At 42.2% G+C, this 144,179-nt stretch overlaps 1 protein-coding gene across 1 annotated transcript; it reads right to left on the bottom strand.

Annotated features, from left to right (window-relative positions):
• Positions 1–52,245: 52,245 nt before the first annotated feature.
• Positions 52,246–118,306, bottom strand: LOC126278706 (odorant receptor Or2-like). The gene is made up of 6 exons (XM_049978979.1): positions 117,980–118,306; positions 112,705–113,300; positions 99,545–99,644; positions 93,350–93,454; positions 80,096–80,257; positions 52,246–52,302 (listed from the first exon to the last, which is right to left on the bottom strand). Exons 1-6 carry the CDS (start codon positions 118,304–118,306, stop codon positions 52,246–52,248), a joined length of 1,347 nt encoding a protein of 448 aa, XP_049834936.1.
• Positions 118,307–144,179: the final 25,873 nt, after the last annotated feature.

Below are 144,179 nucleotides of genomic sequence, written 5' to 3'. Positions count from 1 at the left end.
GCTCTGAATGAAAATATCGCAAAGACCGCTGAAGACAGAATGAAACCCACAAAAGCCCCTGCAGAATATAACAGGAAAACGTGAAGACTAGGATAAGGAAAAACGAAGCTATTCCAAACAAATAACTGTGCTATCACACCAAGAGGCACGCGACCATTTTATAACTCACATAGAACAGAATGTACATGAAAGGGAAACTTTGACCAATAAACTAATGAAACACTTAAAAAGACCAGTGAGATATACAGCAGAACTAAATGCAGTTAGTGAAGGTCAGTGGAAAAACGTTGTATAAATAACTATGGCAAACAGGATACTGACAATTGAAGGAAACGGAGATTACATAAAACAACAGTGCTGTGAAATCTATCACAAGTGAAAAACTGCAGGTAGTGTTAAATAGTATAAAAATAGGAAAGCATGTGCACCAGACTGTATTAATATGGAACTTGTTTACTATGCCAGTCTCTTCTGTACTATTAGATTATTATTATTATTATTATTATTATTATTATTAGTCGTAAAGCTCCCATGTGGAAGACGCTAAGTAAAGCTGGTTCACTTTCCGTTCTTCTTGGTCTTCTGATTCTTTTTATTTGCCCACCAGTTTTTCATTGTTTGCGAAAATTTAGTTCTTCTTTCTTCGCTCCATTTTGTTCCGGTTCTCGGTGCTTTTGTCTCTGGTTTAACCTCCCACTTTTCAACTTTTATTCTAAAATTGTTCCTTGGAGCTATTTCTTCTTTAGTAATTTTTGCTAATTCCAAATCTTTTTTAACTTTTTGGATCCATTCTCCTCCATTAACAAGAGAATCTACGTATTTTACAATTCTTTTTGTTAATCTGTGTTCAGGAAGTCTCATTATGTGGCCATAGAATTTAAGGCGTCTTTTCCTCATGTCTATCTCTATGTTCGAATATTCTTCAATTTTTGATGTTTTCTGTAATCTATATCCATTCTCGGTCCATCTTGGTCCCAAAATTTTTCTAATTATTTTTCTTTCTTCTTTCTTTAGATTTTCTAGATCAGTTTTCCTGTTTAGTGCCAAGGTTTCGCTGGTATATAACATTGATGGTTTAATGACTGTATTGTAATACCTAATTTTTGCATTTAAAGATAAACATTTTTTATTATAGAGGTTTTGCACTAATCCTAAACCTTTACAGCTTTTTGTATTCTTTCTTGTTGTGCAAATTTTTCCGAGATAATTTCTCCAAGATATTTGAAGTATGGTACTCTGTTGATTTCTCCGTATTTTGTTTGTAATTTGGAAATTTCTAAATTTGTTGTTGTAAACACTGTCTTTTCAAATGATATCTGTAGGCCGACTTTTTCTGCACATTCTTTTAGAATTTCTACCTGTTTTATAGCCATCTCACTAGAATCTGCCATTATTGCGAGATCGTCTGCAAAGGCTAAGTAGGGGATTCTTAGGTTATGTTTCTTGGTTCCTAATGAAATTGGTTTCCAGCACTTTTCTTCTTCAAGTTTCTTCTCCCATTCTTCCATGACTCTATCCAGAACTACATTGAACAACAAAGGCGACAACCCATCACTCTGTCTAACCCCAGTTTTTATTTCAAATGGTCTTGAAAGTTTTCCCATAAATTTCACTTTGTATTTTGTATTTGTTAACGTCTGTTGAATGATTTTCTGTATTTTCCGATCCAATCCTTTTTCCTCAAGAATCCTAAATAGTGGGGGTCTGTGGATTGAGTCATATGCCTTCTTGAAGTCGACAAAGACATACACTGTAGGCTTGCCTCGCATCTTCCTTATCCTTGTGATTAATTTTAGGTTTAAAATTTGCTCTGGGCATGATCTGTTTGGCCTGAACCCAGCTTGTAAATCTGAGATTTAGGGTTCTAGCATTTCTTGTGCTCTTTCAAGAATACAAGCCGATAAAATATTATATGTGACAGGAAGTAGAGAAATTCCTCTGTAATTATTTACATCATGTTTATCCCCTTTTTTGTGTAATGGATGTATTAAGGCACACTTCCAATCTTCTGGGATTTCTTCGGTGACCCATATATTTTGAATAAGTCCTACTAGCTCCTTTCTTGAATTAGGCCCTAGATTTTTGAGAAATTCAGCTACAATTCCATCCTCCCCGGAGGCTTTGTTATTTTTTAGTTTCTTTACGTGTTTGATAATTTCTTCTTCTGTTGGCGGTGAGGAATCTTTTTGCTGCGGGCTTTGGTGTTGGATATTGGGAGGGTCTCTGTTGGTTCTGGACAGTTTAGCAGTTTTTCAAAATATTCGGCTAATACTTCACAGTTTTCTTCATCGCTTAGTGCTAAATTCCCATCTGGTTTTCGGTATCAAACATTTTGAGGGTTATAACCTTTAATTTGGTTTGCGAAAGTTTTGTAGAATCCATGTGTATTATAGTTTTTAAAATCTGTGTCTATTGATTCTAATTGTTGGATTACATATTTTCTCTTCTCTTGTCTGATAATTTTATTCGAAAGCTTTCGTGTTTCTAGAAAGTTCTGGTGATTCCCCTCATTCTTATTTGAGCTATATTTCTCGAAGGCTTTTTTGCGTAATTCAACGGCATTTTCACATTTTATATTCCACCACGGATGTTTGGGTTTCTTCTGTAACGGTATTTTTTCTTAGGCTATTTCTGTAATTTTTGTCTTGAATTTTTCCCAGTTGTTTGCAGGAGAATTTTCCCATGTTTCTATTGTTTCTGATTCTGTTAGTTTCTGTAGATTAAATTTTGGTACTACCGGTGGTGTTTGCGGTGTTTTTCGTCTTGGGAGTGAATTGTACTGGAACCCTGGTGAGGTAGTGATCAGAGTCGATATTTGTGCCTTTCTTAACTTGGATATCTCTGATCTCTTTTTGGAAGTCGTAAGAGAATGCTACATGGTCGATCTGAAATTCTCCAAGTTGGTTTATAGGGGATCTCCAGGTTTTTTGTTTGCTAGGTTTCTTGTTGAAGGAGGTTGAGCTGATTTTCATGTTGAACTGTTGGCAGAGTTGGATTAGTCTCATACCGTTTTTGTTGGTCAATCTGTGTGCTGGATATAAGCCAACTGTCTTCCTAAATTTTTTTTTCTTTGCCAATCTGTGCATTGAAATCTCCAAGAAGTACTTTGACGTCGTTTCTTGGTATTTTAGAGATTTCAAGTTCTAATCGTTCCCAGAATTTGTCTACAGCTTCTCGGTTCTTTTTATTTTCAATGTTGCACAGTGCATGGACATTAATTAGGGTGTACTTTTTATTCTTATTTTTAAAGCTAAGAAGCATTAGTCTGTTGTTAATGGTTCTTACAGACTTTATAGATTTAACGGCGGATTTTTCAACAATAAAGGCCATACCAAGCATGTTCGCCCATCTACCAATTTTCCTATTAGTTCCACTTTTGAAGATTCTGAAGCCATTGTAATCAGTGGTTTGATCATCGGGGAACCTTGTCTCTTGTACTGCTAGGATTTGTATTTTCAGTTTCTTTAATTCTTCTGTTACAATATGTAATTTTCCTGGTTGTATCAGTGTCTGTATGTTTATTGTTCCAATGTAATTTTTTTTCTTGTTTTGTTTTTGGGAAGTTTTCCAGAGTGCTCCGACTCACTCATAAATCGTGTAGGCCCTGTCTCCCCAGAATCCGAATGACCGGTTGCCACCTTTTTAATAGGTGGGTGGATTTTACCACCTGGGGTAATTTTGTTATTACATACACGAACCATGATTTTCTTGTAACTCATAGTTGGTCTGGCATGTGCCAGTTGATAGGATCAAGGTTGTGGAGCCTTGAAACATGAGTCAGCCGCCACTAACATGTGGAACAGACGCTGTTGGTCACCGCCACTAACATGTGGAACAGTCGTGCCCTTTGGTACTAGTTTTGGTCCACGCCGGGTATTTTATTTCCCCGGTACCCACCATATCTAGTGAGCATCCCCCTATCCGCCACCTGGGGAGGATTATGTAATGGATACGGGCAGTAGTGTAAACTACTAAACTCTAGGAAAGGTTAAAGAGCGAAACCTACTTTTCTTAGTGTCAAAGGCACACCTGTGAAAATTATAGAGCATCTTACATTCAGCCTACAAAATTTTTACAAAAATAATTAATAATCATTTATACGAGGGTTTGAACTGAAATGGGGCCCACTATTTATTCACAACCGATACGAAAGATTTACATGTTTGCGCATTGTCGTGCAAAATGATGGGTGGGTTGTGCAGAAAGTGTCGCCGCTTCTTTGCCAAAGCTGGTAGCAGGTGCATTCGCTTCAGAACTATTCCAGAGATTCGACAGGCGGCAGACCGCTCCATTCGCACCATGAATAGAACAGACTCTGATGACGGTATACTAAACCTTCCACATCGCTGGCAACCGGTTCTACACAACGCTGGTGACTACTTTGAAGAACAGTAACAGGAGCAAACATGTAACTCTTTTGTATTGGTTGTGAACAGATAGTTGCCACTATTTAAGTTCCAACCGCGGTAAATGCAGGCTCTCTTATTAAAATCCAACGGATTCCAGAACTGTCAATTATCATCGATAGTGTAAATACCTCACAAACAATTTTAAAGACGCAACGCGAAGTCAATTTGGAGACATATAGCTTTTATGTGCTCCGATATTTCTTTTGACACTGAACAGAAAAATTTGACGGAACATAATGACGAAAGCCGAGTATCAAATACTTGTTACTGAAACCATAAAAAGCTGACACAGGGACATAAAAATAATAATAAAATTTAGCAACAGAAAATGTGAAAAAATTACTGACATAAGGGATTTAAACACGGCTGTACTTCTCACGGATTTTATTATGTAAATTGAGGGTGGAGTGGAGAGAAAGGAAGGAAAAGGGAAGGATCTAACGAAATTAGTTGCACCGTGACTTTAAGCGGAATTAGCAACGACGAGTGAAATTTCGTGCTGGACTAGAACTGGAATCTGAGACCTTCTGCTTATCAGGTGGTTGGGTTTACCACTGCGCCACCATACGCAGCGTTTATTGCAGACGCGCAGACTATCTCTGCACACACCAAGTCTGGCTCATACTCTCACCTAGTCTACCGTCTCCGTCCATATCCTCCACACTTGCTAAATTTATATCCCTCTGAACCTCGAACGTAACTGTGCAGCCACACTGACGGTTGTGGATTCATTGCCCATTGAGGCGATTATATGAATGCGTGATGTCTGTTCTTCAAGACGGGTCTGAAAGAGGCGGCATCATTCATTCATGTAACCTCACTAATCTTGTTTAATGCGAATATGATTAATTTTATTAATAATCGGAGACAGAGAGTAAATCTAGATAGATAGATTAATAGAAATAAATATATTTGTACTCTGTTATACGAAGAAAACGTAAATTATTTTGTAGAAACTGAATATGATCCACAAAAGGGAATGTATAGATTATTTCAATTGAGAAAAAGGAAATATAATCTTCATATATCAGTAAAGAAAACTAAACGCATGTCTCATCATGCTACTAAGACTTCCTTAGTTCCGAGTATGGACACATCAGGCATCCCGAAGATAAGGCAAGCCAAAGATTTAGAGAAAGAAATGGCTTAATGTGTCGCCACAGTCAACTGCAATTAGGCAGAGGCCATTCCACTGTGTGAAGCGATATTTTTCTGCTACAAGGCAATTGCAGGTAATCACTGTAAGCTTTCTGATAGTGAAAGGCTGCGAAATAAACAACGACTTTTCAACTTCTGTTTCAATGAATGAAGTGTGCGAATGACAATCACACGTCCCTGATATGTTAATAGCAAGGGTGTTCATGATGCTCAGAGCCTCTCCTTTAATGACTGCCAAGGAATCTGTTTTAGCATCACACTGAAGCACTTGCGCTAACGAAGCAAACCCTTTATAACAAACCTTTACACACATCCATCATGTGTTATACAATTTTGGTAGATAAAATATTTGTAGTTAAATTTGACCAACTGGTTAGATGTCTCAGTTCTTTATATATTGGCGACAGTCGGTATAATTAGGTATGGCGGACGAAGAATAGTGAACGGAGTGTTTTCAGAATTGACCACCGACCGCGATAGCGCCAGTAGCTGTAGTCAATGGTCACAACTGCTCGATATGCACTGAGGGTCATGGTCGCACATTCTGAGTTATGTAATTCAAGAGTCATCTGCACCAGGATCACTGTGTATTATCCTCATTCGGATATAAAAGAAAACAGTACAGTTATTTGCAGTTAATGCGTAATTTTTGACGATTGGTTTTCGTGTAGCCAACTCGATAATAATGGTAGAAATTCGTTTCCTCATTCAAGGAAATATAAGGTCTGACCTTCACCGCCAGTTTATCTTCGTTCCTGAAATAACTGTGAGTCATACGTATTAATGAAGTAGAGTTCCTGTGTGGACGACGTAGTTATAAAGTCAATACATAGTTATGAAGTCAATCTAGCGCGTCTTAACGGCGTCATCTGAGTTTGAGATTTGTTTGTAATGTTCCACCGTCAACTTTAGTACTTAAACCTTTTTTCGAACCATCTGATGACGTTTTACCCTGATGAAACACACAGGGCTTCTTTCAATCTGCTCTATACCCATCCTTCTCTAATAGGTACTGAGTAATCACACCTAAGTGGAGCTATTCACGGAGATCCAGCGTGGGCTGTAGTTACCGTGTGGCAGCGGAGCTTCGTAGATGAAATACTACGTTAATGCGAAACCGAAATGTGCTCAAAAATTGATTAGTCTCAACTGTGGCTGCCAAGTGCAAATCTGCTGCGGTACTCTGTTTTTCTGACAGTGTGATATCCACCCTGTCATTTGGGAAGCCGTAACGTGGGTGTACAATACGGCTATCGAGAAGGGAGATCGTGTGCTGTTAGTGAAATTGTTTTATGTGAACGGCAGCATTGAGAGGGTATCGTCGACTGAAGGATCTGAAGAGAGTCCTGATGTGATTACGTGTTTTAAAGAAGATGGTAAAGAAATTCGAAGACACAGGTTAGCTAGGTTCGACATTTGGAAGAGGAAGGCGTCCTATCTAGTTGGAAGTTATTGACAGGATTGCTATTGCTGTAACTGACGAGGTTACTGTTCCTGCAGTAGGCCATGCAGCATGTGAGCCAGATAGCGCTCGTGCTCTAGCAGCGTCCATCCCATGGTCAACAGTACAGAGAGTTTTGCGGTCTATTTTACACTGGTACCCGTACAAGATCCAGACGGCGGAGTAAATGAAACCTCATGATCCTCAGCGACATTATCAATTTCCTCTTTTGTTTCTCATGCGGATCAAAGTTGACAACATGCGGTTGGGCAATATTCTGTGGAGCGTCGACACTTGTTTTACAGTATAGGGTGGGGTGAATATACAAAACTGGCGAATTTCGAGAACGGTTAAACAACGTGATGCACACGAACAGCCATTGCTCTGGCCGTATATGAGTGTCTGATATGAATTCGCAAGCACCTTTGTTCTCGATACGTTCTTCTTTGAGCAAAATACACCCATTGGGCCTGTCACGTGCACTATGACGTTTGCATGTTATCGAGGCCACATTCTACAGCACGTGCGTGCAACTTTGGAAGGGCGTAACAGCGTGGTAACCACTATTTTCATGCAAGATGAGACAACGCCTCGTGTCGCTCACGCAGCGGAAGATCTGCTCAACGCAACCCTCCAGAAACCTGTTATCTCAAGACGTTTTCCAATTGCATTGCGTGCAAGATCACCTGGTCTGACTCCATATAAATTTGGCTTCGGGGATATTTAAAAGAACGCGTTTACCAGGGACACGTTTGGTCTCTACCCGGTTTGAAGGCTAGTATATGGAAAGGCGTTGCTCTCTTCCCAACCGGAAGTTGGGTTTTCTCCATCACCCTGATGTCATTGTGGAAGTACAGCGGTTGTCCTAAGTGCAAATTCGCCGAACACTGACAAAAAAATTCAGTTTGGGGCAATGTCCTTGAAATCCCAAAATACAGTATGAGGCAGGACAAGGCAAGCATGGAAAGGCGAACCCACAATAGCAGTGTCATTTGCCATTTGATTGTTTAAATTTATTTAAGCACTACATAACAACATGAATAAATAAATACAATCACCAAAAATAATCATTGATTGACAAAGTAAGGCTAATTTGTTGCTTACATCAATAATCATCTTTACACGAATGGTTTTACCTCAACAAGCCACAAAACTCAGTGGCTGAATAAATATAAACAGTAAGAAAAATTCTTTTTTTAAAAAAAAAATCTTCTTCACTTGCAAATCATAAACTGCTAAAAGGGCAACAGCAAAGATACCCTTAAGACAACTTAATAAAAGGTCACTTAAGGTCTTCAAACGATTTTCAGGAAACTAACTAACTTTTCTAATGAAACAGCCCCTTAATACGAAGGAGATCAAACGCACTACTAAAATCATCATAAAATCTACTGCAAATTTTATCAGTACCAAAACAGTTAAATAAATTAATATTGTCCACACATGAGTCAACTACTGTCCTGATTTGGACTCACACAACCAGTTATAGTTAAATAATTTGGAAATTTCACGTAAAGTGATAATCAAGACAGTACTTGTGCTTAAGCATGTTTAGAAACAACGTAGCTACTCGAAATTCGTAGCACGGGCAATACGTGCATATTCCAAAGGAGATGTACAACTTTACATAAAACTTTAAATAAGGTTCCATACATCAGAACATTGAATAATTTAGACGCCATTTAACTTAAAATTTATTAACAGGCAGCGCAAGCCAGCATTCTAACGCAATTGCGAATATGCCTCAAAGACCCCCATGAACACCAACGTGATGCGTAACAGCTACAAGTCCCGCGACACTCAGGCACTGCAAACCGGACGTGGAGCTTAGAAAACTAAGTAGGGCTGTTAACAAACACCATTTAGGAGAAACGTATGTCAAGCAAACTAGTTAAATAAACATTAATTGCCATCATCGTGGAAAAATGGTCAGCATAAGGGCTGTTAATATTTCACCAGATTCCTAAATTTCTCTTTAACCAAGTCAACAAAATATCAAAAAAGTGAGAAATGGCAAAGATAATGTCTCATAAATGATTCAGGTGAATAAAATTTGACACAGGTAAACTTAATAAATTCTTATAGAATAAGATTTGACAGTAGTTTAGCCAAAGAACCTTGCGTGAACCAAATAGTCATGTAAGGAAAATGACAAGCTTACCTCTACAAGGCGGTACTTAATAACGAAATCTCACAAGCAAAGCTTCGTTCCATTGCATTTAGACATGGAAATCTACAACACAATTTTAACACATATATTAAATACAGAAACTTTCAGTTAGCGCAAACAAAATATAAAATAAAAGATTAAATGCAAAATCCTTAAAAACACTTAAGATCACAATTCAACACTTTCCCAGTATCCCAGGGTACAAGAAAGCCAACAGCCACATCGGTGAAAATCTAACGTTAAGGTTAACCATTGAATTTAGTCTATCATACTGATTACAAACAACACGAATACACTGCAATGAAGCTCTCAGTGGTACACAGGAATCTCCACCACAACCAAAACTACATATACAGCCAAATATGTGACTGATCATAAATATAAATAAACTGAAGGAACATAGCCTTAGCACAAATAATTTCACACAAACAAATATTTCACTAAGCCACTATGTGCAAGTTGGGCGTATGATAATGTGAGAAATACTCACCATAAACGACCGATGTCACAGATATTTGATAATCCTGGAAATATCAATTGTGGCTCCCAGCACACAGTCGCACACAGCATGGAATATCAAACCGAAACAAATCAGCGGGCACAGACAGAAGGACGCTGTACTCAGTTCAGTGTCGTAACTCCAACTTCACCAGTTGCACCAAGCCTTGACATAATCAGAGCTAACAGCCGACTGATGCACTGTGTCCAGAACTGGGCCCGTGATGCCCACTAGTCCGATGTCTCTTGATAACTCCCCATCAACGCTGCTCAAGTCTTACCTTAGGACTCGCTTTGCCAGAGATAATTAGTGACAAGCTACAATCGATTCGCGCTGCCAATAGCAGCGTCAGTGAATAACGCCTGAAATCAAGGCACATAAAATCGATTACAAGCTCCCCATCGATCAGTCCTATTGGTGTACAACTCAACAAAATCTAAATGGTCATCCACGATGGGGGACTATGGGATACTGGGACAGCTGCACCACACCAGAAACCAAGAATGCATGCCTGATGCTACTGTTACATCCCTGGGATGTCAGAACTTAAGGTGGAGAACCTCCACCTACTGCAACCTCCATGATTGGTGGATCAATTTCATAATTATAGAATCCTAACTTATGTTTAAAATTATGGAGAAATATAAAAACCATAATTGTTACCTGACGTTACAGTTCACTTGCTTTAAATTTGAAAATAGTGCTGTGTTCAAATTTAAACAATTGGCCTCCTGCATCTCAGTTCAGACAACTATCATCCTACGTTTAAGTCCACTTGCGCTATATTTAAACAACTGCCACCACTGCTGGAACGTAATAGAAATATTTATATCTTTATTTAAAAAAATATCTCATTGGGCGAGTCCACTATTCCACGATCTCCAGATGCACAGGTCGCGAAGTTTGCAACAGCAGTCTATCGCAATCATGCACTACCAGGCCCTCGGCTGTGCTACAGTCCCAGCGCCATGTCGACTTGGACCTCTGAAACAATGCTGCATCTTACTACTTGGCATTAAGGGTGGTCAGCGCTTAGTGGTCATATTTCACCCCAACAACGCTTGTAAAGAAATTCAAATGCCCCTATCCTGTAGAAATAACATGTGCGATGCAAGTGTACCTACCTATTGTAAAACTGAATATTTTTAAATAAATGTAAATACATCTCTTCTATGGGTGCACTGTAGATGCGTGCCGACCTAACATAATACTGAACATTTTTTATGGAATGTAGATGTGCCTCTTTTTGCAGGAAACGGACGTGTGGAATGCATAAGTACGAGGGGCAATCAGTAAACAATGCAAGACATTATTTTTCGCCCATTTTCAGCTGAAAACAGTGCGAAATTTGTGCGGAACCTCATAAATATTCATAGTTCAGCCTCTCTAGTTTCTTGAAGTTACGATAGGTGGCGACGCTATACATATGCTTCAAAGTGGTGTCCGTAATGGAGATGGGTTCCAAGCCGTATGCTATCATTCAGTTTCTGCTGGCGGAGCATGCCAGATATTCACAGGCACTTGCAGAATGTCTACGGAGGCATGGCAGTGAACAAAAGCACGGTCAGTCACTGGCTGAGATATCTGCCACCATCACAACGAGTCGTTCAAATCTGTCTGGCCTGACACGTACCGGCGGATTCACTTACCTACGAATACTGCAATAGTTTAACCTGCAAATACCCTCATTCCAGGTGATCGAAGGTTCACAGCGCAACAGGAGTTCTTTGCTGGTAGCGCTGACGTATTCATACACCAGTTGGTGTACGCAGAGGTGTGTGCATGCTAGGTTACTCGCCGCCTAACAGAAGACCAAACAAGCAATGAACGACTATCTGCGAGGGACTGCTTGCGTGTTATGAAGCTGATCGTGACAATTTTTTATCTAACATCGTAACAGACGATGAATTATGGGTTGTGTTCAGAAAAAAGTGTTGCACCAATTATTGTACGCCCCTTGCAAATTGACATTGTAAACAATTGTACAAAAAACAGGACAGAATGAAAGTACATTTATTTGTTCAATCGTTTTTATTTTCTTCAAAGGAAATTTAACATTTCAGATAACATGTTTGTAGAAAAATCTGTGTCCTTGTATTGGACAAAATCAAGATAACATTTGTTTCAACATAACGAGGACTAGTTCATCCATGGAACAAATGAGGTATAGAAACTATATGTGCAGTATTGTCAAAATAATGTAACATAAAATACGTAAATACATGATTTGTCTCATAGCTTTTTATGTTTTCTACGGTTCAAACACTTACTAACAGTTTAAAGTGTTGTAGCGCATTTTATAGACTGTGAAACAGCTGACTGACTTGTACGATTCTTTTGGTATACAGTTTACAGTGAATGCACATTAATCAAAGTTAAAATGGAATGCTTAGAGTTTCCCTGTGAGACATCTCTAACACCATTCACAATACCCACTCCTGCTCACGATATGCAAAACCAATATAACTCACACACATTGAGCACAAAATTTGTATGCAAATCCAGTCAGTGCAATTGCATGCAGATGCACTCTCAGATACACACACCGATATATGTATACATACACACTCCGATAAGTGGATCATGCATTTGCGCTATTTATACGACAGTAAGATACATGCATACACTGCATAACTTAACAGGGCGCTTACAGTAAGGTTCTGATCCTGACAACACAAATGACACGCTTGTTATCACAATGCAGCAGTCTAATTCTCAGTTGTGATGTGGTAAATATCTTGTATCTTCATGATTGAATATTGTCTTTGTACACCATATGTGGAGAAGGAGATGGAGTACTGCAAACACTGCCGTGGAAGTACTTCAAGTAATCTTCAGCCCAGAGAGCCACTGAGGCTGCATGCCCAACACCCTTAACCTGAAACTTACCGGTAAATTAAAACTTTGTGCCGGACCGAGACTCGAACTCGGGACGTTTATCTTCGAGTCTCGTCCGGCACACAGTTTTAATCTACCAGCAAGTTTCATATCAGCGCACACTCCACTGCAGAGTGAAAATATCATTCTGGAAACACCCTTAGCCAGTCTAAGGCTAGCACGTGTGTCTGTATGGAGTGCATTTATTTTTGACAGGAGACCTACAAACTTCGCCATCAGTAATCCCTTTGCATCACCCATCATCAAGTGGCTAACACTATTGTTAGCTGACATTTTGCCATAAGGACTGTCAGCAGTATGTTCAGATGTGTTGAATGCATCATTGTGTCACATTATTACTTCTGATGGAGCCCAACCCGTCATTCAGCAGGTGATGCTTCCCATATCCATATTAAGGTACTTTGGAACTGCGGAATAAGCTTTCAGGAACACGTGAATCTGGTACAAGCGGTGTTTAGATAGGTGTAATGTATACATACCCACATAAATAGGTTTCATGAACTCTACCAAACGTATGCACATCCAGAACTACGAATTCTTCATTAAAGATTGTGGGCCATTAAAAAATATGCTCTCACAACTCGTTTCATGATGCCCCTTCTGCGGGTAACAAAGTGAATTTTCTGGAGTCTTTTAAGTTCTTAATAGTTCTCACAACTGCATTACTTATAAGCTTGTAAGAATCTTCGCTCTATGGCCAAGGGACGGTGAAGGGGAGAGTCGGGCGGTGCCTGGTGGGAAATCTTGGAGACAACGACAGAGGCCAGGTGTACTAGTTTTTAGATTAGCGTGATCAGTTTGCCAGTTGTGCCCATGTTACAGCTGCGGACCCTGTGTGTGGGCACTGCTGGCTTAGAGCTCTTCGACAGTGATTACGGCGTGCCAGGCGTTTGATGAGTAGTTTCAGTGAGCATTTGCCCGAATTGCTTGCCACGTGTGGTCGAAGGTGGAGCTTGAGATCTGCACTACCTGTTTTCATGGCGAGATTTCTTTATTTCTTTGACAGTTCTGTAACACTCTTTCTGGTCAGTGTCTCATATGTGTGAGCCGCGTCGGGTAGCTGAGCGGTCTGGGGCGCCATTCACGGTTCGCACGGCTACCCCCCTCGGAGGTTCGAGTCACCCTTAGGGCATGGGTGTCCGTGCTGTCCTTAGCGTAAGTTAGATTAAATAGTGTGTGAGCTTAGGGACCGATGACCTCAGCAGTTTGGTCTCATAGGATCTTACCACAAATTTCCAAAATTGTTGTGTGTGAGACACCAGTTTCGTGATTAGTGCCTGCTTGGTGCTCACCTCTCCGCTGTTCGGTTAGCAGCTCTGCTTTAGTAATGCCCGTTTCTGAACTTTCATCACATCTGCTCAACCCTCATCTTTGTAGGTAATCTACTGAATCATTATGGCTAATTCCTCCTAAACTAAAAAGGCAAATACCGCAGGGAGACCATTTTAGGTTAAGTCTTATAATGTTATTCGTGTTTAATTCGTTTAAAGGATCTTGCAACCTGCATGTGTTAGTCATTTTAACTGTTCAACTTTTGATTAGCAAGAAGAGAGCTTCCCTTGGTAATATCTACAACCATTGTCCAGAAGTGTTAGTGATGTTTAATTCCTGTCAATTTTTAGTTAATAGTTGTGTGAGTAATCCTTCAGACATACTGAAGTGCTTGTTACTGGCCGCAGTGTTTACCTCAAATTCTGTAGCTGAGCATTTGTTCACAGTCGAGGTAACCTGTAGTACGTGCGTTGCATTCTGATAAGAGATCTTGCATTGTTTGGTTGTTTGACATGCTTGATTAATTTCAATACGAAATTTGTTGGAGATTAATGTTTGTGTCTTCATACTGTTTAATTTCTCTTCGCTTAAGCCTTGAGTACAGTGCTACTTAACATGGGCCAATAAATTATTGTTTTATACCTAATTTCTTCAAGAGAAGTTTTACGTATGTTGTAGTTGAGCCAGTGTTAACTTCACGCCTTGTCGTTGCAGATTAGGTGCCCGAGGTCTACCTCCTGTGGGTTTGCATCCTGATCTCACACTTTTCCGTTCCCCATAATTTATTGTGGTCTAAGGAAACTCAGAGTAAACTGTTTTCCTTCCAATTTTGTAAACATTATACATAATTTTGCGCTATGCTTCCAAAATGTTTCACTATTTAATAAGGAGGATATAATCCCGTTAATTGAGTAAATTTTCTTTGAAATGCTTCGAGACATAATGCAAATTTGGTATCTTAATATAAGTTAACCTTGTTGTAGAGTTGCCTGTTCTTGTAAGAAAATTTTTAATGCTGGAAATCAGTAAACTGCATTTTGCAAAGCTTTTAGAACACATGTAAATTTGGCTTCTTGATCTAAATTATACTTATTGAATTCCTATAAATAAGTAAACTGCCCCTTGTACTGGTTTCCGAACAAATTTCAAAATTTGGATTCTCGCTTAGGTTAACCTACTCTAACGTTGCAATGTTTTCACAAGGAAAGAAAAAAATTAATTTTGCAGCTAGTAAATGTTTGTTGTCAGAAGAAGTAACTTATAAAAATGTTCTGCAGTAATAAATTTGTGAAGATATCATTTTAAAGAAACAAACGATCTTCAAACTGTTAGCTAGTCCTTCCACCAGTACCTGCTGATTGTGTTCTCCCAGTGTTAATTACCTTATTAATGGTCTCCCTCGAAGTCACTGGTGCGGCAGGTTACAATGAACCTATTTCCAACAATACGCTTTGATACCATTTGAAAATATCAGCAAGTAAACATGCAGCTGTGTCCAAATATAGCTTTACACACTCCCCTAAATTAGAGATGCTGAACTACTGCAAAAAGCTAAACATGTGTCCAGACTCAGTATCCGATACGTCTGCACCTCTAGATTGGCCGGAGAATGCCGTTATATCGGATAGTGTGATATCATTGAGTTTTCTCCTTCGAATCCTGATAAGTTTTTGGGAAAACAGGTTTCCTCGCTATGGGCTGAAGCCTGATATAATCGGGAAATGCACTCAAAGTGAGATGTAAGATCTCCTGACTCATGATTTCAGCAATTTCCTGTAGTAGTACCTGTATCAGTCTCAGTGAGTCAAGGAAGATTAGTATAATTTTTGTAATTATTATCTTTTGAAACGAATTGTATTTATCTACGTTGCCAGGTGGTAAAAAAGGGGTGATATCGTTGTGATTCAGTAGTAGCGTTGCTACTCATCCTCGGTAATTGACAGCAAATTTCTATGCATTGAACACTGGCCAGCGAGTTTAGTTATGTAAAGAGATCCAACCGTTCTGTGTCACAACACTTTGACCTGACTTGCATTCATTGGGTCTTTATACATGAATTGATACACAGAGATTTTCAAATGCCGTGAGAACTTATGGGGAATTCAATACCATCCTGTTTGTAATACCCATTAATATCTACCACTTGGTACTTACTTGTACAGAAGTATCTTTCTTGTTATTTCTTTCGCAAACCAGAAGCGACGTTAATAAATCAATTTTAACAAAAAAAAAAAATGGCTCTGTGCACTTTGGGACTTAACATCTCAGGTCATCAGTGACCTAGAACTTAGAACTACTTAAACCTAACTAACCTAAGGACATCACACACATCCATGCCCGAGGCAGGATTGGAACCTGCGACCGTATTGGTCGTGCGGTTGAGTGAAGTGCCTAGAACTGCTCGGCCACCAGCGGCCAGCCCATGTTAACAGCTTTATTCTTTGGAAAGGGGTATTCCTGGTCTCCCCATGTAGTGAATCATATACGTACGTGTGAATGTACAAATACAGGTCTCTGTTCAGAGATTTCCGGAATCTCTTGCTGGGAATTCAGAGATACAGAGTTGAAAACACTTCAGTGTAAATTTCTCAAACCGCTCCGTAACTGAGCCTCCGCACGATGTCTCGCCATTATCACCCCACTTACTTACAATCACATTTTCGGAGACACGATCCTTAGGTGGGAGCGTGATACCACAACATATCGTAGTGTCGCACTTAATGGCGGAATACCACTGATGGTTTAAGAAATTTTAAAACTCCATTTCCAAAACGGGTAGACATCCATTTAGGAATATCACTGGATATCGATACCTTTTCTATTATGGGTGCAGGCAAGCAATATGATGTACCGATGGGCACCACCAATCAGTAAGTAGGGTAATACTGTGTGACATCCATGAACATATTCATTTTAACTGTGAGTAGAGGCAGAGGCTACTGATGCTGATAGATGATCATCGCCAAAACTATGAAAGCCCAACCAAAATGGTTTCTGTGTTGAGAACACCACTGCTGCTCGCAACGATCTGGATGTTGCTAATGCAGAGATCAGTAGCCCAGGTGTTGCCTTTTGTGCTGCTGACCATGACAGTCCACGTGCAGGCTCTGTCACACACACACACACACAAATAAAAGAGAGACAAATACTGCAGTAAAAGCTCCGTGTTAACCAAATCAGGCAAGGACATGTAACTGCGCTGAAGCTTCTCCTATAGCTCCTGCATGAGCTCCTCATGTGGGGCCAAATCGTCATCATAATGGTGCATGATTGGCTCACTGGTATAAAGGGACCCATTACATAACGCGTGGCCTGTGTCTGGCTCACTAGAACAAACAGAATACTGAAATTTGTTAAACGCACATGAAAACAAGAGCACTCTGTAAGTATGTGTGCGCAAAGATAAAGTTTCTGAGTATCGCACCACGACGTGATGCAAAACACTATACTGGAGAAACCAACGTTTCGGCCACATTTACAGTGGCCTATGACATGGCACAGTAGTCAGTATACTTTTATGTAACTTGACTTTGACTATACAGTGACATCAGATGTACGTTTTTAACGTGGTTCTTACATTCGAAGATCAGTCCAAACTACTTAAACTAACTGAAACTAAATTCTGATAAGAACACACACACACACACACACACACACCCATGCTCGAAGGAGGACTCGAACCTCCGGCGGCGGGGCCGCGCAGTCCTTGACATGGCGCTTCAAGCTAAGCGGCCAAAAGTCCATTTGAACGTCATTCTGTTGATATCTAATTTCCTGGAAACAGGAAAGTGAATGCTTTAACTGTAAGATGCGATGCTTCTGAATGACTCCCTCCGTGTTCAAGGATTTCCCCCACTCATATAAGAAACTGTTGATTGGAATAGTCAAAACAGCCTGATGCTGGGTAACTATGCACACATTATCATTGTCCTCGAAAACTGCCAGAGCAAAATGTTTTGTGCGAAAATCATTCGTGGCAAATGATTTGTTTATCATATGTAATATTTTACTGTATCGGATACACTGATAACATTGCTTTTGCATGTTTAATAGCCCAAAGATTTAAAGAACTCACGGTTCTTTGGTCTTAACATTTCATGTGTCTATTGTAATGTGACATGCTGTGGGCTCCATCTGTTAGTTTTATAACATATGTCGATTCCGCTTCGAATGTAATCATTTCTTCGACACAAAATTCGATGGGACAATTTTTCTGGTGCACAGTCCTCAACTCAAGGTCACTGGGAGCAAAAGGACATTGTTTGGCATACCTACAGTTTCATATCCCAGCCCAACTGTAGGAAAGAATACACAGATTGTATGAATTACCTTGACGTTCTGAAATGCATTTGTTGCACCTGGCACGAATTGTCTTAGCTGGTTGTATACCCACTAAAGAGCTGACTCGTAAAATCCATTCCGCAGAAGTTGATCCTTTAAGAAACCTAGTAATAATCCTACTGACTATTGCTTTGTGGAGACTATTACTTGTTTGGTCGTCATCTTTTTCATTTTAAGAATATCCACATCCATGCAAAACTCGAAATGTGGTAAAACCTACACACATACACATGTAAATCACCGCTGTCATATATATGTGAGGTATTTGTTCTACTTTGAGGCTTTTCGTATGTGGGATGCAGTCGGATGTACACTTTAAACCTATCGAAGCAATACTCCCATCTCCATTCCTTAATTAGGTTGCTGGAAAATGAAACACATTTAGTACTGATGATCGATCTCTTAAGGGCCAAGTGTATGACATTGCTCTTCAAGTCCAGCTCATGAATCGATGTGGGTGACTATTGTTGTTACATATTCTTCGTAATTGTATCCATCAGGATGAACATGAGGCATATGTATCAGCATAGACATATCGAACTTTTAGTAATATTGAAATTTGTTGGAATATGTGATTACCTGAAAATCACTAAAGGAGTGACGTAAATCTTCTGGGAGCTGAAAGTCACCAAATGAGTCAGAGTTAACATATGCCACCCTGTGAGTTACAGGTCATCTCTCAATGTCTAAATTTACAATTTAGCATTCATTAAATTTCCTCCTGGTCTTGGGTACCGTATTCCACATAAATACTCCATGATCTCGGAATAAATTACTTTTTAACGAATTTAAAATGACCGATTTTTGTAAACAGTCTGTCAGGCAATATGGCTAGTAATTTTTCTTCTTATTTAAATACAAGACTTTTCCTGTGGGGTTTTACAGTACTTTCCTAACGGCCACAAACTCCATTCACCTATTACGTCCTTTCGCATGAAACTGTAGGTATGCCAAACAATGTCCTTTTGCTCCCAGTGACCTTGAGTTGAGGACTGTGCACCAGAAAAATTGTCCCATCGAATTTTGTGTCGAAGAAATGATTACATTCGAAGCGGAATCGACATATGTTATAAAACAGCTGCTGTGAGTTTTCTGCATTTATCACTGTTCCGGCGATATCTGCCATGGGTCCTTCTAAAGAGTCAATGACTGGAAGAGTCTTCAGAGGAGGAATTATGAATCGAAGGATTCCAACTGACATGCTAGGCATTTTACGACTCGACCCATGTTACTTAGTTTTCTGTTTGAGGCTATTTTAGCTGCCACTGATAACTGAATGAGTCTTTTTAAACACCGTGACGTATGCTTCTTCTTCTAGTTTTTCATCCGGGTTCATGACTTGGTTGAAATTAAGCCGCATAGCCAACTTAAATTTGCTTTCGTTGCTTTATCTACTCAACGTGCAGCGATACTTGGCCACTACCGATGTCCCTTCTCGCAAGTATTTCGTTGGCTCTGGGAGTTTCTTATTTACTGCACATGAGATATCGTCCTGCTTGCAGACCTTGCCTGAAAGACTGATTCCATTTTCATTGTGAGTGAGTCGTTTCTCAAGCTTGGAACCTGGTCGAGCTACATTAAATTTCGGTTTTGTGGATCTACCATTTCAGTATGACTTTACACGGTGTTTAGAAGTTCATTATTATGAACGTCAATTGGTTTTTTTTAATTGCCCAGCACACAGTCCAGTTATATATGTAAATGATTTTTGGGAGGATATCTGTCGATTGAAAAGAATAATAATGTTAAAACATGTTTGTACTTTAAAAAATTCCGGATAACCGTGACTGAATGAATGACCACTTAATTATAGTGGGTGAGCTGGGCACCTGAAACAGGAAGAACTCTCATTCCAAATACTTTTAAATGGAGGCTAGACAGAATCGAAACCTTAAAGTCCTGATACGCTGCGCTTATTTTATAAATCGAACCTAGGACGTAAAGGGAGGTATGTTAGTATAGTTCTTTCAAAAGAATTATGTGTAAATTTCCCGTAAACGACTTAGGGAAATCATGGAAAACATAAATGTAGAGGTTTTAACGAGGGATTGGACAAATGTCTACCTGAATACGATTCTAGTGTCTTATGCGTCCACTATCTCGCTCGATACCTTACTTGATCCCTGTGCCCAAATGTGAATCCGATATCATGAAGCTCCACCTGACTTTACATAGGCTTGCTTATGAACACTTACGCCAGTCATTCCCTGAGATATAATAAGGAAGGATTCATGTTTCGTGACCTGCCCATTTACACAACTGACTACACTTGACTTTTTTGTGTTAATGCGAAGTCAGTATTGGGACTGAATATGAGATCCTGCCAAGGAACCTTGACACTTGTGAAATTTTTAAAATAACACCAGGATTTTTCAAACAAAATAAATTTGTACCACGATAGCACGTCTGCGTGAAAATAGGGGAATGTCTCATTAAACAACTGTTGTGAGTAGAGCACTGTGTGGAGAAATAAACCAGTTAGTACTTAAATTACACTACTTGGATTTCTGTCATCAGCTGATGTACAACAAATTGGATTTTTCTTGAGTTTTCGTTATAAATTTCTAAGCAGTCATTTCCGAACCACACTATTTCTAACTGGTAGCTATGTACTTCACAACGATCCAATTTACAAGAAATTCCACAGGTTTCCAACACCCAGTACCACAAGGAAGATAACTACACACCTAGGTACCTCAGGATTACCACGTCACATCGTGAAACGGTTCAGACCACAAGCACTGGCACAATGTCATCCATGTAGTCCACTAAAGTGCCCAAGGAGGGTGTACTATTAAGAATCATAGTTAAGGACACTGAATGACGGATGTACGTTCTGGCAAAACGTCTGGCTAGAGTACTAAGTGTTCATCCCTTAAGAAATTTAGAACACTTCCTGGAAATCTTATCAATATTCAAACTGGATCCAGGAGATGTACTGGCGAGTTTTGATGCTATTTTGATGTTCATACGGGCTCTTCTCAAAGTGATGCTGGGAGAGGCAGCAATATGTATCTCATGGGAAAGTCGTGGACGACAGTCACAAGTTGCCTCCTATGTATATAATCGACTTTACCACTTTTAACCTCTTGTAGAGCTGCTGTTGCGAATACACTCCTCTGGTACCTACATCAAGAAACAAACGGTGATACACCGCAAATTCGTCAGAAGATGGTATAAAGAATAATCTCCCTAATAGGCCGCAAGCACAATGCGGTCTTTTGCGGCAAGGAACTCGTCAAGTTTTATTGTTTCGTGCCTGGAATTTATATGATCATCGTAGGTACATCAGTCCTCGCAAGTTGGAGCACCGCAAAATAAGGGTTCAGGGTCCTATGTCCGATGTGGAATGACAGACATCACGATTGAAGTGACTAATTTAATTGACATGTTATTTCTAGTTTTTATAAGACCACGCCTAGTTTACAAGAGAGTTTTTAAAGCAGACCGTGAGTTATTTTGGAAACTTCCAGTTGCTGCCCCCTTCCAGAATTGACCGCCACGTTATAACTGCGCTACTTATAAGTGCAGCTTGGGTATCAACTCAGAAACTGTAGCGTGAAGTATGTGGCTAACATGACTGATCAACAAGCTCACCTCAAGCTCCCTCTCCTGTGACGGGTGTGGCCACCTGAAATGTTGGCCAAAGTACACAAAAAAGGTCCCAATGCAACGCAGATACCTGAGAAAACAATGAATTTATCCATCATATTGGCTGAGCAAGGTGTAAATTAAGTGCAATTCTTCGACTCGATAAGTTGTTCCTGTACTGGGAAATCAAGGATTTAAGTATGAAATTAGTTATGCACTAGGTTTCAGGCCGATTGTAACTTGACCTTGAACTTCTTCATTGACGTCTCCACAGCAGGAAAAGCTTCATCTGAAGTTCCTCCCCATCAGTGAAGTCAAAGGCGAAAGAGAGCCTTGGCCGGCAGGGGTGGCCGGTCGGTACTAGGCGCTTCAGTATTGAACCGCGCGACCGCTACGGTCGCAGATTCGAATCCTGCCTCGGGCATGGATGTGTGAGCTGTCCTTAGGTTAGTTAGGTTTAAGTAGTTCTAAGTTATAGGGGACTGATGACCTCAGATGTTGAGTCCCATAGTTCTCAGACCCATTTGAAAGAGAGCCTTAAACGCTGGCAGGAAAGAGTTAAAATTTAATGTACATCAACATAAGAGGAACTAGCCCGAGGAAACAGCCAGTCATGACCAACATGGGGACCACTTAATCGTCTTCGCATGGGAACTGGCCAAAGCCATACTGTCATGTTAAAATGGGAACTCTGCAATAAGCAAGATGAGTCCTGTGCTTGTGGTGTTGAGCAAACGATGATCCATTTCCTTCACTGCCCTCTTTACACCATCTCTTCGGGAATCGTGACGCAAGAAGATCTGGCATCAGGAAACCCGAAAGCAGTGCTCGCCGCTGAGACACTACACTTTATTGGCTCTGAGCACTATGGGACTCTACTTCTGAGGTCATCAGTCCCCTAGAACGTAGAACTACTTAAACCTTACTAACCAAAGGACATCACACACATCCATGCCCGAGGCAGGATTGGAACCTTCGACCGTAGCGATCGCGTGGTTCCGCTCGGCCACTCCGGCCGGCCTCCACTTTATTTCAATGATTGTCATCGACATTCTAAGAAGAAAATCTTATGAGACACTCAACGACATCTGCTCTGATACTGTAGGGATGAGACTCCTACAGGTGTTCCCCCTGACACAAAAGAACGCAGTACGTTTTCAGTGATTAAATACATACGTAATGATAACTGTTATAAATTTTGTAGATCCTTAATACTTTTTTTGTGCTCAAGTAAGTTTGAAATTTTATGTACACTCCTGGAAATTGAAATAAGAACACCGTGAATTCATTGTCCCAGGAAGGGGAAACTTTATTGACACATTCCTGGGGTCAGATAAATCACATGATCACACTGACAGAACCACAGGCACATAGACACAGGCAACAGAGCATGCACAATGTCGGAACTAGTACAGTGTATATCCACCTTTCGCAGCAATGCAGGCTGCTATTCTCCCATGGAGACGATCGTAGAGATGCTGGATGTAGTCCTGTGGAACGGCTTGCCATGCCATTTCCACCTGGCGCCTCAGTTGGACCAGCGTTCGTGCTGGACGTGCAGACCGCGTGAGACGACGCTTCATTCAGTCCCAAACATGCTCAATGGGGGACAGATCCGGAGATCTTGCTGGCCAGGGTAGTTGACTTACACGTTCTAGAGCACGTTGGGTGGCACGGGATACATGCGGACGTGCATTGTCCTGTTGGAACAGCAAGTTCCCTTGCCGGTCTAGGAATGGTAGAACGATGGGTTCGATGACGGTTTGGATGTACTGTGCACTATTCAGTGTCCCCTCGACGATCACCAGAGGTGTACGGCCAGTGTAGGAGATCGCTCCCCACACCATGATGCCGGGTGTTGGCCCTGTGTGCCTCCATCGTATGCAGTCCTGCTTGTGGCGCTCACCTACACGGCGCCAAACACGCATACGACCATCATTGACACCAATGCAGAAGCGACTCTCATCGCTGAAGACGACACGTCTCCATTCGTCCCTCCATTCACGCCTGTCGCGACACCACTAGAGGCGGGGTGCACGATGTTGGGGCGTGAGCGGAAGACGGCCTAACGGTGTGCGGGACCGTAGCCCAGCTTCATGGAGACGGTTGCGAATGGTCCTCGCCGATACCCCAGGAGCAACAGTGTCCCTAATTTGCTGGGAAGTGGCGGTGCGGTCCCCTACGGCACTGCGTAGGGTCCTACGGTCTTGGCGTGCATCCGTGCGTCGCTGCCGTCCGGTCCCAGGTCGACGGGCACGTGCACCTTCCGCCGACCACTGGCAACAACATCGATGTACTGTGGAGACCTCACGCCCCACGTGTTGAGCAATTGGGCGGTACGTCCACCTGGCCTCCCGCATGCTCACTATACGCCCTCGCTCAAAGTCCGTCAACTGCACATACGGTTCACGTCCACGCTGTCGCGGCAAACTGGCTGACACTGACGGCGGCGGTGCACAAATGCTGCGCAGCTAGCGCCATGTGACGGCCAACACCGCGGTTCCTGGTGTGTCCGCTGTGCCGTGCGTGTGATCATTGCTTGTACAGCCCTCTCGCAGTGTCTGGAGCAAGTATGGTGGGTCTGACACATCATGTTTTATGTAAATTTTAATTCTATGCAACTCGTATCTATAAAAAACGCTTTGGTCCAACAGGAGATATACTATCTTTGAAAAATTTTGTTAAGAAGGAAGTAACGCATGAAAATGGATAGTGGTATATGAAGATGAATGGGACATGTCAAATTATTAGTGGGAAAATCAGTTATATTTTGTGAGGACATGTTTTGTTGTCAGTAACGAGTGAACGGTGTAGAAGAAAACTGGAAGTAGTGAAATACAGGTAATAGGTTGCGTCGTTTAATTAATGAACAGAATGAAAATTTCGGACAAAGGGAGGCAGTTTCTTTGTGATAAAAGTCAAAAGATTTTATATAAGAATAGAAATCTACTAGTAGCCGGCAGGAACAGGTTTTTATGAAGAGACGAAGGGCAGGCTGCATTCACCAAAAAGCTATCTTCAAAAGACTGTCGCAATAAAATACTAAGTTTTGAGGCTAGATGCGTATTTCCGATTTATAATGGAGAAGATGAGAGGATTTCAAGTGAGCCTATAGCAAGGAATAAAACAGTAAAGTTCGCAGAGGATTGACGCAGAAGTTCAGGCGATTCAGGACATTGAAAGAGCAAGGAAAAGCCATAATTCGCAAAACGCATCCCGTGAGTTCACTGAGGCAGTGTGCTGGACAGTTGCCAGCTCTATTTTAGGTTGAGATTGACTGTGAACAATACTGTTAGCACAGACCGTGTTGCAAAAAGGCACTCTCAGCTGGTATCTCGTAATAGAAACTTTCGTGTTATCGTTTCCCTCCTATTTTTGATTTTACATGAAAGTGGCTCAGTAATTTCAATAATTTATAATAACATAAACATCAGAAGCTTTATGTAGCAAAATCCTCTTACATTCATGCATAATCATTTAGCTGACAGAATTTTCATATTACAAGCTTCATTCCAATTAGCATTTTGGATACAGATTACTCCACAGATGGTGCACATAATTTATACATTCATAGTTTCCATAAAGTAAATGAAGCTCTATTTAATTTGACTGACAGGAATTCAATCGAAACAAAATAGGTTATCTGTCTACATACTCTTAGAAAGAACAAGGCAACTTCATATTTGTAAATGTCTTTATGTACGTGTGAATGTGTGCATATGAGTGTTATGTCATCTTTAATAGTCAAGGGGAATTGTGAGGCTAGCAGTTCACAGGTTCAACAGAAGCTTTAGTCTAGTACTGAATTAGTTTTGTGAAATTTTAGCACGCAAATATGGTAGATTGTTATTGATATTGACTGTAATCTACCATTCCATCTTCCTTCAGTCACATTTCGGTGTACGAAAGCAGTATCGCAGGTTATCTGAATAGTCACTGGGTACTAACATTACTGAGATATGGTCTTCATTCTCTTATCACGAAAGGGCGTGTACAGTTACCAAGAGCGTCAAGAGGACGTTTGATACCTGTGAGAACCTTACCGAATTGCCGGAGCGAAAGCGTTGCCTCTTTGAACGACTTCGCCTGTTGTATTTCAGACTGGGTTACTCAGCCATCGAGAAAGTCTTAAAACCTCTTTAGCGTGGGAATATTTTCATTCATTTTCGTCATTCCACTGCACTTTAATGAATATCGATTCCCATAGACAGCCTGACCAGTTATTATTCCGTCATTACAAAACTCTTTATCTTGTCTATCGTCTAATGTCGATAATCACGTCACAGCACCTCTCCATAAATAATGAAGAGCCATGGGAACTCGACTTGCAACGATGTTTCCTGTAAATGTTACAGATCAGTTAGTTTAACTTTTTCTGAATGTTAATGAGCGACGGTGATGGGAAGCGTATTATGGTCCCCAGTGGCTTAGGTTCTTAATCATTAGGCACTTTCTTTGAGGAGAATGTTTATAATGAACCACTGGCTAGAGGGCCTCACACCTAGCCACAACGTATTGTATCAAGTGCTATGTCATTTTCAATTTACAGTACTGAATTAATTACGAAAGTTCATAAGATAACAATTAAACTTTATAAAATAAAAATTAAAAATTGTTGGCAATATTGCATGCAGTTGGTCGTTCGTTTTGATCCCGCCACACGCCGAGTAATTTCATCCAGTATTACAAACACCTTTGTATCGAAAAACTCTGCTACGAAAATTGAAGTGGCAGTTGATATCCGTATTTACATGGATACTTGCGATAATGTATTGAAAAAGAGAACTCAGATTTATTATATCTGTTTCGATACGGTTTATAAGTTACTTTACGGAATAAGTTATTTTACGGAATACATTACATAACACATTTCAATGGCGCCTACATCTTTCCATGCGCTAATACAACAGGGTTTCCATACATTAGCGTCATTTCCATTTTTCTGCATTATTCCTGTAATTTAACTGCAACTGTTAACACATTGGTTTTTCAATCTCAATGCGTACAAAGACAAGTGAGTAGCAGCACTGCTGCTTTCAAAGATATGTTCAAATGTGTGTGAAATGTTGTGGGACTTAACTGCTAAGGTCATCAGTTCCTAAGCTTACACACTACTTAACCTAAGTTATCCTAAATACAAACACAGACACCCGTTATCAAGGGAGGACTCAAACCTCTGCCGGGACCAGCCGCACAGTCCATGACTGCAGCACCCAAGACCGCTCGGCTAATCCCGCGCGGCATTGCTGCTTTCATTAACCGTTGTCATTACTTGTACGAGAGAAGACAGATTATGAGAAATAACAAGGGATTTGAGTATAGTTGAACAATAGGATCGCCCTTGATTTGTAAATATATATTTTGTTGTACGCGAAGATATTTCTAAACTAAAAACTTTAATAATGTGGTTCGATGTTTCATAAGTAATTCTAGATGACGAGATGGAGACAAGTATGAAATTACTATTATCACGAATGAGGAACGTCCAATAAGTAATGCCACACTTTTCTTTCTCGGCTAATTTCTGTTGAAGATATGCGGAATTGGTTGTGGGATATGATGAATCATGCCCGCTTCAGACTCTACAGTTTCACAGAAATTCCGATAGGTGGCGGCACTAGACATAACCTTCAAAATGGCGTCTGTAATGCAGGTGTGATACAAGGAGAGAGAAGGTCAACCACTTTGTTTGTCCGGAAATCAGAGGATCGCAGAGATTTATAAGCACTTGCAGAATGTTAATAGAGATCTGACAGTGAAATAAAGCACGGTGAGTCGTTCGGCGAGGCTTCTATGGCTATCGTGAAAAGGTCGAACAAACACGTCCGAGCTCCCCGTGCCGGTCGGCCACACAGCTGTGACTCCTGCAATGTTGGAAAGGGCGGACACTCTCATTCGAGGGGATCGGCGGATCACAATTAAAAGCCTCGCTGGTTAACAGGACGTCTCTGCTGATAATGCGGACACAGTCGTGGTACTCAGAGGTGTGTGTGCCCTCTAGGCTTGCTCGGCGCCTACGGAGAGAATCATAATGAGCAGCAGAGGACCATGGGTGCGGGATTGTTTACGCGTTACGAGGCTGATGGTGACCAACATTTTGTCGAATTTCGTCACAGGCGATGAAAAATGGGCTCATAACTTCAACCCGAAAACAAAACAGCAATCCATGGACTCGCGACACACCAACTGTCCTCGGAAGAAAAGGTTCAAAGCTCCACCCTCAACCTGTAGTCATGGCAACGGTCTGCTGAGACTTTGAAGAGGTTATTCTGTCTGATGTCTTCCCTCATCGTACAATGATCAACTGTGAAGTGTATTGTGCTGCGTGCAGGAAACTGAAGAAGCGACTTCAGAGTATTCGTCGCCACAAAATTGCAAAAAAACTTCTACTTCTCCGTGAAAACGCAACGTCTCACAAAAGTCTGAGCATCGGAGAGCAAATCACAAAACTTCACTCTATTGTATTTACTGACAGACCTCACAGCCTGGATCTCACACACTCCGACTTCCATCTGTTGGACCCAACGAAGGGTGCACTCCCCACAAAGTAGTAGGTGGTTGATGTGGAGGTCATCGATGGTGAAAGACGTGGGCTCCGATGTCGACCTGTGGGTGGTATCAGGCGAACATACAGGCCCTTCCAGTAAGGTATAGTGAGGCAGTCGTATTGGACGGAGATTACGTTGAAAAATTGGTTTTTGTAGCCAAAAGGGTGGGGAATAGTATGGTGTATTGGAATCATGGTCGATAACCAACCTGCTTTTAGAAGAAATAATGCGTTACTTACTGAATGCCCTTCGTACTTCTGCAGCAGAAGCCTGAAAATGGTGGTCACTGGATAATCTGATGGTCTGAGTGATTTTAAATTTTCATTTCTTCCTGATATAAATGAAATCTCCAGCCTCAACTTCACATCCCATAGTGGTTCATGTTCCCTGACTAATTGTGAGTTGTAACGTAAATTTCCTACATATTGTGCGAAACTACACAACCACGCTTAATAAACAAACAAACGTGTCGCAGCTAGAGAGCCGTACCACCACACGTCGCATTCGATTCGTCATATTGGATCTGAATTCCTAGCCATCAGCGACCGGCCGCTAGGACCTCAGATTTGCTCAGAAACGTTCTACCTGTGAAGAAATCGCACGACCCGCTATCGGATCGCTGTGATCCATCTCGTGTGTAACTCCCCTTAAACACACTTCCTACTATCTTCAGATCGAACACAGAGTGCAATATATATTTCTAGACCATATATTTCTAGCATGGCATTCTTGATTCAAGTAATGCCTGAGTCAGCCGTAAACTAAAGGGGAGACACCTGGCAAGTTGAAGCTCTCGTTTTAATTTTATAATGGTGTCCAGTACTTTCTCTTGTATATCTCTCTAGATGGTACTTGACAGGATCTGTGAACTGGCAGGAACCTTTTCACAGCACCCAAGATGCCTTTCAAAGAGCAGCATTGTCAGTAAGGAAAACCGATCTTTGTGCAGTCGATCTCCTTAGCGACGTTAACACACACTGTCTGCTAGGCGGTAATGACAACCAGAGAGATTCAGTATATTTTCCCCCTGATTCATCACTTATTCTTGTTAGATATTCCATTTAGGAGATTCTTCAGTTCTTGTACGTACTCCTGTTGTTTCCTGATGCCTTTTAGCGAAGCTGTTCTCTTGCTATTTTGTCACCTGGTCAGACCCAATCTTTTTCGTGACGTAAGCCCATAAGCACATACCATGGATTTTTTTATACTTCTTACTTTGCCCTCTATTTCTGTCGCCCTTTATTAATACCGTGATCCAAGTGCCTATCTTCAAATGTGGTAGTGTGTGACTAGTTTCATTGGGTGGCTGAGGGATTAGGCTACACCTTTCCTGCGAAACTCAGTTTTTCATATGTGGAAAACAACATTATTTTCTGTATTCGTATTTGCTTTACATTATTTTTAATTACCTTTTCATTTTTATTACATGAACTAAGAGCACTTTATGTTAAATTGCTAAAGCTACTATCTCACAGCAATGTATTAACTCTGCGTATAATGATGGCAAGATGTTATTTGATTAAATGAACTGTGAGGCAGGTCCACAGGGGCAAAATCGATGAGCAATAGTTGTCAATAGATTTCTGCCCTTTATAGTACTCACTCCATATTTATTCAGGAATAGTCCACTGCGGCTCCTTGTCTTTTACTGGAAAAGATGTTACTCTTGGTTAGCTTGAGAGACGTAATATAGGCGTCTGAGATAATCACCCAAGGCATATAGGTATATTATGCTAGTTTACATTGAAAATATTCCAACAAAGCGCTTATCCGTGTTATCAATTGAAGTACTATTCATGATATTCTCCCAATGTCGTGAAGGAATGCAAGCGGTTCGGTAATTCTACAAGTCTAAATTTTCTTGCACCCTGGTTACAGGAAAGAAGTGGCCGACGAGAGCCTATGCTACTTGGCACTATAAACAGATTGTAAAGGTACAATGCATGTAATCTATCTCTTGGCGTAGAGTAGTGAGTCTGCTACTGCATGCTTACATCAAAAAGGCACGACAGGGGATGGAGGAGTCACTGCAGTCAAACGACTGCTAGTAATGACTAAAAAGTCAGCTCACAGTAATGTGTAGTTAGCGCTGATGCTTAGGCATCAGTAATCCATCTGCTACATTGTATCTCTCTCCATCCATACAGGCCTCGGAAGGCCCAGTGGTAACAATCTACCGCCGTGTTATCCTCATCCAGTATTAGTCACTGGATGCGGCTATGGAGGGGCACACCGCTACTCCGGCCGTTGACAGTTTTCGTGACCCAAGCCGCTACTTATCAATCAAATAGCTCCTCAATTGGCCTCAGAAAAGCTGAGTGCACTTCACTTGCCAACAGCTTTCGGCAGACCTGGACGGTAAGCCATGCAACTGTTGGCGAAGCCCAACAGCCCAAACTTAGTTGATTTGACAGGAACCGTTGTTACTAACGTGGCAAGGACGTTGGGTTGTACATTGTACACAATCTAATTTTCTGTGTATGTCACGAAGCTCTGGAGTATACAAGGTTGTTACTGTTAAATGAACGAAATGCAGGAAACGATTCCCAAAATAAAAAGTATCATTAACTGTCACATTGGTATGTGGACGAAAATGCATGTTGTCTGTGTTAAGAGTATTTATTATTGCATAATGTCTGTCTATTACAATGCAGTGCGCGAAATGCAATGATAAGATCACCATTTGGAGAAGGTGTTCAAAGAGCCCTCCGTGGTCCTCTAAGTATGTGTGATTACGCAACAGTAGCTACTAATGTACACGCGCAGGTATGCGTCCTGCAACCGAATAGTGTCACAGACAGAATGAGTTCGTTGCTCCAGTACCTGCACATCTGGGATAGGCGCTGAATACAGATGCCTCCACTGGCTACAGTCTGAAGGGTTAAGGTCCAGCGACCAGGGAGGCGTTGCATCCTGACCACTTTGACCGATCCGATGGACAGGGTAGATGATGTTGTCAACATGCCACTACACGAAGATGTAGAGGTAAAGTGGAGCACCTTAATGCAGAGATGACATTACCCTTTGTACGACCAAATGGTCAATGCAGCAGGCAGTGCCGAGAAGCCTAGCTTGAGAGGCGTTGTGGAAGGCTGTTCTCAGGAAGAGGAAACCAATAATCCCAGCCCGCTCATTGATAAAAGGAAGGAGGGAAGATTAGGGTTCAATGACCCTTTGACATCGAGGTGATTAGAGATGGACCACAAGTTCAGGCCGGCCGCGGTGGCCTCGCGGTTCTAGGCGCTGCAGTCCGGAACCGCGGGACCGCTACGGTCGCAGGTTCGAATCCTGCCTCGGGCATGGATGTGTGTGATGTCCTTAGGTTAGTTAGGTTTAAGTACTTCTAAGTGCTAGGGGACTGATGACCACAGCAGTTGAGTCCCATAGTGCTCAGAGCCATTTTAACCACAAGTTCAGAATGATCCGGTCACGTTCACTTTAGAGGATTCCAACTACATTTTCCTGTTGTCATTTAGAGAAATCACGGAAAACCTAAATGATGTTGGGCGGATGCGGATTTGAACCGTCATCCTCTCGACTACGTTTCTAGTGTGTAAACCCTGCTCGTCACCTTGAATGGTGCTGAAGGTTATTCTCAGTACCTAGAATGTGGGTGCTGCGAAGACAGTTGATACTGCCCGTTGAAAAGGTGGCTTAATCTCTGATTATGGGTGACAGAAACCACAGTAGCTTGGTATTCTGTGCGACGAAATAAACTATCACTGCAGAGGCGAGACAGAGGGTAATAAGGCCTGCACGTGTTGTAAGTGAAAAGTACAAAGGCAGCTATCTTGGAAAATGCTACAAACACTCCTTATCCCACGCTGGTGGAACGCCTTCCTAGCGGTCCATACAGACGAAATTTCTACAGCTGGTCATTCCTTTGAAGGCCTGTGTACGTAGAGCGCACACCCGATTTTCATGGTTACCTAATCCCACAAGAGAACCTCTCTCACACGATCTACAAAACACTGTTGCAGACAGTTCATGATGCTACTGTTGCCGGTAGGAATACTTTTCCCGATACATTCGTGCTACTGCCCGCTCGTTGGTACATGCCTGTCAACATGTAAAGGGTACGTCATCCTATTTATCGTTTGGCATGCAGCAATATGCGTACCTAATATATTCTAAAACACAGAGCATAAAAAGGGGATTTTCCGTTCCTATAATCTCGGGTTCTATTGGAGACAAAAAGTTAAGAGTCAAGTGTTTTCGATAGCACTTTGGGAAGGGGCCGTTTGTACATCCAAAAGTACCATCGTCAGAGCGTCACTATCCTACAGGACAGGGTGTAACTATCAATATTACACACTAACTCCTGTTTAATCAACTGCAGTAAATCGGTTGGTTCTTTTTGCATTGGATGTAATCTGCGATGGTCTTGATGGAACATATGAAGGAAACATCAGTTCATGCGCAGGTCCTCGATAAACACAAAAAAGTGTTCTTCACTATATTTCCACCGTCACCGGTGGACCAAAACCCAGTCCGGAATTCCAAGATGGCTATGCACAGAAAATGGCTGACATTTTTGCTACATGTTCCTATGATCTCTATCTCAAACAACCATGAATACTGTGTAGACATCTTTATGCGTTTCCAAGATCCGGAAATTAAAAGTTATCCTACTTCTATACGTAAAATCCAGTATGGGGCGAAATCTAAATAATAAATAAGTGCAGTACATTGCTCACATTTTAACAGTATATTTTATAGGCACTGATGCCGAAGAGCCCTCTCCTCGTTTTCAAAACCCTTACCCATTATCGAGAAAAACCGCAGAAACCAGTTTTTTGGTACAAAAGTCCATCTGCACATTTCAAGATGGCTGTGGAGAGCAAATGGCTGTAATGTTTTTGCAATAGATTTCTAAGATCCCGATCCCGAAGAACCTTTAAAATTATCTTCACATCATTATCAGTTTCCGATCTATGTAGGTTCAGAATCATCCTACTTTTACACATCACATGCACATGTAAAGTCCGGTGTCAGGCAAAAATGTAGTTCACACAGTGTAGAAGCACGGAGAAACATGCTATGAAGTGTCTCCGTTATCGTCTGGGGACCCCAGGTTGTAGTACTGAAGCATATGCAAAAATTTTTTGCACGTAAAGTCTGGTCTGTTCACATAAATGAACTATATAAACTTTACTAACATATTTCTTTTTATATGAGTTACATACTCTGTAGCAGCAGTGAAAATAAGGGAACCTGTGAAACAGTGCTCCTATCGGAGCACAAAAAGTGCGAATATGTTCGTCCTAATTTCCAAAACTCTGACTGAAAAGCGGGGTACCAGCTGTCTCATTGTACCTTCCTCAGCATCATTACAGATTTTCCCGAAAACCTTGGCATACACATATGTTACATATTTTTACGCTGAGAGAGGAAAGGACAGTATCAGTGAGAAAGAGACGGAAAATAAATAAATGCTAGAAGATGGTAGACAGTGGTTGTACTATCAAAAGAGCGAAAGAGACAAGGAAAGTGTGAAGAGAAAGAGAGGTAGTCAGTGTCAGTGATACATTCTTGGCAGCGGCAGAACAGTGCTAGGAAAACATTGACAGTGCCGGGGGGGGGGGGGGGGGGGGAGACTGAAAGAGGGTGAAAGCCAGTGATAATGATAAACAAAGCATACAACAGTTACAACGAGGAAGAGAGAGATACAGGCAGTGAGAAGAGACAGTAGTAATACGAAAGAAGGAATGAGAGGCTAGAAGCAAGAGAGAGCAGGAGGGAGACACTGAGAATAGACTGTGGTGGTAGGACAGGCTGTTGTGTATCTGTGTATCTGCACTGAAGGCTATCATTCGCCATGGTAAGCAACAAACGCGGAACTGATTCTCAGTCCTGCACAAATTTTCAACTGGCCTCGTTTGCATAAATCAGTGACCACTGGTAGTTAAAGTCAGTAATATCTTTGTGTATCTACACAAATTTCCTGGGCTAATTCCGTCTAATAAATAATTTAAACTTGCCGTAAGTAAATACTGAAGTGTAGTAGAGGATTGTAACCTATCTGTTAGGTCAGAATGATATAATGTACTGTTTCAAAGATGTACGTTGCAGGTAACTAATAGCACTTCGGAGAACAAAAATTTCATAACCGTGTAAGATAGACTCAGACTGATGGAATAAAAGAGGAGGGTGATTCATTCGGAGAAGTGTACCTGTAACCGGTAGTTATGATAGATTTGTAGTCGGTAACCGAATGAATAGAAGACATGCTTAAAACTTAGCCAGGTGCGAAAAGGACTCGCGCTGTGAGGGTTCCGTACAAATTTAATTACATATGCAAACAGTTCATCCATTCAGGGAATCTAATATATTGACGATTTTGGCCTATCGACATTCATATTGACCAGTATCGGTCCGAAGATTCTAAGGCTTTCGAAAACGTGAAAATTTCATGTTTGAATTCGGATAGTAAATGGCATGAGAACTATTTTCTCATGTGATACAATTTCACTTTCACAGTTTGCTGATTCTTTTCCTTTACTTGTAATGTCAAAGCTTTCTTCTTGTCAAATTTCATGATTTTATGTCAAGGGGCAGTACTCTCTATGTTTTAATGAGCAATTTTTCAAGTATCAAACTGTGTGACATAAATGGCCGTATCTTCTAATTGCAATGGTGTAGAAGCTTAAAATTTTTACATCACCAGATGAGTATAGACCTCAATATATGACATAAATTTCAACTTGTCACGTCTGCCATCTTCTGAGGGAAACGGGTTTCAACAGACTGACGGCTGATAAGAAAAATATAAAGAAAAATTTTCTTGTGATACAATTAAAAGCTAACAATTTTCTTTTTTTGCGGAAGGGGAGGGGCCAGTGTGAAATCTAGCTCGTTGCCAAACTTAACGGGATGTATTCCGTAGGTGTTGATGACTGAGTTTTCAAATATCAAAATATTTGACATAAATGGCCGTATCTTGACTCTGAACCCCCACTTTTCTACATCACCAACTGGCGGTTGATTTTAATGTGTGACATGTGTGATATAACATTTAGCATGATACGTCCACAATTTCCTGAAAAAAATAGATGGGCAGACAGACAGACGGGCCGACAAAATGATCCTATAAGCGTTTATTTTTTTATCGATTGAGGTACGGAACCCTAAAAATAAGGTAGAATAGTTTTCACTGTCTTTCGTCCAGATGACGTACACTTTCTGAGTATATTGTGAGTGTGGAATTCTTAACGGGATGTGCCGCAATATGTGACTTGCAGTAAGGGGTTTTCCGGTAAATTTAGACTGGTGATGGGAGACCTGTAATCCGCGTGGTTATACGAGTCGATGATAATTCTAGGTCTACAATATAGTCTCGCTAATCGTTCGACGAATACCAACATGACGGAGAACTAGGGAACTACATGTTATTGATTAATGTGTGACGAGTTTTTTTTTTTCTTTTTACCTTCAGTTGTACCCTTACGATGAGGAACGTTTAATCAAAGCAGATCATTTGCATGTCAAAGTCAAGTGTTTATTACCAAACACAGGTGACACATTATTAGACAGTCACTCTTACTTTTGTGCTGTGAACACGTAGTCTGACAGCAGCAGTGCAGTATCGGCATATTTCCTCAGAGGAACTTACTTAAGGAATGAAATGTTCTTCAGAGGCAAGGATATCGTCAGCAGAGGCCCAGAGAAGTGTGATAGGAGTACACGTATCCTATACGTATTACGGCAAGAAAGGAAGAATGAATTGATTGTTGGTATTAATAACGATCATCCGCCTTCACCTCCTCTGCATTGCTGCAGATGCCGTGTCACTGTACACATTTCTTCCGTGCATGCAGTACACGTGAGGCGTCTAGTTGTTTCCACTGCACTGTGTGGAATACGAAGGCTCTGTTATAGTTCACTAACCTGCTGTCTTCAAGTTAATGTCCCCGGCGCAGAAAACAGCACGCAGGTCGTAGGCATCTTGAGGCTGAAACTGACTTTTAGCGAGGTTCTGTTCTGAAATAATGTATCACTTCTTTGGGATGCCACTCGCATATTTTAATGTGACCACACGATAAGACTATATGATCCTAATATAACACCTTCTGATATAGCAAAGTACACGATCAAACACAACATTAACGAAAATGTATCTTTACACTATTTGTGGCACTTGTCTGTGCCTCATGACTACCGGAGTGAATCTTTTAATACTGAATACTGGCAAACACATCCTGCCACAGACAACATATCCTAATTCAGAGGTACGAACAGGAACTTAAATAAAAATTGGAAACACATCCTACGACAGACAACATGTCTGTTCTTCTCGACTGCCTAATTCAGAGTAACGAACAGGAACTTAAATAAAAATTGGAAACACACCCTACAATGGACAACATGTCTGTTCTTCTCGACTGCCTAATCCAGAAAGTGACGGACAGCCCGAAACCCTTGGCGCCCCATACCAGAAAAGGCGTGACCCGAACGATTCCGAAGTGCTTAGTCTGCAATTTCGTCAGTCTTTTGTTTTTGATTTAAATTGTTTTTAATAATTCTAAAATGACTGATTGATAGTCAGCCGTTGAAACATATTTATATTAAAAAGTGAAGTCATTCCAATGTGTAGTTTAACTAATTACAATAACTATACTTTAACGTTCTGGCGCCCTTGCTCCGAACACAGAAGTCAATTACAGAGCAGTAGTATTATACAGGCAGTCTTTCTCGCCTGAATGGTATCGAATCTAACATCTGTCACAGGCACCTCACACCACATTTCGTCATCTGTATACTTCTTGCATCTCCACTGTTCTGGGAACAGCTTCTTGGAGCGTAATATGATGGCTGACTAAGCCAGAAATACTACAGTATGTAAATGATCTGATGCACAGAGTGAGCAGCAACCTACAGCCGTTTGCTGATGAAGCTGTTGTGTGCGGGAAGCAGTCGTCGTTGAGTGACTATAAGAGGATACAAGACTACTGAAGACAAATTTCCAGTTGATGTTATGACTGGCAGCATCCTTTAAACATACGTTGGTGTTACTGCAAACGGGTAGTGTTTGCATACAGCTGATTGGCAAAGTCACAACGTTTAAGCATCTAGCTGTAACACTGCAAAGATATTTGTAACAGAACGAGCACGTAAGGACGGTGGTAGGAAGCCGCATCGTCAACTTCGGTTTATTTAGAGAATTTCAGGTAATGGTAGCTCATCTATGAAGGAAGTCGTGCATGGAACACTAGGGCGACCCATTCTTGAGTACTGCTCTAACGTTTGCGATGATCACGAAGTCCGATTGAAGGAAAACGCAGTAAAATGAACAACAGTTAAATTCAACACGGGAGTATTACGGAGATGGTTTATGAATTGAAATGGGAATCCCTGGAGAGAAGATGACGTTCTTTTCGCGGAAGTCTGTTGAGAAAATTTAGGGAAACGGCATTTGAATTTGACTCAGACGTATTCTACTGACGGCACCATACATTTGCGTAAAGACCACGAGGATAAAACAAGGGAAACTGTGGATCATACGGAGGCTTTTAAGCAGTCATTCTTGCCTAGCCCTATTTATGAGAGGCTCAGGAAAGAAAATAACCAGTAGTGGTACAAGGTACCCTTCGCCGTGCAGCATTCTGTGGCTTGCAGAGTATGTATGCAGATTTATGTCTACATTAAATTCATAGTTGTATTACTCTGAACGATTATCTTCTATGTACATCACCTTTGGTCATAAGCTTTATGACTGTTGTGACTTGCCCTTCATCATTTTGCAATTTCCTGTCCGTAGGTTTGTTGACAGGCTGCTCATGCCGAATACCAGTGCGCCGACATCATAATCACTCATTTGTCATTCGCTGATGGATAAAGTTCTTCTCCAGACTTGTTGATATATCACTGTTCACAGCAACACCCAGCCATGTTGCCCTTCAGTGTTTTTTATCTTAATTAGACAGTTTCAGCTGAATAGTCCCCACCGTATTTTCGTACCTCTTGGAACCCTGCAAACGACTTCCTGAACTCCAATCATCAATTCGCCTGCTTACATGTATGTCCCACCTACATTTCTTTTTCATTGCAGTCTTTCCTCATATGTAGCAATGGTTTTCGGATTAAAGGCCCAGCTTCACTGATGTGATTCTCCGACGTTAGGAGCTATGTTCGATAGCAATACCTTTCCTTTGGCCAGCGATTCCTTTTTCTCCAGAGTTACTCTGCTTTTTATGTCCTTCTTGCTTCGTTTCTCGCGTTTGCAGACTACATTAACTTCGGATACTTCATGATTACCAACTTCTATGTACATTTTCTCGCTATTCTCAGTCTTGCTACTTCTCATTATTTTCGTCTTTCTTCGATTCCTTCTCCTTCCATATTCGGTACTCATTAGACTGCTCATTCCATTCAACAGATCCTGTAATTCTTCTTCACCTCTGCCGAGAATAGCAGAGTCACAGCGAATGTTATGAGTGACATTCTTTCATCCTGAATTTTAGTGCTACTCTTGAAAATTCCTTCTATTTCTTTCATTGCTTCTTCGACGTATAGACCGAACTGTAGGGGCGAAACACTGCATCCCTGCCGTAACACCCATTCTTTCTTGGTTATCCAATCGTGTTTTTCCATATTGATACTTTATTACCCGCCTTTCCCTGTGGCTTATTCTTATTTTTCTCAGAATTCCGAACATCTGGCACCATTATAGATCGTCGAATGATTTTTCAATGTTGACAAGTCTTATGAATGTATCTTGGTTTTTCCTCAGTATTGCTTCCGTGATCACGCGCAACCTCAGAACTGTCTGTCCACTGCCCTTAGTTTCGTAGAGCAAAATTGATCGTCATTAAACAGATACGCGACTTCATTTTCAATTCTTCTGTATATTATCGTTGTCAGCAACTTGCATGCATGAGATTTTAGCTGATTCTGCAATTTTTCTCACACATATCACCTCTTGTAATATTGGGCTCGTAAGGATAATATTATTTCCCAAGGGCTGATGGTACGTCCCGCAACACAACAACTTCGATAGTCGCTTTGTTGGCACTTGCCTCCATTATGTTAGAGATTCCGATGTGATGTTGTCTATCCATTCTGCAATATTAGATCCCAAGTATTCCAAAGGTCCTTGTGGTGTCACCGCCGGACACCACACTTGCTAGGTGGTAGCCTTTAAATCGGCCGCGATCCGGTAGTATACGTCGGACCCGCGTGTCGCCACTATCAATGATTGCAGACCGAGCGCCGCCACACGGCAGGTCTAGAGAGAGACTTCCTAGTACATCCGACTTTGCTAGCGATTGTTCACTGAATAAATACGCTCTCATTTTCCGAGGCGATAGTTAGCATAGCCTTCAGCTACGTTATTTGCTACGACCTATCAAGGCGCCATATTCAGTTACCATTGATATTGTAAATCATGTACTGTCACGAGCGACGTTCATCATTAATGGATTAAAGTTAAGTATTAGACCAGCTACGTCCGTTTTTCTCAATTCTAATTCCCTTGTCATGTTCCAGACCTCACGCCAGCCTGCGTGAGCTAAAACGCGCGCATTTCGGCCTCCTTTCGTAACACGGTGTTGGCTCTCCTGCCAACCACAACAGTCCTATGAATCCTGACTCTACTGTTGAGCCTCTTAGTTCAGCCATATCGGGCCCTGGTTTGATTCCCGGCCGGGTTGGACATATTTCTCTGCTTGCGGTCTGGGGGTTGTGTTGTCCTCATCATCATTGCATCCTCTTCGCCGGAAAGCAAGTCGCTCAATGTGGCGTCGACTGAAATAAGACTTGCAGTTGGCGGCCGAACTTACCCGGATGGGGCCTCGCAGCCAACAATGCCATATGATCATTTCATTTTTTTCTGCTTCATTTACGTCATCAGACCACTCCTCCCCCTCATAGAGACCTTCAAAGTGATCTTTCCATCTATCCTATCTCTCTTCAATGTTTATCAGTGGAACGCCATAGCACTCTCAATGTTTCCGCTCGTCCTTGCACATTCTCCGAATGTTGTTTTGACTTTAATCGTCTTTCCGACGATCATTCTTTTTCTGTTTTTTCACATTTTTTCCTGCAGCCATTTCGCCTTGACCTCACCCTATTCCCTATTTCTTTCATTCCTAACTGTCTATAGTGCACTATTCAACTTTCTCTGAGCATTATTGTACTTCCTTCTTCCGTCGAATATTTGTTCTGTTACCAAAATTTTCTATGCAGTTACTTTTAATGCTGCAGGTACCTGTGCATAATTTGTGACTGCAGTTGTTTGAGATGTCCACTCGTCCTCAACTCAGCTGCATACTGCGTTATTCTTTGCAGCACTATCCACGTCTTTAACGAATTTCAAACTCGTCTTGTCCTTCCTCATGCTTCAGCATCCCACGTCCTTCCAAATTTGTTCTTCCGCACTGTTGTCCTAAAATTCAGTCTGCTCTTCATCTTTATGAAACTGACATCTGACAAGAGAATTGTCTAATTCGATATATCTATACCTACACTGAAATTTCTCACGCAGGTAGTATTCACAAAAAGAAATTTATTGTCAAAATTGTAGGCACATGTAAATTATTCAGAATCTTTATATGCTTTACTGAGAAGTAAGCGGTCTTTGAGTGTTGCTGTATTGCAAGATAGAGCACAGTAATTTTTTTTTTCTTTCCCACATCAGCACAGCTGTGCGTACGATCCGTTTTGCAGAATCTAAAGAAACAACATTAAATTTTATTCCATCTTCTTTTACATTCCATACACAGACTTATACTGATTATACAATTACAATGGAAAAACATCAGCTTAATATCTTCAATACTTTAGGAGGTAAAGATTTTACATAGTTGGTGGATGTTTTAAGGGGCTTGAATGGACCAGACTACAAAGGACCATGTTAACAAAAAAGGAAAAGCCAACCACCAAGAGACACACTAAAAACCTAAAAACCCCAGTCTAAACCCGTAGGCCAGAGGCCAGATTCAACACAGAAAGACACAAACCCTCACATCGAGCGATAAAAGCCGTTTGCGTGAATAAAACTCATAACTAACCCTGTCATTCCAGCATCATCTGTTAAAAGAGTAGGGAGCGTATCAGGCAGCGCCTGCGTGAACGCAGTTAAAACTGGACAGTGTAACGTTGCTCTTGGGGGCCCAAAAGAAAGAGAATTGTTATTTTATATTTTTTGAAAAAAAGTGAATATTTTGGTGGGTCACCTGGCAACAGAATCAGGGATTGATTACACTATTATTATAACATACGTTGAGCATTAAATACGTAGTTGGATTATTTTGAACAAGTGCAGCAGCTTGATTTATTTGAGATCGTTCGGAAGAAACATTATCATTTCCGAGCATTTTTATAGTCGCGATGTAGTCATACCCGGAACAACACAAAGGGACCAGAAGATTTATAGACTTTAAAAGAAATGCAACACTACACAATTAAAAAAAAGAACTGATTCAGAAATAACAGGAAAACTATAATGTTCCTTCTGCCTCATACTGTGTTCGGCCCATCAGAGTGATCGTAATTACTGGTGATGAAGTAACACAAAATAATTAACATTCAAGTAAATGAGGAGGTGGAAACCATCAAGGTTAATTTACTAAAATAAGCACACTTATCTTTAACTCACGTCTTTTAATGCTACGTACATTTTCATGTAAAGTTACAATAGTTGACCATTGTGGTTAAATACTTTATACATAACAGTCAAAATGTCCTCTTGATGCTCTCTGTTCGTAATCAGTTACAAGAAACTACATGCTTTCTGAGTGGAAAAATAACAATTAGCATATTTCCTGAATATTTTCACACAAAATATAAAACACCGATGCGGAACGCAGCAAGTACGCGTCCGCCTTTCATGGAACACTAACAGTAAAAGGTGAGGCGCCCAATGCCTCATTTGTCTTGAAACAACAGAATTCTTTTTATATCATTAATCGATACATGCACATAGAGATTTACAGGCAGCGCGCAAGAACGGCAAAGATAAATAATAATAGATTTTGTTGCTGCTATGCGTAGGTTTATTTCTTTTACTTTACAATTGTTAGATATATTTAAGCCATCAGGTGTTTACTTTTGAGCGTATATTAATGTTTGTAAGGCGAAAATTACTAATATTACAAGTCCAACAAAATGTGGACCTCCGTCAATGCTGGACCACAGCTACAGAGAGGTAAGTACTCGCGGCGCAATAAGTAACCGTGCATCAACAAGGTGTGTCCCATGCGTAGCCGGCAGAGTACAACAGAGTCCTTGCGAGAGGCCCGCAACGAAAAACGCCATACACTGGTAGCCTCCTTCACGACCTTAAGTTCGTTGGGTGAAGGCACTATGGGCCACTCATCAGACTAGGTACCAAGTACCTTCTGCCACAATACTGACTGGAGATCACACTCCAAAAGGCCAATCTCCAGGGCCAGTGTACTGACAGCCTGTTTGGCCAATGTGTCAACCCGTTCATTACCTGGGATGCAGACATCACCTGTGGTCCACATAAAGACCACGGATCGGCCCCAGCGGGCAAGAGTATGGATGGACTCCTGGATATCCATCACCAGACAAGAGTGAGGGAAACACTGGTCGATAGCTCGTAAACCACTCTGGCAGTCACTACAGATAACGAAGGCCCCACCTGAGCAGGAGCGGATATACTCTAGGGCATGAGAGACTGCTACCAGCTCTGCAATGAAACCACTGCAGCCAGCCAGCAATGAGCGTTGTTCAGAGTGATTCCCAACAGTAATAGCATGACAATCTCGACCAGCAACCATCAAACATCAGTATAGACCACGTCAGAGCCGTGAAACGCGCAAGGATGGAAAGAAAGCGGTGGCGGAGGGCCTCAGGAAAGAGTGAGTCCTTCAGGGCCTGTGTAAAATGCAGCCAAAGGCGTGAGTGGGGCACAGACCACGGGGATGTATGTAAATGGGCCTGGAAAAGAGGTGGGAGAGGGGAAAACTGAAGCCTAGAGAGAAGAGCTCGTACACGAACCATGATCGTACACCCTGACCGGGGCCGCCATCCTGGAAGATGGACGACCGAGTTGGGGAACAGGGGACAGTAATTTGGATGCCCGGGCAAGCTACAAACATCTGCAGCATAAGCGGCTAGTAGTCGTTGGCGCTGGATCCTTAATGGACGGACACCAGCCTCGACAAGTATGCTATTGACAGGGCTTGTGCAGAAAGCTCCAGTTGTGAGTCAGACCCCACAATGAAGTATGGGGTCAAGCAACCTCAATGTGGAAGGAGATGCCAAACGATAAGCCAGGCTCCCATAAGCGAGAAGGGACTGAATCAACACCTGATATAGTCATAGAAGGGTAGACCGATTGGCACCCCAGCTCGTTTGACTCAATCAACGAAGAGTGTTAAGATGTCACCAGCACGTTCATTTAAGCTGTCGAATACGAGGGAGACAAGTCAGCTGCGAATCAAAAAGCAATCTCAAAAACCGATGTCTGCCCCACAATAAGAGGTTCACCATCAAGATAAAGTAGTGGCTCAGGGTGAACAGAGCGACGCCGTCAGAAATGCGTGACGCAAATCTTGGCGGCCAAAAACTAAAAGCCGCGCGATACGGCCCAAGACTGTGCCTTGTGGATAGTGTCCTGCAGCTGCCGTTCAGCAACCATAATGCCAGTGGACCTATACTACAGGCAAAAGTCATCAGAATACAAAGAAGCTGATACGGACGTTCCCACCACTGCAGGTAGCCCATTGATAACAAGTAAAAAGAGCCAAATACTCAAGACTGAGCCTTGTGGGTCCCCATTCTACTGGACTCGGGAGGAACTATGGGAGGGACCAACTTGCACATCGAAGGAATAAAGCGAGAGAAAATTTTTGAATAAATATCGGGAGAGGGCCCCTAAAACTCCACCCATGGAGTGTGGTGAGGATGTGGTGTCGCCGTGTGGTATGATATGCCATCCGCTGGTCAAAACAGACGGCAACCAGATGATGACGATGGACAAAGGCCATACAGATGGCAGACCAGGCTCTCGGTGGCAGAGCGGCCCTTCTTGAACCTACCCTGAGATGGAGAGAGAAGGCCTGAGACTCAAGCAGACATCTCAACCTCCAGCTCACCATATGTTCGAGTAACTTGCACAGAATGTTTGTGAGGCTAATGGGGTGGTTGCTGTCCACGTCCAATGGGTTCTTGCCAGGCTTCAACACTGGTATGATAACGCTTTACCGCCACTGAGATGGAAACTCACCTTCAACCCAGACACAGCTGAAAAGGTCTAGGAGGCGCCGCTGGCAGGCTACCAAGAGTTGTTTGAGCATCTGATAGTGGATGCAATCAGGCCCAGGAGCCAAATCAAGGCAAGAAGAGAGGGCACTTTGGAATTCCCACTTACTGAATGGAGCATTGTACGATTTGGGGTGGCGCATACGGAATTAAAGGCTCTGATATTCCAACCGCTCCTTCAGGGACTGGAAGGCCAGTGGGTAATTTGTAGAAGCAAAACTCTGAGAATAATGCTCTGCTACGAGTTCTGCAATCGTGTCGGATTCAGTACAGACTGCTCCATACAGGGTAAGTCCTGGTACACTGACAGGGGTCCAACAGCCACAGAGTCGCCTAATCTTGGCCCAAACCTGCGACAGTGTTGTACGGATGCCAATGGTGGAGACATACTTTTCCCAGCACTCCTGCTTCCATTGGCAAATAAGGCGTTGGGCTCGGGCACAGAGCCACTTAAAAGCAATGAGGTGGTCCAGTGATGCACGGTTATGATGTTGGAATTCCCGCCTGCGATCTCTAATCACCTCAGCGATCTTGGTGACCATCAAGGCACAGTCCTTCATCTGGAAGAACAGGAAAATTCTGATTCCACTGCAGAAACAATGCCGTGGTTATCGAGTGAACCACCACATCATTGTCGTCAAGAGAAAGAGGCTCAATAGAGGCAATGGAGGCGAACAAGTCCCACTCAGCCTTATTCAAAGCCCATCTGGGGAGACGCCCAGGAGAGTGATGCTGCAGCAGTGACAGAAAGATCGAAAGTGGTCACTATCGCTCAAGTTGTCATGCACACTCCATTGAACAAATGGTAGATGGACAGGGCTGCAGACCGAAAGGTCGATGGATGAGTACATGCCATGTGGCACACTGAAATGTGTGGGGGCACCATCATTTAAAAGAGAAAGGTCGAGCTGTGCCAACACTTGCTCAACGACAGTGCCTCAGCCAATCCACCCCACAATTCATTATGGGCGTTAAAGTCGCCCAGTAACAGAAAAGAGGACAGCAGTTGCGCTGTAAACACAGCCAGAACATTCTGCAGGACATCACCATCTGCTGGAAGATAGGGATTGCAGACAGTGACAGTCTGAGGCGTCCACACACGAACAGCGACAGCCTCTAAAGGTGTTTGAAGAGGGACACACTTGCTGTAAAGAGAGTTAAGGATGTAGACACAGACTCCACCAGCTACCCACTCGTAAGCTGTCCAATTTTTATAACACCGCCGATAGCCATGGAGGGAGGGGTTCACAACGCTGGAAACCAAGTTTCCAGGAGAGCAGTGCAGAAGAAAGGGTGAAGGCTGATAATTTGTCGGAGCTCACCAAGGTGGTGGAAAAACCGCTGCAATTCCAATGGAGAATGACATTGTCTATGGCCGAAAAAGGCATAAAGGGGACGAGGAGGGAGATTACGCCACTGGGTCATCTACTGCCACCAAAGGAGAGCCTGAATCGAGAACCATTGCATCTGAGGCAGAGGCGAGATTTAGGTCTTTGGGGGGCGCCAAAGTCTGCAAATCGTCCTCAGATGCAGAACTGGTAGTAACAGGTGGCACAGAGGCAACCTGAACCTCTTCCTTCATACCCAGATTTTTCTTCTTTTTCTTCTTCTTCTTCTTCTTCTTTTTTAACTCCTGCTGCAGCTTTTGAGCAACCTGGAAGAGAGTCCCAGAAAGAGAGTCAGGGACAGATGATGATTGGGAAGTTCTGCGATCTGCTGTTTGTGGCTACTTGGGCCACTGAGTGATGTCAAATGTCATACTGGTGGATGCCTTAGAAAATAGAATTCCAAGAGACCCTTTCCACACGAGAGAAGCCAGAGGAAGCTGACACCTCCGGCAGGGGGCGGGGTCCGACGTTCCCGTCAATTTGGGGGGGGGGGGGGGGGGAGTTTGTCTCCCAAAGGAGGTACCTTGGGAGCACCAGAAGAAGCAGTGTCCCCCATCACGGACATAGGTGAAGAGTCAGGGCGGCTCTAAGGGACCACTGGAGGTTTATTAATGCAGTGACAGCCGTTGCCAACGAGGACAACGAAGTTGCAGTCGCAGCATATGAGGTAATCACCGAAACAGGATGAAATCTTTCCTATTTTCTGTTTGCATCTTCATAGGATGGCGTGTCCAGGGTTTTTATTTCCATGATTCGTCGCTCCATATGGACAATAGGGCAGTCAGGCGAACAGGAGGAGTGGTGCTCCCCGCAGATGACACAAGTGGGAGGCGGCACACATGGAGCACCCAGGTGCAGAGGACGACAGCAATCTCTGCATGCAGCACTGGACATGCATGATGACATTTGTCCAAACTTCCAACCCTTGAAACACAACATAGGGGGCATGACGTGTGGTTTCACGACACAACGGTAAACCATCACGTTGACCTTTTCAGGCAACGAATCACCCTCAGAGGCCAAGATGAAGGCACCGGTAGCAACCCTGTCGTCTTTGGGCCCCCTACACACGCGCTGGACGAGGTGGACACCCTGTCACTCTAAGTTGGCGCGTATCTCCTCATCCGACTGCAAATGAAGATCGCAATGGAAAATAAGACCCTGAACCAAGTTAAGGCCTTTATGGGGAGTAATCGACATGGGGATATCTCCCAGCTTGTCACAGGCGAGCAACGCCCTCGACTGGGCTGGGGGAGGCTACTTGGATTGAAATCGCCCTGCTGCGCATTTTAGACAACGCCGCTTCTTTCCCAAATCTATCTTCAAGGTGGTCAATTAAAAACTGGGGTTTCGTTGTCTGAAAGGTCTCTTCGCCTGTCCTGCAGCTAACTAGGTAAAGAGGCGAATACGGCTCACGAGACCGAGCAACCCTGAGGTCCTCCCAAGCGTGGCCAGAGAGGGGAACGATCGGGAATCATAGGTCGCACCATCAAATCCGTCTCGAACGCGCTTCGATACTGCTGGGGCCGAACGGCCACCAGCTTGATTTGTTTTAACCCGTTTCATTGTGGGTAATCCGCTCTGATGCCACTAATTTCGACTAGGGGCTCTCCCATGGGCGCCACCGAGCCTCAGCAAGGGCCACCTGGCGGGATGGCCATTGCAGGGAGTCCTGGTGCTCCTGAAGGATGGGCACCTACTCCTTGGTATACGTGGGGAGGTCTCTCTCAGCTGTGGCATCAGCAGTGTTGTCACGGGGCCACATGACAACCCCACCACGACGGAGTGGTTACCGCGCTGGATTTCGGGTGTCGAAATGGTCCAGAATTTTCGAGGGCGCGATGGATGGTATGGCGCAGGAGACGAGAGGTAGGTAACACCCAGAAGACGTTGAGTGCAGAGCCCGCCACACGACAGTAAGTAGCATGCCAGATCTTGGTGCATGATGTAAAAAAAAAAAAATTAAAATCGCCTAAGGCGTCGTTCCCCAAATGGCACGCACTAGCAACAGAAATTAGGAAAAGATGGAAGTCAAACCCGAGAGGGGACCAACACATAAAGGCCAAGACGTTGGAGACTCCTTCTAGTCGTATCGCGTTTCGTGAAAATTTGGACGAGAACTTTTCTGACCGCTGAATGACTTTATGTAGTAACTCGAGAAAAGCTGTGTGTCAGCTACAGAATAGGATGTGAAAATAATTATGTTGAGATTGATAAACTCCTGGTGGCTTTCGTGTGCAGAACGTGTGAGGAAAACAATAGCTAACGTGCACCAGAGATAGTTTAAAGGGTAAATACGGTCTTCATAACCGATTGCAACTTGTTTTAGGGAAAATAATATCTAATTAGTTGCCATCCAACATTTTCAGGCAAGTTATTTAGTATCTCGTGTGACAAAAATTTTTACGAACTTAACAAAGGCTGCTTTCAAGTTCGAGTTATGCGGCATTTGTTTTGTAAGTATTTACTAGATGTTATTTCTTCGCTGCTTTTCATCGGCTAAACACTAATATCCATGTTACATATAGTAGTCTTATGTAACTTCTCGGTCAGTTTTTACTTAACAAGATCTCTGTATCACCAAGCTCTTTGATGTGACATCTGTGTAAGTGTTTTGTTCATTATTTATGAAAATTTATGTAATTGTAATGTTTGGATATAATTGCAAAAGCAAAGTGCTCTTAAAGAACAGAAAAGTTAAAACCTTACTAGTGATACTAGTTTGTGCTTAGGGCATGTAGGTTTATACAGGGTGTTTCAAAAATGACCTTTATATTTGAAACGACAATACAAACTAAACGAGCAGCGATAGAAATACACCGTTTGTTGCAATATACTTGGGACAACAGTACATTTTCAGGCAGACAAACTTTCGACATCACAGTATTTACAATTGTCAACAACAGATGGCGCTGCGGTCTGGGAAACACTATAGTACGATATTTTCCACATATCCACCATGAGTAGCAATAATATGGCGTAGTCTCTGAATGAAATTTGACAACGTGTCTGGCGGAATGGCTTCACATGCAGATGAGATGTACTGCTTCAGCTGTTCAATTGTTTCTGGATTCTGGCAGTACACCTGGTCTTTCAAGTGTCCCCACAGAAAGAAGTCACAGGGGTTCATGTCTGGCGAATAGAGAGGCCAATCCACGCCGCCTCCTGTATGTTTCGGATAGCCCAAAGCAATCACACGATCATTGAAATATTCATTCAGGAAATTAAAGACGTCGGCAATGCGATGTGGCCGTGCACCATCTTGCATAAACCACGAGGTGTTCGCAGTGTCGTCTAAGGCAGTTTGTACTGCCACAATTTCACGAAGAATGTCCAGATAGCGTGATGCAGTAATCGTTTCGGATCTGAAAAATGGGCCAATGATTCCTTTGGAAGAAATGGCGGCCCAGACCAGTACTTTTTGAGGATGCAGGGACAATGGGACTGCAACATGGGGCTTTTCGGTTCCCCATATGCGCCAGTTCTGTTTATTGACGAAGCCATCCAGGTAAAAATAAGCTTCGTCAGTAAACCAAATGCTGCCCACATGCATATCGCCGTCATCAATCCTGTGAACTATATCGTTAGCGAATGTCTCTCGTGCACCAATGGTAGCGGCGCTGAGGGGTTGCCGCGTTTGAATTTTGTATGGGTAGAGGTGTCAACTCGGGCGCATGAGACGATACGTGGACGTTGGCGTCATTTGGACCGCAGCTGCAACATGGCGAACGGAAACCCGAGGCCACTGTTGGATCACCTGCTGCACTAGCTGCGCGTTGCCCTCTGTGGTTGCCGTACACAGTCGCCCTACCTTTCCAGCACGTTCATCCGTCACGTTCCCAGTCCGTTGAAATTTTTCAAACAGATCCTTTATTGTATCGCTTTTCGGTCCTTTGGTTACATTAAACCTCCATTGAAAACTTTGTCTTGTTGCAACAACACTGTGTTCTAGGCGGTGGAATTCCAACACCAGAAAAATCCTCTGTTCTAAGGAATAAACCATGTTGTCCACAGCACACTTGCACGTTGTGAACAGCACACGCTTACAGCAGAAAGACGACGTACAGAATGGCGCACCCACAGACTGCATTGTCTTCTATATCTTTCACATCACTTGCAGCGCCATCTGTTGTTGAAAATGGTAACTACTGTAATTTCGAAAGTTTGTCCGCCTGAAAATGTACTGTTGTCCCAAGCATATTGCAACAAACGGTGTATTTCTATCGCTGCTCGTTTAGTTTTTATTGCCGTTTCAAATATACCGGTCATTTTTGAAACACCCTGTAACAACGTAAAAGGTGGGGGCAGAAAATCCTTCTCAATAGAACTGGCTAGGCGCGAACAGAAATGGTGGATCTGACGGTCGAAATGTGTGGCATGAGTCAGTCAGTGGCTAGCACGCAAATGTGCGCATCTTGTGAATTGAACGAGGTGAGAACACCTGCAATATTATATTACATAGCCTCGGATATTGACGTAATTTGACTTAGTATTCATGGCATTCTTTGGCTGGCTCTGTGATACGAAAAATCAATTCTAAGAAGAGAATTTTCCGAGATAGTTATACTGCAATACCCATGCATACTTTATTGCCTTTTTTGAAAAAAAAAACGGGGGACCGATATTGACATCACCTTCATCTCAAATTACCAGCTGAGTGTTGCATGGACCAGTTATGCGGTTTCTTTTTCAATAAAAAGTGCTTATTATTTCATGAGTTATTTAGTTATTTGTGTTTCTGATTTGTTCAACCTTGATCCGAGTGTAATGAGGGATTAGTTTCTGGTCCCCACATTAATCATTCAGCCAGTTTTAAATTTCATATGTGTATTACAATAACAGTAAGTAAAAAGTACCACTTTTATTCTTATAAGATGTGTGTACTGCAGTATGAAAATACCTGCAACTCATACAACTGTAATAGATTCAGGTTTCACAATTCGCATTTGAGGTAAATATTATTCCTTTAGAATAGAAACAGAAATCAATAAAAAAATACTGTTACTTGAAAACTATTTGAATGGCAGTAATTTCCAATAACTAAACTGAGGATAGTGCCCCTTTCCCAAGTTAGTACTGCTCCATCACTAATAATCATTAATCTATAATGATCATTACCTTCCTGACGTATCGTACAGGTAGTAAACGTACTACTAAGACCAATTTGTTGCCTAAACGTATTTATACTCCTCATACGTAGTTCATGTCAAACCACTGGTACATTACTCCCTAAATCGAGCTTCTACATTTTATATTATCACAGAGTTTCTGTATCAAGTTCATCCCTGTAGTTATTTGCTTTATGTACCTTGATTCTGTTTGTACAACTTTGCCTGAGTGGCCTATCAACCGTTTATTTTTACGTAATTACAGTTTATCTGCTTACTAATAAGACCTGGGTTCGATCACCATTTGTTCTGCTATGGCTTCCTTTTAACAGAAATCGTTAGAGAAACGAAAATAATCCGATGCATTAATCACTGTACACACAATCACGCTCAACGAAGCTGTCGACTAGTTATATATTATCTCCATGTATTTCAGCGACAACGTTGTATCTCATCTACATAAACTAGTTGAAAACATGCTAGGAAATTTTAAGACGTAAGTACCGAAATTTGGAAACTGTATGTAGATGTCTATATGGGGATAGAAGCAAAGGCCACTAATAAAAAAAAAGTGCAGTTAACGGTTTTGCCTGATAAGTGACGTTCTAGCTCTCTTGGCAGTCATGTTTATTCTTCTTACAAACGCAATATGATCATATATAGAAGGAGCGGCCCGGTTAAAAACTTCTTTCTAGTACAAAAAGTGCAGAATGATCTATCGAATTACATGTGCACTTAGTTACTCAACATTTAATACAGTTTCAAAGTGCTATTAGATACTCAATGTCAACATATAGCCCAGTATTAACAAAGTCAAAATTTATCAAATACGTATCTATTTGAGCCACCGCGGGCACAGGCGATAGGGCGCCTGCAGGGACTTATCCCTTGCACGCCCCCCGTGTCACCCACATTCCCAACACGTCCACACCACTACATTCGTAGTGCGCCTAATAGATGTTTGTAAACATCCCTGCAAGCGCACTATCCTCCGTGCCCTCGGTGGCTCAGATGGATAGAGCATCTGCCATGTAAGCAGGAGGTCCAGCTCGGGGCACACATTTTCAACATGTCCCCAATAAAGTACATGAACGCCTGTTTGCATCTAAGGTGTCCATTTAATTATCATTTCATTCCTTCATTAAACGTGTGCTGTACAAGAGACGTGAACATAAAATCAGTATCTAAACCATGTCTATTCTTCTTTGAAATTCCGAAGAATGGCGAAGAATGAGTAAGACACATTTATGATCTGAAACAGAAAACGCACATTAACAGTATCTTTAAAATATGAACTAGGAAAAACAGAGAAATCTTTTATATCGATGAGTACTCTGATCCACAATTCAAGTTTCAACCGATACTATTGATACAGTCGCCGAAAAATCTAAGATGATGTTGGTAGAAATTTTGAAACATGCAAGATGGGGTAACAAGGAAACAAAAATATCAAGTTAGCAGCGGTGGGAATTGAAAATTGCAAGGTATATGTGGCGAAAATTTTGTTTTATAAATGAAGTATGGCGTTGTCAGTCAATTTAAAAATTGAGGAGGGCCGAACTAACCCATACGAGGTCAGTACCCTCCTTTACAGACGTTCTGAGTGTCGTGTGAAAATGAAGCCATCAATTACTTGAGTTGCATAAAAATGGCATGAAGTTCGACATCATATACTGTTTTCGGAAAAATCTTTGTGAACTCTGCTGGGATTGGCGATATGTTTGGAGATATACATGAATACCTCTGTTCTTCATCGGTGCAGTATAAAAAATTAAGCAGTCAATCATTTGAGCTGCTTAATGATATTCAGGTAACTACTGAAATACACTCCTGGAAATTGAAATAAGAACACAGTGAATTCATTGTCGCAAGAAGGGGAAACTTTATTGACACATTCCTGGGGTCAGATACATCAAATGATCACACTGACAGAACAACAGGCACATAGACACACGCAACAGAGCATGCACAATGTCGGCACTAGTACAGTGTATATCCACCTTTCGCAGGAATGCAGGCTGATATTCTCCCATGGAGACGATCGTAGAGATGCTGGATGTAGTCCTGTCGAACGGCTTGCCATGCCATTCCCACCTGGCGCCTCAGTTGGACCAGCGTTCGTGCTGGACGTGCAGACCGCGTGAGACGACGCTTCATGCAGTCCCAAACATGCTCAATGGGGGACAGATCCGGAGATCTTGCTGGCCAGGGTAGTTGACTTACACCTTCTGGAGCACGTTGGGTGGCACGGAATACATGCGGACGTGCATTGTCCTGTTGAAACAGCAAGTTCCCTTGCCGGTCTAGGAATGATAGAACGATGGGTTCGATGACGGTTTGGATGTACCGTGCACTATTCAGTGTCCCCTCGACGATCACCAGAGGTGTACGGCCAGTGTAGGAGATCGCTCCCCACACCATGATGCCGGGTGTTGGCCCTGTGTGCCTCGGTCGTATGCAGTCCTGATTGTGGCGCTCACCTGCACGGCGCCAAACACGCATACGACCATCATTGGCACCAAGGCAGAAGCGACTCTCATCGCTGAAGACGACACGTTTCCATTCGTCCCTCCATTCACGCCTGTCGCGACACCACTGGAGGCGGGCTGCACGATGTTGGGGCGTGAGCGGAAGACGGCCTAACGGTGTGCGGGACCGTAGCCCAGCTTCATGGAGACGGTTGCGAATGGTCCTCGCCGATACCCCAGGAGCAACAATGTCCCTAGTTTGCTGGGAAGTGGCGGTGCGGTCCCCTACGGCACTGCGTAGGATAATACGGTCTTGGCGTGCATCCGTGCGTCGCTGTGGTCCGGTCCCAGGTCGACGGGCACGTGCACCTTCCGCCGACCACTGGCGACAACATCGATGTACTGTGGAGACCTCACGCCCCACGTGTTGAGCAATTCGGCGGTACGTCCACCCGGCCTCCCGCATGCCCACTATACGCCCTCGCTCAAAGTCCGTCAACTGCACATACGGTTCACGTCCACGCTGTCGCGGCATGCTACCAGTGTTAAAGACTGCGATGAAGCTCCGTATGCCACGGCAAACTGGCTGACACTGACGGCGGCGGTGCACAAATGCTGCGCAGCTAGCGCCATTCGACGGCCAACACCGCGGTTCCTGGTGTGTCCGCTGTGCCGTTCGTGTGATGATTGCTTGTACAGCTCTCTCGCAGTGTCCGGAGCAAGTATGGTGGGTCTGACACACCGGTGCCAATGTGTTCTTTTTTCCATTTCCAGGAGTGTATGTTTGCCAGTGGATTAAGTACATAAACGCGAAACGCTCACACATACACACACACACACACACACACACACACACACACACACACAAACACTCACTCACACATAAAATAATGTTCATAGCATGACCTTAGGGTTAAGCTGCACTAGCGAATGTTCCAAAATTACATCTGTGTACCTTACGTGGCGTAAGGCACAACAGAGTCTCAGATTACTTATTTTGAGTATCTAAGTTGTTCTATGATGTTTCTCAAGTGTCATAAAGCTAAATCAACCCTTAAAATGTCTGCAAAAATGCATCACAAAATATGTGTGCATATGATGATTGCATATGGTGCCACAGTGATATTTTTCACTTTTCCACATACAGCACAAGTACACACACACACACACACACACACACACACACACACACACACACACACAAATGCTACACACTGTACTCTAAGGTGTGATAGGAGTAGAACTCAGGTCGGGAGATCTGAAATTTTGGGCTCATACACACACAAATAGTACACACTCTACTCTAAGGTGTGATTGGAGTAGAGCTCAGGTTGATGGATCTGCAACTGTGGGCCCAATTTAACAACCAATTTGTTAAATATGAAACATTCTTCATAACAGAAGAACAACATTTATACAGAACTGAATTTGCAGCTCTGCATAGTCCTGTTAAAATTGTTTCAGCTCAATGAAATATGTGTCGACGAAACGATTAAATCCCATAATTGTTCAAATAAAAATACTATGTTATTTTCTTGTTTGAGAGTGTCTCATTTATGTATTGTACATAAGATTTTATTGAGATATAGGTTGTCCTGTGGTTAGTTAGTAGTAGCTTGTCATTCTGATGGTCACAGGAGAAGCTTTGGCCAATGTCAGGCTGTATGGTATATGTATGATCTTAATAAAGTCTGTGTGTTGTCTTATTGTCTGATGGTTAATCTCAGAGGCTATATTTATTATTTCTTCCTATCTGTGACCGAGGGCTACATATTGAAGGTATTATTGTTGTTGCCCAACAGTGTGTACTGGTGTAAAATTGCTTTTAACACTGTTTCGTTGAATTCTGATTCATTGCGTTGATGCCATTTTTAATTGTCACTCTCTTGTTTGATCTCTTATTTCAAGAATTACATTGTGCCATAAATGAATCTCTTTTAATTGTTGCTATTGTATTAAAAAGATTTTATGTTTTATAAATTAGTTGTTAAATTAAGCATATAGCTGCACAACACCGCACCCCCAAATCCCACGTTACAGTTAAACGTTGTTAGTTGCAACAGGCATAAGGGGTGCTATTTCAATGTTACACATTTAGCGATTTTGACTGATATAAAGTCCAGCTGCAGTGTTCTTCTTCAGCATGTCAGTGTAGATGTTGGCTCAGAAGAAGCTCAGAGAAAAATATTTCTAATTCACATATTTATATTGTGTATGAAATTCGACCCCGCAATTTTCGTTTGTTTGAGGCCACCTGTAATAGACTCCTTTCCCAATCTCTAATTTTATATTCGCATACTTTACTGTTAGCGTTGCTTCTGTGTAATGTTTGGTTAATTGTATCCGTTACCCATTTGTATTGTGATACACTGAAATTTCGAACTTTCCCAGATGTCACGATATTTTCCACAATCGTCACTTGTAGGCTTAAATTAATTTGTGCTCATTTAAAATTTTTGATAACAGTGGGTCTATCTTCGTTCAAAACAATCGTTCTCTACTTTAATTGTATAATTACGTGAAACATGGGTTATCTTTGAGAAATTTTGGGACGCTACAAGGACTATATGTCCATAAGTCATCAGCGCAAGTGATTTGGATATGCAAGATATTTCATAGCAACGGAGCGTTTGTGGTTCACAGCTACTGTCAAAGAATATATCACACATGAATATCTTAGTATATCAACGTAGATAATTAGGTATTTTTGAATACTTTTGATAGGTACCATTGTATTGTGCAGGTATTAATTTTTAGTAATTTGTTTTTTTTTTAATTTAGTTACTGGAACAGATATTCTAACATATTGTATTCCATCTATTTTTCCTATTAAGATATATTATGTTGGAAGAGCTCCTGAGGGTTATGCACTGATGCTACCATTACCAAAGTTACCTTGTGTGCTATGCTCCTGTCGATCCTGTGTCCTCTGCATAAAGTACGGGATCTGTCATTACTCGTCCACTTGACTATGAGTGTCGTCTCAGTGATAGAGCCAGATGTCCTGTACAGGCTGGTTGGGGGACAGGGAGGACTCAAGGTGTTGCACCGATCCCCCTAACCAACAGGTTTCTGGTGCTGTCTTTTACTGAAACTGAAACTGAGGCAGTGGAACTCACTTCACTTGTTTTGGGAAGACCTGTTTTCTCTGCTTTCAAGAGGAGGCAAACGCTAAAGCTTATGGGGCCTACTAATCGTCGCCAGTTCAAAATGATTGTATCCCTAAGAGAAATGGCAACAAGGGACAGGAACGTACATCTGGTGCACTCGGTCTGTATGCCTGGGGGCCTCATTCAACATGTTGAAGATGCTATTCCGGCAGCCACTGAGGGAACAGGATACAACCAAGTGCAGACTGTGACGCACCTTGGAACAAATGATACCTGTCGTCTAGGATCTGAGGTTACAGTTGGATCATTTTAGCGTCTGGTAGAGAAGGTTGAGGAGACCAGCCTTGCACATGAACTTTAAAACGGTGCTCACAATTAACAGCATTGTTCCCAAAACTGATCGTGGCCCTTTTGTTCTGAGTCGAGTGGAAGGACTGAATCAGAGACCCCAAGGGTACTGTGGCAAACTAGGCGGCGACTTCCTCAACTTGCGGCAAATAGTTGAGAATTGTAGGGTTCTCCAAAATGGGTTAGGTGTGCACTACAAATCGAAGGTTGCTACTCAGGTAGCTAACTGCATGTGGCAATGCACCCAACGGTCGTTTTAGGTAAGGAGACTCTCCATCCAATCCAGATAACGATAGCTGCGGGAAACCCAGAAGAGTCAGAGCTCTCACAGGTGAGAGTATTAAAATTCTAATAGTTAACTACCAAAATATTCGCAACAAAGTCCCAGGGTTTGAAGTTGGGTTGGGTTGTTTCGGGGGAATAGACCAAACTGCGAGGTCACTGGTCTCATCGCATTAGGGAAGGACAGGGAAGGAAGTCGGCCGTGCCCTTCCAAAGGAACCATCCCGGCATTTGCCTGGAGCGATTTAGGGAAATCACGGAAAACCTAAATCACAATGGCCGGACGTCGTCCTGCAGAATGGGAGTCCAGAGTGCTAACCACTGCGAGAGTTTGAAGTGCTTCTGAAGAGCTGTGAAGCTGGTTGGAACGTGAAACTGACAGCAGTGGGAGAATTTTAGCGTCTATCGAAATGATAGGCATATGGGAAATGCAGACAGACAAGAATAGACGAAAACTTTAGAGAAAACCGCAGTTCACTTGCACGTAATTTCCCATCGTCGCTGAAGACTTTAATCACACAGCAGTCAACTCGAAAACTACAGTTTTGTTAGTGGTGTGCGTGATAGGACAACCTGTGAAACATTAGTATACGCCTTTTCTGAACCCTACTCATGATGAAAATAGACCTGAGCTTTTTTAGAATGTCCACAACGAAACTGGTATCACTGACCATGACACAGTTGTGACAACAATTATTACCAACGTACACACTACAATTAAAACAAGTAGATAGATATACACGTTTAGTAAACAAGATACAAAATCAGTAATCTCATATCTCAGTGAAGAACTTGAAACTTTCAGCAGGTGAATGTAGAGAAACTATGGCTGAAGTTTAAAAGAAAAATTGATCAAGCACTGGATAAATATTTGCCCAGTAGAACGGTTCATAGTGGGATAGACCTTCCTTGGAATACAGTCGCTGTAAAGAAATTTCTACAGGAACAGAGGTTTCTGTATGATGTGGGTAAACACAGTGTAGAGATGCTGAATGAAACGCATTTGGTTGTCAAGAGAGCAGTGTGTGACGCCTTCTGTGAATATTGTGACAGAATATTGTCACATGATCTTTCATAAAGACCAGAGAAATTGTGGTCATATGCTAAGCGTATTGCTGGCGCCAGAGGTAGTGTCCAGTTCCTAAGGAATGACACAGGAGCTGACATTGAGGGTAGCAAAGCAAATGTGAAACTCTTAACTCGGTTTTCCAATGTTCCTTCAGACAGGAAAACCCATTAGAACTACCACAATATAATCCTCGTAAAACTAAAAAATGAGCGAAGTAAGTTTTAGTGTCAGTGGTGTTGGCAAATAGCTCATTTCATTAAAATTAACGAAGCTCCAGGGCCGGATGTAGTCCCTGTCAGATTCTACACTGAATTTGCGGCTGAGGTAGACCCTCTTCCCACTATAATCTATCGCAGACTCAGTTCTTGGAAAAAAGTACAAGTCACACCCGTCCAGCAGACGGATAGTAGAAGTGATCCACAAAACTACCGTCAGCGATTTGTTGTAGACCTTTAGAATACATTCTGTGCTCTCGAACAGAATGACATTCTGCATGCCAAGCAGCATGGATTCCGAAAACATCGATGATGTAAAATCCAACTCTCATTTTTCTCAGATGAGATACCGAAAATTTTGGATCAAGGTTGGCAGGTAGATGCACTATTTCTTGATTTCCGACAAGCATTTGAATCAGTAGCACACATACGCTTATCGTCAAGAGTTGAATGATATGGGGTATCAGCGGAATTTCGTGACTGGATTGAGGACTTTTTGGTAGAGAGGACGCAGCATGTTATCTTGGATGTAGACCCATCGTCAGATGAATAAGTAACTTCGGTGGTGCCCCATGGAAGTATGTTGGGACCCTTGCTGCTCATGTTCTGTATTAATGACCTGCAGACAATATTAATAGCAACCTCAGGTTTTTTACTGATGGTGTAGTTACCTATAATGAGGTACTGTTTCGAAAGGAACTACATAAATATTCAGTCAGATCTTGACAAGATTTCTAAGTGCTGCACAGATTGGCAACTTGTTTTAAACGTTCAAAAATGTAAAACTGTGCACATCACAAAACGAAAACATGATACTACAATATCGGTGAGACACTACTGGATTCGAGCAACTCATACAAATACCTGGTTGAAACATTTTGTAGGGATATGAAATGGAATGATCACATAGGCTCAGTTATGGGTATTGCAGGAAGAAGACTTCCTTTTGCTGGTAGAATACTGGAGTAGAGCAATCAGCCTGCAAAGGAGATGGCATGCAAATCACTCGTGCGACCGGTTGTAGACTATTGCTCGAGTGAGCGGGACCCATACCAAATCGGACTGACAGGGGATATTGAACCCGTACACGGAAGGGCAGCACGAATGGTCACAGGTTTGTATGACCTGTGAGGGAGTGTCACAAAGATACTGAAGGAACTGAAGTGAAAGACTCTAGAGGATACGTTAACTTTCCCTAGAAAGTCTATTAACAAAATGTCAAGAACCCACTTTAAACGATTACTCAAGGGAAATATTACAACTCCCTCGCTCACATGCGGATCATGAGGATAAATTTAGAATAAATACTGCCGCCACAGAGGAATTCAAACAATCATTCTTCCCACGCTCCATACATGAATGTAACAGTAAGAAACCCAATAACGGTACAGTGAGGCATACCCTCTGACATGCACTTCACAGTGGTTTTCTGAGTATGCTTGTAGATTGATTCATGTAACTGGTCAAGTGTAACAACGGTATATTCACACCTGAAATATGTAAATTGTGCTGTCGTTTCATTCTGTGGCATATTTTTCATGATTCATTGAAAGAAACGTCATCATATGACTTTTCATAAGTTTTTCAGTAATATTCCTCCTTAGTAAGTACCCATTAAGGGTGAGGGATGGCGAATATATCGTGCTGTACTATATACAGTCAAAACCGCAGTGTTGGTAGCTTTCCGCAACAGTCCCACTTTCGGTACTGCCTTATGAATGAAAACCAAGTCTCCTGGTCTGTGCTTGGCTCTGTAGCTCCCTCAGTCCTTCTCCTGGGTGTTCATGTTCCATATGCCAGCTAAATGCCTTGTGTCTTCGATCAATGCGATGAGCTGCTTCACATATTCGTGCTAAGAATAGGCCAGTCGGGAACAGAAATAGTGTATCCATTGTCCAGTCTGTCTAGCAACCATGCAGCAGAAAGAACAGTGTCAAGCCTGTAGTGCCTTGCTTTGCAGTATGTGTGTGGGAATGTTATGAAGGACAGTTTCGTATCCAAATTTCTCTCTTCATTATCAGTGTAAATGTAGAGGCTATCTGCCGCACTTGTTAAAGTGTTCTCTAAAGAATTGTTATCATGTGGGCCATGTCGCAACGTGATATTACCTCTGATACTAAGCCCAACTGTAAAAGTTTCCCAGAATCAGAGATTAACACAGAGGATCCTTCATGTTTCAACGTGACGCCTTCTATAAGCTTCTTAATCATTTCCAGGTCTTCGTTACTTATCAAATATTTAGTGAGGCCAATACGGGAGGCAGACAGTGCAGAGTATTATCCATCGTTTCCCATTCGACGACTTCGGGATGTCGATTCCAGTTTGGTGGAATGGTGCTGCTGCAGGCGGGATTGGTACCAGAAGCCCCAGAAAAAATTTGGCATCTGCTCGTTGGCATGCCTTGCAGTCGATCACATTGTGTGAAATGGATTACTAAAGACTTGGCCAAAGATACACCTGTCCGATTCTGCCTAGAGGATTCGCGAGGTTGAGCAGATGTTGGAGCAGTGTGGAAAAAACTTCACAACGGTTGGCTGTAGATGAGCTGGGACGACAAGTAACAATTTGCGCGTCATTGGATGACTGTTCTTCTTTATAATGTTCCATTAAATAAATCTAACTCTCCTTTGGTCGGTTTGTTCTCCTTCAAGGCTTCTATGGTCTCCAGCAGCGCTATGTGTTCCCTCAGTTCAACAGTAACTTCATTTCATGCGGCGATAACTGAAAATTCATTTCAACTGGTGTGTTCTGCGGATTCCATATGTTTGCATCCGCTTTTGTATACCACTGTAATGTCGTACTCTTGAAGCCTCAGTGCCCATCCTACCATTCGATTCAACCATTTCTTCACGCTACTCAGGCAGCGGAGAGGACAGTCTATCACAATGCTGAATTCTTTCTGAAGAAATTATGGCTGTACATTCTTGATGGCCCTAACAATTGCAGCACACTGTTCCTCCGTTGCACAGCAGTTACCTCTGACTCTAAAAGAAAGCTATCATGTTTTTAACATCTGCCTGGACGGCACTACGGGTTTAGGTTGGCACTAGCCGCCTCTGTTGGTCGTGCTTCCTCTCAGCAGTGAGGCGACCTCACTTGGACTTGGGGTCGCGAGACATTAGCGTGACAATGAGCCCCGGCGATGGCGCTAGAAGGAAGTGAGTGAGTGACAGATGCAGCTGAGTGCTGGAGTTGTGTTGAGGACGAGCAAGAAGCGCACCGGAATGCTGGAGATTGCTTGTAAATGATGCAATGTCACTGAGGTACTGTGTTCGACCAGCGTTACCAACCGACCTATTTTCTGTTTATTCGCCTGCTGCGCACCGCTTATGGATGACAGATTTGTTTCTTTAAGAACTTGCATTAGGTACCTCACGACACGCCGGTTTTGAGGGTGCTTATTAGCGAAGAAGTTATGTGTGCCTTGTTGTGTGAGCAGGACGCGTGTGGAAATTGATACTAACTAGCCTTCACAAACTAGTGTCGTACCATGACAGAGTTTATATAACCGCCTGTAATTAGGCGTTTTGCATCGGTGGTGACTAATACTGCCCGTTGCAGGTGCGATCTTGGACGTTGTCGTTGTGTTTCTTTTTTCTGACAGAACGGGGTGGTACGATCCGTATTCGAGGCCGGATGAAAAGGGATCGGTGCTAGGTATACAGACCTACAAACAGGAAAGGGAAGTAACGCGCGCGGTCGTTACCTCTATGTGTAACCTGCTCCTGATTGTTTGGGGTATGTTAATTTAATGTGTGTGGAAGGTAATTGTTCCTTACATATTTTGATGGTTCAGCTTAAAGTGAAAATATGATGATTATTTCTACCAGATATCATGTCTGGTATGATGAATCCCTGTACTGGAAAGGACGAAGAGTAGTGGTTGATAATTTTATTTATATATTATATTTGTTCCAATGTGTGTGGTCTGATATTCTTACTTCGCATATTTTTTGGGTTGATTATTGATAAAACGGCCGATGGATCTCCAATCAATTATTTGCGAAAAGTCAATGAAATTTTACTAACATTATTAAGGGAATCTCTCCTCCTGATTTCATATAGGTGAAGAGTCACACGTCGTCGGTGGTTGCTTCCGTACGTGGTAGCTTAATTGTACAATAAAATCAATTTTCACATATATCACTGAACTCAATCGAATGTTTAATCCGCATTCCTGTGCGATGTTTCTATTCACGTGCTTCACCACGATCAAGTCAAAGTGCGAAGGCAGCTTCTTCAATAAATTAAAACACTTATTTAAAAAAAAAGCGCATGTGTTTTTATTATTATTTTTTGAGTCGTCAGTCTTCTGACTGGTTTGATGCGACCTGCCTTCAATTCCTCACTGTGTCGACTTCTTCATCTCAGAGTAGACTTGCAACCTCTGACCTCTATTGTTTACTAGATTTATTCCAGTCTCTGTTTTCTTCTACAATTTTCGTCCTCTACAGCTCCCTCTATTCCGTGATATCTGAACAGATGTCCTGCCACCCTGCCCCTTCTCCTAGTCAGTGTTTTCCAGATGTTCCATTCCTCCTCAGTTCTCCGGAAGACGTCCTCACTGCATATCTTATATGTCAATAATATTCAACATTCTTCTGTAGCACCACTTCTCAAATGCTTCAATTCAATTCTTTTCCGGTTTCCTCATAGTCCATGTTTCCCTACCACACAATCCAGTGCTCCAAACGCACTTTCTCAGAAACTTATTACGTTTCATACTAGTAGATTTTCTTGACCACTAATGCCCATATAATTAGTGTTAGGTTGCTTCTTATGTCCTCCTTGCTCCGTCCGTCATGAGTTATTTTGCTATCTCATCTACTTAGAGATCACCAATCCCCGCTGTTCTCATTTCTTCTACTTCTCATTACTATCTTCTTTGTCCATTTACTCGCAAAGCATGTTCCGTACTGATTAGCCTGTTCCTTTTATTCAATACTTCCTGTGACTCTTCTTCACTTTCGCTGACGACCACAATGTCTGCAAATTTTATCATTAATATCTACCACCCTGAATTGTCATACCACTCTTGACTTTCATTTATTCGTGTCATTGCTAACTCAATGTACTAATTGAAGAGTATGGCCGAAAGACTACATCTCTGTTTTCCACCTTTTTTAATCAGAGCGCTTCGTCCTCGGTCTTCTACTCTTATTGCTGCCTCTTGGGTTTTGTGCCTGTCTTTCTGTGGCTTACCCCTATTTTCCTCAGAATTTCATCCATTTTACACCATTTGAAATCCTAAGAATTTGTCTTGCTTCTCCTTTACCCTTGCTTCCGTTATGAACTTCAGTGTCAGAATTACCTCTCTATTGAATTTATCTTTTCTGAAGCCAAACATGTTGTCATCTAATTTATCCTCAACTTTGTTTTCCAAACTTATGCGTAGTATTCTTGTCAGAAACTTCGATGCATGAGGTATTAAACTGATTGTGAAATATCTCTCGCAGTTTTCGCCTTTTGCAACCTTCCAGATGGTACGCTATGTGATCAAAAGTATCCGGACACCTGGCTGTGACTTACACGTTCGTGGCGCCCTCTATCGGTATTGCTGGAATTCAATATGGTCTTGGCCCACCCTTAGCCTTGATGACTGCTTCCACTCTAGTAGGCATACGTTCAATCAGATGCTGGAAGGTTTCTTGGGAAATGGCAGGCCATTCTTCACGGAGTGCTGCACTGAGGAGAGGTATCGATTTCGGTCAGTGAGGCTTGGCACGAAGTTGGCGTTCCAAAACATCACAATGGTGTTCTATAGGATTCAGGTGAGGACTCTGTGCAGGTCAGTCCATTAGAGGGATGTTATTGTCGTGTAACCACTCCGCCACAAGTCATGGAAAACACGGCCACACCATAACACCACCGCCTCCGAATTTTATTGTTGGAACCACACACTATGGCAGATGAAGTTCACCGGACATTCTCCATACCCACATCCTGCCATCGGATCGCCACATTGTGATTCATCACTCCACACAACATTTTTCCACTGTTCAGTCGTCCAATGCTAGCGCCCCTTACGTCGAGTCGTCGTTTGGTATTTCCGGGCGTAATGTGTGGCTTACGTGCAGCCGCTCAACCATGAAATCCAAGTTTCCTCACCTCCCGCCTAACTGTATAGTACTTTCAGTGGATCCTGATGGCGTCTAGAATTCCTGTGTGGTGTTCTGGATAGATGTCCCCATATAACAAATTACGACCCTCTTGAGCTGTCGGCGGTCTCTGTCAGTCAACAGGGAAGGTCGGCCTGTACGCTCTTCTGCTTTACGTGTCCCTTCACGTTTCCACTTCACTATCACATAGGTAACACTGGACATAGCGTGCAGACGTATGACACAAGTGACACCCAATCACCTGACTACGTGCGAAGTCCGTGGGTTCCGCAGAGCGTCCCATTCTGCTCTCTCACGATGTCTAATTACTACTGAGGTCGCTGGTATGGAGTAACTGGCAATAGGTGGCAGAACAATGCACCTGATATGTAGAACGTATGATTTTGGGGGTGTCCGGATACTGTTGATCACATCGTGTATATCGCCAGACTCATATATTCCACACACCAACGTGAACAGACGTTTTGTTGCCACCTCTCCCCAGAGATTTTAGAAATATTGGTAGGATGTTATCTGTCCCTTCTGCTTTACTAGGTCTCGGGTCTTCCAAAGCTCTTTTAAATTCTGAATCCCCTGTCTACTCCCTGTCAACTCCTATTTCTTCTTCTGTCAAATCATTACTCAAGTCTTTCCCCTCACAGGGGTCTTAAATTTACCACCCTTGCTTTTAATTTTACCGAAGCTTGTTATTTTTCGATTTCTTCACATTATTCATGCAGCCATTTCGCCTTAGCTTTCCAACACTTCTTATTTGTTCCATTGTTCCATTCCTAAGTGAACTGTTTGTACTGTTTTTCAAAATTTCACTGACCTTTTTGTGCTTCCTTCTTTGATCGATCAACTGTAGTATATTTTTCTGTTACCCACGGTTTTTTCGCAGATACCGTCTTTGCACGCCAGTTTTTCTTGCCTGCTTGAGCAATTGCCCTTTTTAGAGATGTTTTTTTCCTCCTCAACTGAACTGTCTACTGAGGTATTTCTTATCGCGCTGTCAATAGCTTCAGAGAACTTCAAGCGTATCTCCTCATTCCTTAGTATTTCCGTGTCCGACTTCTTTGTCCATTGATCCTTCCTTACTAGTCTCTTAAGCCTCAGTCTACTCTTCATCAGTATTAAATTGTGATCTGAGTCTACACATGCTCCCGAGCACACGTTACAAATCAGTATCTAATTTCGGAAGCTATGCCTAACCACAATGTAAACAAAATGGAATCTTCCCTTATCTCATTTCCAGCCCTTTTCCAAGTATACCTTCCCCTCTTGTGATTCTTACACACAGTATTCGTCATTACCAAGTGACACTTATTGCAGAAATCAGTTGGTGTTCCCTGCCTCTCTAAGTACCAAACCCAAATTCTCTCGTAACCCTCTCTTCTACTCTTACCCCTACAACCACATTCCACCCCCAACCCCCCCACCCCGTCCCATGACTATTAGATTTGGCTTGCGTCGGCCTCATCTATAACTTAAGTATAGTTGTCGCCGTTGGTTCGCTGTCGATTCTGATGAGAATAACGGTAAAACGTTCACAGTAACTCACTCTCTGCCCTATTTCCCTATTCCTAACAATTTTCTGCTGCTGTTGATGTTACCTTATACGCATCTGACCAGAAATTCTTGTCTTCTTTCCATTTTACTTCACTGACCCCCACTGTGTCTAGATTGAGCCTTAGAAATTAGAACTTGTCTCTTCAGAATTTCTATCTTCTCTACGTCGTTAAGACTTCTGCCACTCCCCCCCCCCTCCCCCCCCCGCTTCTGATTATTAGAATTTTATCCTTTCATTCGTTACTCAATCTTTATCTCATGGTCAACTGCCCCTTGACAGTCCCTTCCTGGAGATCCGAACTGGAGATTAGTACGGTATCATCATGAAACTTTTTTTAATTACAGAACATATGTCTTGTAGATAACATGATGTTCCTTTAATGCAGTGGTGTTCATTACCTTCAGCATCCACTTCTTGCTGATCATTGCTGATTCTTCCGGCTTTCGGGGCAATTTCTCACACCAAGAGCAAGAGATTGCCCTGAACTTCTGTCTGTTCTTCCGCCCTCTTTGACAAGGCCGTTGGCTGAATGAGTGTGACTTCTTATGCCGGAAGCTTCCGGCCGCCATTGCAGATGATTTTTATTCAAAATTTAAGCAGTGTCGTGGTTCGAAACCAGAACCAAGGGCATTCTGAATACTTATCAACAACCTAATCATCAGACCACGGGTACGCACCGAACACCAAAATAAAGCCACAACAAGACTGACTCCTGTGATGTATAGTGCATCTATTTATTTAAAAATAACATATTTCAAATTGGTGGTATTTGTACAAACATCGACTGTTTTAGAATGTACAAACATTAGAAACATAAGATATGTCAAGAATCTTCCAGGTATTACAAATACTAAACAACAATTGATTCCTAGTGATCAGGTTTCCACTGGTGAGCTACAGTACACCAGAAATCGAAGCTAATCACTACAGAACATTGCAAGTGCTACGGCTCACATCAGTATAATCGATGACACTGATTGACAGTCATTGCTTTTCGTTACAAATGATAGGGCTTAGTTACAGTTTTAAACAACAACGAATTTCAGTGAAGGCTGCAGTAATCAACAGTCGGAATTATGGTTCAAAGGCTCTCGAAATTTGTATTACCCGAAATCAGTTACCAATTAACACCAACATCTAATAAATATACATTACGTAAAAACGGTACAGTTGCACACATCATTGCCAAAACAAACTAGCCAAACACGATATTAAGAAGGAGGGAAGAGGGAATTTTAACGAGATTCTATAAAGAAAATTATCTTAAATATACTTATATACCACAAGAAATATTTAAAATTAGAGTCTCTGCAGTAATACAGAGAATTTTAAAAATTGAACAGAACTCACTGAAGTAGAAAATCTCCTCAGGTACACTTAATGAAATTCAAAAGCCTTACTTGATAATCAGTGTTACAAAGACCAAAATATGCACACACATTAATCATAAAAGAATCTTTCAAGATAACAGTATATGCAGTATAATAGATATTAATATAAAAGGTGAGCATTATTTTAAAAAAAACAAGTATAATTATTCACAAGACCAAGTAACGAAAAATAGAAAATAATGAAACTGAAATGCATGTACTAAACAACGTGTTGAAATACGTGTACTAAATAAACGTACGGTAACCGGCTTGAGCATACCCCACACCACAAACGGCTGTTCGTCACAGATGCTAAATCTTGCACACAGAAAAAAGCATTAAATTTACCCAACATACACGTGGAAAACAGCAAATGGGCCTAAATATGACAAAGCAAAGTTGAGTCCTTACAACCCACAAGTACTTTAACGGAGTAGAACTGACAGAACTGCATAAGTTCAACGCGTATCTGGGCCTTTTCAACGCGATGATGATGATGATGATGAGGTCCCATACTCTGAGGAGCGTAGGGAACGTAGCGAGAGATCCGCACCGCCGACTAGGCAAGGTGGTAGCGGAGGTGGTTTGCCATCACCTTCCTCCGACCGTAATTGGGATGAGTGATGATGATGAAGACAACACAACAACACCCAGTCATCTCGAGGCAGGGAAAATCCCTAACCCGCCGGGAATTGAACCTGGGAGCCCGTGCGCCGAAAGCGAGAACACTTCCGTAAGACCACGATCTCAACTTAACTGACAATAAAAAGTTAGAGATACTTCATGTTACAAGATTTATTGGTATGGTAACAGAGGGAGAGCTAATTGTTCAAGACAGAGGTAAACTGACAACAAAACATCCATAAAGTATCTAAACCCAGAACGCAGGTCAAATGAATTCCTAGTAGCAAATCAGAGCGGTTTTGACGAAAGGCAGCGACAGATTAACTACGTTATGATATCTGTTATTCCTGCATCACGCTCAGGACAACTTAGGATTGTGTATTCGTCTACCAAACAAGGGAGCAAAAAGCAGGGCTTGTCGAACTCCGCAGTATGTCTCGGCACCGCAGGGCAGCAGGGAGCGGTGACTCCACAGCAGGTATAAGCACGATTGCCACCGTAAACGTGAGACACTGAAATGCAGAGAGCAGATTCCCACGGCTAGCACGTCCAAATCGCGATCCTGAGACAATACTTCCGAGACCGTAAGTTCCCAATGAACAGGCCTCTACTGTGAGGTGCGCACGCGCTTAAATACTACTCGTGGGGATGCAAATGTATCACCTAGCGAGACCCCTGAGGAACTGTAGCTACATAACGAAACTACTTAAGTGGGACCTGAGCAGCCTCACAATGGCTCAGTCCAGGACAAGGAAACTAATTGGGATAATCATATTTATGACGTCGTAAGGCCCCACAAAGCGAGAACTGTTGCCCTCAGCCTTTCTCTGTGCCTAGAAATTTTTAAAAACACTGTGTCAACCAACCTTAGTGAGGCATGGCATCTACCACTGTTAAACTGGGCGGCCTCCTTCCGGTGGGCAATGTGAATACTGTTCCAGCAGAATTCCGGTTTTCCATGAGGACCTTGAGATTAATATCCTCAGGAAGGCTATTACTTATCTGCCCTAGATATAATATCAGCTAGTTATCCAGAAACGAAAATTTCGCCTTGGGTGATGTAGCTTTATGAGCGAATGTAAGTCAGATGATGGACTGTTGCCACTTTTCCTGTACCGAGGCGGGGAAAATAATCATCGCTGATTTCAAGTTACGATTAACTCGCTCCACAAATAATAGCTGCGGGTAATGGGCAGAGTCAAGATGCGAGATATCACACTATTGAAACATAAGCTTCTGAAATCTCTGGACATAAAGGCTGACACTTCATCACTCGTTAACACCTTTGCTGCTCTGTACACCAAAAATATTTTCGTCTGCTGCAGAACGGTAATCCATTTGTGGTGGATTACCTCGAAAGCAGACAAACACGTCAGTCCACGAAATATGTACCTGTTACAATATTTAGTATGGTATATTATGCCCCACGTCATCGATAAACAGGTTACCAATAGGTTTCTATGCCCAGCTGGACTTCCCTGTACATACTAGAATTAGGTTTAGCCATTTTACTTTCTTGGCGCTAGGCAACTAGTTTCCTTACGTTTCCATTCGAAGTTTACCAAGCGAAATGCTCTTTAATCCTCATGATGGTTTTGTAAATACTGCGATGTCTCCCACACAGAAATCGGTGAAAGTGTTTGAAAACTGCTGTAATTAATTTCTACAGAAGACAATTCTTGACCATCCATTCATAGCGTGTGCAATAATATAAGACGTCTTTATTGATGGAATAGCCCAGAATATCTGACTGTCACTAAGCTGTTATTTGACGTTACTCAAATGAGTAACCACACGTTTTAACTCTTTTAAGTTGGTGAACGGTCTGGAATATCCCCCAGAACAACAAAGTAAATTCCTGGCTGCATCTCAGATGTACTTCCCTAAAATGCTGAAGGCTGATATTGCAACCGTCCAGTGGACAACCTCCCTATTTTATGGGGCCTAGCCAATACCCAGGTCAGATCCTGGTTGTGGGTTTCTTATCGATATCATTTGTGTTTAAGGTACAACTTAAATTTCTTCTGTCCATACAAGACAGCCAAAGCCCCCAGTTCATAAATAATGTAACTGGCTTTGGAGGACGATAGAGAACTCAAAGCACAGGTGATCATCCTACAGTAGGCCTCAACATAGCCACTATCCATTAATTGGTGGCATCAGCTTACAGCATCAGCTTACAGTCGAAATCAGATGCATCTGCAATAGGCATGATGGCCAAGGCTGTTAAAGTGTGAAACACAGGTTTCTGCGAGTCTATCCACCAAACGTTTTCACCATTTCGGCGCTACTAATTCAACGGCCAATTGGGCAAAGTTATCGATGAATTTTCCAATAATATTTGCCATTCCCATTAACCTAGCCATGCGTTTTTTGTCTGTAGACAGAGGCCACTGACAGGCAGTCTCAGTACAATTGTGACTGATGTTGATTTCTTCAGCTAACAATGCGTTCCAAACAAGAAATATCCCAGGGAGCCACATTTACGTTGGAAGATTTCACAGTCACTTCAGCTCTAGGTAAATCGCACAACACTTGGACTAAATCGTCAAGATATTAAACGAAGCTGTCACTGTGTACTGTATATTACAACAGCTTCCAAATATTTGTAAAGAATTTGAAATTCTGAAGCACAGAATCCAATAAAAGCTACAACACACAATCACAGTGATTAACCCGGAAGCTGAATGATTTTATTCGCTGGGTGACATTGTCATTCAGGACGGCAGGATGGATCAACACAAGTAGTTATTTATTCTTGGAGACCATGTCTACCTCTACAAACAGTTTTATTTTCCCCAACACGATGGCATCGATCAGAAAGTCAGTGCAACGTGTTACACAGACCGAGGTGTACATGAGTGGTTGGAAGACTGCCAGGATCAATTCACCGTACTCACGTGACCACTAAATTCACCGGATTTAAACCTAATGGAGAATATGTGAAACCACCACGATCGGGCTGTTCGAACCATGGATCATCAACCAAGAAACCGGGCGCAGCTGACCGTTGCATTGGAGTCGGCTCGGCTTCCTTACAGAATCTTTCGGAATCTCACTGACTCTCGTCTTCCATGTCTCGCAGAGGTTCGCGAGACTAAAGATGATTATTGAGGCTTTTCACAGTGCCTCACCAGAAGCAACTGAAGCTTCGAGATGGCGGAAGGGGAGGAACGTTTCACTATGTACGCTTAATAACTGAGTTACACGTAACTTTGAACGCTGTAGTGGTATAAGTCTCTGAGTATTAATAATAGTAAATAGCGTCGTGGACAGTGAAAAGTTTCTTCTCTCTTCGAGTGTTATATTTTGCCATCCTGTGAATTTTCATGGGTGGGTGTATAAAGGTAAACATGCTAAATTCGTCACAAATTCGTGTCTGTAAGGTACAATTCAATACCCTTCCTAGATTTTGTTTGCACACTAGACGGTCAGATACAATATTTCACATCTCCTCAAAACATATAGAGGCCGCTTTTTAACATTAGTGACATAAATTTTACGCAAGTCGGAGACCACAGCTCTATTATAGCGACATGCATTAACTTCCAGCACCATTTCGATCGTGTTCTTGTGAATGGAGGTAAACATAGCGGAAGTTGTGGTAGTGTATTCAGGAAATCTTCCGTTTTTGCGCTACATCACAATAAAATGAAATCTCAGCAAAACGCCTACTACATTCCTTCCTAAAATCGTATTCCGATAGTTCGTCTGTGGGTATATTGTGTATAATTGTAAAGTTCTTGCATCACACAGATTTTTTAAATGGTGGTCCTGTTTAGTGGTCGACTATGCGAAGTACTGGTTCAGAAAGCCCTGGAACCTTAGGATCGATTGGTAAATACTACTGCTTTCACCTAAGGTGCTTATTGTATATGATTTCGAATAGACCCAATCATTTGTAACAAAAATGAAAGATTGTCAGTCAGTATCATCTTCCGGGTGATCAAAAAGTCAGTATAAATTTGAAAACTTACTAAACCACGGAGTAATGTAGATAGACAAGTAAAAATTGTCACACATGCTTGGAATGACATGGGGTTTTATTAGAACAAAAAAAAAAAAAGTTCACAAAATGTCCGATAGATGACGATGGACAGCAAGACGTCAGTGACTGCGCATGACAATTGTGTATAAAAGGAGCTATAATGAGAGAGAGAATCAGATACGCCAGCAGACGCAGTATGTTGATGTTACCTGAAAAGTTGCTTTTAGTGAAGCTGTATTATCAGAATGGGGAATGTGCTAGTTCAGCGCTACGATCCTATCGCCATAGGAACGGGATTCGAACGGGTAAAGGTCCGTTAACAAATGCAGCTGTGGTGAGAATAATTTCGAAGTTCGAAGCCACGGGTTGTTCAGACGATAGATCCCGTAGTGGCTGACTGAGCACAAGGCGTAATGATGCTGACGCAGTTCAGGAAGAAATGGAGACTGTAGTGTGTTCCTGTATGCACGGGGGAGTCAGCGCCTGTGCAGTCGCACGTCGCACCGGCATTCCATACACTACTGTTTAGTTGGCACTCAGGCGTACCCTCCTATGCTATCCGTACAAAGTCCATCGGCATCATGAACTGTTACCTGGCGATTTAGTGAAGCGGAGGGCATTTGCGGAGTGGGTGTTTCAGAAGATGGCGGAAGATAACGATTGGTTGAGTAACGTGTTGTGGACCGACGAATCTCATTTCAAGCTCCGAGTGTCTGTCAACGCCCACAACTGCAGAATTTGGGCTACCGAAAATCCTAGAACTGTCGTGGAAACTCCATTGCATGACGAGAAAGTCACGATATGGCTTGGATTCACTACATCTACCGTTATTGGGCCTTTTTCCTTCGATAAAATGCGTGATTCTGGTTTTGTAACTGCTACCGTGACGGGTGAGAGGTACGCCGATATGTTACAGCATCGCATTATCTCCAGCCTGGCTGATAAACACCTGCTGAAACGTATGATGTTTACGCAGGATCGTGAATATTGCTAGACGCCTGAGAGATCTCTTGCGCGCGATGTTTGGTGATGATCGTGTGCTCAACCGCCACTTTCGTCATGCTTGGCCTCCCAGGTCCCCAGACCTCAGTCCGTGCGATTACTGGCTTTGGGGTTACCTGAAGTCCCAAGTGTATCGTGATCGATACAGCTGAAGCTGAAAGACAACATCCACCGCCAATGCCTCACCATAACTCCGGACATGCTTTACAGTGCTGTTCACAACATTATTCTTCGACTACAGCTTGTTGAGGAATGATGGTGGACATATGGAGCATTTCCTGTAAACAACGTCATCTTTGCTTTGTCTTACTTTGTTATGCTAATTATTGCTATTCTGATCAGATGAAGCGCCATCTGTAGGGGATTTTTTGAACTTTTGTATTTTTTTGTTCTAATAAAACCCAGTCAATCCATGCATATGTATCATTTTGTACCTCTCTATCCACATTATTCCGTGATTTACCCAGTTTTCAAATTTATACTAACTTTTTTATGACCTGGTACTATATTACCTAGCGTAATAAATGATAAATATGTTCTTCTCCCTCCTCACACCTCCCCCACAACTCGTGATTGGTAAGCTAAAATTACTGAAAACTTACGAAAACATCGAGCAATGAAAGTTAACGTTATGAACCATGAACAACAACCACATACTGAAATGCCCCCAACCAACTAGGGATTTTGACTATATGACTACCCAACTGCAGAGAATCTGAGATGATATCCCTCCTCAGAATATCCATCAACTCCATCAGTCAATTCACTTGCTGAATTAGCAAATTCCTTTCTCTTCAACCTGTCATATACTTTCCTCATATTGTTATCATTTGTTTGCCTGTACATGCACATCGCTTTTCCCAATATCTCACCCGCTCGTACATTTCCTACACGGTGTGTCAAATTTTTTGTCTTAAATTGTATTATAGATGTGAACATACCATAGAAACATTTGACAAGGATCACAGAATAATTGGAAGATGAAATTATTTAAAGCGCCGTTCTGGTATACACCAAAGATACCGGTACTCATAAGAATTACTGGCTTTAGTTGTTATTTACTGCCTACATGTGTTTCATAATAAGTAAGTATGAAAGTTGCCCAGTGTCGCTTTAGGTGCCCATCTGACAGATATGTCTGTAGTTTGTGTGTGAGTGTACGTGCACGCGCACGCGCTTGTGTGTGTGTATGTGTGTGTGTGTGTGTGTGTGTGTGTGTGTGTGTATACAGTTCAGAACTAACTCTCATTTATATGACTATCCTTAGACTAAATCCCATTTTATGTAATATAATTGTTGACCCCCTCACTTAAATACTATGCAGATGAATGTTTTTATGTATTTGTGCATGCGATTTAGAGGCAAATATCTTTGAACAAGACGTCAGTGTCAATGGACACTTGCATATTTTTTTCTGAAATACTACAAATCTTCGAATTAGGCATTATCATTATAGTAAGTGCCTCTTTTAAAACTACCTGTGACTGACTGGAGAGGGGGAAGTGTGTGGGAAAGGGACAGGAGGAGTGAATAAGGAAGAGGTACAAAGGACAAAAATGGCTCTGAGCACTATGGGACTCAACTGCTGTGGTCATCAGTCCCGTAGAACTTAGAACTACTTAAACCTAACTAACCTAAGGACATCACACACATCCATGCCCGATGCAGGATTCGAACCGGCGACCGTAGCAGTCGCACGGTTCCGGACTGCGCGCCTAGAACCGCGAGACCACCGCGGCCGGCTACAAAGGACAACTGTCGCAGTTCCACCGCACTGTACCTGTGTCTTTTTTGTGCAAATTTCTTCCTGCAAACATGTTGAATATTTAAATTTTCGACAACTACCACCTTGTTTTTTTTTTTTTTTTTTTTAAAAAAATCCCAGACACCGCATTCTTGCGTCGTTTAATTTCTCGCCATTGCCATCTGGGATTCTTCGACTACTGCAAAACTATCTAGCCACGGAAACTTGATCTGTAGATCAAATTCCCTATGGATCTACAACTAAGAAGCAATTTGTCACACAGAGTCCAGCAACGCCACTATAAGTTTCTTCTTACAATCAGGGCTATTCATTTATTGCTATGTTTATTAATTCGTTTACCTTAAATTGCATCATGAATTGTAGTACACACAAAAACCAAAATTATGTTATATCACTAAAACAATTAATTTACAACTACGATATTTAATTAAAGCGCCAGCGATACTATTGTCTATCATAAAGCCTTTAAGAAATGCAGGTCTGGTCCTAGCTATTTCTACTGTGCCATCTGAACGGAAATAGCATGCGAAAATCCTATGCCACTAGGTAAGATCTGTAGGTGACTGTTTCTTAAGTAGTCACTAAAGTGTCCCCAGAAACGCCCTTTAGGCACTTCCGTCCTCTCATTTAAAACGCCGACGCACTCCGCTTTCACGGCACAATAAATCTCTACCTCTCCGAATTTAATAGCAACCACCCCTTTCCTTCATCGTGCAACCTTCTCATACTTTCCATTAGATCCCCCAACGAATGCTGCTCACTCCTGAGCTGCTTTGCTACAGCTGAGGAGCCGTTCTCTCTATTATTATGCTCTTTAAATCTAACCTAAAATTCCATCGCGCCTGCCCCACATATCTCGCTCCACAATCATGACATTTTACTTCATACACTCCAGATTTCCTCATTCGGTTCTCACCTGTGTCGATCTGATGCCTCCACCTCTGTCCTAATTTGTTGTCCATGCTGGAATCAATTCTCACCTTTTTCTTGTTGAATGACCTCGACAATGTATGTGAGATAATTAGAAAACATGTTGCGGCAATAATCACCCGATTGACAACTGAGTTGAATATCCTCGATATTGGTAGTAACAGTTCCTTATGTCACTGTGGTGCCAACCATTGCTGAAATTGCTGCAGTGGATGCTGTACGATGAAACAGAGCCATATGAAGGACACGATGAACTTCATTCTCGATAATGCCGCGTAGCTGTCCGGAAGCGGGTCATCTTGCGACCGTACATATTCGTGGCTACCGCTACCAGAAAACATATGGAGTGGCTAAGTTCCTGCCATGGCTTTCTGAAATATCGCAGAAGGAACGTCCAGCTTCTAATAGCCTTATTACATAACCTCATTTATACTCAGTGACATGTAGTGGCCTCTTTTTTGCATTAAAAGTACCTTAACCTAACGGTGTGTGTGTACAGTAAACCTTATCAGCGTCCACAAAGCGGTGCCACTGGCGCCCCTCTTAAGTGACTGGTTCGACATATGAACGGACATCATCTTTAAAGTGTAGAAATGTGCATACTAATTATCGCCTTATTTCGGAAAGTCTTTCTTGGTGTTGCGATGCTTCCTTGCGTCATTGCATTTATCATCAATGATCTGAACTGCTGGTACACAAGTCTCTTTTGCCGTGTCGCTTTTTTATATTTTTACTTACGCAGAAATTTGGTGATGACAAACAGAAAGAAAGAGATAACAGTTTATGACATGAAAACAATACCTACCAGTTACCATTACTGCCTAGTATTTTTTGTAACTTTTCAAAATGTGAGCATCGTGCCTATCTGCACTTACAGGGCGGTCCATTGATCGTTACCGGGCCAAATATCTCACTAAATAAGCGTCAAACGAAAAAACTGCAAAGAACGAAACTCGTCTAGCTTGAAGGAGGATACTAGATGGCGCTATGGTTGGCCCGCTAGATGGCGCTGCCATAGGTCAAACGGATATCAATTTTTTTTAAATTTCTGAAAACGCATGGTGTTAGAGCGTGATTACCTGTAAATACCACTTTAATGCAATAAATGCTCAAAATGATGTACGTCAACCTCAATGCTTTTGGCAATACGTGTAATCACATTTCTCTCAACAGCGAGTAGTTCGCCATCTGTAATGTTCGCGCATGCATTGACAATGCGCTGACGCATGTTTTCAGACGTTGTCGGTGAATCATGATAGCAAATATCCTTCAACTTTCCCCACAGAAAGAAATCCGGGGACGTCATATCCGGTGAACGTACGGACCATCGTATGGTGGTTCGACGACCAATCCACCTGTCATGAAATATGCGATTCAATACCGCTTCAACCGCCCGAGCGCTGTGTGCCTGACATCCATCATGTTGGAAGTACATCGCCATTGTGTCATGCAGTGAAACATCTTGTAGTAACATCGGTAGAACATTACGTAGGAAATCAGCATACATTGCGCAATTTAGATTGCCATCGATCAAATGGGGGCCAATTATCCTTCCTCTCAAAATGCTGCACCATACATTAACCCGCCAAAGTCGCTGATGTTCCACTTGTCGCAGCCATCGTGGATTTTCCGTTGCCGAATAGTGCATATTATAGCGGTTTAAGTTACGGCTGTTGGTGAATGACGCTTCGTCGCTAAATAGAACGTGTGCAATAAGTCCGTCATCGTCCCGTAATTTATCTTGTGCCCAGTGGCAGAACTGTACACGACGTTAAAAGTCGTCGCCTGGTGCATAGAAATATGGAACGGGTGCAATAGATGTTGATGTAACATTCTCAACACCGACGTTTTTGAGATTCCCGATTCTCGCGTAATTTGTCTGCTACTGATGTGCGGATTTGTCGCGCTGGAGCTAAAACACCTACTTGGGCATCATTATTTGTTGCAGGTCCTTAAATAATGTAACTATCCGGCGAACGGTACGGCCACTTGGATGATGTCGTCCAGGATACCGAGCAGCATACATAGCGCACGCCCGTTGGGCATTTTGACCACAATAGCCATACATCAACACGATATCAGCCTTTTCCGCAATTGGTAAACGGTCCATTTTAACACTGGTAATGTATCAGGAAGTAAATACCGTCTGCACTGGCGGAATGTTACGAGATACCAGGTACTTACACATTTGTGACTACTACAGCGCCATCTATCACTAAGCGAAAATTGTGGTCCAACTAAAACATTCATATTTCTTTACGTACTACACGTATATGTAGTAAAAATGGGGATTCCTATTTTTAAAAAACGCAGTTGATATCCGTTTGACTTGTGACAGCGCCATCTAGCGGGCCAACCATAGCACCATCTGGTTTCCTCCTTAAAACTAGACGAGTTTCGTTCTTTGTAGGTTTTTCGTTTGACGCTTATTTCGTGAGATATTTGCCCCTGTCACTATCAATGGACCATCCTGTGTACATACTTTGGCACTAGTATTTATACACATCTTGTGATATACGTGGGAGTTTTCAGTAGCTGCCAATTTTATTTATTTGTAATTTTCTCTTGCCGTGAATTGTCTCAAACTTCTCAAAAGATCCGTTTTCACGTCTTCAGGTCCCCTATTTGTTTTGTTATTTTCCCGGATCCCATAGAGACGACTGCTTTTTATTATTGATTCATGTAAGCTTTGGTTCTGTGGTTCCTAATTTTGCCTGGCCGAAGGATAGAATACGTTTATTATTGTTTTTCTTGTCCTCTTTCTTATTTGTTATTCATTGGCACACTGAACTGAGACTGTAACTCCCAGATATTTCTACTTAGGACATGCCCCAGCAGTTGTGATCCTTCAGCTTCTCCCGGCTGGATGTCAGTGCATCTGATGACGGCAACGTGGTCGTTTGCGTTTGCCGAAGTATTGTGCCCGTTGGACACTGACTTCCAGCATGTCACCCGTGAAGTATTTCGACACTCCTTAACAGTATTTCCATCTATGACACTGTCATGATGTTTACGTCATACAGAGGGATATTATGTTTTGTTTTAGAAGGAACTTTTGTCAATCTGTCCTTCTTGTATGTATCTACGATTATCTACATTATGTGCTCTCCTTAATAGTCATCTGCAACCAATATTATTTGATCATCCCCGAATAATAAACTAGACACTTAATCCCCATCTACGTTTAGGCGCATTAGTTCACACGTTTTCATCAGTTCTTTAAGAACTTTGTTCAGATAGATTTTACACACAATAGATACTATGCCGCCCCCTTGTCTGGAGCCACTGATTGATAGTATTACTGGGAGATTTCCTTTTCTAATTTAACTTTTGTGTTCATTACCTCGTAACCTTTTCCAGACTGAAGCACATCGAGCTTATTTATTGTGCCCTCATCAAGATACCGATATAGAATTTTTTGTTGGTACATTGTCGCTTTTTGTTTTGTAAATCAACGAAAATCTTATGTGTCGCCTCCCCTGGCTCCTTTTTCTTTAATTGTCTACTAAGGATCGGCCTGCGGTAAAGCTACTTTCTTCTCCTCCTATTATGGCATCATTCTACTGACGCTCTTACAATCCGATCTTGCAGCTTTCCCACTGACGCAATAGGGCTTATGTCCATCGAGTTGCTGAAATCTTCTATTAATCCTTTCTTACGAATGGTACCAAGCATGCTGTTTTCCATTTTTGCTGATTCTTCTTGATCAGTCAGATACTTGTTACAGACTAGGTGAATTGTATTTATCGTGCCTTCTGATGCATTTCTTATCAATTCAATGGGTGTTCCTCCAGGAGTTGAAGAGGTGCCACTTTTAATTTTTTATTGATTTTGATAGTTCTTTCAGGAACGCATGTGGTACTAGTCCCTCCTTAATCGTCCAGATTCTATGTGTAGGAACTCTACTCGATTATCTGTTAACATATATTCACAGTATTTCAGCCATCCCCCATCTTTATCAATGTTGTTTATTTGTTTTTATTCTTCTCACTTCTTACGTTCTTTACTATTTCTCCACCTTTTTTGATCTTATTCCTCCTATACTAATTACTATGCAAAGCAATCTATCTGAACCCCTCCCAGCATTTTCAGTCCACACTTTTAGTATCAGGGCTACCACAATTACCACATGAAAACCATTAGCATTGTGAAAGACTAACACTAAACACAAGATTTTATGGACACAAATAGCGCATAATTGCTCACCGACACGAAGGATTCCCTGGAGAAAGGGAAGAACCCCGCGGCAGTGATGCACAGTGGCCTCTGGGCTCTGAGCATGATCAAAAGGAGCGTCCGTTTGATGGACACGGGGCATTCTTGCATTGACGTCACCACATCGTACGCAGCGAACGCCACCTTCTCGCTCTGCAACACCCATTCAGCTCTCTGCATCAAGCTTCTTGCACTAACCTGTTTAAGCACAGTGATAATGTAATTAAGCTTCATTAACTATAATAGAGATGGATCGTATAATCATTGCCTAGGAAACATAATTGCTTTACTTAAATTACTGCCAGTTGAATCAAGGCACATCAAAATCGAATGGCAGATAAAGAAAGTCAAAAGTGCAAACAGACGCAGAAGTCGAAACTTCTCGTTTTTGTATTCTCTGTTTGTAGTTTCTACACAAAACACTTGGCCATTCTGAGTTGCTGATCCAGCGTATTTTTTATTTTCTTTCTTTCGTTTTTTAATATGCACAAGCTGGTTCCTTACTGTTACAGAGAACAAACGGCATTCTGCTCCAGCTGTGTGCATGTCACGGCCACATGGCAGCTGCTTACTGATTAAACATAAATCACACGATCCGACATCATCTCCGCAAATTATGACGAGCAGCAACCTCTTTGTCGACAACTTCTGCTCGGCGCTCTGCAGCTAGAACGTCCCGGTTCCTCCTCCTGTTCCACACACAGTGAACAATTTCTTCCATTCAGGGTCGTATCTGCCGTGGAACTTTCATCTGTGTATACGTTCAGCTTTGTGAGCACATCATCAGGTGTAAACAGCAGTAAATACTACTTGGAAAAAAACAACAACAGTTAAGTTGTTTACTGAGCTTTTAAAGCGGCACAAGGAACCCGGATTTGGTAGACAGTAGTCTGCCATGGCACGGATTGTTTACGGACACGTAATTCAAAGTATTGCTCGTTCATGACCTGGTATCGCAAAAATTTTAATTTTCACGTCTGAAGGCAATCAATATATATATATATATATATATATATATATATATATATATATATATATATATATCCATCCTACAGTGTGCACGCAACTGAGAAGGGAACGAGAGCTTATTCTACCACCGTTTACTAATCAGTTGTGTCTATCAAGGCTTAAGGTACAGGATGGCGGCATCTACTATCACGTGGTCATGAAGTCACTTCTGGTTATCCCATTCAAATCTAGAGGTGTATGTGAGATCAAGAAATTGCTAGAAATTTGTGACGTTCCCTGTATCCCTCCATAGTGCTTGTAAAGGAGAACTGTACCTTGTATGTTTTCTACAGATTCTCTTCTTTTGCTACCGTAACTAATAGAGTGGGACACGGATGTAAAGAGAAAAAAACCTGTATGGACCAATAACTGAGGCTGAATATGTTTTTTTTAAAAAAAATTCTTCCTTTATTTCTTCTACAATCGTATTTACAATATTTCGTTTAGAGTTAAATACCTGTTATGTCAGTACTCTTTGTTCCCCATTCGCGCGGCCTCAGTGCTCCTTGCCACGGTTTCCCTCGTTGGAGGATCGAGTCTTCCCTCGGGAATGTGTGTGTGTGTGTGTGTGTGTGTGTGTGTGTGTGTGTGTGTGTTGTCTTTGAGTAAGTTAGTCTAAGATTAAACAGTGTTTAAGTCTACGGCTCGATGACCTCAGCAGTTTGGTCCCACAGGAACTTATCACAAATTTCCAATTTTTTCGCTCTTACCCAGTAGATTAAAGGCCTCATTCCTGTCACAGAATCGTCAACAACAAGACCGTATGGTACCATTTTTAATGGAAATGGTATCTTTGTTTTCATTTCAACTCTAATGTTAGTGACAGACGATTTCAGTGTTTCCTCGTCTTTCAGCGAACAATCGATGAAATGTATGGGAGACTTATGGAACTTTGTACGATTCATGAGTGTATTTCCGCTTACTGTCTCTCCCTCCATACAACAGCGACTGAGAATTGCTGTACATTGCATATGCCAGCGCAGTTTTCTTTTTGCTAAAATCGACTGAACAGCCCTCTTGGAGGTATTTATATGATTTCAGGAATCATCTGATTTAGAATTGACTGAAAATCTAAAATTAGTGTTTTTCTGTTTCGAGTGGTATCATTACTTTCGCTTCCCACGTTCTTGTTCTAATTTCAGTTAAATGCATTCATTGAAATCCCAATGACGGTATGCTGGACTCAGATCTTTTTTTACATTCGTATTCCCGGTCGTTTCGATGATGTTTTTCGAGAAGTTTCGACTTGGTGCCTGGTTTATCTGACATTAGTGTCTTGTATACTGCGAATCAGTACATGTCCATGGCGAGAGTATAAAACTGTCTTCCTGTAATCCTCTGCCAACCATGTACCATAGCGATCGGGATGTAGAAGGAGAAACGTCCATCACCACCAACGAATTCTTTAATTTCATCTCTCGTTCCTCAGAAACCACTCTGCAATTCGAGTGTGTCACTTGTCGTAAATGATGTATATCCTTATGTGATCAGCACTTTTGTTGTTCAATCAATACGACGTTTCTGAAGAAATGCAAAGTGCACAGTTTTATTATAGGCAGTGCGAATAGCTTTCTGCACTGTGTTTCACTCAATTCTTCTTTGAATATACGGACGACTCTTGCAAGGCGGTAAGTGAGTGTTTTCACTTAGTATCATAATCTATATGGCATCGTTCTGAGCGACAATTGGTTGACAAAATGGTTTCTGCTTATGATGCACGAAGCGTCTAATAGAGTCATCAATGACAATTTTTTCTCTCATATTTCGTATGTAACTCATCAACATCATTTTGTTCTTCTTATTCTTCTTCACTCATCGTAATTATGAATTAGAACTCACGTGGTGTGTTGTTAGTACTTATACCACTGAGAATCTTAGTGATGACAGTATTGGTCGAGTACACAAAGAAAACACATCTCTCTTTTTCTAATTTCCTTTCACCTTCATATTCACCTTTTATTTTCTAACTTAACATGATGCCTGTTTACAATGCCTATTATGTTTCTTGAAATATAGTCGGACAATTATTTATGTACTATTGAAATCCACAAAAGTTGCTTCTTGATATCTACAGAATATAGTTCATTCTGAAAAATATTTTACCCCACCTGGTATTTAAATGTGTGAATTTTGTGATTCTTCTATCTTATATCTAGGTGATAGAACATTCAGAACTGATGTAACGTGTGTGCAGGAGCAACATTGTAGAATGAAACTCCAGAAATTAATGCAAAGAACGCAAATGTTCCGAATATTACTGAATCTCCTAGTAACATTTACGCTTACATTTCTCTCAAAACCGATCGCATGTTATTATTTAGGTTAAAATTAACATGTGCATTATTCCTCATCTCACATGGTTGGAGAGTGTTATTGTAACTGATATTCAGTTGTACCTGTCTGTGTGTGCTAAAAGTTTACCAATTCATCTAGAGTTCATAAACTTTAACCAAAGAGGGCCACACATTTGACTTTTAATGTAATAGAAACGTATTGCACCAATATGTTATTGTTTAGTATTTGAAGTACGTCATTGTTTCCGAAGGAAATGGTAAATTGCCAAAGCCATCGAAGTAGTACAAAACAATGACTTTCTTTTTACAAGATACAAAATGGAAACCATATTAACTTTCTGTCTGAAAGCTAACAATAGCCCTCTCATATCTCTTAGGTTCTTTTGGTAAATTGTCACTAATAAACAATATTCTATGTTGATAAATGTTCTTGTTGGAAGACTGCTTAAGGAGAACTCATTTTTCGTCAAATACAGACCAAATCTGTTGTTCGTATATGATCCTAAATACCGATGATTCCCTTCAATATGTATTTTTACATTGAATGATCATCTCCTTGAATGTCAGTTTTCTGTTTTCAAAAATGTTTTTCACGTTTAAAAGGCTCAGCAATCACTGTTGCATCTCTGGCTGAATCTCCAAGTACTGATAACGTAGCAAATGTTTAAATTATATTAGCTTGTTTGGGGATGTGCATTATATTCTCTTCGTCAAGCCGTTTTCTTTTGGAGTAACTTGTGAAGCAGTTTCACACGCACTTCTGACAACTACTGTGAGATTATTGTCTGGTTAGACACACTTCATACGACTTCAATCTGTTTTTATTATTCTGTTCATTACATTTACTCCATTTTTTCTTGTTCTTCTTCTGGTTCCTTTATCAGCCTTCTATGTCCATGCTACTTTAACTTACGTTTCCAATCCTACACTACCTACAAAGGTATCCTAATTTTTCACTGAACTTAGCATCTCCTGCTTCCTCTCTGTGCCATGTTTTTCAGTCAGAATCTCGTCTAATCAATGTTTGTCTGACAAACTGACAGCACTGCATAAGCGCTGTTGTATTTCTCGCACGCGCATCTAATGGATTACTCCCAACACCACCTCCACTTGGTTATTTCATTCACTTCATTTCTGCTACTTATTGTGAGTAGCCAAGTATATGACGCTCTACGGAAAGTTTGGTGATAACATGGTCAAGGAGAGATTCATCTTGCTTCTCCTTATTCAGTGGTCGAACTCTACATTACCAGTGATGCACTGATGATACAAAATCGGCATTATGGCGGGCTATCTTCAGATGCAGTGAAACGCGTTTTATCCGGCCCATTCAACTGTGGAAAAATTAAGTATTAGCCTTCATCTCCATGAAAATTTTCTCTGCCTTCTCTCTCTCTCTCTCTCTCTCTCTCTCTCTCTCTCTCTCTCTCTCTCTTTCTGTCTGTCTCTCTCTCTCTCTCTCTCTCTCTCTCTCTATCTCTCTCTCTCTTTCTCTCTTTTACACATACATACACTGCGCTCGCCTTTTATGCCCAGTAGACTAGTAGTCCTGTATTTATCTTAAGGTCCGTGTGTGGTTTTCTGTTTAAGAGACGTAATCTCGCGTTTTTGTAGATTCACTCAGTTCCCATTTCTTACTCGCTACACAGCTCTGTAGGAGTCGGACTCATTGGTAACACGTCAAGAGTATACTAAGTTGCACTTTTAGGCTTCTCTTTGTGCTTGTAGAATTTACTTCTTAAGTTAGTCGTGCTAAGATAGATTGGGTGTGTGCTCGTCATATACACACGCAGGGGGATCTGGCACTTTTAGGCTTCTCTTTGTGCTTGTAGAGTTTACTTCTTAAGTTAGTCGTGCTAAGATAGATTGGGTGTGTGCACGTCATATACACACGCAGGGGGATCTGGCCGCATTCCGAAAACTGTGGTTGTGCTTTTGATTCCGGTCACCTATTTCAGGCTGCCACTTCAGAGTGTATTGGTGTACCAGAAACTGGCGCGTTGCATGGGACACTTCAGTGTCTCTTGTTTCGCACTCAAGCTCTGCTGCCGAGGCGTCTTTCACTGTACCCGCCGCGGTGGATCCGCCCTCACCACAAGGTGAGTGGGTGGTGGTGACGTTTCGCTCGAGGCACAGGTTCGGCATGAAGCCTGGCCATCAGGTTTCGTTGTGAGTAAACTGGTGGCAAGGGTGTCAGGAGGGTCCGAGCAGGCACAAGGGATGAGGGGTTTGCTAATTTATCGGGAGCTCCAACGTTATGCACATTATGGAGCCTTTCGGGAAATAGCTTTCAGGCTGAAAGAAGGGCAATGTGTATTCGGTACGTGGCCTTGCCTGCAGCTGTCGATGGTGCACGATACAGTAGACTGCAAGTTGTTATTTATGTCGTTAGGCCGGGCACCAGTGACACCTGCCTCGGGCATGGATGTGTGTGATGTCCTTAGGTTAGTTCGGTTTAAGTAGTTCTAAGTTCTAGGGGACTGATGACCTCACAAGTTGAGTCCCATAGTGCTCAGAGCCATTTGAACCATTTTGAACCAGTGACACCTGTCGCTTGGGCTTTGAGGCGATCTTCTGTTCATATGAGCGGCTGTCGGATGAAGGTTGCTGGCCTCATGAGCGGGAAGCAAGTGGAGCTCGCAATTGCAGCATTATCTCTGGCGGTGATAGGGTTCCTTCGGTCTGAAGCCAAATAGAGGGTCTCAAACGAGGCTTCGAATGGAGATCTCTGGACCTGGTTGCGCTACATAACAGCAACTCGGGTAGCGGATTACTTCTGGAACGAACATAGGTCTCGTTAAGGCTAACCATGAGTTTGAGGTACTCTCGCGAATACCCACCAGTCGACACTACGATAGTGAAAACAGATCGTGTCCAGAGTGAAGACACAACGGATGTTAAAATTTAATCAGGGCTTGTCGTAGTATTAGTAACAAAGTTATTGAATTTACTGCCATCTGCATAATTAACAGTACTCAAATTATTCTTGAGATTGAGACCTGGCAGAAACACTAAGTACATATTAAGTGACTCGTGGTACATATTTCGGAAAGACAGATTAGATGTCTAGGATGAATGGAGTTCACTTCAGTCAACGCAAATATTGCCTTTATTGATATCGAATTTGTGTGGCTGTGATACTCTCTAGATGTGTATTACAGGACCAGTGAAATGAAGCTAAATGTTGGACATTTTTACCGGCAACCCGATTCCACCGTGCAGTTTTTGAGTCACTCAAAGTTTGCAGGGTTACATACAGGCAGTTTTGGAAAGTGATGTTGAAGTTTTTCCCGAATAGAAATATTTTAACTACAAACTAGCCTGACAATATCGAGTGACAGTATAAAGACAGGTACCATTAATCATAATTTCATCATAGCGATGATGGTTACTAAACTTAATATATCATCAAGAGGGAAAGGAGCTCATTTTTGCTAGAAAGGCCAGGTAAGCCGTTGCTGGCATCCCACTTTAGTTCCAGTATGATGGGTAAAGTTTGCATAGACTGTAAATAGCCCTCTGGAGAAGTAAAAGCCGCCTCAGTGCATTAGGGACGGAAAAATACGAACACAACCAAATTCATATAATGTTGAGGAAGCAAAGACTGTAGAACTCTAGGTTCACAAAAAGAACGCGCAAATGTGGACACATCAATGAGCGAAGCATACAACTACCACCGTCATGCCTGAGCAGAAAATCTCGCCGAGCACCAGAGAAAATTTGTAAAGAGTGTCGAAAGCTTCTAACCAGTTCCTCATTAATCTGTTTAGTGTGGCAATAGAAGAAAGAAATAGGAAAACAGAAGATTTCGTGTTTAATAAATCGTTCACGGGCAAGGGTCGTACAAACATACCGTCGTTTCAACGTCGCGATACTTCCGTATGAAGGACATAGATATACGCATCGTGTAAAAAAGATTTGGAAACAAATAAGTCGCCACGTACGGATGGAATGCCAGTTCGGTTATACAAAGAATACTCTACGGCATTGGCCCCTTCCTTAGCTTATATTTATCATGAAACTTCCGCCCAGCGCAGGTGCATTCAGTACATAAGAAGGGTAAAAGAATGGTGCCTCCAAACTGCACACCGCAGTCTTTCTTTCTGGTTTCACGTGGCCTGCCACACATTCCTCTCCTGTTCGAAACTCTCCATCTCAGAATACCACTTGCATTCCACGTCCTTAATTATTTGCTGGATGTATTCCAATCTCTGTTGTGCTCTACAGTTTTTGTCCTCTACAGCCGCCTCTAACACCATGGAAGTCATTCCCTGATGTCTTAAGAGATGTCCTATTATCATGTCATGTCAGTGTTTCCCACATATCTCTTTCCTCTCCGATTCTACGCAGAGCGTCCTCATTTCTTGCCCTATCAGTCCACTTAATTTTCAGAATTCGTCGGTAGCACCACATCTCAAATGCTTCGATTCTCTTCTGTTCCGATTTACCTACAGTCCATGTTTCACCACCATAAAATGCTGTGCTTCAAGCGTACATTCTCAGAAATTTCTTCCTCAATTTTAGGCCTATGTTTGATATTAGTAGACTACTCTTGGCCAGGAAACTCCTTTTTGCCAGTGGTAGTGGGCTTTTGATGTCCTGATTGCTGCGTTCGTCCCTGGTTATTTTGCTGCCTAGGAAGCAGTATTCTTTAACTTCATCTACTTTGAAATCATCTACCCTGATGTTAACTTTCTAGCTGTTCTAATTTCTTCTAGTTCTAATTACTTTCGCCTTTCTTCGATTTACTCTCAGTCCATATTCTACACTCATTATATTGGTCATTCCATTTAGCAGATCATATAATTTTTCTTCTCTTTCACTTACGATAGCTTGTCAATTTCAGGCCATGTGTAATCTGCATACACGTTATGTTTCTGTAATTCTGTGGTTTCCATTGCCTTCTGCATCCTCATGCCTTCGATGATTGCTTATTCTTCCACCTTTAGGGGCAGTTTCCCACCCAAGAACAAGAGGTTGCCCTGAACCTCTATCCGCTCTCCCTTCCTCTTTGACAAGGTCGTCGGCAGAATGAGGGTGACTTGTTACGCCGGAAGTCTTCGGCCGCCACTATCCTTAACATCGTTTTGCTGAAGAATTCTTGAACATATTCTCAGTTAGAAAATAATAAATTTCCTCTGGGTGTCATATCCAACACCGCCTAAGTCAAGGTATTGACACTTAACAGGGCCTTGCGGACATGCATATTATCTAATGCTGCAGCCAAGGTCTGCATGTATGTACAATATTTTTCTTAGTTGTGAGTGAGTGCTAGAGATCGCGCGCTTTGTGTGTGTGTGTGTGTGTGTGCCTGTGTGTGTGTGTGCGTGCGTGTGTGTGTGTGTGTGTGTGTGTGTGTGTGTGAGTGTGTGTGTGTGTGTGAGAGAGAGAGAGAGAGAGAGAGGGACAGGGGGAGGGAGAGAGATGGACAGAGATTACTTACTTTCTGTAAAATGGTGCAGGTCGTTTGGATACTCATGAAAATGGTGTAGAGTTCATTCAGATACTTTTGAACATGGAGCTAATTTGTACCTTTCTGGTGAAGGTTACATGTTTTTTAAGCTGAAAGTAGTGTAGCATGCGTGTATATGTACATATTTTGATTAAAAGCTCAGGTCGTTCGAGTACTTTTGAACAAGACCCAAAACAAGTTAATGTCACTTGAATGCTTTTGATCAACATTGGTAAAGTACTGGGCTCTGACTGGCTATATTGTGAAGTCATTACCCCTACATCTAGGCAACGTCCAGATATAGGCGAAAATGCCCTTCCTGGGTCTTGAAGCTGGGGTTTCTAGAGCCGAATGCAGTGCTGAGATATGTGCATATATGCCTGACTCATTCCTGCTTTGTTCATGAACTGAATGAAAGGTTCGCAGTTGTGATACGAAAAACAACGTAGAACCTCCTCCAGTCCGATTTACATCCTCCACAGGTGACCACGTTATTGTACCATAGTGCATTCGACGTCTAGTACTATTTTGGAAAAAGGAAAACCGTGTTTCGTCGTACCAGAACACACGCCTCCAGCCGGTGCCGTCGATTTTCGGTACAAATTCGCCCACTGAAGATGTGCAGCTGTGAGCAATGTCGTCTGGCGAAATACCTGAGTCCAAGTGACTTTCAGTGCAATATTTATTCGGAAATTCTGAGATGAACTGCATTCACGAATAGCAGCATTTCCTGTTTTATTTGAGACTGATTGCCGTTGACCACGCGTGTCGCTTGTCTCTGTCGATATGAATTGTGAGGTGTATAGACTAGTGGTCTTACGTTGTATCACACAACTGCAAATGTTACATCACACCTTGTAGGCCCGTAGGACAGTCCGCGCTGATACACTAACATATCGGGCAATTGCAATCACAGTGTGGCCATGACTACACCCAAACACGAAAGCTCCCTCCTGTCACATTGTCACGCCCACACCTCGACCTGTCCACTGGCTCCTTACAACCATCTGGCACTTAGACGTACCTTCATTTCCATGATACATGTCTACGGAGGAACGTCATATGGCCGCCTGATACTACGCCTTCACCACCTACAGTAGGGTCGGCCACAGCGTGCAGGACATCACGCATGCTTGATGTGCTGCGTGCGTGTGGTCTGGAACTTGTTACTACTTGGCAGACCTCTCCTTCGTTGGGTCTGTCTCGTCTGTGATCGGTGCGTCTCGAAATTACCTGATACAGAGCGACTGTTGAATTGGCTGTGCGATGCGACACTGTTTTTTCCAGCATTTGGTGTGGTATTTTTCGCTTTGCATGACATTCTTCAGTTCGGCAGAATCGTAGTGTCAGTGCTGTTTATTCCTTTGCTAGTGATATAACGGAAGTTCAAAGGCCCAGTGGCTGTTGCTCAAAGTGAGCCAGTCTAGCGATGAATCATCACTAGCCTTTAAAAATGAACGAAAGGTACAATACGTATCGGAGGGAAAGACGAGAATTCTCAGTATGTATATTTCAGAAGCATACTGGTCGGGGACCAGACACAGCTGGAATGGCATTACAACACCATGCACAAAGAATTTAAAAGATTTAGTTGACGATGAAAGAGGTATTTGTGCTTGATTCGTCGTTTTCTACGTTTAGAAGCACATTCTGTTAAATGGAGCATTTGATGAAGTTGGCAGTACAAATAGTTATTTTTATGAAGTCACATGCGTTATTAAACACTGAGTTTCAACAGTTCTTGATGAAACTGAACAAAGAGTATGGTGAATTTATATTTTATTGCGAAGTTCATTGGTTAAGTCGAGAGGCATGTCTGGAACTATTTTTAGATTTAACACCCACTATTGTTGAATTTCTGCATATAGTAACTATTATTGGAGTCACAAACGATGTCGGTCGAGTTAAGGCTAGTTCTGCATCCTGTGACAGCCAAAGAGTGTTCAATAGTGTTCTGAAGGCTCTGCCTAATTCAAACACTAAAGATGATCGTAGCATGTTATTCAGTGAATTTTAATTCCATTGGATGCGAGGTGTCATGGCTAATAGTGGCGAAAATTCTGAACTAGCAAGTGACAGACATAATCTGCAGGATACAATCATACATCGAGCGCAAAGCAAGTTTATACGCGTACCGTAACTGTCGCTTGCAACCGTTTGTTTGTCACCTTCGTAAACCGCCTTCGTACGTGAGCGGAAGATGTCGAATGGGCTGCAGACCTTGCACTTCTCTGCGCACTTGAAGTTCATGAGCAGAACTTTACGAAGTGAGAGGGCACTTAATTCTGATTTGAGAGGAAATTTGATGCATCTAAAAGGAAAATTGCGCTATGGAAGCGACAGTTTCTGCAAAAGAACGGTATCCATTTCCCTAATTCTCTGGATTTGAAGCAAATGCGAATTTTGAAGAATTAAGTGCAGCATTGAAAGAATTACAAGAATAATTTCACAAAACTTTTGAAGACATGGCAAATCTCCTATCTTTCTGTGGGTTACTTTATCGACAGTTTACCGTTTCGGTTGAATGTGCGCCTGTACTCCTGCAGATAAAACTCATCGGTCTGCAGTGTAACATCTGTTTTAAAGAATTTTCGCTATATAACTACCCAAGAGTAGAAAGACTCTTCACTTCTCTACAATGAGACTCCAAACCCGATATTAATGTTTCAATCAAGATATGTGTGTGAAAGACCTTTTTTCCATTATGGAACAATACAATCCACGATTACGTGGCGACACAAGTGATTAAAATCTGAGAAATATTTGTGTCTGCCTGTGCGCCTTTGCGTTTTTCGTACATATATTTTATTGTGTCTTCAGGTAGCCAAAAATAATTAGATAATATCTAATTGTTTTTCGCGTTCAGTGTTTTTCAGAAATATGAAACCACACAATTTGGTCATTGTTCCTAAAGTGACTGTATTTTCATCTGATGCGACGCATACGCAGTTTCACCTTGACCCCACTGAGACGGACTGCCGTGGCAGTGGCGTAAGCGTGCACTAAGATTATAGAGATCGTACACTCCTGGAATTTGAAATAAGAACACCGTGAATTCATTGTCCCAGGAAGGGGAAACTTTATTGACACATTCCTGGGGTCAGATACATCACATGATCACACTGACAGAACCACAGGCACATAGACACAGGCAACAGAGCATGCACAATGTCGGCACTAGTACAGTGTATATCCACCTTTCGCAGCAATGTAGGCTGCTATTCTCCCATGTAGACGATCGTAGAGATGCTGGATGTAGTCCTGTGGAACGGCTTGCCATGCCATTTCCACCTGGCGCCTCAGTTGGACCAGCGTTCGTGCTGGACGTGCAGACCGCGTGATACGACGCTTCACCCAGTCCCAAACATGCTCAATGGGGGACAGATCCGGAGATCTTGCTGGCCAGGGTAGTTGACTTACACCTTCTAGAGCACGTTGGATGGCACGGGATACATGCGGACGTGCATTGTCCTGTTGGAACAGCAAGTTCCCCTGCCGGTCTAGGAATGGTAGAACGATGGGTTCGATGACGGTTTGGATGTACCGTGCACTATTCAGTGTCCCCTCGACGATCACCAGAGGTGTACGGCCAGTGTAGGAGATCGCTCCCCACACCATGATGCCGGGTGTTGGCCCTGTGTGCCTCGGTCGTATGCAGTCCTGATTGTGGTGCTCACCTGCACGGCGCCAAACACGCATACGACCATCATTGGCACCAAGGCAGAAGCGACTCTCATCGCTGAAGACGACACGTCTCCATTCGTCCCTCCATTCACGCCTGTCGCGACACCACTGGAGGCGGGCTGCACGATGTTGGGGCGTGAGCGGAAGACGGCCTAACGGTGTGCGAGACCGTAGCCCAGCTTCATGGAGACGGTTGCGAATGGTCCTCGCCGATACCCCAGGAGCAACAGTGTCCCTAATTTGCTGGGAAGTGGCGGTGCGGTCCCCTACGGCACTGCGTAGGATCCTACGGTCTTGGCGTGCATCCGTGCGTCGCTGCGGTCCGGTCCCATGTCGACGGGCACGTGCACCTTCCGCCGACCACTGGCGACAACATCGATGTACTGTGGAGACCTCACGCCCCACGTGTTGAGCAATTCGGCGGTACGTCCACCCGGCCTCCCGCATGCCCACTATACGCCCTCGCTCAAAGTCCGTCAACTGCACATATGGTTCACGTCCACGTTGTCGCGGCATGCTACCAGTGTTAAAAGACTGCGATGGAGCTCCGTATGCCACGGCAAACTGGCTGACACTGACGGCGGCGGTGCACAAATGCTGCGCAGCTAGCGCCATTCGACGGCCAACACCGCGGTTCCTGGTGTGTCCGCTGTGTCGTGCGTGTGATCATTGCTTGTACAGCCCTCTCGCAGTGTACGGAGCAAGTATGGTGGGTCTGACACACCGGTATCAATGTGTTCTTTTTTCCATTTCCAGGAGTGTATAATATTTGGTTGGTAAACTGCTGGTAGTCATAATGCTACTCACCTCTGACATGAGTTTGTCTCCGAACCAGCAGTAGACAGACAGCTCGGTGAACATGGCGCACAAATAGGCGCCAAATTTTCCCGTCTCACGCGCGCTCTGCGCACTCTACAACAGTCAAAAACGCTGAGCATCAAGAGTGAACATTCTGAAGTCGTCAGACAAGATGCAATTTAATAATGCAAGAAACTACTGATTGAGAGTAGTGAAACGTTTAGCAGCTGTAGAAACAGATTGGTATGTCTTCGCGACTTTGACCCCCTAGCTGGAAGTGACATAAAATTTTATGTTCTTGAGGAACCATTTGCGGGGACATTATAAGGAGAGAAATCCAAACCAAAGTCATGTTTCAGGTATTCATTGCTCTATTGTTTTGTTTCTAATATCCTTATTTTGGCTACGGTGCCATTTTGTAGCTGCCTGTGAATAATGTATGCTCCGTCGACAAAAGAAAACAGACATCATTATGTTAACTAAATTAAACCACAAACTCATCACAAACGATGCTATAACCTTAAAGGCAGATAAAGTCACTAGTCTGATCATGATGATTGCATAACCAAACTAAAAAGCTTGTTTAAATAATAACAATATCAAAACAATTAACGCAGACCAAGGCTACCAACTCAGACAAAAAATTCATTAAACCTTGTTACAAAATTCTTACATATTACAGAAGAAGAAAAAGCATAGTAACGACCCAAAATCACGTGGCCAAAATAACATTCAAGAAGGATTTAATCCTATATGTTCAGTAACCAAGTGCACAGATATCCCCTCTTACGTCATTTGTAAGGAACTAAACAATCTTTTTATGTAATATTACACAAGTAACAAAAAATTCAGAATGAAAAGTTGTCAAACGCTGCCAAACAATGTAAAAGATATAAAAATTCCAGCAAAGTTGAAATTCTATCATTTGAGAGCACCAGCCTCAACACCAATATACCAGACCAGGAAACTACAAGAACTATAGAGGAAAAGCGACTGGTTCACAGAAAATCGTCTATAACCTCTGTATATGACATTAGAGAACTGCTAAAAGTAATATTGACATACAATTTTTATGACTTCAATAACGAAATCTATACACAATACGATGGAAAGGCCATGAGCTGCAGTATTGTTTACAATGTAGCAGACATCTTTTTAAACACGTTAGAAGAAAGTTTTTTCTGACCGACGAACCGGCTATTCAAAAAAATCGTAAATACTTCAGATTTGTTGACGACATTTTGCTCTTGATACAAGCAATCAACCTAGACAATCAACAAATATAGGACATAAATCATTAAACGAACTACGTCCAAAAATGTAGTTCACAATGGTATCAGAGACTAATAAAATAATAATTCACAATCGATACAAAAAAGTTACATGTTTGCACCTGTTACTGTCCTTCAAAACAGGCGCCAGCGTTGTGTAAAACCCGTTGTCAGCGATGTGGAAGGCGTAGTATACCGTTAGGAGAGTCTGTTCTGTTGATGGTGTCAATGGAGCGGTCTACTGCCTGTCGAATCTCTGAAACAGTTCTGAAGATAAACTCACGAAGTGGTTCCTTCATCTTCGGAATCAAATCACTGTCACAAGGACATGAGTGTGGGGAGTATGGTGGATGGTACAGTACTTCGCAGTCCCATCTACCGAACAGAGCAGCCACAGCTTGCGCTGTATGCGCCCGCGCATTGTCGTGCAAAATGATGGGTGGGTTGCGCAGGAAGTGTCGCCGCTTCTTTCGCAAAGCAGGTCGCAGGTGATGTTCCAAAAACGAACAGCAATAATGTTCATTGACGGTCTGCCGTGGAGGGGCGTAATCCATAAGAATAACATCAACACAGTCGTACACGAGAATCACCATAACTTTAGACCGCTACATTAGCACCATCAACAGTACATACCCTCATAACGGTATATACTACGCCTTCCACTTCGCTGGCAACGGGTTCTACACAACGCAGGTGACTACTTTGAAGGTCAATAACAGACGCAAACATGTAACTCTTTTGTAACGGTTGTGAATAAATAGTTGCCACTGTTTAAGTTCAAACCCTCGTATTAATAATATTTATAGAAAGCCACGCTGACAGACATCATCATAAACGCAAAATCGTTTCACCCTGTAGCACATAAACATGCATATCTTCATACAATGATCAACAGACTAACCAAACTACAACACGAACAAGCTGCAGTACAAAAGAATTAGAAATTATATATTATATAGAGCAGCAAATTAATTATAAGAAAAATATAATACGCAAATCTGTAAAAGACACTCCAAACCAGCACACAGTGACATCTATAAACACATAAAACAACTAAAAGAATCACCAGTGCCATAGAAAATTTGTTACCTACCAAATTATATGTACTAGTGAAAAAATACAGGAGTAAGATTAGACCACCGAACCAAACATAGATTAAATTTTAATTACGGCAGTTACGGCGTAGTGTACTTATGTAGGGAGCGAACACTGAAGACTGGGAATTATGTAATGTTACGAAATGATTGCTTTACGAATACAATTAATTTACTGAGCGCACAAGGGTACACACGAGAACCTGTCACCCGCAGAGCAGGAACAGTATTAATTATATACGCCATTGTCAACATTACCACACTACGTTGCCGATAACGTAAGTAAACATAACCTAAAACATAGATTCATTCTGGGAAAAACAAATTACCATACCTCACACATGATCACGTACAAAATCAAAGGTCAGTATTGCGATGAATTACACATAGGGCAAACAGGAAGAGGTTCAAGAACTAGGAATCGAGAACATACAAGAAAAAGCGACACAAATCCATCCACTTTCTTCAGTCACATGAAAAGAGAAAATGGCAAAGTAGATCAGATTGTTGTTGTTGTGGTCTTCAGTCCTGAGACTGGTTTGATGCAGCTCTCAATGCTACCCTATCCTGTGCAAGCTTTTTCATCTCCCAGTACTTCCTGCAACCTACATCCTTCTGAATCTGTTTAGTGTATTCATCTCTTGTTCTCCCTCTACGATTTTTGCCCTCCATTTGCCCTCAAATGCTAAATTTGTGATCCCTTGATACCTCAGAACACGTCCTACTAACCGGTCCCTTCTTTTGTCAAGTTGTACCACAAACTCCTCTTCTCCCCAATTCTACTCAATTCTTCATCATTAGTTATGTCATCTACCCATCTAATCTTCAGCATTCTTCTGTAGCACCACATTACGAAAGCTTCTATTCTCTTCTTGTCTAAACTATTTATGGTCCATGTTTCACTTCTATACATTGCTACACTCCATACAAACACTTTCACAAACGACTTCCTGACACTTAATTCTATACCGTATCTTAACAACTCTTCTTCTGAAACGCTTTCCTTGCCATTGCCAGTCTACATTTTATATCCTCTCCACTTCGACCATCATCAGTTATTTTGCTCCCCAAATAGCAAACCTCCTTTACTACTTTAAGTGTCTCAGTTCCTAATCTAATTCCCTCAGCATCACCCTACTTAATTCGACTACATTCCATTATCCTCGTTTTGCTTTTGTTGGTGTTCATCTTGCATCCTCCTTTCAAGACACTATCGATTCAGTTCAACTGCTCTTCCAAGTCTTTTGCTGTCTCTGACAGAATTACAATGTCATCGGCTAACCTCAAAGTTTTTATTTCTGCTCCATGGATTTTAATACCTACTCCGAATTTTTCTTTTGTTTCCTTTACTGCTTGCTCAATATGCAGATTGAATAACATCGGGGAGAGGCTACAACCCTGTCTCACTCCCTTCCCAACCACTGCTTCCCTTTCATGCCCCTCGACTCTTATAACTGCCATCTAGTTTCTGTACAAATTGTAAATAGCCTTTCACTCCCTGTATTTTACCCCTGCCACCTTCAGAATTTGAAAGAGAATATTCCAGTCGACATTGTCAAAAGCTTTCTCTAAGTCTACAAATGCTAGAAACGTAGGTTTGCCTTTCCTTAATCTTTCTTCTAAGATGATTCGTAAGGTCAGTATTGCCTCACGTCTTCCAACATTTCTACGGAATCCAAACTGATCTTCTCTGAGGTTGGCTTCTACCAGTTTTTCCATTCGTCTGTAAAGAACTCCTGATGGTATTTTGCAGCTGTGACGTATTAAACTGATAGTTCGGTAATTTTCACATCTCTCAACACCTGCTTTATTCGGGATTGGAATTATTATATTCTTCTTGAAGTCTCAGGGTATTTCACCTGTCTCAAACATCTTGCTTACCAGATGGTAGAGTTTTGTCAGGACTGGCTCTCCCAAGGTCGTCAGTAGTTCTAATGGAAAGCTGTCTACTTCCGGGGTCTTGTTTTGACTCAGGTCTTTCAGTGCTCTGCCAAACTCTTCACGCAGTATCGTATCTCCCATTTCATCTTCATCTACATCCTTTTCCATTTCCATAATATTGTCCTCAAGTAAATCGCCCTCGTATAGACCCTCTATATACTCCTTCCACCTTTCTGCTTTCCCTTCTTTGCTTAGAACTGGGTTTCCATATGAGATCTTGATATTCATATATCAGATAGAACGGGCGAAAAAAATGTTGTGCATAACACTGAAATGACTAACCATGAATTTCTAGGAAGAAACAGAAATTCATATGCACGCTATAACTATATAAAGATCATATTTGACGAACAAACTGATCTCAAACAGAAATTCTATACTGAAAATTGTATTGACAGCTTAAGTGTAGATAATGGATAAACGTACACAGCCAAAACATAAATAAAATAAATACCAAAGATCAAATCACTAATGCACGGAAACTGATAGATTAATTAATTAAAACATAATTGTACTCATAGTCTAATACAACAGTCATGACACTTCGCTTCGTTTTTGCTACCCTTGCGATAGCAACGCGCCAAGCGGTCAGCAAGCGACACTTCTGAATATCATATCGGATCTGTATATATAGTAACGCTTTTATTGAGTTGTGACATAGTTTTTACAATGTGGACCGAATGTAGTGCCATACAAATTGATAATAACTAAAACCTGACACCACATTTGTCGTTCGTAAGTTTCCTAAGGATCCAGGGAGATAAGATACGATACATTACGCGACAGTTTATTTACCACTGTATGACAACATACAGATATTGACTGAAGGATATCATTTTCGTTTAACAACAAAAAGTATTAAAAATCATAAGACCTCACCTTCTCCAGAAAGATGTCGTATGTCTATCCAACAAAGCAAAGTTTTCTTCAATAAACTTCCAGTTGAATCAGTGAATGTGAACCGCAGGAAACTTGAATGAAATGTAATACCTACATTATCTAACGTTGCACACAAGCCACCACACCTGTAACTGAAGGGAAAACTGCAAAGAAGTGTCAATAAAGCACCAAAAGGAATAAAATTTGTTTCCCAATGTTCAAGAAACCGATTTCATAATTTTTGCTACATCTGAGCGACAAACAGCAAGAATCAAGCAGGTATACAGATGGCTTTCCATGTATCTACGAATTTCTAAAGAAACTCTGAGTAATTTTTTGTGAACTTAGCGGCATTATATAGCTGCTGAGATAATTAGTGCCGCTAATATAGAGTTGGTTTAGATGAAGAAAACATTAAATTTCAGAGTAATTCCTTGTGTCGCCTAGTTCATTTGATAAAAACAATTAGATTCATTTATTTATATTACGGTTATTAAGTCTGTAAGGAACTTAATAAACTTTTATTTCATTAAAAGGGACGGATTGCAGCGTGATGCTATCATCCCCTGACTGATCGTTTGGACCTCAACTGACGCGTCAAAGCTAACTGAGGTAAATCCTAGCGTTCATTTATAGTCTCAGCCTAAGACACATTTAGTAAAACAAAGTGTTGACTGGCAGTATTTTAAAAGGCAAATTAAGATTAATGATGATGTATAGTCCTTTCTCTCCTGAGGATAAGGTTCTTCTATAAATAAGAGTATGTTAAGGCTGAGTGAATACACAAGATGAAATCCTAGTCAGTTTTGTCCTGACCTTATGAGATACTCTGTGGCAACGCATTATGCTTGTTGTGGAACTGCACTTTTAACAGACTTCACCTTGTTAATGGATGTGAAACAAGGCGCGAGTAATTCTGGAATATCAAAAATTTCTGTGTAGTCACTGAATGAAATGTGGAACTACAGCCCTGTGCGCTTAGCTGCAGTTATACATGGCACTAAGCGAACAATACTTACCAGACCGACCTGGAACAGCAGAATACAGATGGCAACACCAAGTGCGAGGCTCTGTCCCAGTAACATGCCTCCAAGACACTTCTGCAGGAACTCAGTGTTTCTGTCAACATGAAACGCAAAGAAAGCACATCCGTACTTGTAAATCAGGTAAACAGAGAACGAGCTGCGCCTTGAAATATTCCTCTACATAACTAATAATTAATACTTTTATAAGAAAATGTGACACTGAAAATGTGGAAGTCCCGTATTAGAAACAGATGAAGCCTCCTCTGCACACAGGAGACGATTAGTACTGAGAGTGAGAAGACGTATTGCCAGCTGGTCTTCATCTCGGGGACCTGTGACCGACGTATGTTTAACGATTTTTCTATTTCTCCAGTTGGAACGATTGATTCTGTCAAAGATTTATTGTTGACTGTAGACTGGAGTCGAGGTCGTGGCCAGAACTTATATATACGAGGAGCGGTGAGAATATGGGCCAAAGCGTGTATCGAAACCAATTCACACGGGCCAATATGTGCATAGACTATCAAGTCATCACACAAGCCTGAAAGAAAGAATGGCTAGTACGCCTGTAACGTGCACAAGGCGAATATGTGAGATGCACATCATTGAACATGCAACACCTGTGATTGGTACTCCACCAGTTGGATAGGAAGTGTCGTGGTACCTGACACCCAGTGCCATATTAGGAGAAGATATGTCGGGTTAAGAGTTTCTACAATACATACCCAGAAAAATGAATAAGATCAGTGTCTTTTTACACAAATATGCGCTGACAATTTACAGACTGACAAAGAAGATCACAGAGTGCCTCAGATCGGAAAAGAGCAAAAGGAAGCCACTCACAATATTAGGAATTTACCGCATATAGTCTACATGTGGAAATTTCCACTGTACAGGTTACTTAGCCAGCTTAATAAGTATTTCAAGTTTTTATTTTATTTCTGTTCTGTCACTTTAATATTGTCTTGCACTGATCAAGTACAGTTCGGTGCAACCTACATGCCAAGTAAAATCATTGCTTGAACAAAGGTTGTTTACTACTTTGGAACGCTCTAACAAACAAATAAATTATCTGTTATGGGTAGACAACAAAAAGTATGGGAGATACGTCGCGTGTTAGCTGCTGGTCGTGGCCTCGAGCATCACACAGGCAGTATTCTATCTCTGTCACCGCCGGTTGGTTGGTTAGTTTGGGGAGGGGACCAAACAGCGAGGTCATCGACCCATTGGATGAGGGAAGGATGAGAATGGAAATCGGCTGTGTCCTTTCACAGGAACCAGACTGGCATTCGACTGAAACATTTTACGGAAAACACGGAAAACCTAAATCAGAATGTCCGGGCGTGGGTTTCACCCATCGTCCTCCCGTATGCGAGTCCAGTGTGCTGACACTTGCGCCACCTCGCTCGCTGTCTTTCCAGCACTCCTAATTTCTTGGACATTGTCCTAACACCGAAATTAAAATCTGCTCTTGATCACCATGACTGGATGATAGCCTTATAGCCTGACCTGGGCACGACCATATGTATCCCCTCTAAAAATTAATATGAGTTAACTTTTAAAAAGCTCTGTCTGTGAGAAAACTCCTTCCAGATTCCTACATATTAGCTTATCCTTTCAGGCACCATTTTGAGCCTGTAAGAACTGGTGTGGAAAAGTTGAATGTCCCAACTTTCTGTTCGAGAAGGACGCTGTGATTACACTCCAACTGACACCGAGAGATTTTCACATGCAGTACTCAGACAGCCCGCTATCATCGTTATTGTTGACCACTGCATCAGTGCGTTCCACGTCGCCAAACGCGCACAAAGCCAGCAACTGCGTTTTGCAAGAAGGCAGTTCCAATTTTCAGCAGCAATGACGTCACTGTGTCGCCACGAGAGTCGCTGATGCCTCGACACATCCGTCTTACCTCCTCTTTGAGACGACTTTAGTGGGTGTTACTAAAGCACTACAACTTTCCACTAGCACTGCTGTAGAGTGATGGTGGCGGGGGGGGGGGGGGGGGGGGTCAATGATGCAACAGCAATTCAAGAAGACAGCGGACAGCGGTATCTTTATGTCGACATATTTGGGCGTGCAAAGCCCAAGTCTGAAGTGTTTTTGTTTCATTTTTGCTGTGCATAGCTTGTCACTACGTTTAGAGGATATAAGGGTTGATAACTGCTCCAGAATGTAAGGTGCTGCAAGGAAGAGCAGTAGTGATCCATTTAAGGCTTTGCATGATCACATAGTAGCCCTGGTTCTTAAGCATCTGGAAGAACACAACAGCTGGAAGCAAACGTGAACTGCCATCTGATCGAAAACTAAAGCATTCTGGCAACTCGTGATGATTTCAGCAGTCTAAGGCGCTGCAGTCATGTACTGTGCGGCTGGTCCCGGTGGATGTTCGAGTCCTCCCTCGGGCATGGGTGTGTGTGTTTGTCCTTAGGATCATTTAGGTTAATAGTGTGTAAGCTTAGGGACTGATGACCTTAGCAGTTAAGTCCCATAAGATTTCACACACATTTGAATATTTTTTTGATGATTTCATTCTGAAGCGATTGCCCCATTCAGGGAGAATGTAAAACAGAGGGCACAGAGAAATCCCAGGTTATCAAGATAATGGAAGGTACTGATTGGGAAATGAGAGGAAAGCCATTATAGCAGCCAATTCGAGATCCCATTAAAATATCTTAATCCCATTACATATCAGGGATTAATTGACTTTGCCATTGTAATTGGAAAAGTCAATATAAAGGTGAAAACAGTAAAAATTTTAAAAGAGAAATGTGCTCAAGTAAGCGTATTACTTTCAGCAGTTACACCTAAGCAGTCATTAAAGCCATCATGCTGTCGTATCAGTGAACTGGATGTAGAAACTAGTAGTCCAACGGAGACATGCCATGTTCTGTTGGGGAACAGTGAAGGAAAATATAAATAGGGTATGGAAGATTCTTACGAGAAAGTGTACAGAATTTGGATGTTATTCTTGGGAATGATTTTTTGCGCAACTTTCAGGTACTTATGGCCCTTTGTTCGAAAACTGCCGAAGTCAGTGATCCGTTGCACCGATTTGGGGAATTAAAGGTGTGAGTAACTCATCGGAAAAGGCTTATTTCCCAAGTTCATTTAAAACAATGAGTCTTAGTTTTAAAATTCTGCACGCCTGAAATACTCCTGGTGGAAAATGAGTTCTCTGGATAATAACTGAGACAAGAACGGTGTTTTTGATTCATCCACTAACAAGAAGCGAATTTCTACATCAACCCCAAGCACATGAAACAAGAGATATTTCCCAAGTCGAGAGTACTATCACAGAAATGTGTGTTCCCATTATGTTTACACACTTTTGTAACACACGACGTAATCAGTACACAAATGATAGTACAGGCCACAGGACAAGAAATAGAAGCAGTAGATGTTGAACAGTTTGAGATGAAAAGAATTGTGTCTAAAAACCTTCAAGGACCTACCATTGTATTAGAAAATATGGTAAGTGATCCATGAACAATCAGAAAATATTCCTGAACAGAGAAGTATATGCAATCATGTCACTGTCTAAACTCAACCGAGAGAGAACTTAACGCATTTCTCAGAACTGGACAGGAACATAAAGTAACTAGTACCAGAGAAATCAGTGTGGTTGTTTCAGAGAATATCCTATTTATCAATCACAGATTTAATGTGGACAATATTTATATTGTAACTGCACAGCCTATAACTCAGAAGCCTCACTGCATCCTCTATCATGTGCAGTCCATCGTGGAAGAAAGCATTCAACAGCAGTTTGATACAGCAGTAATTCAGCTTTCCTCTAGGCTTTGTCATAGTGCCTAAAAAGAGTATCAGTGGGGAATAACGTACTGTCCCAGTGTTGATGTGCAAGCAGTACAGAGACAGGAGACACCTGACACTTATCCACTTATGTCGACAAAACACTATGTCACATCGGAAATTACAAGTATTTTTTCACATTAGATGTGTGATCGTATTACCATCAGATACTCCTAGCACATCATAACAAATCCAAGACGGCATTTTTCATGCTTTCTGTGTCATATTAACTCCTCAGAATGCCATGGGATTTAAGAAATACATCTGCTTCCTTTCAGTGCTTCTTAGACTTGATACTAGTTGGGACGAAATTAACTATGTCACTGATATACCTTAATGATATTGTCGCAAAGAAGCTGAGGACGGATCTCAGCGGTTACAAACTGAAATTTGTGATCCTACTGAGATGTGACACTTGTTACTCAGTAGTCACGAATGAGAAAGTCACAAAATATGATATGGTCCCCTGTAATCTGGGGTATATTTCTTGACTGTTTCCTTTTTACTTGCAGGATATATCAATAGAATCCAGTCTCCCTGTTGGCAGAGCAGTAGAATAGTATCTACATTAGTTTATTTGCCCAGATACTGCCCTTGAATTACTGTGTTGTACTTTCCGTCTTGCAGTCTTAAACCTCAGTATTAATCCATTGACTTAAAAAGACTCAATATCTACTGATGATATATTTTAATTCCAATGGTGAGCTTATTTTTGGGTTGTACACAATTACGTAATGGAGAATGTCCAGTGGATTCATGGATTCGACTGTGGTATGCAGATAGAACATATTGCAAATAACATTCCCAGTCATCGTGTTTTCTATGGACATCTTATGTAGAAGCAAGAGATATGATTTTCAATCTGAGTCTTAGCAATGTAGATATTCTGCAGTGCTGGCACAATCCATTGAAGCACCCAGTATTCCTTAACCAAGGTATCTGAGTTAGATTGCTGTGTGCAGCTTGTTGTCTGTGGAGACAACAATGTGATGCTACTAGCGTTACAGTACTGTTAAGGATTGTCCTGTTACTGAGAAGCCAGTCACACTCACCAGCTGTCACTGCTCCATGTACCCCATCTCCGTCGAGTTGCTAACACTGCCCACGGTTTTTATCACCTCTCTTCACATGCAGCACAGTATTTCAACAGTATAATTCGATTTAAAGCCATATTTACTGTTAATCGACCGTAACTGTTTCAAAACCTCTATAAGATTCTCCAGGGACCTCTGTCAGTCGAAAATCTTATAGAATTAGTCAAATGATTTAACGAAGCAAACTCTTTCAATGTCCAAACCTCATCTCCAGGCTACAATGGCAAAAGAAACATATTTGGCTAAAGTACACACAACCTTATCATCTGCTGTGGTCATCCTGTGCACAAAGAGAAGGATAACGTAATATGAGATGACATTCACTTCGATTGTTGATATGCTGTCCGTACATACATTTTTAAAAAATTACTCACTTTTTTCGTATGGAACGGCTATTTTTTTGAGGCTTGTTCAGTTACTTTGCTGTTGTGATTTGCTGGATCTTGTTAACCATCGTTCATAAAAAGTACAGGTCAAGCACGACAGCAAAATCAATTATACTGCCCAGTTTCCATTTAGTTTTCGATGTCTTATCAGTCATCTAAACTGTCATTTGCACATCGTAGTGTCAAATCATTGATCTTCGATGACGAAATACGTAATAAGAGAGACTGTGGCAATATGATGCACAAAATAAGTTAAACATTATTTTAAAGATAACAAATCATTGCTACTGAAAGATAGATTGACATATATTCTTAATCGTTACATATTATCTACCGTAACAGTGTTGAACTGAAGTTAGCGAAGAAATTTGAATTCTGTGTACCTAAGTTTAGCATCACAAAGAGCTTAGTTTTGACTTTAAGTCTCAACATATTTCCAGTCGAATCTCAACATTTATATTCATTTATATTCAGAACTGTAACGCCACTATGCCAATAGCAATGAGGTTACCTTCATGTTTTCAAAGTGCTCTTGTTGATTGCTGAGTTCATTTAGCTGTTTTCTGTAATTCCACTTTAACTAACCCAACAAAAGATTTAAATCACTGATGTGAGATTTTGCCAATCATGTTTTTGTCTGTGAGAAAGTTACTAGCAAAACTGCTATTTATTAATCTAAATTCAATTTTTATATATTGATTATAATTTTAATGGAATTAGTACATGAGAGTTGTGCTACCTTATTCTAATCTCATTTTGAGTATTCGCTTGTGGTATAATGGGATTTAAGAACTGACCACAATAGGCGTTGGTTTTATATTTTCTGTTAATGCTATGGCATTAATTCTCATTTGTATTTTGTTGTAGGCTCTACAATGTTCCAGGGTTTTAATCGTATAGAGACGTGTTTGGTTATTTTAGTGCAGTTTTTATGAAAATTTCTGTATAATGTAAAAGTATTATAGATTAACATTGCTTAACTACTCTTCCAAATTCATTCCACTTCTATCAAAATTACAATTTTTGTATGTGTTCATGTTGAATGCATTACATTTACATTTTGATTCTGTTTTTTATGAACATCTAGACTGAGATTTTTTCCTGTTGTTCATTGACACAATTAAAACAAACTGTTCTTTGTAATGTTTACCTCCATGATCGAATGCCATATTAATTTGTCACATCTACGCAAAGGCCCCCTGTAATACCAGTTGCATGAGTGTTGTAGTTCGTGATACTTAAATGCTGCGAAGGGCCAGTGCCACCACCTCAACTCCAACGACAGTACTATTCGGCCATGCTTGTCACACAAAAAATTGTAATGTCATTGGCGAAATGTCGCGCGGGATTAGCCGAGCAGTCTAAAGGCGCTGCAGTCCTGGACTGTGGGGCTGATCTTGGCGGAGGTTCGAGTCCTCCCTCAGACATGGATGTATGTGTTTGTCCTTAGGATAATTTAGGTTAAGTAGTGTGTAAGCTTAGGGGTATTTCACACACATATGAATATTGTTTTAACATTATCCAAATTTGGCATTTAGAACTATAACGCTTTGTATTGTGCTGTATTTGAGGTATAACGGTACGAATGAAAGTACAGCACTATGGAATATTTCAGTCTATTCTACCATTGATGTGGCTATCTTTTTCCCTTCCTTTTTTCGTGTTCTTTGTGATGGTGATGTCGTCACTATGTTCACCCAGTTCGTAAATAATTCTGCATAGTTGTTATGGACCTTTATGTTCGATGTGCTAATTCTGTGAATGATTAATAATCGTTGAATGGCAGTTATACTATGAATTATCTAAGTAGCCACGCGTCCGATCTTCTAAATTACTGCGTTATTTATGGATTGTGGGTATTGCATGTTTTATTTTATGTTCGCAACTGTCGTTACAGTGTAAGACCCGACATCAAAACGGTTCTGTAAGTGACGAGGTCACATGTGAGAATTGTGTTGAGATAGAATTGTATGCATCTACATTTACATTTACAATCTCCAAACTACTGTGAAGTGCATGGCAGACGATAGCCCCATTGCACCGTTTATCATGGTTTTTCCCGGTTCCATAACCCAATGGGGTGCGGGAGGAATTAATGTTTAAATGTCTCTGTGCTTATTGTAATTAATCTGATCTTGTCCTGAAGATCCTTGTGGAGCGGTAAGTAGGGGTTCTAGTACGTTCCTAGAATCATCATTTGAGGCCAGTTGTTTCAACTTCATTAGTTTACTTTCTCGCGGTAGTCTCCATCTGCCTTTAGGTTTCTGTCAGTTTAGTTCTTTCAACATATCACTGACATTCTCCTGCAGGTCACACAAACTTTTAATTATTTGTGCTGCCTTTCTCTGTATACGGTCAGTATTCATTGCTAATCATATAAGGTACAGGCCCTGCTTATTCTACGATTGTCTGCACGTTTGATTTGTAAGCAATCGCGTTAGTAGACTGATTGCATTTCTCTAGTTGTTGTTGTGGTCTTCAGCCCTGAGACTGGTTTAATACAGCTCCCCATGCTACTCTATCCTGTGCTAGCTTCTTCATCTCCCAGAACCCACTGCAACCCACATCCTTCTGAATCTGCTTAGTGTAGTCATCTCTTGGTCTCCCTCTACGATTTTTACCCTCTACGCTGCCCTCCAATACTAAATTGGTAATCCCTTGATGCCTCAGAACATGTCCTACCAATCGATCCCTTCTTCTGGTCAAGTTGTGCCACAAACTTCTCTTCTCCCCAGTCCTATTCAATACTTCCTCATTAGTTATGTGATATACCCATCTAATCTTCAGCATTCTTCTGTAGCACCACATTTCGAAAGCTTCTATTCTCTTCTTGTCTAAACTATTTATCGTCCATGTTTCACTTCCATACATGGCTACACTCCATACAAATACTTTCAGAAATGACTTCCTGACACTTAAATCTATACTCGATGTTAACAAATTTCTCTTCTTCAGAAACGCTTTCCTTGCCATTGCCAGTCTACATTTTATATCCTCTCTACTTCGACCGTCATCTGTTATTTTGCTCCCCAAATAGCAAAACTCCTTTACTACTTTAAGTGTCTCATTTCCTAATCTAATTCACTCAGCATCACCTGACGTAATTCGACTACATTCCATTATCCTCGTTTTGCTTTTGTTGATGTTCATCTTATATCCTCCTTTCAAGACACTATCCATTCCCCAATAAATGGAAGTCTGCCACCAGCTTTACCCACAACTCAGTCTTTGTGATCATTACATTTCATGTCTCTGATATGGGTTACACCCAGTTATTTGCACGAGTTTACCGGTTCAAACTATGACTCACTCATATAATACTCATAAGGTACGATGTTTTCCGGTTTTGGAAGGGCAAAATTTTATATTTTTGAACTTTAAAACAAGTTACCAATCATGGCACTACTTTGAAAACTTATCAAGCCCTGACTGAATATTTTTGCAGATTCGTTCAGACTATACTTCAGAGCAGATAACTACACCATAAGTGACAAACATGAGGTTACTATTAACATTGTCCGCAAAGCCATTAATATAGAACATGAACATTAAGCCATCCACCACAGTTCCCTGCAGTAAAACCGAAATTACTTCTGTGTCTGTTGATGACTTAACATCCACAATAACATGCGTCGTCCTCCCCAGCAAGAGATCCTCAATTCAGTCACACAAGTCTCTGATACCCCACGCGATCATACTTTTGATAATGAGCGTAGCTTTGGTTATGAGTCAAATGGTTTTCGTATATCGATAAATTATGCATCTACGTGACTACCATGATCCATGAGTTTCAGGATATCGCGTGAGAAAAGGATGAGTTGGGTTTCACATTAAATATGTTTTCGAAATCTACGCTGGTTAGCATGGAGAGGTGGTTTTGTGCAAGCTGTCTCATTAAATTTGATTTCCCAGTATATTCTAATATTCTACAATGAATCGATGACAAAGATATTGGACGGTGGTTCTGTGGATCATCTCAGCTACCCTTCTTGTACACATGTCTGGCCTGCGCTTTCTTCCAGGTATTGGGAACGGTTTCTTGTCAATGTATCTGCAACAGGTTATAGTTAACAGAGGTGCTAGCACCACAATGAAGTGGGTACGGATTCTGATAGAGATAGCACTGAGACTTGTGCCTCTGTTCAGTCTGTACCATTTCAGCTATTTTTCATCCCTTCTGACAGTAATATCTACGAGGATTCACTCATTTTTCAGTTCTACGAGGATAAAAATGAGACGGTATTCCTGCACTTTCCTTTCTAAAGGAACATTTGAAACCAGAATTAAGTATTTCTGCATCTACCCTGTGGTTTCTCAATTTCAGTTCTTGTCTTGACCATGAGTAATCACACACTAAGTTTGGTGCCACTAACAGCCTTTGGGTTTTGTGAAACATCCTTCGACAATATTCTGCTACGGTAGGCGCCACACATTGGATTCCCTTAGGATTTTCTTTACAGTGACTGTATACCACTGAAGATAACTCCGATTCTGTCCTCCTGTGTACATATCTATTCAGTTCAAGGTCAGATATTTCTTTATACTTGAGTAATAGTTCCTATACATCCTCCTGTTCGGAGCTAAAAGTTTCAACTTTCTCACTGAGATTTGACACTATTGCTTCTTGGCCTAGTTTGCTTACCAGATAATTCTTTCTACGGGTTCTTGTTGCCTTTGGAGTTATGATCCACATTGTTGGTATAACCACCTCATTGTCGTGGTCACTGATATCAGTTCCAATTCCTATTGTTCCTTAATTGGAATTTTTTCTTTAACGATCATGTAGCACAGGAACATTTTATAGAATGTTGCTGGTGTAGATTCGTCCAAATGGTTTTCCTGTTAGCTGGAAATGTATGTCCCCTAAGTGATTTAACTTGTTGCTCTTCGTTAAAACGTCCTAAATCATTTTTTTTTAAAAAAAAGAAAAGAAGATTTGCATTTTATTGCAGCTCTTGTATACTTACCGTAATTCTGAAAAGTATGACAACACATTTTCAAGGTCTTGGTGTACTTATGTCGGCTTGCAGTTCCATCTTTAGACCCACCGCCCCCTCCCCCATGTGTTGATTAAGGCCTTAACAACACTATAGTTCCAGTTTTCTGTGAGAGAGGTTTGCGTTTTTGCATTGGGTCGTTCAGGTTTAGATAGTGTTCTATGTACTGTTAAGGCAACATGACAAACCAGCATAGTGGCCTTTGTATGTTGTGTCCTATGGAAACGGGTGCTCAAAGGATCTCCACCAAGTCAGCAGTACAATTTGGTGTTGGATATAATTTTATTTACCATATCTGCCAATTTCTTGTTGACACTTCATTGGCTATTGCCTCAAGACATATGCCAAGATATCTGCGGCAGCTGCTTTGATGGTACCAGTCATAATGTCCTTTATCACCAAAGTTTATCGGGCCTTCGTTATCGTTGACTCCTCGCATTGGTCTTTTGCGAGGTACCCAGCTCTAACTGTGAAAAGTATGCAGTTCTGTTCGAAATGTTCTCTTGGAAACTGTTTTGGATAGGCCTGCAGAGTTTGTCAGCGGAAATTCCTATCACGTTGGAACCTAATTGTCATTAGGCACGTGTGATGTTTCCAGTCGCTTACGTTCTTTTTACAAGAACTGGTAAATTCCATGTTACACAGCTGCGTGTGGTTGACCATTCCTTGTACACATGTAGGGCAGTGCACTATGATACACCAACAGAGAGGGAACCTTCATTCACGGTGTGGTTACGGGCACATCCAGACACCACAACTACTCCCAGCTCTCTTCCGATTACAGTGATTCAATACAACGGACTAGACAAACTTACTTCACGGTCATGATGTATGTTAGAATTGGAGAGGGGGGGGGGGGGAGGGTAACATGATGGCATCGTACGAACTCTACACCACCTACCATAGTTCCAAAGTGGCCACTGTGGTGTATTAAGGACAGGAGACAGGGGTGACTGATCTTTCTTTCAGTGAGCACATCGTAAGTGTAAATTCACACTTACCATTCCTTATAGACTTGTAGGGCAGTCCACTATGATGAGTGTAAATTCACAGTATGATATTATACTGAACCATGCTGTGGCTCGCGTTGGTGCTGTTTGTAGGTTTCCGCCCCCTTTTGGAGGCTAGACGGTATCGTTTAGTCGGCATGGTTGCGATTGTTTATCTTCTTCTCGTGTTGACTGGCGACACTCGGTTTATCAAACATGTCCTGTCCGCTAGTGGGAGCAGATGCGGCTATCGGCATATTGTAAGTGGTGCCCTATCTTCTTCAACTTGTTACAAATTGTTAAGTTCAACCAGTGGTAAATTTTCTTGCCTGGTTTCCGCTAACGCCCCAGTTACCTGCCCTGGGGGTAACTGTATGTAACAGCAGTGTTCGTTTCCTCGCCTTGCCGCTGCTGTCCGGTAAGGCGTGTAGTTTTGACAGCTTTCTTGATTGTATGCCGGTTGGTGATTCTTCTACTCTGGTGGTCGTTCCGGGCACTCTAAGCACAGTATTCTAGGGACGTATTCTGGTTCCGGCTTTGGTCTATCGTTACATCGTTGCATTTGGTTGATCGGACGTCAGGTAGCTTCAGCAAGATTATCATTAGTCATTCGTTAGACTGCCACTAATCTGAGCTACCAACTTGTGAAGTGAATGCAACACTTGGCAGCCCTTCTCATATCTCGCAAAAGAATTTGTTGGCAGACCTTCTCAGAGGTCTATTCCCGGAGCATCATCTGTGGCCCCTTGCTTCTTGTAATCCATGTGTGTTCCAAAAGAAGGTCTGATGGCCATTCGTTTAGTGTAACGCTCCTTCATTCTACGCCTTCTGCGGGTATAATCTGCCTCAGTACCCTTTAAGGAACTTATGTACTGGTCCTTGTGTTTTATTATTGCATTATTTATTACAATACCTTGCAATGCCTACATTAAAGGTTATATACGTCTAGTTACTAGACCTGGTGGCCTTCTGGAATAAATCTAACAGTGTAGTGTTTAGTGGATGTTAAGGGTTGTGTTACAAAGTTTACCATCATGTTATTTCACCCATTTTGTGATCAGTTCCTTGTTTTTTTTAATTAAGCTTTGCTATAGTGCTTGCTGTTTTACAGCAGGTTTCTAATTTTTTTATTTCATTGACGTTCCTAGCGTGTATTGCCTTCAGCCTTGATTGTGGTCGTTTGCCTTAAAATTCTAATTTGGTGTTTGTATTTTAGCCTTAAGCCTTAGAACCTTATTTACTGCCATTTCTTGCGTCTGATGCCGTCTGCTGTGTTTGTGGCGACTTGCCTTTCATATTTCAATACCTAATTTGTAAGTTACAGCGAGTTTTAAACAATTCTTAATTTATTACCATTCCTAGCGTGTAAGGCCTTCTGCCCAGATCACAGTAGCTTGCTTTTAAAACAGTATCTGTATTTAATTTGCTACATTGTAACTCACTTAAAAGACTATTATTTACACAGTTCTTAATTCCTTCATAATAACGTTTGGTATTTTTATTTATTGTTGATTCTGGAACTACTGGTTTAAAATAGTTTGTTACTGTAAAAGGCAACCAATAGGAACTGATTACGCCCCTGTCCAAAATTGCTGTTGCCTTTTTCAATGATTTTGCTTTCTGCAGTTCATTCCACTGCTGTGTCAGCTAGTTGACAGTCTTAAACCCATTATAAAAACCGGGTCTTGTACTGTAAAGAAGTTTCTACAGACACAGTTCTTCAAGTGCGTTATGAAACATGCCAATAATATACAAGAACACAAGATCAAAGAGTAGTAATTCTGTATCTTTTGATACTGGTAATACAACCTTTAAAAGCAGATAAAAGAGTCATTCATCATAATCTTCCCCAAAAAATGCTTAATAGCCTACCTGATTATAGTTTGATGTTGTATGATAATCCTTTTCAGTCGATAATGTATATCGTTGCTGTTGGAAAATTCAGATGACTGTTGATGTTTTTTAGCTTCTGCTACCAGCATTATGGAATTCATTTTCTGATTATGATTATTGAACTTCCTCAGTGGGTAGGGCTTGTACATTCGAGTATACAATTTCCATGGTCGTTCAGCTCCCTTGAAGGTTGTCCGTGACTTTGACGATACCGCGCTTTCGCCATTGCTGGCCAAGTCGTTAATATTTTTTCTTAGAATGATAAGCTGCATGCGGAGCTGCGCCATGAGGCTAACGTTGAAGGCGTCAGCCATCATGTTCATCACCACAGCGTGCACCGTGATGAAGGCACAGTACAGCCACCCGGCGGCCCAGCCAATGGGGTGCGCCGTGTCGAAGGGCAGAATCACGTCCAGCGGCAGGCCGGTGTCCCTCATGGGGGACGTCAACCACGTGCTGACGTCACACATTCCCAGCGACAAGTAGGCCAGCACAAAGCGCCGCTGGTTGCGGCTGTGGCGGCGCAGCAGCGGCACGTCCCGCGGAGCCATGAATTCCCCAAAGTCGTCGCGCACCTGTGGGCAGTATATGTAGTGTCGACACTACTGTGGTGACTCAAACTGGCTAACATAGACCGTAAAATGATTGCGTGTTAAATGGGAAATTCCGTCTACTACTTTAAAACAGTTCATGTTATTATCGATTACAGTTTTACAAATCATAGCCTCGGGTACTGGTCTTCAGCTAGCTACTGAAGACTCTGCATTAGCCACCTGAAGCCTCAAAGATATTCTTTGCTTACAAATGTAAATTGTCTTAGAAAGTAAATTACTGTAAATGCAAATTTCAAAAAACTGACTCTGGGGACGATGGGACTTAATTTCTGAGGTCATCAGTACCCTAGAACTTAGAACTACTTAAACCTAACTAACCTAAGGACATCACACACATCCATGCCCGAGGCAGAATTCGAACCTGCGACCGTAGCGGCTGCGCGGCTCCAGACTGTAGCGCCTAGAACCGCTCGGCCACTCCTGCTGCCTGACTATCCTCAGTAGTCAGTAAAAACTACAAGTCTTGTTGAACCGAATGGCGCTAAACTTAATAACAGATGTAGAGACCACAAACTAGATGAAATGAAATAATTATGATAGCTCAGAAGTAAACCTGCACATGATAGGCTAAGCAAAGAGCACGTAAAAATTCGGCTGGCAAAGGCAAAGAGGCTTAGTAGCGTAAAATATCTGTCATAATTAGAAGGATCAATTCCTGTGAACGTACGTTTGGGACACAACATTGTAAGGGAGACATTCACTGCGGGAAAACTGGCAAAAAAGAAAATGGAAATGATTGAGGTGTGATGCTTTAGGATACTGAAAATCAGATAGACTGATAAGGTAAGAAACTAGGATGTTGTATGTAGACTCAGTAAGGATAGGAACATGTGAAAACATAGATGTAAAGAGAGGACAGGGTGATTGACACAGATCAGGAAGTCATGGAATCACTGCCACACTGCTTGAAGATGTTCTAACAGGTCAGAACTGTAGTGGAGAACAGATATTGGAGTATATTCCATAAATAACTGACTGATGACCCCCACCCCCTGCAATGAAAGCTAGCAGAATTCCTTGAGTTGAAGTACTAAATGGATCATTGCAATAAATTCCTCCGATAGACAAAACATGGATAAGATGGATGATGGGGAGGTGGACGATTACGCTTCTGTACGTTGAATATACGGGGTGTTAATTTCTGGATGCAAATGGCAAGGATGAGATGAGGTGATCGTAGACTGGTGGATGATATGGATGAAGCTTAGTATCATTTTCTTGGGCGAAGGATCAGGGTATGGGCGTGAGGTACTGTGCGGGCTACAGACATCTGGGCAATAAGGCTGACAGACAGTGTAGGGTCAGGAGGAAGCAAGGGTTGAACTATGCATGTATGCAGGATGGTGGGATATTCGAATCTTTGTCTTCTGAGAAGGTTGGATATCATTTTTACTTTGCAAGTAGGTGACCTCGAGGTGGCTGACGTGCAAGCAACTATGTGCCATGTCACCAAGCGAGATGGACAGTGGTTAGCACCTTGGATTGGCATTCGACAGAATAACGGTTCAAACCCGCATCCGACTCTCCTGATTTAGGTTTTCCATGAGTTCCATAAACCATTTTAGGTAAATGCCAAGATGGTTCCTTTGACAGGTGTCTACCGATTTCCTTCCCCATCCTTCCTTCATCCGAGCAGGTGTGCTCACCACATGCCTCTCTGTAACCACATCCAGTGACACCTAAGGGCTGAGAATGACATGGCGCCTAGTTAGTACTGTTGGGTCTTCAAGGCTTGTCTGGGCTTTTTCGATTTGTGTTTAGTGTACTCTGTTCCTGGATGTATCGCATGTGTTCGCCCCCTTGGGACACTAGGGTCTTTTGCATGAACTCTTTGTTCATGGAATTCCTTCCCTAGCGTGGGGGAACAGGATGACCGGTCCTCATTGCTTCAGATCCCCGTGGGAGCACTACAGATTTCAACTGTCTGTCCTCACCTGAACCCTCTGTACACATCGTTTCTACCGTCGTGTCTAAGGGAGCAGCTCTTTCTGTACGCCGACAACATATTTCTATATGCACATAGCTTGAGCACGCAGCTTATGCAACGCAGACTAGACCGCCTGCGACGATCTGGGACATGGAGGCAAACCTGAAGTTAGCTTTCAGTTTTCATTGTTGTGAGACGCCCAGGCTCAGTAGACGCTACTGAAATATACACCCCGGTGGGGCTCTGAATCGGAAAACCACGCGGAAGTAGATAGGCGTCACTCGCCACGGACATATAACTTGGCGCCATTATGTTGTAGAACTGAGGGGCAATGCAGTGGGGAGCCAGCCCAGTGTTCACGTTACCATAGGACCTTGCAGTTGTTCTGCAAAGGCTGTTTCTACCCACAGTTTTGGAGTATGCAGCTGTACTCTGAGGAAACTCCGCCAATACTGGTATAGAACGGTCACAGAGGGTACAAAATCGAATTATTTAGCTGCACCTATCTTAGCGCCTAACAACGGCGAAGCTCGGTCAAATAGTCGCAATACCTTACCTCTGGGAGAGATTTAGGTAATCAACCGCTGATTTGTATAAGTAATGTTTACGAAAGCGAAACATCTGAAACCAAAGTATGTGCTATAAATTCGAATGCCTTGAACAATGCTCACAGAAGTAGTATCGGTTTATAATCATACAGGCGGAATGAAGCGTTAATGTTTGCCATTGGAACAAATGAGTTGATGTAGAACTAACTAAAAGGTTGCGGTATCTCAGCAGGCGATGTAAAGGAGAGAAATTCAGGACGCAAACCAATTTGCGAAATCAGTTTCATACAACTCTGGAAATTTTTTAAGGAAATCGGCTCTCAAGCTTTCCAACCATCTTTAATACCCTGAAACAACATCTTTTTTCCCGACAAGCAGCGTGATTCTGTGGTAAGTGCTTGCTTGCCACTTGGGGAGTCTAGGGAAGATTCTAGGTGCAATCAGATTTTTAAACTAAGGGGCATATTGATTTTAGAATGCCTAAGAGTATGAAAAAATGCATAGCACTGGAGAATGATAATAACTGGATTGAGTTTCATTTCGGTCGTAAATTTTTTTTTTTCATTCGTTCAGTGACAATATCGGCCTCATTTAAATATAAAATTCATCAAATATGTTCCAATTAGCATAGACATTTGCCATTTTTATAAAACATGCGTACCCTCCTGCTAATTACATATCTCGCACACAAATCCAGTTTCCATTGCAGTCATAAATTGTTAATTAACTATCTTTTACAAACTAACCATCAAGATTGTCTAAACTAAAAACCATCGCAAGTTAAATTTGTTTTCATGTTTACGTAATATACACTTCATGAAAATACTCGTGAAACATGCAGCTCTGACTAAAAATTTCGCTTCACGATGAATGGAACCCAGGCTTCTCATATGTATTGCAAGCACTCTACCACAGATTTTTTCTGCTTTCGTATTTACTGGGCTTTGTTTTTGAACAACAGTGCTGTGTAAAAAAATAGACTTATCAGTCCTTTTATGTCAGTTTTGGACATCACCTGAATAGTCGCAGCAATAAAATGATATCCTGCAACTAAAGAATGTACACTAGCTTTGAGAGAGAAGTAAATCATTTATATAGCTATACACACCAAACTGCAGAAACTTTTTCACCAAACAAGGAAGATAAGCATAGGACCTTTATAGTTTGATATAATGGCAGTTTTCATTGAACGCCATTGACAGCAGTTCAATAGAGGAATTTATTTGCAGAGGCTTATTTCAATAGAAATTTCCATTTGTAAAACATTGTTATGTGCTTTGCCCACATCAGTCATTTCTTGCTGCATAAATAGATCTGCACAAAATAATGTGGAAGCAAAAGATGCAGAAGTTACTGTATTATCTTTCTTTCTTTGTTTCTTTCTTTCTTTCAGTGGTGCCTTATCCCACAGTTTCGCAGAGTCGGCAGGGTTAGGAACGGATGTGGCAAGGTTAGCTAAGGGGTGGCCAGATGTTCTTCCTGCCGCCACCCCGTAGCCCCTAGGGCGTAAGTAGTGTACCCCAGCTGTCTACGTCTAGTGTAATCCATGGAATAGTGCGAACGTGTTTGTCTGCGAGTCGTGTAACTGAGGCAGAACGTGGGGACCAGCCCGGTATTCACGTAGTAGGATGTGGAAAGCCGCCTAAAAACGACATCCAGGCTGGCCGGTACACCGGCCGACGTCGGTAACCTGCCGGGCGGATTCGATCCGAGGCCTGTGCGCCTACCCGAGTCCAGGAAGCAGAGCATTAGCGCTCTCGGCTAACCCCGCGGGCACACAGAATTTACTGTATTATGATTTACTAAAATTCAACTAATTACTGAGAACTGAACAGCGTTTATTTTGAATAATTTTGAATTGGTGAATAGTGCCAGGGTACGTCTTGCTTCTTGATAAAGGCGGTCTTACTTAAGCTTATTAATAACGGTCAGGGAACTTTAAAGTCGATTTCTTCGAGAGTATTTTGAGAGTTTAATCGAACTGCTTTTGTGATTAATACATGAGTTCTTAAACCCAACTTCTATAGAGAAAATACGAAAATCCTATCGGTGTTTGGTCTGCTTGTCAGCATTCCTTTTGTTTTCATCAGTCCTAAGCATCAGTTACACTGTTTTACATAATTATAAAAACCACCAGAAAAAGCATATTGAGCCTCAGAACTAACCTGTACAGCAAGCGTGTGGAAATCCCGCTCACGTTTTGCGATGTGTCCCAGACGGAAAATCCACGTTGCGTACGTGTCTAAGAGGCTCAGTGCGAGAGTGAAGTAATCGAAATCGTCGAAGCCCGCTCTCCACATCAGCACCACTAGTATACCACAGTAATAGCCGATAGTCAATATACAGAAGATATATCGTAGGTAGAATATGCGAGTGGACCAAGAGCCTGACCGCGGGTGCCGCATGGTACCGGAACAGTGCAGAATCCACAGCAGGTAGTCCAGGCTGGCTGCGTCTCCGGCTGCCTGTGCCGTCGACGAAGGCGGCTCCATGCTGCAGTGCAGCTTACACAGAAGGCGCACCGGATCTGTCAGATCAGTTACAAATTATTTGATGATTAGACAAGGCTATGTCAGGAGCGATATAGAACACAGAGTGAATCACGGAAGATGGCTGCAGGAGACAGGCGACTAATTTCTTGTACACTACTGGCAAAGAAAATTGCTACACCAAGAAGAAATAAATGGGTATTCATTTGCACAAATATACTATACTAGAACTGACATGTGATTACATTTTCACGCAATTTGGATGCATAGATCTTGAGAAATCAGTACCCAGAACAACCACCTCTGGCCGTAATAACAGCCTTGATACGCCAGGGCATTGAGTCAAACAGAGCTTGCATCGCGTGTACAGGTACAGCTGCCCATGCAGCTTCAACACGATACCACAGTTCATCAAGAGTAGTGACTGGCGTATTGTCACGAGCCAGTTGCTCGGCCACCAATGACCAGACGTTTTCAATTGGTGAGAGATGTGGAGAATCTGCTGGCTAGGGCAGCGGTCCAACATTTTCTGTATCCAGAAAGGCCAGTACAGGTCCTGCAACATGCGGTCGTGCATTAACCTGCTGATATGTAGGGTTTCGCGGGGATCGAATGAAGGGTAGAGCCACGGGTCGTAACACATCTGAAATATAACATCCACCGTTCAAAGTGCCGTCGATGTGAACAAGAGGTGACCGAGACGTGTAACCATCACGGCGGGTGATACGCCAGTACGGCAATGACGAATACACGCTTCCAATGTGCGTCCACCGCGATGTCGCCAAACACGGGTGCGGCCATCATGATGCTGTAAACAGAACCTGGATTCATCGGAAAAAATGATGTTTTGCCATTCGTGCACCCAGGTTCGTCGATGAGTTCACCATCGCAGGCGCTCCTGTCTGTGCTGCAGCATCAAGGGTAACCGCAGCCATGGTCTCTGAGCTGATAGTCCATGCTGCTGCAAACGTCGTCGAACTATTCGTGCAGATGGTTGTTGTATTGCAAACGTCCCCATATGTTGACTCGGGGATCGAGGCGTGGCTGCACGATCCGTTACAGCCATGCGGATAAGATTCCTGTCATCTCAACTCCTAACGATACGAGGCCGTTGGGATCCAGCACGGCGTTCCGTATTACCCTCCTGAACCCATCGATTCCATATTCTGCTAACAGTCATTGGATCTCGACCAACGCGAGCAGCAATGTCGCGATACGATAAATCGCAGTAGTGATAGGCTTCAATCCGACCTTTATCAAAGTCGGAAACGTGATGGTACGCATTTCTCCTCCTTACACAAGGCATCACAACAACGTTTCAACAGGCAACGCCGGTCAACTGCTGTTTGTGTGTGAGAAATCGGGTGGAAACTTTCCTCACGTTAGCACGTTGTAGATTTCCCCACTGGCGCCAACCTCGTGTGAATGCTCTGAAAAGCTAATCAATTGCATATCACAGCATCCTCTTCCTGTCGGTTAAATTTCGCGTCTGTAGCACGTCATCTTCGTGGTTTAGCAATTTTAATGGCCAGTAGTGTAGTGCCACAATCAGGGGATAGAGGTCCCAAATCATTGTTCTGTGTATTGGAGAGATGAAAATTACCACCACTGATCGAAAGTTCACGTTTTTATGCGAGAACGTCGGAAGGAGTATGTCTCACTGTGATGAAGTTTTTACAATTGTATGGCAAAACTAAATTACCTAATAGTCTGTTTCAAAATTGGGAAGATCTGTTAATGTAAAATATTGGTCAGTTTCCATGTCTCAGCTCATATCAGTAACTGACGTTGTTGAGCCATGTTTGGTCTCGTGATTCCACTAGACAGCTCATCCCCGTACTTGCAGAAGGTGTCACAATTTTTCACGGTAGCTATATGCATCCAATCTTCATTTTTTTCCCTTGTAGCAGAAAAAACCTCGAACGTATTTCAGCTCGTCTTAGAGAGGTAACAGGTTACGACAGGGGCTGTCTGAAGATTAAGTTACTGCACACAGTACTCTGAAACGACACCTAGAGAAGAACAATAATAAAACAGAGTATCTGAGTAACTTCCGGGAAATAAATCGTGAAACCTCTCTCAGTAAAGGCAATTTTTATTAAATAACTTTAATTTTGGAATATGAAACCACAATTTAAGAATTGGCATTTTCTTTAGGAGCTGTATTATTCTTTCGAGAAATTAAATTAGTAACGTTTAAAACAGTATCCAAATCGAGGAATAACAATTTTTTAGTTACCAGTTACCCTATTTTACAATTCAGATTCTGTCTTCCTTTCGAAATGTTCATTCACACGATTCTTACAAATTATTGTGCTGACGACGGACTAACAATATTAAAACACAGTTCCCTGTACACCTGGAGCGCATAACAAGGGAAACATCTCTAACTATGTAAGAAATCTTCCGTCTTCAGAAATTCTTGCTGCTCACGACTCTCTGCGAAAGCTTGTTTTTCTTATCGCTGAACGCAACCATTGCACTACGTCTACATGCAGTACATCTTACGAAAAACGAAAACCGAATTTTGGAAACCATTTTCCGAAGTCGTTTTTACATGTTAAAGTCTGAAGCGGATTTGTTACGCCAGTTAAATACGTATTCTGAACTAGTACCTTTGGATGAGACAAATTCCACATCGCTTGCAGGGCACAACGGCAGAAACATACGAGAAAGAGTAGTGACACGTGTTCTTGGTCGAACTTCATTTTGCAGGAAGAGATCATTTAGGGACATTTCAATTAAGCCGGTTCTGACTCGCGTTTTAAATGCAGGAAGGAAACGGCTGCTGTATTCACAGACAGACAGAACTTGGAATAACTCACTGCTGAAACGAGAAACAATGGAAAGTTCGTAAGCAACTGAAAAACAAACTGAAAGTATAGTTTGTAAAGTAAACTACAGTGATCTTGCAGGATCTCAAGTATACAAGATAATATACGTGTTCGGCAGGAAGTTGCGCACAAAATACGCGACAATACTAAATGGAAAACAAAATTACTCTAAAATTTACTTTGAGTAACCTGGGCAAATAAGGCTACAGATTAGAATGCCTGAGGTGTTGAATTCAAATGGCTCCAAGCACTATGGGACTTAACATCTGAGGTCATCAATCCCCTAGACTTAGAACTACTTAAACCTAATTAACGTAAGGACATCACACTTATCCATGTCCGAGGCAGGATTCCAACCTGCGACCGTAGCAACAGCACGGTTCCGGACTGAAGCGCCTAGAAGCGCTGGGCCATAGTGGCCGGCTAAGATGTAGACAGTCGCATCTAATCGTACAAGCAACTACACACACAACTTGCAAACGTAACACTACTTAAAATTACCTGTTACTTAGAAGCAAAATTATGCTGATGCAATGATTTAGGCATGAAAGGTACTTTGCATCTGAAGGAGATTATGGTACAAATCAAATTTCGTCCATTCAATCTCTATCAGGGAATATTCGTACATGTGCATGGAATATGGCCTGCATTACAAATTGTGTTTCTCTGCCTCGTGAAGACTGGGTGTTGTGTGATGTCCTTAGGTTAGTTAGGTTTAAGTAGTTCTAAGTTCTAGGGGACTTATGACCATAGATGTTAAGTCCCATAGTGCTCAGAGCTATTTTTGAACAAATTGTGATCAGTTTCACTGACCGATGATCATACACACAAGCATTCGTAGGCTCGTTAATATAACAGGACCAATTCCACATAACATAGACATGACCTTGCTCTAAGAAAAAAACTCCCCTCAGGCGTGAAGGAGCCGTGACTTGCAGAATTCCAGCCAGGGTGTTATTGCCTCCAATCCGTACATTCGCTCTTTGAGGTGCCACAAAATTTAGGTTTACAGATTAGGTCGGGAACTTGCCGACCAGGTTACACGCGACGTCCGCAGCTCCCAGCTACCAACCCTGCAGCGAGCCGGCAAGGCTTTCCTGTGACCGATTTAACCATGCACGGCTTCCCGAGGCCCATACCGGACAGCCAGAGCCGCTCAAAAGCAACAACTTGCCAGCCACGTACCCTACAGCCAGCTCACTGTGCCACGTCCCGCCAAATCAACAACACACGCCTCGACCAAAGGCTCTAGTTCGCGACGTACGATCAGATCGATATCGGCAACCCAAGCAGTTAGTGGCGCCAGCGGAGTGCCATGAAGCCAAGATTAAAGCCATCGCGGCACATTTCTTGTTTGGTGTTTTATTTTCTTTCATTCCCTCTCTATTACATTGTAGTAATGACGATAAGGCAGATGTGAAATAACATTTAACGGTGCGAGGCCACACACATAAAACGAAATTAATTGAACAGGCAGAGAGGGAGAGAGATACGAAATTTACTTTGTGTATAAATCATACAGATGATGGTAATGTAGATTTGAAAATATTATACATATTTCCTTACAAAGTTTAATGACAAGCCAGACGGTTAAAGAGAGGGTGAGGGCTGGAAATTTATAGAGGTGCGTATATCAGAGAGACGATGATCATGATGAGGCATAAGTGGAACTTTGCGAGACGAAATTTAATGACGTCAAGTGTAGCTTACACGAATCCTTCTTCAGACTGGCACCGCTTTATGCAATACAAATGGAGATCATGTAATTTCACAGCTGTGTTCTGACAGGCTGCCTCATTTTAATGCTGTGCTTGGGCTTCCTGGAGGGCGAAGGCTAAAGGGAGAGTGGTAGGTGGATGGGGGGAGGGGGTGTGGCATGGCTCATCACATGATGATGATGATGGTGATGAAATAGGACCAGGCTAGAAAATTTGATTTGACCTTTCAAATTCTTTTATTGCGGCTCTCCACCGGAATACATTTAAAATAGCAGCAGTGTGACAAGTTCGTCCAGTTGCCTCTTTCGTGTGTGTTCCTGACGACCCGCAACGCGTGGGGTAACATCGCATCTTCTATCAGCAACGTGCTCAGAACCCTGCGTCTAAAGCAATGGTGGCTGAGACACGTCTGTTGTGTCCAGCACTGAACTGGCCGTTACTCACTGTAGGGCCGTTGTGGCGGGCGCGCTACGCCCTCGGGTTGCTCTTGCTTGGGATTTGCTTGCCTTGCTGGACGTATACTAAACACTTCGGGGGTCGCTGTCGTGGAAATGCCTCCACCTTCTTCCGCTTAGGTGCCGCTGTGTCAAATATTTCCACAAGTCGCCTTCCTGGCTAACTTCGTAACGCCTGACGGCTGTGCTGTGCTTCGTAAGCCATTACATCCACGCCTGCCTACAGTTGCCTCGACTCTAATCTACTTCCCACTTTCCACCTACGTGAGCTCCAATGCCTTTGGTAAACGGCGGGCTTGTTGTCCTCTTCCTTTGTGACACCATTGTTTCACATGGCAAACGGGAAAGACAATATTCAGTTACATTAATACAACAGAGGTCGAAGGCTCTATGACATATGTTTCGGTGCGCATACTCAGATAGGAGGTGTAATGGAAAAAGGGACACTGAAATGCACTGTTCGATAATTTAAGACCTTACGTGGGACAAAAAGTGTGTCGAGGTGGCTGAGGTGGCTAGCGCAACCGTTGTAGACAAATACAGCATCCGCCTTTAATTCACACTGCAGCAAATATTTTCAACTTCTGCCATTGCCAGGGTGTCTACATGGACAAGGAAAAAAAATTCCCGAATCTCCTGGGCGAAAATACACTTTTTCCGTGTTAAGTGACCGTATACTATTCCTTGGCACTGTAAAAATCATAAATCCTTTCAATGTTTATGGTTTTATATACCGACCTAGAATTACCCGCCTCTTTAGAAAACGAAACGCAGGGGAAAGAAACACGTTTTGAAACACCTTTGATGTGCAGCAATATGTACCCTGCATGTTTTCGTATTACGAAGGTATAAATTCGAATTCCACTAAATACCGCATGTTACTTTCCGAAGCATTGAAATCGTGTTTCTGATGCCCTTATGTAAGCCACTATCACTCATGCCACGTGATCTCGCCAGCTGATGACAGCATAGGACACGTGATGTAGTCAGCCAATAGAATGATCACTCTTAAGTAGCGCGAAAACACAAGTAAGAAAAGTAAATGGTTTAAATTAATACACATAGCATTCACATATAATATTGGTCTCCAAGATTAATAAGCTGGAAGAGAAGCTAAACTTCCACGTGTAATGTTGATCTTTTCCGCGCGTGATATACTTTAAAATACATCCCACAAATGTTCCAGTAAAATTTTTAATAAAGACGTAAATGTGTGATCTTCGGAGCTAGAAATTCTTCTAAATGGCCGTCCTCAAAGAGTTCATTTTTAAATGAGAGTCAAACGCTTTGCTATTTACGAAATTGATCGTACATTCTCGAACATAGTTCATCTTGCGTAAAAGGAAATTTGCTTTCAATGTATGTAACGCTTTTCAAATCACCGTTCGCAATATTTTCCCGCTACCTGTTAGAAATAGGTTCGTTTTAACAGTTGCACGAGAGAGCCAGATAACAGATGTTACTGCGCGATGACGCGGGAAGGCCATATGTTCGTAGTGTAAATCATTAAAAGATCTTACTTTACGTCATAAAAGAAACAAGACATCGAAGGATACTTCAAGAGTATCGGAATTTCGTGAACCATACTAAAATGCATAATTCGGCTGAAAGTGCACATTCGTATGTCCAGCTTCGGATGTAAATTTTCTGGGAGTACCAGTATTGTATTACGTCATGTTTGCTTCTTTATTATGGCATAATGTCATATATGCACTTAAAATCAGCGAACAGCTGAAACCAGCCAACAGTGTGAAATTAAACAGTTCGTTTCAAATAAACTGACAGCCTCAGCAGAAAAGATTAATTAAAGCAAAATCTCTTTAGCAAACCGACAAAGATAACTTTATTGTTCTGCAAGACGATTAACGCTTGACTGTCAGAAAGGTGGAAATAAAATCTGAAACTAATGACATATTTTAGCCATCCGTAATTATGCGAACGTATTTTAATTCATTTGATATCTCCCGGTCACAAAATCCGTTTTATCATTTAACGTGAGAGCAATAAACGAAGAGGAAACAACAAAATCACTGAACGTAAACACAGGTCACGTGGAGACGACCCACCTCCCCACCACAACTCAGACTGCTCCGTGCATCGGGCCCGGATTTACTATATTTCCGACCCGGGGCAATATTAAGTAGTGGCTCCAAGCCACACTTCTGTAACCAGAAGCGGGAGAAGGTACGTACTACCCATACGCGACTCAACTGCGCATGCGCAAGAGCCCACCCCCAACTGCTCAAACGATTCTAATTTAAACAGTTGTCACATCACGCTCATTGGAGGCAATTTGTTGTTATAAAGCATTGCATAGTCTTCCAAAAGTCTTTGACACTTTTTGCTGTTGGCAGAAGCTTGTATGAGGACTGTGTTTTGTTGTTGTATACGGCGCACTTCCTTTGCAACTTAAGTTTATTTTACTTTTTTTATTTTCTCGTTCATGTTTCGTTGCAGCAGTGTTATTCTGCGGTAGCGGGGTATAGTAATATCATTTGTTAGAGTATTGGTTCTTACCACTCAAAATCACAAAAATTTAACTGAAAACTAAAACAATGAAAAATTCCCGGAACTGTAAACAATTCCTGGGTTTTTCCCAGATCTCCCGGTTGTCCCGGGTCGTATACACACTGAATTGCAATACCGAAATGCCCTCTATGGCTGGGAGTCATGATATCCCACCTACCTCTTTCCCTTTCTTCCCCGTTCCTCTGTTTCAGAAGAAAAGAAACATGGATCATGACATCCTAAGTGTTGTCTGTTCTTTTGAACGTGTCCAACTCGATAGCCAACTCCCACTTACATTAATATAACACAGTGAGAAGGCTCTATGACGCACGTTTCGGTGTGGATGTACAAATATTGTTCGAACCCGTAAGAGAATCAATAATTTCAGAGTAGGAGGTGTAATCGACGAAGGACGGTGCAATGCAGCGTGCTACAAGCTGAGAATATGGGATGTATGGGAAGCATGTCTAAGCGGCTGAGGACAGTCCGGCTTTCGCAACCGTGCCGTGCGGACTTGCTGTTTGTTCTGCGCCTGCAGAGCGCGCGCGCTCGCTATTTACTTTTAGTAGCCGTCACTTACGTGTCGCTTACGTTGTACTAGAACCATGACCAACCATTTTCTAAAATCAACACTACTATTCAGCTTCTGCAATGATTATACCAGACCAAAGGCCTTGGAAGTGGAACGCATTCATTTGTCCATATTAAGCAGTACAGTGTACATCAAAGTCGTCAATGACCCGATGTACGAAAGAATTTCTGACACCAAACGTAGACTACGGTTTTGCCGCGCCGATGGCAGTGTGTTTGGCCCCAATGGCCGAGCGGTTCTAGGCGCTTCAGTCGCAGGTTCGAATCCTGCCTCGGACATGGACGTGTGTGATGTCCTTAGGTTAGTTAGGTTTAAGTAGTTCTAAGTCTAGGGGACTGATGACCTCAGATGTTAAATCCCATAGTGCTCACAGCCATTTGAACCATATTTGATGGCAGTGTTGGCGCGGTCACTGTCGACCACGCAGGCTTGGGAATGGCCACTCATATTCGAGCTCCCGGCGGAAGACGTTATGGCCCCTATCTGCCCCATCTGCCCCTATGGCACTGTACATGGCCATACTGCCAAACGTTGGGAGCAATTCCAAACGTACCCAATTCATAACGGTGTACGAAAGATCACCATCGATCTCCGTTTCCACGTGCCATCTTACCTGCAAGTCAGCGGAAGCCTCGTTGTTGTCATAGACGACGGCCAACCCAAAACTTGTTCCTGATATGGTAAAGAAGGCCACCTCAGGTCTGAGTGTCACCCGCGGTGAATCACCCAATTGACAGCCGATACCGTCGAATCACCCTATTGCCAGCCGCTATCGTGGTGCCTCAGATTCCGACGACGATTTTACGCATCACCTACACATCGGCGCTCTCTTCTCCTCCCGCCGTCCTCCATCTGTCAGACAATGTACCGATGATCCTTCCTGGTACTACGGATACCGCCGCGGTCCACGCGTCGCGCTCACAGCCTGACGCTACTCCGCCGCCACTACCCGCAGCAACGACTTCCGACACCCTCCCGCTCGATGATATGGACGCCCCTTATCGTCCAACCGAAGGCCTTCCTCTCAGACTGCCACGACACCCTTCGGTCTTCTGACGGGACGAACACGAAAACAACGTTCTTCTAAAAGGCGCAAATGGAGGCTCCATACGGTCTCGGAACCCCCTGATGCTCCAGAGGTTGTCCTACTCGAAAGGCCTCGAAGAAGCTGCACTATGACAAGGTTTCTGTAGCTCGCCGAAGTGCACCTGAACCAATACACTCCACCACTGCAACCGGCACCGAAACGTCCTCCAATCCTATGGACGAGGTGTAACAGAGAAACACAACAACGACAGCGCTATCGATGGCGTTGAGTGACAACCTTAAGATGACGCGAACCACACGTTGGGGACGGCGTTACCATAGACGCAGACGTAGATATGCAGCCGATAACGCCGTCAGGTGGGGTAGGCATGACTCGATACTGCCTCGCCCCTCTTCACCCTCCCCTGATGGAGTTTGCGTCAAGGTGGGACACGTCTCCAAACCTACTGAGTAGCAACAATCAACACTAACACCATTAGCTTCCTAGCGAAAATTCAACTGCTGTGAGAGATGATGTGGTATCGGACATCAACAATCTGGAGCCACTACAGATAGTACAATTGGCCACACTTCCAGACGTCGAGAGATATAACACTTATTCTTCTTCTGGAAACCACCTGTGACGTGGCGTAGCCATCTTCACCCAAGAAGGCATTGCAGTGGCACATATCACATACCTTCCGTCCGCCAGAGGCATGGCCATCACCGTCATGGGGAAGTGTACTGTCAAAATTTACGCTCCGTCAGGATCCACCCGCAGACGCGACAGGGGACACTTCTATTCAGAAGAAATCACCCCTTGGGCGCTGTGAAAATTGGGGGTGATTTTAATAGTGTCCTGCACCCTAAGGATCAAATGCTTCTCTAAAACACCAGTCAATAACTGCGTCTTGTCGTCCATGAACTTGGGAAGTTTGGCACTACGACGCACCTGGACATACTTACCAGATGAGTCATTTCGCGAACCACCTTGATGGGATTTACGTCTCTCAGGAACTCACACCTACAGTCCAATGTGCAGAACTTCGGCCCTTATCCTTTTTGGATCACTGTGCCTACATTTGCAGCATTCTTCTCCCGCAACAAGTGGTTCCGCGCCGTCGTGAACCATGGAAGCTAAACACCTCCCGTCTTCTTGAGCCCGAATGTCTTCAACGCGTTACCGAGACATGGGCCACCTTTCAACGTCGCTTAACTAAGCACAGCACATCCTTGACTTGGTGGCTGGAATATGCCAAGGCTGCCATTCAACGTACTTTGATTCAGTATGGCAAGAAAGTAGCTGCATGATGCCAGCACACTATCGACTATTTCTACGCCTTTCTCCGCGGCCTGGATGCTCAGCCGCCCACCCCTGAAACCCAGAGGGAACGCAGCAGGTTTAAGGCACGAATTGTAACGCTGACACGCTGTAGACTGTAGGGGGCGATGGTGTGGAACCGACGTCAAGATTCGGTGGAACCGAAACATCCCACCATGTATCATATGTCTTCCGGTAGGAACCAACGAAGACAACGACTCATCACCGAGATCTCCTCCTGTCTAGTCCAAAATGTCGCTCGCAAACGTGAAATCGTCAATTCCTTTGTAGACCACTATCATGCAACGTACCAGGGGGAGACTACCAATCACCGTGCTGAGGAGTTTGTGTTACCACACGTAACTCCCACTCTTACCGGCGACTAGGCTTACGAGCTGATGGAGGCTTTTACATGCGACAAAGTTCACGATGCAATCCACTAAGGAGCTCTGAGTAAGTCGCTTGGCGTCGACGGATTTACGATAGAATTTTATCGCACTTTCCTTGCGCTAATGCCGTCACGGTGGACGACAATGTTTCATGAATTGGAACGCCAACCCGCCTTCCTTCGACACAGGAATTGTTACACAGATCCACAAACCGACAAAGGGAGTAACAACAGCACGTTACGGTTCCCTAATCCTGCTTAACAATTACTACAAAATTTTTGCACGAGTCCTGGGGACGCGTTGCCGCTAGATCCTTCCAAGCGTTCTATCCCTAGAACAGTGAAATCAGGGTGGCTCAGTTAATACACAAACGGCTGCAGTAGAATGGAGTGATTTAATTGCACTGGCAGCGGCGTGGAGACTCCGCGCCGCTGTGGTTGCCATTGATGAGAGCGAGTCCGACAAGGTGCGGCATCGTTTTCTGTTCTCAGTGATGTCATCCGCGCCTGTACGGCAGCGCCGAATAGCTGATTTATGTCAAGGGTTTGTTTTTGTGGACGGGACGGGACCAGTGACAATCAGGCGTTCCATAAGGCAGCGTAAAGACAGCGTTGCACACTTTCGACACTACAGTATGCCATAAATCTGGAGCCACTCGTCGGGAGTCTGACGACGCACCATTCTTGTCTCACTTTGCGATAGCACACTATTCGGTGTCGTCCGTATGTGGACGATCTCGTCCTCTTGCTCCGATCACGGAATGAAACACGAATGGTTCTTGATTTGATATCAACGTAAGCTGGCAGTAACATGAATGTGGCTAAATCCACGGCGATGCCCATAGGACGTGGCTTCTCACACGACGACTTAGCACCTCTCCCGTGTGTACAGAAACTACGATACCTTCACCTCCACCGCGCACCGCTCCCCTGCCATCAATTTTCGGCATACTCTCCAAATTATCCGCACGGCGGTGCGGCAAAATCTCCTCCACCAACTCGATTCTTACAACGTGTCGAATACCGCAATCAACATGTGGCGTCCAGAGTGGTGCACATGAAACAGGTACTGCCGCTGCCATCAACTATTGGACACAGCCTCCAGCACGCTTTCTCATACTTCCTTGCAGCCGGTACTCTATTTGAGATCCGTTACGAAACGTTCATCCTCCCCCTGCGAGCGGGACGGCTCGGCCTTGTCAGTGTGCGACTCCGAGCGGCGTCTTTGTACATGTTCATCATGCACAAGCAGTGGAACGGGGGTCGCTCCTTTACGCGCAGCTTGCTGGAAATCCTCATGCCCCCGACCATAAGGTCGCCAGCACCAGACGGCCACATCACGCACCATCTGACTCACATTTCTGGTGTCATCGTCGTCTTCAGTTATGATCACACTCGCTTACCCAGTACGCGTCTTCCTCGAACCAAAGATTTCTACACCACAGTGTTTTCTTACATATCCAGAAATAAAATCGAACTCAAACATTCATCAATTCAGTGGCCCACGGTTTAGCATCATATCCACTAGCGTTTCCTTTCTTCCGACGTCCCGGCAACATGTTATCACGTCGCATGTGGAAAATTGGCCGCAAATCAACGTTTTCATGCCATCGGACTATCGGATGCTCCGATTTATTCAATTGGCCACCTCGTTGATGACGATTCCCACCAACTGACTTGTTTTGCCGCCAGTTACGTCTGGAAACTGGGTCGACAGTTCGTTGTCCGTTACCTCCGCGATCCACCAGATTCGACTGACCCATGGATTTTTATCTATCCTGTGGATGCTTATATCCCTACCACCAAAAATCATGTATTGATTAAGGGTGGACTATCACTTACATGTATAATGATGGCGGTAAATGACGCCTTGGCTTCTGGCGGTACTTACAAACCGACCACAGTGAAGTCGAGCACCGAACGCGCTACCGCGCTATCTTCTGCTGACATCTGAGACTCTCCGCGCTACTTTCGATATCATAATCCACAGTAGAGTGGGCGCATGGACACCCGCCCCCTTTCGTTTATGCACTATACCAAAACACGCAAGTCATTCCCCCAACTCTGAAGTCTCCTCCTCCTTGGCTTCTGTCTTCCTTTCGGGAGCTTGAACCCAGTAGTGGCGCCTTCACGCCCCACCTTCCAGGAAGATTCCTGCAAGTCTTACCACACCCCCGCACCTTCTTCCCACTTTTGCCTACGGCCTCATACCCGTCATCATACTTCAGTATAATTGTTATTATTTTTTTCCTCATCTTATTAATAGAGACTGTTGCCCGCCTCGATCGAGTGTAATGTGTAATGTATCATGTTGATTCCGCCGGAAGAATAGCCTTTCTGTCGCATTTATGCTTGTACAAATAAAGATATTTTGTTTGCATACCATTTTTTCCAGTGAAAAAAAAGAGAAAGTGTACGAAGAAAGATGTTTTATTTACATACCCTGTTTCCGGAAAAAAAGAGGCAGTAAGGCAATGGTGGTACAGAAGTGAAGCATCTGGGTTCGAGTCCTGTACGAGGCACAAATTATGAACATCCGCCAGGGCGATACTGCAATACAGCATGTGGCTTGCAATTATGGTTTTCTACCTACACTTGTCTCTATTTCAGAATAAAGCTTTTTAAACATTATTCGACTAGTACATATATTCTGAAGACATTTCTGTGCAATATAATTGTTAGTGAACTCCTCTAATGAGGCGAGGATGGGGGGGGGGGGGGGAAGAGTACATATTTAACGGCCGTTTTGCCTAGGTCCAGCCACCACCTGCAGCATCTACTTCCTTCACTCCTTTCCTTGTAGTGTTCACTGCAAGCAAGCTGAAACGTTGCTGTAATAAACCAACAAATACTGAGGGCAAAAAAAGGGATAACTATGCTGCCAACTCACGTAATACGCGCCTGATATGGCTTGCCGTTGTTATTCAGCAACACGTTTCACAAGGCTGCACAGTCACACATTATAACCAATACCCTGAAGAGAAACCCACATCCATTCACCGCAATCCACCAAGGCGACGGCCGTAGCAATATGTTTAACCCCGTAATTCTGGTTACACGGCTAGAAGATGCATGTGTCTCTCGTGAATCGATTCGTATGGACACATTTCACGAATCCCCGTTTTCGTTACCTGAAACGCCCAGACGACTGCACATCGTTAGTTACCGATCTTTCTAGCACAATTTCAACATATTTCCGAGACAGATACTTCCGTGGTTTTGTTACTTACGACAGCCAACTACTGATTGACTCACTCTTGGCTCGAACCGTTACCTAGAGACAAACGCATTAAACAAAACAGAACCAGGATGCACTGCTCTTACAATCCATATCAGCTGTGGTAGTAGCTCACATTCTTACATAGTTTTGTACAAAAGTGAAAAGTGCGCCGTAAATCCTTCAGACAAGAATATAATTCCAGCTTTTGAATGTTGTGTTATAGAAGAATGTCAATATTGAATGAATAAGTAGAATAACTAAGGATGAGATACTGAATAGAACTGGAGAGTAAGTATGGCACAACATGTCTAAAACAAGGCACTGGTTGATATCTATGGTATAAAGGTGGCAGTGGCGTGAAGTATGAGCGGTAAAACGTCGAAGGAAACCGTGATTTGACCACAATGAGCAGGTTTAAATGGATGTAGGTTGTAGTACTTACGCAGAGATGCAGAGGCTTCAAAGGATAGAACTACGTGGAAAGCAGCGTAAGGTCAGACTTCACAGTGGAGACTAGAACAACAAAAAGAAAACTACACTTTACGGGCGAGTAACGTAAATACTAAGATGAGATAAAACAACGCAGTGTGTTTCGGTTTATTCACGACAATTCCTGATGCCGCATAAAGCGATGCTCCTTGTTATGAAATGAGCAAATACGCTCACGAGATACAAAACTGGATGTTCTTACCTGTTCGTCTGTTCCGGGAGTACGGAATATGTGGAGGATACCACTGCAGCTGCAATTGTGTCACCTCTTGGTTCCACCTAGCGTATAATAATTTAAGAGCTCCGCTGCGTGAGAGTGCTTGAATTCTTTCCGTGATTTAAAGTAATCATTTTTTAATTAAGATGGCTCACGAATGCTGATCACCCGACTATTATTTCCACTCCACGATGAAGCGAATTTCCAATCGATCTCCGTAAAGAACCAGAGCCACGTGTCAGGTCCTCTGCTTTAGTGAAGATATCTGCTTCATAATTGACACACGAATAAAACATTAAGAATTTTCAATTTCTCCGTTTTGTCCGATGCTCATTAGTGACAAGTACAGTAAATATTTTATTTGAACTTACAGTGGGAAGAGTTATTTCCTTAATTGGGCTTAAAAATTAGAGTTGAAAGTAATGCTTTTAGGTTACATGTTGTTCTTCTTACTATTATTAAAGAACTGGTGGTTTTCACTGCATCGCACTGAATTTATTATTTATTTATTAATCGTTTAGTAACAACAGCAAACACTGGTGAGTACATAAAGTTTAATTTTACATGTATATCTACTTAAATATTTACGTATACTTTAGTTTTACTTTTTGGCACAAATCAAATTTTATACACATTTTTAAATTGTGAAAATTACAATCTTAATATCATTGTCTATTTTGGCTGATATAACTGCAAGTTAAAAAAGGCAGATACATTTAATCATAGTTCAATATCTAATGATTGCTGAAAACTAACTGCAGAGGATGTAGCGTTAATAAAGTCACTATATGGTCCATTATACTTCCTCTGAAGACAGTCTCTAACAATACGTTGAACAGCTTGTTCTTGGGCCCCATAATCACAGGCTGGAGAATCTCGGAGTCTCCACTTGTGCATCGTAGCGTTGCTCCTGGCGCGGCCAGTTCTTATTCTGTTCAGCCTATGCAGATGAAATCCTGGTAGGCTGTTGCAGCATTCCGCCTCTTGCGTCACTCTTCTTTAATGTGGAACTTCTCTTCGTTCCTTCCATTATGCCGCAGTGGATTGCGTGATTTTAAGCGGTGTGGGGTTGTTTAAGACTGTTTTAATTGGGAGGTATTGTGGGTAGTAAGGAAGGTATAGTTTCCTCCATTCTCGATCGATTGCTTCTTGGCGTCGTAATTTAGGTGGTAGGATGTTGCTGATGGTGTGCAGCCAGGAGATCAGGGTGGATTTTAATGTGCCCGTTATAATCCTCATTGTCTCGTTGAGTTGTACGTCCAGCTTCCTCGTGTGGGCACCATGTTGCCACACTGGAGGACAGTATTCGGTACACCAGCGTAAGTACTGTAGTACGTAGAATCGATGCGTCGGCATCCCATGTTGTACCAGCTAGTTTCTTTACTATGTAGTTTTGCGCCTTTAGTTTTTGGCTTGTTTTTTCCAAGTGTTTTTATACGTCAGAGACCGATGTAGTGTTACACCAAGGTATTTAGGCTGACATTCAGCTGATGGTTTGCAATTCTGTTTTTAGATGGAAGGCGCAGGCTTCTCTCTTTGCTGCATTTGGATGGAGTCTCGATACTTTGTATATGTGCTGAGAGTTCTACGTTTCTAGATAACATAGCTTCTCCTTCCTCAAGTGTGCTGGTTTGTGCGTCTATCGCAAGGTCGGCGACATAGTAAAACTTTGCGCTAGCAGTGTTTGGCATGTCACTGGTGTACAGATTGAAAAGTAGGGGTGCTAGGACGGACCCTTGGGGGAGCCTATTTTTCAAGGTAAATTACTTGCTCTGTTTTTGTCCAACCCTAACCTTAAGTAACGGGCGGTTAACATATTTCCCACAAGTTTCGTCAGTTTCTTACTTATGCTTATTTAACTTCAGCAGGAGTGCATCTAGCCACACAGCGTCATATGCTGCTGACAGATCAACAAAGGCCACTGATGTCTTTAGTTTCTTTTGGAATCTAGCCTCAATGTAAGATGTCAAGGCTACGACCTGCTTACAGCAGCTCCGCTTCTCTCTGAATGCAGCCTGATATGTTGGGGTTATGTTGTTCATTATTTCTTGTATTCTGTTATGGATGAGGCGTTCTAGTAGTTTGAAGCACACGCTCAGCAGTGCAATTGACCAGTAACTTGAGCGGCCATGTACTGGCTTTCCAGATTTGAGGATTGCTAATGTATGTGCGTTCTTTAACTGTTGAGGCGCCCTTCCAGTTGAGTATATCATTGTAGAACTTCTTCAGCCAAGTTCTTCCATGTTCCCCTATGTGTTTTATAAATTCAGGGAATATGCCATCCAGACCTGTGGTTTTGTCATTTTCAATGTTTTGATGGCCTCATTTATATCTATTTCAGAAGATAGGTCTGATAGTGTGATGTTATCATGGAGGTGCCTATTGACTACATTCAGTTCGTTCTTTACTTTTTCTTTATGGTTGTGTCTAGAGGGACCTTCTCAGCTCATTAGTTTATATGTAGTGCCAGTTCTGATGGCGTTATTTTCGGTTGCTGATTGCAAACGTTGTTTGCAGTGCCAAGTTTTCTTAGTAATCCCCATGCCTTTCTGCTTGAATGAGTGAAATTTAAACTAGAAGTCAGGCCCGTCCATTTCTGCTTTCTTGTTTCATTATCTGTTCTAGTATTATTTTACTAGTATCAGGGTTTTCAGTTTGTTTGTATTCTGCGATCTCTAATGTGTCATCCCAGTAAGGGATGTATTGATTCCTGAGCCCTAGAGGTATATTACGTTTGGCTGCACCAATTATGACTCCTACGAATCTTTTGTAGTTTTATGCTTCTGGGACTACCCAGCGTAGGTGACTGTCAACTTCTTGTATACTCCTCTCAGTTAGCTTTCTTGAATTTCCATCTTGGCTTGTTAACGCAATTTGTTATGGGTATCTCTAGCCCAGATGTGATTATTGTTGGGCGGTATTGGCATCTTGGGAAGCCCTTTAGACTTGTCCTTGTATGACTCAAGGGGAGTGTGTTTTCATCAGTGGAGAGGAAACACAGGTCAGGATTGGTGTCAGTGTGTCACCTCCAGAAGAAAGGTTTCCGGTTCTTTGGCATCATAGCTGACATAGAGTTTTAATCCTTCTGCCCATTCCACTAATTTTTCTCCATTTAACTGTTAGTATAACCCCAGGTTGTGTGGATGCTGTTGAAATCACTTAGATATATGCATGGCTGGGGTACAGATGGCAAGATTGGGGTGGGCCACTGGACGTTCGGTGGTTTGTAGACTGAAACAATAGTTAAGCCACTCTGCTCCAGAGTTATCACTTCTGTGTCACTGATCACCTGGCAGCACACTCCTTTAATTTCAGAAATACGGTTTTTGGCGTACATGATAGAGCCATATGTAGATGATGGCAAGTATTCTATCATTTTGTAACCTGTAACCTTTCCCTTTGATATACAGGGTGAGTCACCTAACGTTACCGCTGGATATATTTCGTAAACTACATCAAATACTGACGAACCGATTCCACAGACCGAACGTGAGCAGAGGGGCTAGTGTAATTGTTTAATACTAACCATACAAAAATGCACGGAAGTATTTTTTTAACTCAAACCTACGTTTTTTAAATGGAATCCCGTTAGTTTTGTTAGCAAATTTGAACATATAAACAAATACTTCATAAGTGCCGTTTGTTGCATTGTAAAATGTTAATTACATCCGGAGATATTGTAACCTAAAGTTGACGCTTGAGTACCACTCCTCCGCTGTTCGATCGTGTGTATCGGAGAGCACTGCAACATACATCGCGTTTCTACAGAATGATCTGCCAACGTTGCTCGAAAATGTCCCACTGGAAACGCGTCGACGTATGTGGTATGAGCATGATGGTGCACCTGCACATTCCGCAATTAACACTAGGCTGACCCTTGACAGGATGTTCGACGGGCGTTTCATAGGACGTGGAGGACGTATAAATTGGCCATCCCGTTCTCCTGATCTTACACCTCTGGACTTCTTTCTGTGGGGTACGTGAAAGGAGAATGTGTACCGTGATGTGCCTACAACCCCAGAGGATATGAAACAACGTATTGTGGCAGCCTACGGCGACATTACACCAGATGTACTGCGGCGTGTACGACATTCATTACGCCAGAAATTGCAATTGTGTGCAGCAAATGATGGCCACCACATTGAACATCTATTGGCCTGACATGTCGGGACACACACTATTCCACTCCGTAATTGAAAACGGAAACCACGTGTGTACGTGTACCTCACCCCTCAAGGTAATGTGCGTCAGTGAAAAAGACAAATAAAAGGTGTGGACGTAATGTGCTGTTCCAGTCTGTTCTGTACCTAAGGTCCATCACCGTTCCCTTTGGATCCCTACGTAATTCGGTGCTCTCCGATACACACGATCGAACAGCGGAGGAATGGTACTCAAGCGTCAACTTTAGGTTACAATATCTCCGGATGCAATTAACATTTCACAATGCAACAAACGGCACTGATTACGTATTTGTTTATATGTTCACATGTGCTAACAAAACCAACGGGATTCCATTTAAAAACGTAGGTTTGTGTTAAAAAACATACTTCCGTGCATTTTTGTATGGTTTGTATTAAACAATTAGACTATCCCCTCTCCTCACGTTCGGTCTGTGGAATCGGTTCGTCAGTATTTGATGTGGTTTACGAAATACATTCAGCGGTAACGTTAGGTGACTCACACTGTATTGTCTTCGTTTATATGAGATTTCTGGAGGGCTATGATATCAGTGTCGTGGTCTGTAGCCAGTTTACTCAAGTAGTCTCATGTATCTTTTGACAGTCCTTCTACATTTGGTTTGTAAAATACTAATACTTTGTCCAAAATTCTTCATACTCTTTGTCTGGCTCTGAAAAGAGCCTTTGTTGCGAAACAGGAGGTTTTGTAGTAAAAATAAAATACAGTGTTATCATATAATGCTAGAAAAAAAGAAATGTCCTCAAAAAACGGTAACATTTAAAAAATGGCAAAACGAAAAAAATATAAAACATCAATCGAGTATTAGTCGAGTTTATATAAAAAATGGTACTGTAATTCATAAGAAACGTGCGCACATACTAATAATTATAGGAAGCTTTTGCCTTTCATCTTGGTGAAGTATGTTCTATTAAGTACTAAATAACAAGGGCAATTACGTTTTTTTTATAATTGTACATGTGAACTGTACGTACACAAAAAGTTACTGCTTTGGTTACATGAAATAGCGGAAGATATGCCATCAACTAATTTTATTTGCTTTTAAAATGCATCTTACATTAATGATATAAAATACACATGGACTGACTGATGTGCGATTCTAATTATACACAAAACAATCAAACAAGCAAAGACGTCTTCGGCTCCCACTTTCTGCCTCGCAAAGTCATTTATATTTCTTTTGCTACAGATGATACCAATAACATTGGTAATCGCACCATATACTACGTCATTTATATACTGTACCAAAATTACTGTACCAAAGTTATGTTACTGTGCAACTCTCTGAATAGTCTAAAAGACCACGTTTAATATCGTGATGGCAATCATTAACTCACTGATTTGAATAACGTCTGGCCTAGCCAGTATTTGAATGCTCCAGAGAGGGTTAACAGTGGTGTTGTCATTTAAAAATCGTGTAAGCTGCTGAATTAGCATATTGTCACAGGTTACTCGCTTTACGCATCGAGTGCTTAGGCAGTATATTTATATAACTCACATTGGTTTGTAGATACCATTGTACTGCATAACATTAAGTAATTTTACTGTATTGCACTTAAATTATGCATCATTGACTAATGTTCACAATCCAGTGACTCCTGTTGGTGGAATCGATGAGTTATTATTCACGAAATATGGAACAGAATTAAAGCTTCAGTTTGGCTTACTCATACGTTGTGTAGATTGTGGATTTGGTATATGCTATTTTACCTCATCCTTCACTGATCAGTTACCTGAAACACTGGCATTATTCTTACAATGTTGTAACTCTTACGAGTTAAATTAGTTGATTGATTATAGGACTCAGTAAATAAATAAAAATTAACAATTGAATGAATCGGTCGGCTGGTCAGAAAGGGTGCTTTTCTTGGCACATATTGGTCCAATTCCTTCCTTTTTCATATGTACATATGTGGCGTGCAGGTGGGTGAGATGGATGATTGTATAATGCAATGATAAGTGCTGAACGTTGGAGATGAGAGAAAGGAGAGGGTGGCAGCCGTCAGCGATCAGTGCTGGAAGGCAGACGTCCATCTGACTCACCAGGAGATCCGTCCGTCACCACCGTTGGACGATCCCTTTGCCAGAGGCAAGAGAATGGGAAGAGTCAGCCACTGCTCGGGTATATACGTGTCATATCTGAGTAATCTCGACAGTTTGCCAGAAGATAATGAAAGAGCCACTTGTCCAAACATTGCGTAATTTAAGTGCAGCCGTACAAATGAGAGTGCATGGAAAAAATGCCTTTGCATTGTGATTCTTTGCCTTCACATGCTATAGGTGGATCATTTTATACTGGAAAAGGTTTTGACCAGACAAAAAAAAAAAACAGTTGTTGCTTCTGGTGTAACTAAGAAACAAATAAAGACATTGTGACGAGTCATAACAAATATTACTATGGATATTTCGTTCGCAAGTGTTGTGAAATGTGAAGAACTATTGCAGGGAAAGATTACATCATGATAATCATGAGGGAAACCAAATACATAATTCCAGCAGAAATGCAGACTTCCAAACCCACAAAAGTTGGTGGTTTCCACTGAGCAGAAGGCATGTACGTACACATACAAGGAGTGAGGGGATAATACTTACTGCCCAACAGAGAGTACTGTAGTGGGAAAAGCCAAATACAACGCTATACTGCGCCTTTGTTATACTGGCCAACGTGTATTACCAAATACAGTATTACGTTGTAGTAAATGTTACCCTCTGGGAGGATTGAAGTAAATTGACCGTGAGTGGCCTAATGGAAATAATACTAGAAACCAGAAAGCTAAATATTGAAATTTTAAGTAACCAACTTCACTTACAAGAAATAAAATACGGTCGTAAGCCTAATTAGGCATAGTGATATGAAACATTATTTTTAAAGAATCTGTATTGAATTTTGGTAAAGGAAAGCTACCATTACTTTTTTCCCAGAGAAGTGCAATGAACTCTACCGTAACCAGGCAAGTTGTACAGTGATGCTAGCAGCTATAAATAGGGTATGCACGTTCTCGCAGAAACAGTTAAGAGCTTCCAGAATGAGATTTTCATTCTGCAACGGAGTGTGCGCTGTTATGAAACTTTCCTGGCAGATTAAAACTGTGTGCCGGACCTTTGCCTTTCACGGGCAAGTGCTCAACTATCCTTTCTTCTAGGGGTGTTAGTTCTGCTAGGTTCGCAGAAGAGCTTCTGTGAAGTTTCGAAAGTATGAGACGAGGTACTGGCTGAAGTAAAGCTGTGAGGAAGGGCCGTGTTGTCGTGCTTGGGTAGTTTAGTTGTTAGAGCAATTGCCCACGAAAAGCAAAGGTCCCGAGTTTGAGTCTCGGTACGGCACACAGTTTTAACCTGCCAGGAAAGTTTGAGTTAACAGCTTACTTATTCCCATTAGAAATTACTTTGTTATATACATATTTATGTAAGTTATCTCATCATCAAATGTTGTAAGAGACAATATTAAACCAAAATTGGACACAGACATAGTGCTGTTTCAGTAGTTACTTTTCATATAGTACAAAGATAATTACAAGTCACTTGCAAAAGGACTTTTACACTCTCTATGAAGCAATCTTATTTTTAGTTTTATGAATAAAAGCAATTACAGTAACTTTATCTTTCATAGGCAAAGACTTAGGTGGGGGCTCTCAAACTGTCTTTCCAATTTTTATTACACAAAGCACACAAAACTCTAGAATTACTTTTTAATGCAATTAGTAAATTCATTGTTCAAGAATGTTTCTTCATATTAAGAAACACTAAAGTGAGGATTATCAACTGACCATTACACTAAAGCAAACTAAACACACTTTTCTGAGACGATTTGTAAGATGCAGATTTAGGTATTACTCTTTCACAAATTTCACACATCTTACAGGGCTTTTAAAACAGTTAATGCCTGTGGTCTTTTATACAGGTTCTTAAGAATAACTTTAAATGCATTTTACTCTAACTAACCTCAAAATAAAGTGCTTCCTTTTGTCATTAGAACAATTAATAATTTTCACTGACAGAATTAAATGCAGTTAATCTTTGAAGCACAAATACTTTGAATTAAAACAATACTAACTGCTTCCCTTGATTTCAATGAAACCTACAGTACTTCTATACACGTTGTTGGATTCAGAATTAAGCAACACCAACAGTCACTTATTTTCCATCGTTTTTCACATAAATGATACTCGGATTCAGTAATTATGTGGAATGGATCCTAAGAGGTATGATGAGAGGAACCAATTCAAGGGTTGGACACACAGTTTAACATAATTTGGTTTATTATGACAAATTAAACAACACTTAAATGGACTGGTTCATACTTTGACATAAATCTGACCTCTTAGATTTTGCTGAAGTGATGGCACAAAATTGGTGGCGGACGTAATTTCCTCTATCATCTTCTTCTTCGCGACGACTTTTAAAGGGTAGAGCCTTTTCCATCAATAGAGCACCATTTTATAGCCGTACACACATCCGAGGCCTTTCCATATTAATCCTGGTACTGGATGCCACCCTCGGCACTTGCACTGTTCACTCGCTGCTCAGACCAGAAATCTCCAGCAGCTAGCTGCCGACTAACTGTGCTCTGTCTCATGGCGCCCAGACTGTGCGCCACATCCACCTTTGAGCCAGCGCCAACCACTTTTTGGCGCGCGCCAACTCACTTCCGTTGCAGATGGGAAGTACTGTTGCTTTTCATTGTATACAGTGCAAGTCCCTAGGTATGAACCAGCTTATACATGGTTGTAAGCAAACATCCTTAAAAAAAATCTTAATATTTAAATACATTAATATGTCAACACAAAAGCCACATAATTATTTAACATTTTCCTTCAGTTAATACAAAGAATTTAAATAGTAAAGAGAAAACATTTTACACAACTTTCCACTTCAGTACAATAGGCCAAAGACATTACATTGTGAAAAATACGTACTTGATACTGAACGGAATTAATCAGTATAAAATATTTACAGAATTAGTTATGGTGTTACAAGGGGATGGTCTGTTTGTTGGCCCACACTGCATTGTTGCCACATTTCCTCAAAATCTAGCCTGGCCTGCATTCTTACCAGATCACGCCTCTTTCCCCTGTTCTCATCCCAACTACCCATCCCCACCCTCCTACCCCTCTCTTCTAGATCAATTGGGAAACATGAAATAACTGAGAAAGCTGGTCAACCCTGCCTGGTTTCCACACTATTACTATCGCGCTACCGAGGTAGCTAGATTGCGCCCAATTTCAAGCTTCGTAAGCAGAATTACAGTGGCAGGTAGACTGATTCCAAGACCTGCTACCTCTGCTCTATGATTTATGACCCAAAAATGGCTGAAGGTCCTGGTCTTATGTTTTAAAAGATATGTCTGCAGTCGCCACTGTGACATGAAACTTTATCTTTTTGTGTTACTTTAAATTACACTGCCACCAGTCCAAAATCGTTAATTCAAATTTAAAAGGGCTTGGTGTTCAAGAAATGCAAGACATCTCAATAGTTACATCTTTTTAAAATGATAGTCTACTGCCTTTTACAATCACCATTGTCAGACATGATGCAGAACCTTTAATATACATTGAAATGTGTCCGCAGCTCGTGGTCGTGCTGTAGCGTTCTCGCTTCCCGCGCCCGGGTTCCCGGGTTCGATTCCCGGCGGGGTCAGGCATTATCCCTACCTCCTGATGACTGGGTGTTGTGTGATATCCTTAGGTTAGTTAGGTTTAAGTAGTTCAAAGTTCTAGGGGACTGATGACCATAGATGTTGAGTCCCATAGTGCTCAGAGCTAGTAGCTAGCAGTGGCACTACTCTTAAAGGTGTGTACACTAGGTAAGGTTTGCTTTACTTTCACGCTGCACCTCTCAACGTAGTAGGAAGCAAGTAATGGGAGTCTGAGTGGACTGCACGTGGTGTTTTATTTGTTTTAAACAACGTTGCTCACAGAACACACACCATGAGTCACACTGCTCCCCACGGGTAGCTATCTGTATCACGTAGCACAGCGCAGCGCCAACACCTCAGCTGCCACAGCAAGCAGCGGACTAAGTGTGCAGGGGGACCTCCTGCTTCCTCTCCACCCACACACGCACGCACCAGCCTCGCCTCCATGTGACAAAAGAAACATTCAATGGCCTGCAATTCTTAAGATACGTTTTCCAGGCTGCGGTAATTTCCCACAACGTGCTGCGTAATGCGCATGCGAGTCCACGCTCCTCACTTACAAAAAAACATGAAAGACCTTTCTCTTCGGGTGCTGGCAACGCAATGCTGCTTTGGGCTTTACCTCAGGGAAACGCTTGTGTGCTTTGCGAGGAGCACGTCGCAGCGAGTTGCTCGCTTGAAGGAGTGGGGGAAGCCGGTCTGAGCAGCAGCGACTATTAGGCGATAGCTGCTACTTTTTTTCGGGAGCATGGACGGCAACAGGCTAGGTAATTCTGAAGGTTTCTCTGCCACAAAGGAAACGCAGATTGTCGAGTTGGTATCCCAACTCCATATTTTGTGAAACATGGCTGATGCCAAGTTTAAAAAGCAAATGCAAAAGGACTTAAAATGGGCAGACACCTACCAAGGGAGTATTTTATCGCATAAGCTCTGCCCTCGCACATTCCGCTTCCCTACGATTTTTCATCATTAAAACATTATTTTATTAGTATCATGCGTAATTCCCTCTCCTGGTTTGTTCTTACTGCAGCGGCCCTCAAACGACTTGACAATGGACAACAATGGACACAGTGGTATCTGGTATAAAAATATTTCCATTATCACTACATACGGTAAATTTGAAAAGTGAAATTGCAGACGTATTTCAGTTTGTTAGACGTCGTCATAATTTCGAAGTGTTCAAACTACACGCCAAAGTTTGAATTGAATGTGTTATGTTACACCGATACAAACGGAGTGAAAGCTACAGGAAAACATTTCTCCGTCAATTATAATTCAG

Source organism: Schistocerca gregaria, chromosome 6 (assembly GCF_023897955.1).
Source record: "Schistocerca gregaria isolate iqSchGreg1 chromosome 6, iqSchGreg1.2, whole genome shotgun sequence".
Classification (NCBI taxonomy): Eukaryota; Metazoa; Arthropoda; class Insecta; order Orthoptera; family Acrididae; genus Schistocerca; species Schistocerca gregaria.
This window is presented reverse-complemented; position numbering and strand designations above follow the sequence as displayed.

What these genes read in the sequence shown, in the direction of transcription:
- LOC126278706 (XM_049978979.1), bottom strand. Translation starts at nt 118,306, where the DNA reads ATGGAGCCGCCTTCGTCGACGGCACAGGCAGCCGGAGACGCAGCCAGC. An exon ending in TCCACACGCTTGCTGTACAG is followed by an intron (nt 113,301 to 117,979) that starts GTTAGTTCTGAG and finishes TACTGCCCACAG; the next exon opens with GTGCGCGACGACTTTGGGGA. An exon ending in CAACATCAAACTATAATCAG is followed by an intron (nt 99,645 to 112,704) that starts GTAGGCTATTAA and finishes TCATGTTGACAG; the next exon opens with AAACACTGAGTTCCTGCAGA.